At 40.1% G+C, this 144,179-nt stretch overlaps 3 protein-coding genes and 1 pseudogene across 3 annotated transcripts; 3 read left to right on the top strand and 1 right to left on the bottom strand.

Moving 5' to 3' along the window:
• The first annotated feature begins 1,496 nt into the window (after window positions 1–1,496).
• LOC120294966 lies at window positions 1,497–2,219 on the top strand (annotated as a pseudogene).
• Window positions 2,220–55,211: 52,992 nt separating this feature from the next.
• On the bottom strand, window positions 55,212–108,670 carry LOC120294272. The gene is made up of 7 exons (XM_039314274.1): window positions 108,648–108,670; window positions 107,081–107,423; window positions 57,416–58,018; window positions 57,054–57,221; window positions 56,665–57,000; window positions 56,378–56,573; window positions 55,212–56,032 (listed from the first exon to the last, which is right to left on the bottom strand). The coding sequence occupies exons 1-7, from the start codon at window positions 108,668–108,670 to the stop codon at window positions 55,212–55,214; spliced, it is 2,490 nt and encodes an 829-aa protein (XP_039170208.1).
• Window positions 108,671–116,354: 7,684 nt separating this feature from the next.
• LOC120294273 (probable disease resistance protein At1g15890) lies at window positions 116,355–117,269 on the top strand. Its single transcript, XM_039314275.1, has one exon. It carries the CDS (start codon window positions 116,355–116,357, stop codon window positions 117,267–117,269), a length of 915 nt encoding a protein of 304 aa, XP_039170209.1.
• A 255-nt stretch (window positions 117,270–117,524) lies between these two features.
• On the top strand, window positions 117,525–118,730 carry LOC120294274 (probable disease resistance protein At4g27220). Its single transcript, XM_039314276.1, has one exon. It carries the CDS (start codon window positions 117,525–117,527, stop codon window positions 118,728–118,730), a length of 1,206 nt encoding a protein of 401 aa, XP_039170210.1.
• Window positions 118,731–144,179: the final 25,449 nt, after the last annotated feature.

Consider the following 144,179-nt stretch of genomic DNA (forward strand, 5'->3'; position numbering starts at 1 on the left):
GTCCACCTGGCTAATTTAGGCTAAAAAATTACTGACGTGGGCACCAGTTATTCTGCATAGCATGACTGGTATTAACATGAATATTTTTAATAATATTTCGATAGTTTTGAATTTTCTTATAATTTGTTGTTTTTCTTTTCTTTTTTGCCCCTTCACTTTTGTCACTGAGGGTCGCAACCTTGTCAAATTTGGGCAAGGGTCTTTGCGCCCTCTCCTATGCTTGGCGAGGGCTTGCTGGCCCTTACTTAAGGGCCAGTGAGGGTCATCGACGACTCACGCCAGCCAAAATGAAGGTAAGAAAAGGAAAGAAATAAAAGAAGAAGAAGAAAATGATTATAAAAGGATTTATGTTAGCATGTAGCTGTGTCACGTAAGACCGTTAGTGTCCATGTTAGCGATTTCTCGCTTAAATTGATTGGATGTACTAGATACTAATGTGAAAAAATTTATGAATAAAACTGCCAAATTGAAATGTGTAAGATTGAATTGCTATCAACACAATAGGCTTGAAATTTTTTTGGTGCTTTTCCCAATTCATCCGAAAGCAAGTTAAACCAAAAGCAGAAAACTCAGATTTGAAAACTTTTTGATAGGGAGTGAATAAGTGAATTGCTTTATTTACTCATCTAAATAACTACTTACTAAGATAATTACCATATTATTTGTTATATTCAAATTATGGATGCATTTACTGATAAATTTCCTCATGGATAATCGTAGGAAATTCTTGATGAAAGATGTGTGAGTACTATCTATATAATATTTTTATATCCCACAACATATTGTTTGAGTGGGCCGGTTTAAATGAAAAAAGCCGGTTCGGATTCAAAACCATTTTTAATTTTTTAAATTCGAAGTATATTCGAAGTATTTGGTCAAAAAAATTAAAAACCTGAGACTATGGTAGAGACAAAAGAAAGTTTGACCTGAGACCCGAACGAGAGGGACCAGGTTGTCCCTTTGGGAGGCAACGAGTGGATCCTAACCCAATGGGCCTACCCAAAAAACAGCCTCCGCTCGCTTCTTTGCCTCTAACCGGTCCTCTCTCTCTCCCTCTCTCGTTTGCGAAATCTCGTATGGTGTTCCATAAGATCATGTATAAGCAACGATAAAAGGATCGAGAATCTTTGCATTACGAGTTATTACTGGTTATTCACAAACACATTTTCCAACTACCAATATATTTAGCTAAGTCAACCAACTATATGTTTAAATTGTGATAAAAATTACTTTCGAATATGCCATCGAGATTACATAGGTTATAGTTTGTCAAAAAATTGAATTACCAAAAAGAAGGAATTTCAAAGAGGGTAATCTTGAATTGGGTCGAGTAGCCTAGATGGGGCAGGAGTTTGATTGTTTTTCTTTCTAAGAAAATTATAATCCTAACTTAAATTTTTTCCTTCTTATAGACTCCTAATGGGTCTGGCCTCTCCCTTGTCCCACCATATATAACCCCCCACGAACCCTTTCGATTCCTCTCTAGTTCACTCACCTCCTTCCGATCTTTTCTTCTCCCACACCTCTCGCATCAGTTAAAAAAGAGAAAAAGAATGGCTCTCGGAAAATCTGGCAAGCTCTCCCAGACGCCGGTGATCAAGCAGATTGTGCGGCGGTGCTCGAGCTTCGGCAAGATCAAGCACGCGTGATGAAGAAGGCCTCCCCTGGACGTGCCCAAGGCCACTTCGTCGTGTACGTCGGGGAGCGCAGGAGCCGCCACGTCGTCCCCATCGACTTCTTGACCCGCCCGGATTTCCAGGGCCTGCTCCAGCAGGCCGAGGAGCAGTTCGGGTTCCACCACGAGACGGGGCTGACGATACCATGCGGAGAGGAGGAGTTCGTGTCCCTCTGCTTTGGCCACAGGGAAGAGTTCCGGTCTCCGAAGCCGAGCCTCAGATAGGAAACAGATGGGCACGGGTTAGGCGTTCTGGGTGTTCGCTTTTTTTCAAATCTTTTAGTGGTTGGTCGTCCTTGATTTTGGGGACCTTTTTCTTTTTCAACGGAGAAAAAGAAAACAAGAAACGGAGGATTAGTCAAGAGTAGTGTAGCCTGAAAGCCCGTTATTAGAATTGGGTTGGGCAGATGTGTCAATCGACTCTCTAGATTTGAGAGTTTGCTCCCGTCGTTGGTGTGGAGTGGAAGGTGTGCCATTGTACCTAAACCTACCTACCCTCTGAAAATATTCAATTTTACTGATCTTGGGAACTCTGTTTTTCTTAGTTTCAGTGTTTGCTCTCCCTGTCTCTGTCTCTGCCTCCGTCTCTCTCGCACCCATACGCACGTGCACTTGATGGTTTCCTGATGATCTTCAGGACTCTGTATACCTATTTTATCGTTATGAGCTAATCCCTGCTGTGCAGACTCTGTAGTCTTTTTGTTACCGATGCATGCAGATAGTTACTGGCAACAAAGTAAAACCATCCATCTCATATGCAGAACTTGATTACGAAGTTCATATTTATCCACGCTTTATTAGGACTTGCGTTTAGGTTTTATGGACACTTGGATAATTGACGACGGATTGAAAGACAGTCTCATGTTGTGCTTCTGTTGGGCATGGATTCCACGTAATAACGGTATGTTTGGCATTTACCATCTTCCTTTTACCTCCTAGTTTCATATCCCTTCTTCCTGTTTTTGCGTCTTTTATCGTCAGTTTATATATTCAAACGCGTCGACAGCTCTCGGTCTGTGATGGTATTAAAGTTGAATTTCTTGAACTTGATCCTCTTCCAACCATTCGCGGATTGTGTTTCCTTTATACATGGTTTTAGCTTTCATCAATTAATTCATGGCTGCGAACCTCGACACGCTTCAAAATAAGTCATCTTGCCGATTTCCACGGAAGGAGCTTTCCCGAAGAATCAGGGGACAGCAGAGAGAAACTCCTTTTGCTTGAGCAGTATGTGCCAAAAGACTGGACGATGCTGATTCCTTGGTGGGTCTTCTAAATAGTGCAATTATGCTTTTTCATGTTCGTTTCCTTCCTTGAGCCTGACCTGTTTATGACAAGAACCCTCGATATTTTAAGACACGGGAACCTATCATTTGATTTTTCAGAAAAACAGTAGAGACGACCTTCTTTTTTATTAGTTTCCCTTGTCATTTGATAAAGAAAGAACATTTAGAATCTGGGCCCGATTAATTTGTCCAGAACCACAGAAAACAGGTGGAGGGGAATGCCTTGTAGACTGTCAAAAGAGAGGGTTCACTGGCGTCACTGTTTCACCGTTCCTCACTCGGATTGGATCCCACTGTATGCATTGTCTCAGGACTGGAATTGAACGGGTGGCTGTAGTTGAGTTCCTCCCTTGTACGCAAACTCATCTTACTGGGCAACTCTCATTGATAATCCTCCATGGATGGAGCCTTTAATCATCTCTGCAAAAATTATCTCGCTGGTTTAACTGAAGTTCTCATGCAGACAGATTATCTGAGTGCGTCGCTCTCTATTTCACTAAGTTACAGACTGGCCATCCATAACAATTATTTTGGGATCAAAACTCATCCGCTGAAAATCATTCGTTAAACGAAAACGTACTATTCTTGGATATCTATTGTGAGTAGACGCATTTAAATTTGAAACAACTACTCTCTTACTCCTTTTTCTTAAATAATATCTATAGTTGAATTTACCCTGCATACAATTAATTCGAATTTCACCTTGCATAACTTATTTCTATAATATCAATATTTTGCACTTTGGGTTAAAGCCCATTGAAGCAAAAGTCTTGTGTTGTCCCCGGCCCGCCTGCCGTAATGACTTAACAAAGAAATGAACCAATTCCTCTAATAGACTTATTTCTTGTGAGTTAGTATTAGCATGTTACTTAATCTTAACCACTCTAAAAACTAATATACTGATAAATTTCCATTACATAAACATCTCTAATATACATCCTTATTATTATCATTACTTAGATATATTTAACAGATAATTGAGACTTGAGGAGGCAATGTTTGATTACATAATTTATCTAGTTCTTGAGAAAAGGTTGACCAAGCAGGCCGGCTGATGGCTTGACAGCACAAACACGCTGCACCCGACTAAACTCAAATTGAATTCGTTGAGATATCCGAGTCCCTGCTCTAAAATAGACAGCAAAATATCTTAAGAAATGACACATTATAAAAATTCAGCTAAATTTCCTCACATTATAGATTATTGTACTAATTAATCACATGGCACAATGGAGATAGACTCAGTTCAATTTAAAATTTCAAGAATCTAATTTGATTTATTCTAAGAAGGCAGTCTCAAGCAACGATAGATTGGCCAAGGGAATCTGCAATTTAGTTTGGTTTTGTGAGGCATCGCGCTAGCAATCTTTGACTTTTTCTCTCACGTTTTGTGCCTACATGTTCATCAATGAGTGTGTTGGCTTATCATTTACTGTCCAGAAATTTTTAAGCAACAAGTGAGAACATGGCTACTTCCATCTTTATAATCAAGATTAGCTCTTTCTTGGTCTATGTTATAATCCTCTAAAATCTATCCAATTTCTGATTCATGATGATTAAGTTGCAAGCCTCTGGTCATTGAATCAAGGTCTGGGAATCAAGCTTGGGGGATTTTCCTGAATTGGTTATTTCCTCCAGAGGTTTATCATTATCCCATTTTATGTTTGTGGTTAACTCCGATAAACGAAGCAATTTAAAGACCTACTTAGGTCTAAGTCTTACGGGTGTTAAGCCCAACCACTATATTTTTCTAGGTGTGGGAGCTGCCTATACCCCCTTAGTTTAAGGTCTGGGGGGCCCTCATGTGGCGCGACCCTGATCCATTTCTATGTTATATTGGACCGGAAAATTTGCTGTTTTTTTTTTCCTGGTACTTGGTGATCCGTGTTGAACCAAACGGGCAAAATTACTTCGATCAATTCCATGTGGCAGAATATGAAATTCAAAATCTAATCTTCATGTTTCATCGATCGTTGTTGACCATCTATTGTCAGTCGTCGCTTTGGAAGATAAAGAGTCCAAGACCAGATCATCAAACCTAGAGGACTTGAATTGCATCTCCTATACAGGACAACCGATGAGGAATAAACTGTCGTATATTATGATGAAGGCTAAATGATAATTCCCAAAGATAACGAAAGTACTTCCAAAATCCTAAGTGAACAAAATAAATAAATAAATAAATAAAATCCCTAAGCAGCAAAGAAATTTGGAAAATAAACGAATGGGCTGAAACAATGCATAAAATACTAAATAGACCTAATATAAGAAAAGTGGCCTGAAACTCATGAAATCAATGAATTTTGAGGGCTGAAACGACAACAAACAGGTTCCTCGGTCTAGATATGACAAGCGTTCGGAATGAGCTTTTCTAATTGGTGTTATGGCCCTGTAACTTCCTTGGATCAAAAGTTATGGCCTGTTTATCAAATGTTGCACGAATTTTGTGTTTGGGCCTGCCTTTTGATTTTCTCATTATCCAAATGCTGGTAAAGTCTTCAGCAGCCGCCTTCGCTTCACCTTGTCTTATTCAATCTCCTGGAGGAACAAATGGCGGGTTTTATATCTCAAGACAAGCAATGGAGCACATTCACAAGCAGCTCGATTAGTAGGAATCTAGCCTTATGTGGGACTCCATTGCCAAAAGCAATGCCTGGCGAGCTCATAGTGAGACTAGTTGCACGCTGGACCCTTTGAAGCCTTGGAGCACATGAACGAGAAGATTTGGAGTGTGTGCGAACTCATTTGTTTCTGCCTATGTACTGAATTACAGTCACATGACAGCGTCAAAAGATATGGCACAGGTTACAATGCCAAATAGGAACCTCTGCATTTGCTCGGTAATGTCCCAAAATGCATCGTCTAAATCTTCCCAGCCGAAGAGCATTGATCCTACTTCGTTTTTCTCGCGTTTTAAATCACTCAAATGGCCGATTTCATTAGTTTCTTTTGCTTGATGACCAAGTGGAGCCCTGTCATTCCTCTGTCTGTTCGTTCAATTTCTTTACCAAGTAAAGCGAATTTGATTTCCTGAGTGTCTAGTTCACGTTCAGCAATATCCTGTGTGCGGCATCCTTCATTATTTGGTCTTGAGAAAGATTGTCTCCTAGTTTAGCGAATAACTTTCCGAAAGTGACATCCTTAATCTGAGGTTCTCTGCAAAGGAATTTCTATTAGTGGCCAAACCAAAAATGATGATTGTTGGCAACAGTGCGGCTACATGGTTTCTTTTCGATTAGGGTCAGTAGCTCACAAAAATTCTCCTCGCTATTGCCGTAGCATTTCTGCATTGATTGTATCTCCTAAGTAAAAGAAAATGCTCCCACAAGATCTGCCATTCTGGGATTCTGGAAGTGTGATGCTCTCGAGAGACTGCTTGACGACAGGTCCTTGTCCTGTGTACAATTGGCTGCAGAGTACAAAATCAAGTCAAATCATACCTCCACCAATAACTAGAATATGGTATGTGTAGATTGAAATAGTTCTCCTGATGACGACGAAATATGAGATGGTCTTGTTGGTCCAAGCAAGTTTAGCCAGAGTCATGTTTGGTGGGTCGCTGCGGTTGCTTGAAGCTGCAATGAGAGAACAGACAAATTGGAGCCTAAGGCTTGTTCGAACATTGCTGAATAATGTCCATGAAATGAATTACTTGCGACAGCTGGCGTTGTGACCGGCGAGGGGGAGCTATGAGGGGGGTCAACAAGCCGGTGGTTCGCCGTAGGGAAGTTGGCGCATGGCTAATAGGGCGAGAGGAGCTTCAATTGAGTATGTGAGAGAGAGAGAGAGAGAGAGAGAGAGAGAGAGAGAGAGAGAGAGAGAAAGTTGAAGAGAGAGGAAGTAAATCTGGATAATGGGCCCTCTAATTTTTGGGGGGAAATTTTCTTATACCTTGTTCCAAGATGAGACTTGGGATTTGATCTCCCAAGCTAAAATAAAAATCCTAAGTTTTCTTATGATTAGAGGAAAATTAATCACATGTTATATTGGATGGCAAGGATGAAAACCTCAATGAATGGTAAAATTAAGTTTTTGGATTAGTGATTAATCAAGGATATTTTCATAATTTCCTACTTCAATGGCATTTTTGTGATTTACTAGAGGCATTTTTGTAATTTCATGCAAGAGGGGGATGGAGGTGTTTGGCCAAGAGAATGGCTAACTCATGGTGCTCCCCTGCCACCAAAACATGGCCAAAAAGACCATTTCCTGTCGGAAGTCGGTCAAATCGCTCTAAATTGGTTTTGATTGGTTTGGTCAGACTTGGCCAAAATTGTGTGCAATTAGGTCCTTGGAGGACCTAGTCGTGAAGAAATCTTATTTAATTGAAAGAGAAATGAGCTAAATTGAAAGAAATAATCCAAATTTATCCCAATCAAATCTATCGAATCTTTTAGTGGCAACTCAATTGATTTAAATTGATCCAATTATCTCATGAATGACATCAATTACTGAACAGATAACCTACCACAGACATAAACCATTCTCAACTACTAAGCAACGCCAACAGCAAGAAGAAATGGAACATAAAAAGAAGCCACGAGACATCTCTACCTGCTTTTCATCGCTGGCGAAAGGTGGGCTTCAAACCCCATTGCCACTCCGCTCACGATGACGCCTCGACTCCCACTGTCCAAACTCCACCTCCTCACTCCCACCCCCCATCGCGACTAGATACTTGGAGTTCTCGTGAATCTCCCTGATCTCGCCGAAATGCCACCCGTCCTCTAGGTAAACGTCCAACTCCTCCTCTACCTGGAACAGCTCGTGCATCTCCCGCGGCGGGGCGGGCCTCAGCTGGGCCAGGTCCACGTACTCTCTAAGCCGCTGCTCCGGGCCGCCTCCGCCGTCGCCCATCAGGGTCAAGTACTCAATGAAGATGAGCTTCTTGGCCCTGGCTGGCGACCGAAGCACGGTGGCGGAGTCGTGGTGGCTAGGGTGGAGGATCTCCACGGCGTCGCCCTTGGTGAAGGATGAGGGGGCGGTCTTCTTCTGGTCCTCACATGTCATATGGGTTGATCATGTCCGTTTATGTAAACATGGAAATTAATCAAATTTAGACATCCGAGATAGTCAGGAAAGCTATCGTATCTAGTCTTTTTTATTATACATATAGATGTATGGATGGTTTTCATTAGGGCCAAAGTTTGAAGTTGAAAGAATTTTTGAATATGTTTATTTTAAAGAAAAATATAACAAAGTAAGGTGCCGTTTATTTGGTGGAAAATATGACATTCTTGGAAAATATTTTCTATAAAAAAAATGACAATTATTTGCCTCAAAGTTGAAAATGGAACTGAAAATATTTTTCATAGAAAATTTGATTTGATTTTGCTTAACAATATAAATGCTCAAATTCAATAATGAGAAAATTTGGCTAAATTTGGGCCTTTAACTCCTCCCTCCTCCATAAGAAGAATCATGGCCGAATCTTGGCTTCTGGGTACATTTATATTCACCGGACAGGGAGGGATGATTTCTCTTGAGCAAGATTTTTGTACTCCTGGGGTCTCTATATAGCACTCGACTCCCTCTCGCTGGAATGCGTATTGGGTGGTGCCAAAGATCGTGTATCTGTCGTCAGTGAGGTTGTTCTTCTGTTGTCCTCGTAACTTTGTCTCTACTTCGTGCGTGACAATGTTCGTGAGGACTGCACTGTGGCACTTGCATGACTGACAGTTTCCGCACTTGCTTGGGGATATTGAGGGCGAGAGAAATCTTGCGTTCTCAACTTGCCAAAAGCTCACTCCCGAGGAAAAAATATTAGTATGCAGTTTTACTCGAGGGGATGCTGCTTCCACTGCCTCCAGCTCCATCTCCACCACCACCTCCGCCTCTGCCTCCACGGCTTCCAGCAAGACAACAAGGGGAACCACTCATGGAGCAGGAGAAAGGTGAATTTAGTCTTCTAACTTGTTCCTCACATTGACAATCTGGACGCAATGATTTCATCTGAGTTTATTCTTCCTAACGGTAGCCGTATGTTATGGATTTTTTCTTTTTTTAAATTTAGGTAGAGAACACAAAATTATAACTTTCACTTATGCATGGGTTCAAGAACAGATCCAGTTATGACAAATCTAAAATCAAACTTGGAAGAAAGTTATGATGGCCCGCAAAGAGAGGATGAACAAGTTGAAGAGTACATAGAAGAGTACGATGGATGGATTCGAAATCTGGTGCAGGCAGAGAAAAATGGAGATCCTCTTCATTGGCCTCTAAAGAGCAACTCTTCTCAAAATCTCAAAAGGGTGTTGAGTTAGAATCCCATTCTAACTAAGGATTTTTGTGGTTCCGGAAGATCCAGCTACAGGAGAACCAGGAATGGAGAGCTTTCCCCCCTTTTCCGTTTGACTCTTTGGTCTTAAGAATGCTGGTTTTAAGAATGAGTGATTGCCCTTCTCCGATCCTTACTGCTCAATCTAAGAGCGGACAGCTAATGCGTTTCATTGGCAGGAAGTATTAGTGATTGAAGAGTTGAACAGAGTTAAAGTTTCTCGGTCTTTAGTATTGTCGACGGGCAGTCTTTATCTTTTTATCTTTTTTTTTTTTCCTTTTTTCCCGCTTATTTCCTTAGACATTTTCGCAGCTGAGTATGATCTAAATTTGTAGCTTCAGTTTGAGGACTTTATTAAAGTGTTTCTCAGTTTTTAGTGCTGTCCATGGGCAGTTTTTATCTTTTTCTTGTTTTATTTTTCCCACTTTTCACATGGAGATTTCAATAGTGAGTGTGGTTAGATGTGTAGCTTCAGATTTGATGATTTTGTAAGTGAGACACTCTTTTAAGAATACTGTTATCGGAGAGATTGTGATCGTTATCTTCTTCCTTGTTTCAACTAACATGATTGTGTCATGGGCCGATCGTTTGGGCTTGAGACCATGCGGCAACTTAGACTTCCTTGGATCGTTGGAGTACCTAAGCTAAGCTAAGTTTTAAAGAGAGACAATACCTAAGCTAAGCTAAGTTTTAGAGAGAGACGCTCTAGGAGAGAAGTTCACTTGCTCACTAGTATCGAGAGAAGTTTGCTCGCTTACTCAGATTGTAGAGAGAGTTTTAGAGAGAAGAGCTTTGGGAGAGAAAAAACTCTATTATGAAATGTTTGGATGATTACAATTAGCAGGACAGCACCTCTTCTTATACTACAGATCTCTCATTCCAACCGTTGATTCATATTCGATATAACGATGGAGATTGCATCTCCTCATCTACCACCTACCAACATTTAAGCCAAGAAAGCTCTAAAACTCGTGTTTCGTCCATCCCTAAGAACGTTTCAGAAGCCTAGGTGATTTTGGACGGTCTTCTCCGATTGAGCACAATCCTTTGGTCATGGGAACCTTGAGATCACGACAACTGCATACGAAACAATTGTAGCACTCTCGGGTTTAACTTCTTTAAGATTTGTAACGATCCTAATTTAATATACAGTTAACATATATGATGTCCCTGCCTGACCTGGTCTGTATAAAAAACCTCAGAAACACTCTTGAGTACAATGTGTACATGACCGGAGGGTCGTCAGATATATATTCGCTGAGAAAGAAAACAAATTGACTAGTACCAATCAATTCTATGGACATCCATATGCCCGAAGAAAATTAAAAACAAGATTCAGCACTGGTCCAATATTTCCTACTGAAGTGGAGGATTAAACTAACTTTTTAAAAGTAATTCTCATCCACCGAATATCAATCCTGAAGTAAAAAAACGTATTTTCTTTGAAATTTATTATGAGTCGACGCATTTTATAGTGCATGCACCGTGATAACTGAACAAAGTCAAATGTATAATTGAAAAGTCATCCCAAACACGCTCAAATTAATCGATCATCTGGTTTTTTTTTCAGCTTGTAAAATGGACTTTCCTTTGATGCTAAACATTTTAAATTAACACATAAAAATCCTGCATTATAAGTAGAATGAGGCCCCCTTCAAATACGGGGACATGATGACTTATGTAGCACGGACACTCTTTGGAAGCCTTCGTGTCATGTCCGACACTCCAACACGTGTCCGACATGCTCTGACACGTCCCGACACGCTCCGACACACGGTCAATGAGTGTCGAAAAATCCGACACGTGGTCAACTCTTTCCGACATGCTCCAACACGCGAGTCCAAAATTCCGACACACAATTCGACACGTACGGGGTCAATTTTAAAATTTATAATACTTGAGGGGTCAAAATATAAATATACACAAAAGAAGTAATAAAAGAAGTAATAAAATTGCTATAAATATACACGCACGGGGTCAATTTTTTTTTTTTTTGCAGTTTTTTTAGAATTGTTTTATTTTTTTAAAGTCTTTTACTATGAAAGAAGTAATAAAAAAAATGCTATATATGATAAATAAATAAATTTAAAAATATCATTTCAGCATTTTTCTTTAAACACTATTTTTTCCTCTAAGTTTTGTGTATTATTGTAACAAATTAAAATAATGAATGATATTATTTAATATTTTTCATGTAAATTAAGAAATACTCGATTAAGAAATCCAAACATGGCTCCAAGCATTTCTGGAAAAAGAAGAAATGGTGATACCTACGCAAAAGAAAGGATCGCACAGGCCATAAGAAATCAAGTCGTTGCTACATTTGCAACAAGAAAGGACATTTTGCCAAAAATTGTCCTTAGGCGAAAAAAGGTCAGAATCATCTAATAGAGAATGAAACGGGTATTTCCCTTGAAAATGATGATATTGAATCATTATTCTCTGCTGATGATGAACCAATTGAACAAACTCTTTGTGTCATTCCTTTTTACCAAACTTCTAGTGACACTGAGACTGACTCAGAATCTGAAGATATTTTTCACATATCTCCCACATCTTCAGAGCCAAATCCTGACATATTCTTAAGTCAAACTCACTGTCCTCATTTCCCTGTTAAAATGCTCACCTCGAAGTTTGCCAAGCCTATCAATGTCATTGCTCTTATTGACACAGGAGCAAGTTGTTCCATTCTAGATACAAAAGTTCTACCTGAAGAATTCTGGACCCCTTACATCAGATACTTCAATTTTGCTTCAGGAGATACTTTCTCCACGAATGTCAGAACCACACCAGTCACTGTCTAGTTTTTTCCTCAGTGTTCCATAACCACAAAGATTTTTGGATCAAGCATTCCCAATAAAGATTTGATAATTGGGTGGGATATCATGACTCAAATCTCTCAACTTCGAATCATTACTGGAAAAGGTCTTAGATTTAAAGATCAATTCTTTGAGTTCGTTAACATCCAGAGACTCTTTTCCATTGAGATGAGTTTACTAGATCCAATCATGCAAAAGTTGCTTGAATCTTGTTCAGAATCCCATTCAGAATTTGCCTAAAAATGTTCTCATCCTTTATGGGAAAACCCTGAGTTCTTTGTCCACCTTCCCTTAAAAAAGAACGAAGACATAAATCCGACCAAGGCAAGTCATATGGGAATGAAGCCAGAACAGGCTTTAGCTCAAAAGGAATGCTCAGAATTATTACAGCAAGGCCTTATTGAAATCTCAAATTCTCAATGGGCTTGTGAAGCTTTTTATGTCAATAAACGTGCTGAGAAAAACAGAGGGAAAATGAGATTGGTAATCAACTATCAACCTCTCAACCTCTTTCTCCAAGATGACAAATTCCCTTTACCATCTAGAGATTCTCTCTTTACTAGTTTAACCAAAGCCCACATTTATTCCAAATTCGACCTTAAAGCCTGATTTTGGCAATTGGGTATTCATCCTGAAGACAGATCCAAGACAGGATTCTGTATCCCGAACCAGCACTTCCAGTGGAAAGTTCTTCCTTTTGGATTAAAGGTAGCACCATCCCTTTTCCAAAAGACCATGTGTCGTATTTTCCAACCAATTTTGGCAAGTGCAGCTGTATATATCGACGATATTCTGCTCTACAGTCCTGATGAACAATCACACTGCTAGCTCCTTGAGCAGTTTGCAGAAATAGTAGAGAAAGCATGGCATTATGCTCTCTCAAAGAAAAATGAACATTGCCCAGACGGAAATTGAATTTCTTGGTATGCACCTCAACAAGGGTACATACTATCCAGGGCCACATATTGCTCAAGAATTATTGAAGTTTCCTGAAGATAACTTCACGACAAAACAAGTTCAGTAATTTCTTGGGATAATCAATTATCTCAGAGATTTTGTCCCCAATATTGCAAAGCTTCTGATCCCTTTGCAATCCATGCTGAAAAAGAACTCCCCACCTTGGGGAAAAACTTAGACCAAAGCAGCCGCTGAGCTTAAGGAGATTATGCGAGAATCTCCCACCACTGCAAATACCATCAACAGGTAAAAGAATTCTTCAAATTGACGTCAATGATGAATACCGGGGCAGCCGTCCTATTCGAAGAACTTGATGGTAAAAGACTCCTTTGTGCTCACAAAAGTGGAAAGTTTTCTCAAGCCGAAATGCATTACCATTCTACTTTCAAAGAAATCCTAGCAGTAAAAAATGGAATCAAAAAGTTTGAATTTCATCTCATCGGCCATCACTTCCTGGTAGAATTAGACATGGCATCTTTTCCTTAGATGACCAAGTTTAAACAAAAGCAGATTCCAAACTCTCAACTGCTTCGATGGGCTGAATGGTTTTCAAAATACTCTTTTGAAACTAAACATATTCCTGGGAAAAAGAATGTGCTTGCTGATTTTTTTGTCAAGACCAAAAGTACCAGCCGAGATCAACATGTACATCAAGAGACCTGCGTTCCATATGCTCAATCATGGTGTGAAATACAAAATTGAGAAGATCAAAGACTTGCCAAGCTGGAAATTTCCTGAGGAGATTATTCAGCAAATCCAGAACGACAGTCTTACTGAGAACCTGGAGAACCTCATGTGGCAATCCCACACAGACCTATTCAGATTCAATGGAGGTTCGATTCTTTATCATTTCGGGTTAAATTTGAATTATCCTTTCATTCATCCTCTCACCTGGAAAGAAGGTGATTTCCCTGACCAGCTCAAAACGCTGTTATGGTACTTAACCAATAAGTACTTAATAGCCATTGAAATTCCCACCAGAAGATTCATTGCTAACCTCACAAGAATTTTCATGCTAGGAAGAAACATTGAAAAGGAAAGTGATAAGAACCTCTTAGACTTTCTTAATTGGTTTTATCATCCTACATGTTGGAAACAAGACTTAGAAAATGAACTAAGAACCATGACACCAATCCTGAAGTTCACACCATCCTGTTTTTCCGACGTCCATGGAATTTTTGCAGAAATAATGGTAGTATTTTGGATAGGCCACTTGAAATAGGAACCACATCCTATAAACCCCACTTGAACAGCCGAGAAGCCCGGATTCACAAATCTTATCCAAGATCTGTTAGATTTTGTGAAAACGAATACTGAGAACTCCAGCGAATCCTATGCCAAGAAAACAAAACCATTCCTGAAGATATTTGGAGTAATGCACCCACTACGTGGGATCATTATGACCTAGCACCAGAAGCTAAGGAAGCACTCAATCAGTATAGACAAGCTGCATCGTCCCAAGAGCATGAGATGACAAGTGAAGATGACATTGTCCAGTCTACTCAAGACCCCTATGCACGCTTTGGAGGTCCTCTATCCCAAAATCCCTACGAACAGGGACCTTCGTCCTCATTCCAGAACATGGACACATCGTACTATGCACATACATCAAATTGGCCTCAGCCAAGCGTTCCTGCTCGTCCTACAAGTGAAGAAACAAACTGGGCAGAAGAAGAAGCATCCCATTGGGCTCATGTACAAGCATCCTCATCAAGAAGGCTAAATCGATCCTCTCACCAGAAGATCTTGAAGCCCTTTAGTAGAAGTACGAAGCTCATCTCCTAGAAGACAGCTCAGATGACTCAGACTCAGTTTGTAGCTACAATGCCCACGACGGATGAGACCGTTGAGTCCGTACAATTTCACTGTAGCAGAGTCACTGTTCACTTTTACTGTAACACTAGGCTAGGGAATGTACTGTTCACAGTACAGTTACTGTTCATAGTGTGCGCATAATTCCCTCCCGGAAATTTCCGTTGCCCCTGTTTGTACCCGGACCCATGAGCTTGGTCCTTGTTTGTTGCCTTGTGACCTCATTTTGCCTATATAAGGCAAGGAGGGTGTATTGTGTTGGGCGAGTCCCTGGAAGTAAAGTGTGTGCTTTGTGAAAATCTCTCCATGGCTTTCTAAATTCCTCTTCTTCTCTAGCCTGGTATGATCCTTCGAGAAATGCAGCTTGGGTAGGTTAGAAACGTTTCCATCCTGGCATTTTTTGGGTGTCTCTAGGCTCTGAACTAAATGGTTGAGTAGTTTTCTGCTAAAAGGCTATCCCTGAAGGGCTGGAACAGGAGTTGTTCTAAAAATATATTTAATATATAACGTGTCAAAACGTGTCGAAATTCTCTATTTTTAATAAATGACGTGTCATCGTGTCGTGTTGTGTGTCGCGTGTCCGTGCCGGTGCTACATATATGATGACTTGACAAAAAGTAAACCTATACATTTAATATACTTATTTCATTGTGAGTTAGTATATAAAATGTTATTTAATCTTAGGTTCCATTTATTTCATAAAAAATAATTTCCAGAATAATGTTTTCGGATTTTCCGATATTCATTTCATGGAAAATGAAGTTGGGGAAAACATTTTTCATAAAAAAATGTTTTTAAGATAGAGGAAAATGTTTTTATCTTTTTAAAAAGAGGAAAACATTTTCCTCACTCATCTTCTCTTATCTCACACCCATGTTAACCTTTCCATCTTTCTTTTTATTTTTATCTTTTTTAAAAATTCAAATTTTTATTCTTTTTCTTATTCTTTTTATATTTTATATTTTATTTTGTTCTATCTTGGCCGGTTGTTGGCTGAAACTACTGCCGACAATTGGCCATAGGCGAGCCTCAAGCTTGTTGGCCTCGGGCGAGCTCGAGGCTTGTTGCTCACCTTATTGATGGCAAGCTAAGGCTCTAGGCTTGCCAATTTGGCTCTTTGCTTGCTAAGCTCGCTGATCTGGGGAGTAGCTTGCCGCATAGGGCGAGCTTGAGCTTGCCTTCAGGCGATCGCGATCGTTGCCGTGGTCGACGGCCGGTCAAGAAGAAGAAGACAAAAAGAAAGAAAAGGAAAAGAAAAAAAGAAAAAGAAAAGAAAAATTAAATTTTGAGTTTTTTAAAAATTAAAAATTAAATATTACATTAAAAAATAAAAATAAGTTATTGAAAAAGAGTTTATGGAGGAAAGGATTTTCTTTACCGAATAGAAGAAAATATTTTCTATTTATTTTCAGGTTTTTGGCTGAACACTAAAAATTAATTACATTTTCTTGAAAAATAACTTCCTAGAAAATACTTTCTAGAAACATCATATTTTCACGAAACAAATAGAGTCTTAATCACTTTAGAAATGCATGAACTGACAATGGAGTGGAGAATTATCTTCCCAAATGCAGAAGTGGTGGCTCTCCCAGCGGTTGGATTAGATCATAGCCCACTTTTACTGTCTCTACATCCTGTTAGGGAGAAAAGAAGAAAGGAATTCAAATTTTAAGCCTACTGGAAGGAGGAAGAAGAGTGTGGGGGAGATTATTAAACGTTATTGGGGAGGTGAACAGCATTATCAAACAAACTTGTCCCAGAAAGTACAGCATGTAACAAGGGAATTGACAGCATGGAGCAAAACTAAATTCTCTAACGCCTCTCTCCAAATTAGAAGTTTAAAAAAGAAACTCATTGGTATCACAAATGGGGACTTTGAATTTTCCAGCAAAGAGGAATGCCAAGAAATTAAAGAAAATATTGAGTGACTTTGGCATCAGAAAAGATGTATTGGGGTATGAGGTCTCGTATAAATTGGTTGCGTTGGGGAGATAGGAACTCAAAATATTTCCACGCCACCACAGTCCAACGAAGACAACGAAACAAAATTTCTATGTTGCGCCTTAATGAAGACACTTGGTGTAAGGACCAAACAATATTAAAACATCACATTGAGGACTTCTATTGCTCCTTATATAAATCAGAAGGTCCCAGAGAGTTTCAACCTATTCTGGACATGTGTCCAACTGTCATTAATGCACAAATGAATGAGAGCCTCATGATCCCAATCTCTATGGAAGAGGTAAAAGAAGCGGTTTTTCAGCTGGTACACTTAAAGCCCCTAGCCCAGATGGTTTGAATGGACAATTTTACCCACATTATTGGGAAGAGATCAAGCTGGATGTGCTGAATATGGTCAGAAACTTATTTGAATCAGGTGAGTTCGACCCCCTTCTTAACAAGACTTACATAACCCTAATTCCCAAAGTCAAAACCTCAGAAAGTATTTGTCAGTTCAGGCCAATTAATCTTTGTAACTTCAGCTACAAAATCATCTCAAAGGTCTTAGTAAATAGATTGAAACCATGGCTTGATGAGATAATAGCCCATGAACAAAGCGCCTTTGTTAAAGGAAGACAAATACAAGATAACATTTTTATAGTTCAAGAAGTGTTGCACCAGCTGAGAATCAAAGAAAGAAAGAAGAAATTCCAAGCATTTCTTAAACTGGATATGAAAAAGGCCTATGATAGGGTGGAGTGGGATTTCTTAAAAATGAGTATGCTGAAGATGGGGTTTAGTGTAAGATGGGTTGAGCTAGTCATGACATGTGTTTCCACGGTGACATTTAGTGTTAAAGTGAATGGCGATCAAACCTAGTATTTTACACCCACACGGGGATTAAGACAAGGAGATCCTTTGTCGCCCTACCTATTCATATTAATGGCTAATGTTTTCTCCTGGATGACGCACAAAGCAATTGAAGATGGGAGCCTCAAAGGAATAAAACTAAACAGGTATTGTCCTACATTGTCTCACCTTTTATTTGTCGATGATGCAATAATTTTATGGATGGGACAGTTACAGAATGCCAAAATTTGTCAAATCTCCTGAACCAATTTGTTATGCGACTGGTCAAGCTATCAATCTAAACAAATCAGGAGTGTTCTTCAGCAAGGGTTGCCCCAAATCCTTAAAGAGTAATATGGCCTATGAATTGCAAGTACCTATTATTGACAAAACAGGGAAATACCTGGGAATTCCATCTGATTTGAGACAAACAAAAAAGGAGATGTTTTCATGGACTCTGGCGAGGGTGAACATGAAGCTTGAAGGTTGGAAAGAAAAGCTACTATCTAAGGCTGGCAAAGAAATCTTGATAAAAGCCGTGGTACAGGCTCTTCCTTAGTATTCTATGTCAATTTTCAAAATTCCAATCTGAATCAGAAAGCCATAGAACAACGGATAGCAGCTTTCTGGTGGAAACAAAACGAATCCAAGAGAGGAATGCACTGGAAGAAATGAGAAGTTTTGAAATGCAAAAAAGACGACAAGGGTCTTGGGTTCAAAGACCTAATTATCTTCAACAAGGCAATGTTAGCCAAACAAGCCTGGAGACTTTCACAATCACCTTTAGCTCTATGGGGCCAAATCCTAAAAGAAATATACTATCCAAATGGGGACCTATGGAAGGATAACACAAGACAAAGACCCTCTTGGGGGTGGCGCAGTCTTCTTATTGGCTGAGACACTTTAGAACCGGAGGTGAAGTGGATAGTGGGAGATGGGCACAGTATTAACATATGGAGAGACATATGGCTTCGAAGAGGAGTGATAGGAGAACCGGTAAACAAGGATGATCCTCAGATGGTAGTTGAACTAATGAACGATGATAGGAGGCTATGGGAGGAGTCTAAAGTTCAAACGCTCTTTGATGAACAAGTTGCACAGGAAATTCTTTCAACTCCACTCAGTGCTCAATCACAGCAGATAGGCTCATCTGGATGGGGGAATCATTTAGGGTCTTACACAGTAAAAAGTGGCTATAACAGAGTATGTTCGATGATCAATCATCCTGACCCCAACAGTGCAACAACCTCTTATAAGCCACCTAGATCCCTTTGAATTAGGCTATGGGACACTCCAATTCCCCCTAAAATAAAATTCTTTCTCTGGAGCATATGTCAAAATGCAATCCCGACTAAGGAAAATCTCTATAGAAGGAAAATATTACCTAATCCCCCGTGTCCACTTTGTCTCCACCATCCAGAAACAGCAGAACACTTGTTCTTCTTGTGCAAAAAGACAAGGATAATATGGCTTGACCCGCGCCTTAACCTATACGACAAAGCGTCATCAGTAACCCGCATTGACAAGTGGTTTGCAGAGTTCTTCAATGCAAAAACAGAGTTACCTTTGGCAGACATGGTGGCAAGCACAATCTGGTTGATATGGAAGCTCCAAAATGACTACATCTTCAGATCTCGACCTCCCAACACCGAATCAATTGTAGATCTTGCTCACACTCAGGTCCGGGCGTTCTCCAGATGGAACCAAAAGAAACAACAACAGCAATCCAGTGAGTCGGACATAACAGAGTTTTGGACGGCTCCGAATAGCACCAGCTTCAAGTTGAACGTAGATTGCTCTTGGAAGAAGGGAGAAGAAAAAAGCTCGGTAGCTGGGATCATTCGGGACTCGAACGGCTTGTTGATTGATGGATTTGTTGAGGAGATTCGGGCTACATCTTCTCTGCACGCCGAAACCCTAGCACTCTTGCACGCGTTTAACTTTCTGAACCAACGAAGAGGAAGTAAAGTGGGTGCTGTTCAGTTTGAAGATAGAAGCTGCGAAGTACAATGTGATAACGTCGCACTCGTGGAGGCCAGTTTGGGTCGAGCTGCTGATCCTTGGGCTATGATGAATTTATTGGCCAAAATCAGAGAGATCCTTCACCAGCTTTCATCAATAAAAATCTCTTATTGCCCTAGGGAAGGAAACCATGCAGCCGATTGGATCGCCAAAGTGCATCGCCTCAAGTCTTTACCCAAAAATTGGTTATATGCGCCACCACAACCCCTTTTGAATATTTTATCTTCTAAAGCTAGTTTACCGTCTACTTGTAATCCTTGTTTTAAATGAAAGAATGCCTAATTTCCGACCAAAAAAAAAAACTTTTTATTGTGCAAACATCTCTTGTATACCATATCAGTACTATTATTTAAGCATATTTAATAGAGAAATGAGACTTGAGGATGCAATGGTCAATTTCGTCATTTATCTAGTTCAGAGATAAGGTTGACCAAGCATGCCAGCTTATGGCTTGACAACATGAAAATGGTGCACCTTACTAAACTCCAATGGAATTCGTTGAAATGGCTCATTCCTTGCTCCAAAATAGACGGAAAAAACATCTTTACAAATGACACATTTTAAACATTCACCCATATTTCCTCATTAGATTACTGTACTAATTGATCACATGGTATGATGGAGCTGGACTCTGTTCAATTAAAAATTGTCAAGAATTTTGAGGGATAATATGGTTTGATTCGACTTATTCAAGGAAGGCAGTCTCAAGTAACTATAATTTGGCCAAGGGAATCTGAGATTTAGTTTAGTTTGCGAGGCATGGCGCTAAAAATCTTTGACCTTTTCTATCGTATTTGGTGCCCAGAAATTCATTAATGCGTGCGCTGGCTTATTGTTTACTGTCCAGGGCCAGAAATTTCAAGCAATAAATGAGAGCATGGCTAATTCTATCCTTTTAATTGGAACTAGATCTATCTTTGTCTATGTCTTAATCCTCTGCATCCATTAGTTTTTAATTCATAATGACCATGTCGCAAGCTTCTGGTCATTGAATCAAGGTCATGTTCGCTCACGTTAGTATGTTACATTGGACCAAAAAATTTGCTGTTTTTTTTTTTTTCCGATATTTGGTGATCCGTGTTGAATCGGACGTGCAAAATTACTTCCGTCAGTTCCATTACTTCCGTCAGTTCCATCGATTGTCAGTCGTCGCTCTGGCAGATAAAGAGACAAAGGCCAAGTCATTGGACCCAGAGTACCTGAAATTGCATCTCCTATACAAGACAACCTATGAGGAATAAACCGTCTTATATAATGATGAAGGCTTGACGACAATTCCCCAAAGGTAAAAAAGTACTTTCAAAATCCTAATTGAAGAAAAAAAAAAACCTAAGCAGCAAAGAAATGTGGAGAATAAATAAATGGGCTGAAACAATGCATAAAATAGACCTAATATTAGAAAAGTGGCCCGAAACTCATGGAAACGATGAATTTTGACTCTTGAGGACCGAATCGGCCCTAAGCAGAAAACCTTTTATTTCTATAGTAAAAAGTCTGGTAAAGAGATGATACCAAAGAAAGATCCGAATGAATTTGAAACGGACCTGCATAATCTTTTATAATTACAACCGAGAAATCTTCACATTCATGCCGTTCCAAAATACCAACTTCGCTCATCAACGGCTCGTCTCTTGACGATCTGGCAGTCCAACAAGAATGGTCTGACACTGAGGGAGCATTTGATCTACAGTAGTTCCAATATAAAGAAAGGAAAACTTTATTGCATAAACATCTCTAATTTATCAAATTAGTTTTACTATTGAAATATATATTATAGATACCTGAGACTTGAGGATGTAACGGTTCATTTCATAATATATCTAGTTCAGAGATAAGGTTGACCAAGCACGTCGACTTATGGCTCGACAACATGAACAAGCTGCATCTTACTAAAATGAATTCGTTGAAATGGCTCATTCCTTGCTCTAAATAGTCAGCAAAACATCTTAACAAATGACCAATTTTAAACATTCACCTAAATTTCCTCACGTTAGAGGACTGTACAAATTACGCACATGCTATGGTGGAGGCGGGCATAGTTCATTTTAATATTCAAGAATTGCAAGGAATAATATAATTTAACTCGATTTAATGAGAGAAGGTAGTCTCAAGTTACTATAGATTGGCCAAGGGAATCTGCGATTTAGTTTAGATTTGTGAGCTATCGCGCTAACGATCTTTGACCCTTTCTATCATATTTTGTGCCTAGAAATTCATTAATGAGCCTGTTGGCTTATTACTTACTGCCCAGGGCGAGAAATTTCAAGCAATAAATGAGAAAATGGCTAATCCCCTTTTTTCAATTAGGACTAGCTCTTAGTCTTTCTTTTAATCCTCGGAATATATCTAGCTTCTGATTCCTAATGACCAAGTCACACGTTTCTGTTCATCGAATCAAGGTCGCATTCAATCTGATTGTATGTTATTTTGGACGAAAAAATTTGCTGCTTCATTCAGTATTTTGTGAACTCTGTTGAATCGGACATGCAAAATTACTTCTGTCGGTTGTATGTAGCAGAATATAAAATTCAAATTCTACTCCTCATATTTCCTTGTTCGTCGTCCACCATTGATGGTTTAGTCATCGCTCTGTTTTATTAAGAATCCAACACCAAGTCATCAGGACCAGAGGACCTAAAATTGCGTCTCCTATACAAGACAACCTTTGAGGAATACACTGTACTGTATAGTGATGAAGGCTATGTGACAATTCACGAAGATCAAATAAGTGCTCTCAAAATCTATGAGGAATTAACTTTGATATGCTACTCATGTTTGCCCTGATAAATGAAACGAAAAATAACTAGTAAAAAAACTGGAAGGTAATAAAGGAAGAACTTATCTCGAGAAAGAGCTATTGAACTGGATATTGGTCTTTAACTCATATATATATATATATATATAGAGAGAGAGAGAGAGAGAGAGAGAGAGAGAGAGAGAGAGAGAGAGAGAGAGAGAGAGAGAGAGAGAGAGAGATTAATGTGATACTTAATCCATGGCGAAGCAAGTTGCTCCCCTTGTTTGGTAGTAAAAATATCCAAGGACTCTTAGGTACGCATGACAAAATTTCTGGAACTGAAATTGATTTCTTAATTTCTATTTCAGAAATTGAGAAGTTAAATATTTTTGCTTATGATTTCTTTTTCAAATCTATTTCTGGAATATAATTCTATTCCAAAACTTGAAAAATCAAATTGCGTTACCAAACGGATTTACTTCAAACCTGTTCCGGGGAACAGAGAAATAGAAAAATAGAAAAGTAGAAATTTTATCATGCACATCCTTAGAAAGATCAATCTCGTTCAATTCCCAACTCACAGAGCAAGTTGGACTTGTTTTATTGTCACGCCCCGAACCTCGAGCGTGCCAACATTCCACCATGGTCATGCAAATGCGACATTCCTAGGTAGTGTCGCCGACCCCATTCATTTATTATAGTGCAAGCGGAACGTATTATAAAACCCATGACAATGAAATATGGGATAGAAAAGCAGGATGCAAAACCACAACATAACACTTTCATGATTCAACAGAATTATAACCAGAGGTCTACGACGAAAAGTCTATAAAAGACCGGCTCTAAAAAAGGAACCATCCTATGACCTACAAGTCGGACACGCTCTCCAATTCTTATGCTTTTCACCTCTGCAACTCCTCAAGGCCAACCAAAGCTACCTGGCCGCTCCGTCCACCAGGGATCTAAAATTGTAATCCCCAAATCGGGATGAGACAATGTCTCAACAAGTTCAACCCCCTAAACTCTCATTAGAAATAAAATATGCCCCGGGTGGCCTAGCCACATCACACAAAAGACTTACCTCACATTAGTCTTCATCTACAGGTTAGCACAGTTTATATAATTCAACCACGTGCAATTATGATAACCAAACAACCGTGGCACAACCACATTATCAGAACAATTCAACCATTTGGATCGTTTCAGAGATCAATCGACTTGGCCGATTACATGTCATTCTAGCAAATCAATCACTGCCTCCAATCACGACCCTACAGGTAAGTCTAACATTTAGTGGTAATCACGGCCCCACTCGGAAAAATTAGAATTAATGGCATCACGGCTCCACTTAGCACAACCTTTAAAAGGTGGTAGGACTCAGCCCGATGGGCACGACCTTTAATAGGTGGTAATTCACGGCCTCACTGGGCAAAATTTGAATTAGTGGCATCACGGCCCCACTCGGCACAACCTTTAAAAGGTGGTAGATTCTGGCCCAATGAGCACGACCTCTAATAGGTGGTAATTCACGGCCCCATTGGGCGTGACCTTTATCAGGTGGCAATTCACGGCTCCACTGGGCACGACCTCTAATAGATGGTAATTCACGGCCCCACTGGGGACTACCTTTAATAGGTGGTTAAATACGGTTGTTCTTCCATCAAATTTTGACACTTGGGATTTTATAAAAAGAATCCCTATTTATCTCAATCACACTCCATTTACCACAATCAATCATCAAATTCAAATTCTAAATACACAACAACGATCAGCATGAAATTTTGAGAGTTTAGGGCATCAAATTCAAAATTTTCGGAATTTAATAAATAATTAAATAATAATATCCATATTTTTCACGATCCACACTCAATTTATAATATCCAATCATCAATTTCAAAATCTGACTACATAGCAAAGCAATCAACATGAAATTCTCGAGCAAATAAGGTCGATGAAATTTTGAATTTAATAAATAATTAGATTTATTCGAAATTAATCAAATAATAATATTTTAACAATTTCGAATAAATATATATTATTAAATTATTTAATAATTTCGGAATACTTAAATAAATAAAAAATAAATTCCTTTAAGTCACATCAAGGTTTATATTAATATAAACATTCACTTAACCTTAAATTAAACACCCTTTAAGTTAATTAAACACCATTTAAGTTAATTAAGCACTATAATATAATCTACACTTAAAATAAATTAAACTAACCACCTAATAACACTTAACATAAACTAAGCACACCTAAAGCATCATTAACCCTATAATCAAGGTTTAGTGAGCTAAACTCACTGGATTAGCGAACTGAGTGAACCAAAACGACGGGGACGTCGAGGGGAACAACTTTCTTCAAAGCGGGCCAAGCATCTGGAGTTGGGAAGCCGGCCGAAACGGGCCAAGAAGGAGCTGAGAAACCCATTTTCTGTAGCTGCTGCTCACGGTCGGATGGAGGTGGTTCAGCGGCGGTTCGGGTAGAGGAACGGTGGAGGAGGACTGGCGGCTGCTCGGGCGGTGACTGGCGGTAGCTCCGGCGACTTTCCGGCAGGCTTGGCGACGGTGGGCAGCTCGGGACGACGAAGGACGATGGCTGGGATGCACGGACGAAGGCTAGATGCGGCGTGACAGCGGAGTGGCGAGCGAGACGACGGTGAGTAGGTGCGGTGCGCAGGCAACGCGCACGGACGACGGCATCGAGCGACCTAGAGAGCGGCGAAGGGCTGTGCGGGCTGCTAGCCTGTTGTTGGGCGGCGAGCGAAGGGAGAAGCGGCAGAGAGGCGAGCGGGCAAGGCGTGTGCGGACAAGCGGTGACGGCGGTGGTGAGCGGCTCTAGCGACGTGTGGACGACCGAGCGGGTGAAGGGGGCGTCGAGCTCGCTGGTTTTCCGATTGGTTTCTCCCTCCCCAAGTCCAAGAAGTCCCAAGGTTGAAGATGAAGTGGTGGGACCCTTCACTTTTTGGGGATTAAATCCACCCCTCCACTTGTCAAGATCTCCACCAATTGGCCACCCACCATGACATCACCTCATGATGTGATCATCCACTAACTTATTTCTTCTACAACCTATTTCAATGGGTCCATTTTATTTTTCCGCCGGGGCATGAAACTTTGTACATCCAATTTCTTCAATTCCCATCAATTCTCTTCCAATTGAGTCCAATTGAAGTCCATAAAATTAATCTAATATCACCACACTTCAATTCACATCTTCACTTATCCGTAGAACCAACTTAAGTCCCAAAAGCAAGACCAAATGTGGGCCTACTAATTTCTCGAGCCAAAATAGCCATTCTCTGATTTTAATTTCTAAAAAATTCTGATTACATGAAAAATCTTTCGAAGATGAGTTAATGATCCTAAAATGATTTGTGACACACCCTGACTTCCAATTTCTGAATTCGATCTCAATTTCACGGTTGATTTCAATCTGGTGCGATTCCAGCGTGTCCTAACCTACCGGGTAGCTTTCAGAGAAATTTTCTTGCATCCGACCTGAGGGTGATCAGTCCCCAAGTCTGACACGTTAAAATCCCTTAATTGCTTCGTCCAATAGGCTAGTCCTCTCATGAGTGGCCAACTCAGAGAGACAAACTATATGCATAGATGAAATGCCCGACTCAATCAGCTGAAAATAGAATTAGAAAAATTGGGATGTCACACTTATTGAAGAATAAGTCGAAGTTTGCGGAAGCTCCTGATCCACAAGGCAAGTTGGACTTGTCTTACCGAAGAATAAGTTGTAGTCTACGGAAGCCCGCCAATGGACCCTTCAGAGAAGAAGGCAAGTGGAATTCGCCTATCGAAAAAGAAGTTGACGTCTACGGGCGGCCACCAACTACCTTTCAGAGAAGTATTTTATTGGAAGTCTATCTAAGCAGAGTCCCTATTCACACAAGAAATAAACTCACTCGTATGCTGAAGGGAAAAATCTGAAAGGTTGCGTTGTCGAACACGACTTATTGATTTTTAGAACAACTAACACATGTTGTGAGCCCACCAATAGAGCTTCTAGCGAAGGCTCATGTCAATGACTTCACACTTGATAAGGGCTATATAATTGAAGCACTCTCCACTACCAATAAACTCACTTGAATGCTAAACTAAAAAATGGGGTGGAATCAAATCCTCAGCTTCCTCTGTTGCTTCTTTTTCTTACATTCCTCCCTTTCCTTTGCCTCAACACTTTGCCCTGTTGGCCAGCGCGATGCGTTGCTCCTTTTTAAGAACTCTTTCCTACTTGATTGCATGGCATTGGACTTTGTTTGTGAGTATGATGGAGTCCCTTCTTATCCAAAGGCAAACTCATAGAACAACGACAAAGATTGTTGCTCGTGGGATGGTGTCATGTGCGATAATGTTACGGGTAATGTCATTAGTCTTGATCTTAGATGCAATTGCTTTCGTGGCGCTCTCTATTCTGATAGCTCCCTCATTCTCCCAATGCTTGAAGTGTTGCAGTTGTCTTCTTGCAGCTTGACCAAGATCCTGTATTTCTTGAATTCGTTAAAAAGATTAACACACTTAGACCTCTCTTACAACAAGATAAATGGGGAGATCCCGAGATGGTTTTGGGGAATAAGCCAAGATACATTGGAAACATTAGATCTTTCTCATAACCTTCTAGAGGGAGGTATACAACAATTTCATTGGAAGCGATTGACATATATCTACCTTCAGAACAACTCTTTCCAAGGGCCACTCCCAATCCCTCCACCTTTACTTCTTACTTTGATGCCTCTCACAATGGTTTCACTGGTAGGATCCCCTCTTTGATTTGCCAGATGAGTTTACTTCAGTCTTTATATTTGTCTAACAATAATCTCACAGGGAATATGCCCCCATGTTTTGGTAATATAACCAACCTATGGACTGTAGACTTGAGTAGCAATAATTTCCAAGGGCCACTCCCAGTCCCTTCACCTTCTACTTTTCAATTTAATGCCTCCTACAATGGTTTCATTGGAGAAATCTCCTCTTCGATTTGCTAGTTGAGTACACTTCTGAATTTAGATTTGTCTAACAATAATCTCTTTAGGAATATACCACCATGTTTTGGTAATATAACCAATCTCAAGTATTTAGACTTGAGTAATAATAAATTCCAAGGGCCACCCCAGATTCCTTCACCTTCTACTTCAAATTTTATTGCCTCCCACAATGGTTTTACAAGTGAGATTCCCTATTTGATTTGCCAGTTGAGTTTGCTTTGGTATTTGGATTTGTCTAACAATAATCTCTTTGGGAATATGCCACCGTGTTTGGGTAATATAACCATCCAGACATATCTTAACTTTAGCAGCAATAAATTAAAAGGGTCAATACCACACTCCCTAGTCAAATGCGTGAGCTTATTATCACTAGATCTCGATCACAATGAATTTAGTGATATCTTCCCACATTGGCTAGAAGCATCGCACCTGGAGCACCTTCATTTGCGATCCAACAAATTTCATGGTATGATTGACCTCACTAGCTTTGGACTCTCCTTCCCTACTCTTAGATGTTTAATTATTTCCAACAACAATTTTGTTGGATGGTGGCCCACAGAGTTCTTCTTGGACACCTCATTGGCCACAATAGATTTATCCAACAACAACTTTGGAGGGCAAATTCCACTTCCATCTCCCGTCACAAATTATTATTCCATTGCAAGTAATAATATAATAGGAAATATCCCTTCTTTGATTTGCAATGCCACTAAGCTTGTTTTTATTGACTTATCTAACAATGGCATATTGGGTAGGTTGCCTCAATGCTTAGTAAATTTTAGCACCATTCTCTTAGTTTTGAACTTGCGAAGTAATCTTCTCGAGGGCACAATTCCTCAATCATTTTCTTCTAGAAATAGATTGATGACTCTTGACTTGAGTCGAAATCAATTTGAAGGCACAATGCCTCGATCTTTTGTCAAATGTAAACATCTAGAAGTATTGAATCTTGGTGAAAACCAGATAGTGGATATATTCATGAGATGGTTGGGAACACTCCCACAACTAAAAGTACTTATTTTGAGGTCCAATAATTTGATGGGTCTTTTGAATATCCGTAGGGGATCTCATCTCTTTCCCAGGTTACGCATTTTAGACCTCTCCAACAACAATTTTAGCGGTCCTTTGCCAGCCAACTTGTTCATGAACCTTAAAGGCATGATGAATTGCGAAAATGAACAGGAGAAATCCTTGTATATGACATAGTTCTTTCGAATGACACTATATGAAAATTCCATAATCGTGACCATGAAAGGGTTAAAGATTGAGCTAGTGAAGATCTTGACCATCTTCACAACCATTGACTTGTCGTACAACTCTTTCCAAGGGGATATTCCTAGAGTTATTGGACATCTTCACTCTCTCAAAGGGCTCAATCTTACTCATAACCACATTACAGGTTCCATCCGACTCTTGGGAACTTGACTAATCTTGAATGGCTCGATCTTTCTTCAAACAAGCTTATTGGAGGAATTCCTAGTAAATTGGGAGATTTGATTTTCTTAGCATACTTAAACCTCTCAAATAACCAACTCATTGGTCGAATTCCTCAAGTCAAGCAATTGGGCACATTTTCAAGAGACTCATTTAGCGAGAATCTAGGCTTATGTGGAACTCCATTGCCAAATGCGCACCCTGACGATGTTCAACCTCCTCCGCCATCTTCCCCATCAACTTTCAAACATGAAGTGCATGAGAGTTGGTTTGACCAAAAAGTAATGTGGATTGGTTATGCATCGAGAACCGTCATTAGGATTTCAATAGCATACATTGTATTTGAAATAGGAAGGCCTAAATGGCTCGCACGAAGTGTGAGAATACTAGAGAGAAAAATAGTCGAGTATAGAGAGAAGGCAAGGTAGAAGGACATCAAATTTGTTTGAAGAGTTGTTTTTATTAGGATGCACGGGTGAGTGAGTTGTGTTAGAGAATTTCACATCAGAGAATTAATATGGTATGGAGTAGTTAACATATTCTAGTTACCCTATAACTCATTAACTTATGCTTTTGAGTGAAGGTGAGTCTAATTGGATATGCTGACACACTTGGACTTGGGCTCCCTCTTGACGATCTCTCTAAATGAAGGTATCAGACTTCTACTATGTGCTGACAGGATAAATGGTATCAAAGTAGGGATCCCTCTAGGAGATGGGTGATACGAGGAAAAGCTTGTGGTCTTTCTGGTCCTATGAGGGCGGAGAGTGATCGCCGGGGCCAGGAGGGCTCAGACAATGTGCGACTCTCGTCTAGCTTCTAGGATGGTAATGGGGGCACATGAATGAACTAAATTACCCATTGAATGGGGATAATGTTCCTGGATCAATGGGTGAATCTTAAGAGGAGGTCTATTATCACGTTTCTAACAAGAGATACCCTTCATTGCCTTGCAGAGATTAGGAGGAGCTTATTAAGCAAAAGAAGGTGCAACAATGGGTGCGCAGTGTTGAGAAAACTCCTAGAAGATTTTGAAGTTGACAAAACTTTTCTATTCTCATTCTAAGGTATACTAGACTTCTAGGGAATTCTCTCAAAGTCTATTCTTCATTAGAAGTCTGCCCCACTCTAATGAAGATCTAGATTGAACTCAAGTGAAGATCGAAGATATAATCAAACTTAGGATTATTTTTCTTCCTTCAAGGTTTCAGTATGAACAAGATATATATGGCCTTTTGGATGAAATCCCACTTACCTTTTCAATATTTTTGATGGGATCTTTCACGGACCAGTATAATCTTTTTGGAAGACAAGTTTATTTGGAAATATTCTACTTATGGTAACCAAGATCGTGTTTGTATGGGCGACCAGGATCGTTGAGCTTTCATCTTGATCTTAAATCGGCTCAAGATTCTGCTAATTGATTCTATTAAACGGGTTGATTGGAAGGATTCCTCTGGAAGGTGTCAACGGTTACAAAAGGCATGGAGGAGTACTTAAAGAGATTTTACGAGTCATTCGAGAGAGATCGTGAAAGATAGAATTCCAAAGTCTGAAGCTTTTCAAATCATTTGTTCTTCTTCAAGAGTGCTCAAACATGTATTTGAAAGAGAGAAAAACACTAAAGAGTGACTTAGCGAGAGGATTGGAAATTCTCTACTAAGTAGTCAATGATATATTGCTGTAATTCTCTTTTGATTCTTAGTGAAAACTAGCCAGAATGCTATCAACATGGGAGAGTGGACGTAGGCTTAATCTAAGCTGAACCACTATAAATCTTGTGTTCATTTTCTCTTCCCTGAACTTCTTTAATTTATCTACCGTGATACGTTTATGATTTTCACTCTATTTGCTTAAGTCTAATCTCTGTTCAAAGTCTCTAGTTCAACAGACTCAGAAAAATATTTTTACTGCAATTTGAGATTAATCGCTTTTATACATATTCAACTCCTCTAGGTGTTTATACTAGCTTTTTCACGCAGTTGGCTAGGGATGCTAATTTTTTAGGGAGCACAAGTGACTAGAGATTCATAAATGGATTTGATCAAGGGAAGCAACTAATGAAGTGAAGTGACTTGTTCTGTTGAGCAAGCATTGCCGTTTATATAAGTCATAGGGAATGGTATTGATGGTTAAGGGAACACAAGGAAGTGACAGAACAATTGTAATGAGGGTGTTGCGGAATTGAGTAGGGGAGAATATCACAATCTGTGAATCCTCTTTTACTTGCGACACTTGTGAGTGGAACTTAGGGTTATTGGGTGAATAGCAAGTGATGTAGAGGGGATGAACACAATTAGTTTATGAGAGTGGTGTTAGGACAGTTAGTGCTAAGAGTTCTAGGATCGAATAATTATATTACTTAGGAGCTCTAAAGGTAGGGTTGGCCTTCCAAGCACAAACTGGTCGAGAGCTAATGCCGCTCTCTTTATGAGGCCATGGCAAGCCGAAATAAGTTTTTGAACTTAAAGTAGATTGTTGTTTTTCTTGATGAACTGGATGCTTGAGCTAAACAGTACAATCTTATATAAAGAAGTTATTCGTCGTATTGTTCTTTGAAACAACTATAGAAAGAATGCTAGCTTGGCAAATTTTGCTCACCAAGTGTTGAATGGGCTATTCCATGACCAAGGAACTACTGATCTATAACAAATGGTATTAGAGCTAATGGTTGTGATTTTCAGGCAGGTGGATGTTGTAGTGCAGTAACGCAGGCTCATAGGAAGTTGATGCAGAATGATGCCTGAATTAAGGGGGAGCAGACCTAAAACTAAGCTCACACATGAGAGGGAGATTGTTAGGATGCAAGTGTGAGTGAGTTGTGTTAAAGAAGTTTCACATTGGAGAATTGATATGGTATGTAGTAGTTAACATATTCTAGTTGGCCCATAACTCATTGGTTTAAGCTTTTGAGTAAATGTGAGTCCAGCTAGATATATTGCCGAGCTTAGACTTAGGCTCCCTTTTGGCAATTTCTCAAGTTCATATTTGTATGTTATATTGGACCTGAAAATTTGTTGTTTTCCTTGGTGTACTTGGTGATCCATGTTGAATCGGTCGTGTAAAATTACCTCCATCAGTTCTATGTAGTAGAATATGAAATTCAAAATCCACTATTCACGTTTCGTCGATAGTTGTTGACCATCGATTGTCGATCGTCGCCCGATAGATAAAGAGTCCAAGACCAAGTCATCGACCTAGAGGACCCGAAATTGCATCTCCTATACAAGACAACCTAACTGTCTTATGTAATGATGAAGGCTAAATGATAATTCCCAAAGATCAAACAAGTACTCTCAAAATCCTAAGTGAAAAAAAAAAAAACTAAGTAGCAAACAAATTTGGAAAATAAATAAATGGATTGAAAGAATGCATAACATAACCAAATACTAGAAAACTAGCCTCAAACTCATGAAAACGGTAAATTTTGAGGGCAGAAACACCGACAAACAGGTTCTCAGTCTAAATTTGACTATGTTAAACTTCAAGATGTGATGAAAATTTTTTGTGAAGAAACTCTTTCAAAAATCAAACCTTAAGAGTTCATAAAAATCCTTTAAATACCAAAAGGTCATGGGTTCCAGCACAAAACGAGATTTTGCCTTGCATGCAACGAAACTGAAATCTTGTTCTTTTAAATCCAGAAAATCACGAGTAAAATATAGGTCATAAATAAAGATGTTTACAACATTTTTCAAGAATAAAGTAACCTCAAAATCATAGCACATTTTAACTCACGAAAATAGCAAACAACGATTGTCCAATAAACAGAAGAAGAAATCCAAACTCAGCTCCTTTGAGCACGTCCCTTGCAAGCTTAGTAGCCATAAACCTTCAAGAAACTCACATGCAAGACTTCCCACACATCGTAGCATACATGCAAGCTAAAATCCTACATAGATCTAGCTCATATAACCCGAAAATCCACTGGATCGAGCTAAACCATCCTCATTAGCACTAATCTAACCACCCATAAGTGCAATTAACAGCCTAATAAAAGATTAGGAAGTTAACTCACGGTTTTCGACGTCGGTGGGCTCACGGCGATGGCGACGAGATGGTGATGAAAACACAAGACAACCACGGCTTGCACGGAGACTCGACGGAGGCGGTGGCTGCCCTACAAGTCCTTGGCTAAGGAGGAACGGGAGAAGCTGGCGGTGGTTGCTCGTGGCAAAGCTGGACGGTTGGACGGTGGGCTGGTGGTGGAGGTACGACTGTGGTGTGGTGGTGCCGAGTTCTGGCGGGTGGGGGTTGTGGGGGCGCGAAGGGAATGGTGCTAATGGTGACGGCAGGAAGATGAGGGAGCTGGCGATAGAGATGAAAATGGAGGTTGCGACAGCAAGGGAATTAGAGGAGGGAAGAAGAAGGGAGAGGGGGAATAAAGAATGTGAGGGAAAGAAAAGAGAATGGGCAGAAGGTGGGTGAACATGCATGAGGAAGAGAGAGAAATGAGAGAGAGAGAGGAAGAATAAGGAGGTCAAAGGAACAACCAATCAAGACTTAGGAAAAATATCTAAATTCATCGTCACTATGCCCCCAAAGTCTTCATGCCTCAAAGTCCTATGCCCACCCAATCACCATTTTTCCTCTAATTTCTCACAAATAAATTCCTTTTGGGGTAGAAAAATCCGATTTTCTCTACCCATATGAATTTCCTTTTCCATTTTTTTTGTCCGAAAATTGTTTTTCCGCAAAATTTTGGACTCGACGAAAATTCGCCGAAAGATGAGACAACGTTTAATAAATGAATTGTGACACGCTCCAACATTCGATTTCCGAAACCAAATTAAATTTCGTGGTTAAAACTGACCGAACACAACTTTAGTACGACATAATCTATCGGATAGCTTTTAGGAATTTTAGCGCGTTTGACCCGTGGTCGATAATTTTAGACCCACATTTGTGCATTTTCAAATTGTAGACAACCCTCGGTTGTCACAACATCGTGAGGTTTCAATTGCGTATCTCGAGTATAAGATCGTTAGAAAATTGGGTTATTGCTGTTCGACGTGAATATCGCAATCGTGCGGAACCATCCGCAATTTGACTACATTCTTCCATCGAATCGACTTATATCCGTTCACTAATCGATTTATAACGGTATCGTATTGACCCTTACCGATTTCCGTATTTGAAACCTTGATATTTTTTCGACAACTGAGAGTCGCCAATATGTGAAGAGGTACTTGTGGCTCGAAGAGAATTGACAACGGGTTAATTGCATTAAAAATTCGTAAAAGCTACCTTGTAGGTTATGTCACGCTAAAATCACGTCAGATTGAAATTAACCGCGAATTTGAACCCGATTTCAAAAATTGAAAGTTTTGTATGTAATGAGTTATTTTAGGAACGTCGACTTATCATTCGAGGAATTTTCGATAAGTTTGGAATTTTTACGGAAAATTGATTTGGACGATTCGGAAAACGAATGGAAATTCGGATTGGCCAAATCGAAGAGATTTTGGCCTGCTGTGTGAGCTTCTTGGTGAAAGAAAGTGGTGCGGGCTTTTTCTTCAATAAAATTAGACCTCAATTAGAGAGGTTTGTTTAGAAATTGGATTCTAAGAAAAAGGAAATAGAATTCGGAATTGAGAGGAATTCGTAGGTTTGAGGGACTGTCTTATTTTGGTCTTCAATTGGACTTCAAGTTGTGCAAATCGGTGAAGAAATTGATCCTAAGATGACCAATTGATATTGTTGTGAGAAGTTGAGCTAAAATATTTGTGCTTTATTTGATTTTTCCCTCCCCGTCTCTTTGGTCCCTCTCTCGCACGTCCCTCTCTCCACCCAACTTTGTTTCAGCCCAACGCCGCCCCCCTCTGCAGCAGACTTTGTTTCTGCTTTTGGCCTTGTTGACCGTCGACCCCTGCCCCATACTTATCCATTTACGTCTCTCTCTCTCTCTCTCTCTCTCTCTCTTTCTTTTTTTTTTTCAATTTCACACGTTTTCCCTTTCGTGGCCGACACCCCCTGCCCCTGCCCCTCCCTTATCCTTTTCCCTTTTTGTTTTGCTTGTTCGGTGGAAGGCGTTGCTTCCTTCTCTCCTGCGTTCTTGGCGCGAACGTCTGCTCCACTGAAACCAGCCTGCTTCCTTCGCCCGTTTCTTCTTCAGCCAGCACCACCGACTCACCCTCTCACGTGCAACCCTACAGCGAGTCAACCCGAGCGTTTAGCAGCCCCTGGCGTTGACCCATCCGCGAGAAACCCTCCACCAAATCTGCAGCTCCGTCGTCCTTCCCTCGGAGTCAAACCAGCAGCCTCTCCGATTATTTGTTCGGCCCAGCTCAGCCCACCCAGCGTCCACGAGCTCAACAGCCCGCGTCCCTTCGAGTTTCAACCACCGAACTCCCTCCGAAGCCGTAACTCAGCCAAGCCCAGCAGCTCAGCCCCCTTCGAACCAGAACCGGGCAGCAACCGCGAAGCTTTGCGGGGTATGGAGGAAAGGATTTTCTTTACTGAGCAAAATAAAATATTTTTTGCTTTTTTTAAGGTTTCGGCGGAACATTAGGAATTAATTATATTTTCTTAAAATGGCTTTTTAAAAATATTTTTCAAAAATACCATATTTTTCGCAAAACGAATAAAGTCTTTAGGCAAACATCTCTTGTATACCATGTCAATATAACCATTTAGGCACATTTATTAGAGAAATGAGACTTGGGGAGGCAATGGTTAATTCTAGTTCAGAGATAAGGTTGACCAAGCATGCCAGCTTATCATTATGGCTTGACAACATGAACATGGTGCATCTTACTAAACTCCAATGGAATTCGTTGAAATGGCTCATTCCTTGCTCTAAAATAGACGGAAAAACATCTTTACAAATGAAACATTTTAAACATTCAGCCATATTTCCTCACATTAGATTACTGTGCTAATTGATCACATGGTATGATGGAGCTGGACTCGGTTCAATTTAAAATTGTCAAGAATTTTGAGGGATAATATAGTTTAATTCGACTTATTCAAGTAAGGCAATCTGAAGTAACTATAATTTGGCCAAGGGAATCTGAGATTTAGTTTAGTTTGTGAGGAATCGCGCTAAAAATGTTTGACCTTTTCTGTCGTATTTGTGCCCAGAAATTCATCAATGAGTGTGCTGGCTTGTTTACTGTCCAAGGCCAGAAATTTCAAGCAATAAATGAGAACATGGTAATTTCCATCATTTTAATTAGAACTAGCTCTATCTTAGTCTATGTTTTAACTCTTTAAATCTATCCAATTTCTGATTCATAATGACCAAGTCGCATGCTTCTGTTCATGGAATCAAGGTCACGTCCGGTCCGGTCCATTTGTATGTCATATCAGACGAGAAAATCTACTGCTGTTTTTTTCGGTATTTGGTGATCCATGTTGAATCGGTCATCCAAAATTATTTCTATCAGTTTTATTTAGCAGAATATGAAATTCAAAATTCTACTCCTCGTGTTTCATTGATGGTCTCGACCATCTATGGCCGATAAAGTGTCAAAGACCAAGTCACCAGAGCCAGAGGACCTGAAATTGCAGATTCGAGACAAGACAACCTAGGAGGACTAAACTGCATTGTTTTTATTTCACATGTACCAGTTGTCTCAAAGTTGAGTGAACAACTTCGCGCAAGCTACAGGATTAATCTGAGGTTCTCTGCCAAGGAACTTCTTTAGTGGCGATACCGTTATCTTAATTGTGCACATCTGATCACTCCCTTTGCTTAGCAGCAGCGTGGTTTCTTTTAGATTATGGATAGTAACTCACATAATTTCTCTTGGCCGTTGCCGTTGCATTTCTGCATTGATCATTTGTCTATCTTTTAAGTAAAAGAAAATTCTCTCACATGATCTGCTGCTCTGGGATTCTGGCAGAGTTTGATTCTCTCAAGAGACCGCTTGACGAATCCTGTTTGCAGCTGGTAGCAGAGTACACAATCAAGTCAAATTATACTCCCTCTAATGACTAGAATGTGGTATGAGGAGATTAAAATAGTTATCTAGATGACGAGGGAAAGTGACTGGCCTTGTCATATGAGATGGTCTTGTTACTCCAAGCAAGTTTAACCCAATAATTGATCATGGCCTTTTTCTTGCATGTTGCATTACTCAAACAACTGATTTCCTTTTTGTTTTTTCTTTAGCTTGATGACCAAAGTGGAGCCTTGTCATTCCCCTGCTTGTTCGTTTAATTTCTTTGCCATTATGTTGTGTAAATAAAGACTCATGCGCAAAGCTTGCCACTAGAGTAGTTCTTTCGCGAGGTTGACCCATTTGGGTCGGGCCTTATTATAGCTTTTTCCCGGGTCCCCTGCCTTGGGGGTTGGGTGGGTTTACGGAGTTGGATATTGCTCTTTCCTTAATTGATGTTCAAATTTCAGAAAATTAAACCATTTCGACAACCATTACTGTTCATATATCATTTTTCTTTCACCAGAGTTTGATTTGCTGTGTCGTGCCCCAATCCTCAAGCGCGTGCCCATCCATCAGTGGTCAATAAATTTGCGACGTCCTAGGACGCATAGCCGACCCATTCATTTTATTACGCATGCGGAAGCGAACAAAACCATTAACAATCATTAACTTGGGATAGAAAAGCAGACAACAATTCACAACCAAAATAAGCCTTTTATAAACACACATGTTTATATACAATACCAAGCTGTTTACAAAATATCGACTCAACAAAAAGAGAACTGTCCTATGAACCACTAGTCAGACACGTTCACTGATTCTTTGGTCTCCTCCTCCACAAACTTCGGAGCTTCGAGTCCTCCACCACTATCATTTAAGGACCTAAAAATGTTGAGCTCACGACGGGGTGAGACAATGTCTTAGCAAGTTCATTCTTTAAACTCCAACTAGGAATGATATACGCCTAGAGGCAACTATGCACACAAGGTAGAGGACTTACCTTACCTTAGTTCCTTTCTGCACGTTAGTACAATTCATATTCAATCATTACTCGCACAAGCATGAACTACCGACACACATCGGTCTATCAATTCAATCAATTAATCAATCAATCACTGTTCACACAAGCATAAACTATACTAATGCTCACACAAGTTGACTTCTATCAATGCTCACACACGTTGCGATACACTATTGCTCACACAAGTTGACTTCTATATATGCTCACACAAGTTGACATACATCACTGAGATTCATTGCTCACACAAGCTGGCTTTTATCGATGCTCACACAAGCTAACTAATCATTGCTCTCACAAGTTGACTTATACATTTGCTCATACAAGCTAACATTCCATTAGGCTCACATGAGCTGTCATACAATAGGGCTCACACAAGCATGCAATTCAATATCGCTCACACAAGTTGCTATGGTACTTAAAAACCACATATAGTGTCAAAACCCGATATTTGGTATTTTCGAGTTAAATACCAAAACTTCACCATCAATACTCAATTTCACAATTTAACGATCAGTTTGAACAAACCAACCACACTTTGCGATCCATGCGAAATTATAACAAACGGCTCTTCCGATATAATTTCGAAAAATATTAATTAATTAATTAAATTCCGAAAATTATTTTAATTTAAATATTAAATAATATAATTAAATAATATTTAATTTAAATAAAATAATTAATTAAAAGTCTAATCATGCTTACACTAATCTAATTGCATAATTAGACTAATTAATCCATCCACTATACTAATCATTCATCTAATCTAATTAACAATTAAGTAAGCTAATCCAACCACTTAAACCATCATTAGGCTAATCTAATCACCCTTTAAGCATAATTAACTCATTAAACAGAGTTTAGTGAGTAAAATCATTGAATTAGTGTTCCGATGAGTCCACGGCGACGGCAACGCGGAGGCGGGTGACAATCCTTCTAGCGGTGACACCAAACAAGGCTTGGAAGGGACCTAAAATGGGCCTTGAAGATCGAAAGCCCTTGCTGGCTTCAATTTCTATTTGCGGGACCGAGAGAGGAAACCGGCGGCTAGGAGTGGCGAGGAGGAATGACGGAGGTTGTAGCGGCCTAGGCAGGTGACTCCAGTAGTTGGACGGTGGTGGCGCGGCTCCGATGGTGGCCTAAGGACCTTGGTGGATGCTGCTAGATGGGAGAGGAGGCGTGGAACAGCGGAACGAGCAGGCGGGGTTTGCTAGTGGCATGCTGGCTTGCGACGGCGGCAGTGTCTGCTTCGGTGGCCTATGCGGGTGTTGACGGGCAAGGGGAAGGGCTGAGCTCAATTTCTCTGTAATTTTTGGAAGCTTCAAGGGTCTAAAAATGGAGAAAGCATAGTTGAGGGAGGAAGAAAGGGGACAACTCTAGCTTTGAGGGTTCCTCCAAGCTTCTTTCTATCCCTTTGTCCCTTTGGAGAGATCCCACCTTGGCTTGGCTAGCTTCCATAACCATTTGTAGACCACAAAGCTTCCTTAGGAAGCCAAGGAGGTGGTCCAAAAGGTTGAGGACCAAGGGGCTACGAATTTTGGACATTTGCACATCAAATTTATTTAATTCCCCTTCAATTCTTATCCATTTGGACTCAATTTGATGTCCATAAATCCAACTAAGATGCCATCATCCCAATTAGCATTTTTCCTCACCAATTAGTCCAACTTGAATCCCAAAAACGAAATCAAAAGCGGTCCTCGAACTTTCCCAATCCAAAATAACCTTACTTTGGATTTTTCACCGAAAATCTCGATTTGCAGAAAAATCTTCGAAGGATGAGTCGATGTTCCTAAAATGATTTGTGACATGACAGAACTTTCAATTTCTGAATTTGGTTTTAGTTTCTCGATTAATTTCAATCTGACGCAATTTTAGCGTGTCCTAATCTACCAGGTAACTTTTAAGAATTTTTAATGTTTTTGACCTATGTTCGATTGTTTTCGAGCCACAAAGTGCATCTTCGACACATTAATGACTCTTGGTTGTCGTGAAAATCTTGAGATTTCAAATACGAACAAAAGGTACCAAAACAACAGAGAAATCGGTTTAGTGCCGATCGATAAGAATTGTGCAATTAAATAGAATCACCCACACTTAATCACATGGTTCTCGTTGAGTCGACCTATATCCGGTCTCTAATTGGTTTGTGCCGTAATGACCCTTGTAGATTAGCACGGTCGAGCGGTCGATTCCTGTTTGAATTCTTAAGTTTACTATGTTAAAATCCCTTAACGGCTTTATCTGATAGACTAGTTATTCCGTGAGTGATCAGTTTATGGAAAAGGACTATTGGTGCATCGATGAAAAGCCCAACTCACTCAGTCGAAAGCAAAATCCAAAATTCAGGATGTCACATGCTGAGTGTCTCCTTAAGGTTCAGCATTATTCTATGTGCGATATCCTTTACTTACTGGTCTTGAAACAAATTGTCTTCATTTATGCGATCAACTTTGCCAAAATGGCAGAATTGATCTGAGGTTCTCTGAAAAAGTTTTCCTTTTAGTAGCCAAATCAAAATTGAACTATCAACCGGCGCAGATGATACCATCATCATTATTGTGCACATCTGATCATTTCCTATTTTAGCAGCTCTATGGTTTCTTTTACATTACCGTTAGTAGCTCACAAAAATTCATCCTCCCAATTGCTGTTGCATTTCGGCATTGATCATTTGTTTATCTTTTAAGTAAAAGAAAATTCTCTCACACAATCTGCTCTTCTGGGATTCTGAAGAGTACAATTCTCTCAAGAGAAAGCTTGGCGACAATCCATTGTCCTGTGTGTAGTTGGCAGCAGAGTACTCACACTAATTATTAGAATGTGATATAAGTAGATTGAAACAGTTCTCTTGATGACGATAAAGAATAACTGGCCTTGTCATATGAGATGGTCTTTTGGTTATAATTAAGTTTAGCCAAGTCATGTTTGGTGGGTTGCTGCAGTTACATGAAGCTGCAATGAGAAATCAATGCAGTGTTTTTGTTCAAATATTGCCGAATAATGTCCTCGGAACAAGCTGCTAGTTTGTTTTCGTTCTAATTATATGTAACTGTGAAGTCAATTGTTTTGCAATAGAAATCAATGTAGTGTTTACGTATGCTTTTCTGGAAGTATGACAAGTAAAATCAGCCTCTTTGGAAGATTTCCTTTCCTTATACTGGGACCATCCTAGATCAAGCGCTCCCTCAGTATCAGTCCATTCTTGCTAGACCAACAGATGGTACTAGTAACCAAGAGACCAGCCGTAGATGAGGGAAGATAGTGTTATGCAAGGCATCAACGTGGAGATTTCTTTGTTGTAATTACAAGAGATTATGCAGGTCCGTTTCAAATTCATTCAGGTCTTTCTTTAGTATCATCCCTTTACCAGACCCATTTTTCTTGGGATCTGGCTTTACTAGACCTTACCGTCTTAAATAAAACAAGACTGGACTTTATTGCAGGAGAAAAGAAAGCATCTGAAAAGATCATTTCATGATTTCATCATAAATTCCTTAAAAAAAAAAACATAGAATTTATTAAACTCATTGCTGAATTAAACAACAATCCATTGCTTAATTATGTCTTTATTTGGTCTGTTGATCTGAAGGGTGACAGTACATATTGACTGGAGGAAGGTACTTAAGGCAAGATCTGTTCTTAAGCCATTTGTTCCATATAATTGAAATGGTAGGACACTTCTTTATGGTATGATCCATGGCATGCCCATGGTGTTTCGCTAGATTTTTACCTCCATGAGTCATGTATGATGTAGCTTTGGGACCCAATTCTTTGGTTGCCTCTGTTATTGATGGAGAGGATTGGTCATGAGCATCTTGCAAGGTCGGATTTGTTTAGTCCAAATTCATGCAGCCTTAGTGGGACCCTCTCTCCTTGCAGTTCTTCTGTGGATAGAGTTGTTTCCCGAGAAAATTTTCTGGTTAGTTTACTCAGGTTGATGCTTGGGTTAAGAATTGGCACGAGAAAAGAAGCAAAAGATGGTCTGCCATAGGATTATCTGGTTCAGTCCAAACCTGCCGAAATTTGATTTCATTATGCGGCTTGTTACATTCAATAGGCTACAAGCATTTGAAAGAATGAGTTAGTGGACTTCAATTGATGATAAGTGCGTCTTCTGTTCCTCTTTTTTCTAAATCTAGGAACCATCTATTCTTCGAATATGCTTGCTCTAAGGCTGTATGGACTATGGAATCATCTTTTGGAACTGATGGGATTCAACAGGAATGTCAGTGCATGAGATTTGGAGTTTGAATGGGTACTTCTATCTCCTATGGGGTAATCTTTGCTTAAAGTTGTGCTAAATGGGGTACTTAATCCAGGGCGAAGCAAAGTTGCTCCCTTGCAAGCACGCATATGTCTTGGCAGTAATTAGGGAAAAAAGTCAAAAATACCGTAGGACTTTAACATAGATCGAGATGGGTCTTGATTCAACTTCCAACCCGCAAGGCAAGTTGAACTCGTCTTGCCGGAGAGGAGAAGTTGGAAGTCTATGAGCCCACCGACAAACTTCTCAGAGAAGTCTTCCCACCCCCCCCAACCAGTGAACTCACTTGTATGCTAGAATGCAAAACAGGGTGGGACAAAACTCCTCGGTCTCCCAAGCAATTACAGAGGCCTTTCCATAGGGACTTCATGCAGGTCTTTGATAAGTTGTGCGGTCAATTTGGAGACATTTTGATGAAATTGAAGCTAGCCTAGACTCTGTGGTGGAAGGAAAAGAAAGCTCCCAAAAATGACGATAAAGATTTCGAGGTTATAATGGACTTCAATTGATGATAAGTGCGTCTTCTGTTCCTCTTTTCTTAAATCTAGGAACCATCTATTCTTCGAATATGCTTGCTCTAAGGTTGTATGGACTATGGGATCATCTTCTGGAGCTAATGGGATTCAACAGGAATGTCGGTGCATGAGATTTGGAGTTTGAATGGGTACTTCTAACTACTATGGGGTAATCTTTACTTAAAGTTGTGCTAAATGGGATACTTAATCCAGGGCGAAGCAAAGTTGCTCCCCTTGCGAGCACGCACATGTCTTGGCAATAATTAGGGGCAAGAAAAAGTCAAAATACCGTAGGACTTTAACATAGATCGAGATGGATCTTGATTCAACTCCCAACCCTCAAGGCAAGTTGAACTCGTCTTGTCGGAGATGATGGGAGGAGAATTTGGAAGTCTATGTGAGCCCATCGACAGACTTTTCAGAGAAGACTTTTCGTGCTGGAAGTTTACATATGTTGAATACCTCTCTCTCCCCCACCACCAATGAACTCACTTGTATGCTAGACTGCAAAACAGGGTGGCACCACGTCCTCTGTCTCCCAAGCAATTACAGAGGCCTTTCCATAGGGACTTCATGCAGGTCTTTGATAAGTTGTGTGGTCAATTTGGAGACATTTTGATTTCGTCTTTGAAATTGAAGCTAGCCTAGACTCTGTGGTGGAAGGAAAAAAAATGGCTCCCAAAAATGATGATAAAGATTTCGAGGTTATAATGCGAGGCAATGTCACGACTGCTAATCCTAATCTTTGGTGAGTGTTGATCTTAATTATACGGTTGAGTTGACCAGGAAGGTGACTGCCACCCCCGCAGGGCTGATGCTTGGGTTAGGAATTGGTGCGAAAAATGAAGCAAAAGATGATCTGGCATAGGATTATCTAGTTTAATCCAAACCTGCCAAAATTTGATGGCATTGTGGCTTTTTATATTCAATAGGCTGCAAAAATTTGATAGATTTCAATTGATGATAAATGTGTCTTGTCTTCCTCTATTCCTAAATCTAGGAACCATCTACTCTTCGAATGTGCTTTCTCGAAGGTTGTATGGACCATGGAATCATCTTCTCATGCCGACGGGATTTCATAGGAAAGTTGGTGCATGAGAGAGTTTGTTATGGGACGATCTCTGCTTAAAACTCTGCTGAATGGGGTACGAGATCCAAGGCAATGCTAGTTGCTCCCTTGCAAACGCGCTTATGTCGGGCACTAATTTGGGGGGAAAAAGTCAAAAACATCGAAGGACTTTAAAATAGATCGAGATCGATCTTGATTCGACTCCCAACCCCCAAGGCAAGCTGAAGTCGTCTAGCCGGAGACGATGGGAGGAAAAGTTGGAAGTCTAAGTGAGCCCACCAACAGACTTTTCAGAGAAGACTTTTCGTGCTGGAAGTCTACACATGTTGAATTCCTTCCCCCCGCCACCAATTAACTCACTCGTACGCTAGACTGCAAAACAGGGTGGCGCCAAATCCTCCGTCTCCCAAGCAATTACACAAGACTTTCCATAGGGACTTTCCAACGCCAGTCTACAGAAGACTTGTATTGATTACTTCACACTTGAGAAGGGTTATATAAATTGAAGAGCTCTCCACCACCAATAAACTCACTCGCTGATTTGCAAAATGGGGTGGCATCAAATTCTCAGCCTCCTATGTTTCCTCTTTTCTTACATTCCTCCCTCCCCTTTGAATCCTCCCTTTGCCATCCTGACCAGCGTGATGCCTTGCTCCATTTTACAAATTCCTTCTTACTTGATAACAAGGTGTCAAACTCTTGTGATATGCTTTACCCAACAACAAGCTCATGGAACAATGATGGGGACCACTGCTCCTGGGGTGGTGTCACTTGCGATGATGCTGGTAATGTCATTAGTGTCAATCTTACTTGCGTGTGCCCTTTTGGCACTCTCAATTCCCAGAGCTTCCTCCTTCTCCCGCAGCTTGAAGTGTTGGTGTTGCCTTCTTGCAACTTGACCGAGTTCCCGTCTTTCTTGAATTCATCTAAAAGATTAAAGTTCTTAAACCTCACTTCCAATAGCATTCGTGGGGAAATTCCAGGGTGGTTTTGGGAAATTAGTACATTGGCACATTTAGATCTTTCTAATAACCTTCTGAATGGAAGTATACAACAATTGCATCGGATGCAATTGTTGGATATTGACCTTCGAACAATTCATTCCAAGGACCACTCCCAATCCCCTCAAGTTCTACTTCTTACTTAGATGCTTCCAACAATGGCTTCAATGGTGAGATCCCCTTCTCAATTTGTCAATCGAGTTCACTCGACGTTTTAAATTTGTCTAACAATAATCTCTCTGGAAATATACCACCATGTTTTGATCGTTTACCCTATCTCTCGATTCTAGACTTGAGTAGAAACAAATTACAAGGGTCATTACCACGTTCCCTAGTCAATTGCTTCAACTTAAATTCACTATTTCTTGGTCACAACGAGTTTAGTGATATCTTCCCGCATTGGCTGGGAGGATCGCGACTATTTGCCCTTGATTTGCAATCCAACAAATTTTATGGTAGGATCAACTTCACTACCTTTGAACACTTCTTCCTTTCTCTTGAATCTTTAATTATTTCCAACAACAATTTTGCTGGACAGTGTCCTATAGGAATTTTCTTGAACACCTTATTGGTTGTAATTGATTTGTCTAACAACAATTTTGGAGGGTCAATTCCACTTCCATCTCCCATGACATCATATTATTCCATTGCAAGTAATAAGATCATAGGAAAGATCCCTTCTTGGATATGCAATGCTAGTAAGCTCAAGGTGATTGACTTGTCTAACAACAGCTTAACAGGTAGCTTACCTCAATGTTTAATAAATTTTAGCACCGATTTGTCAATTTTGAATTTGCGAAGGAATCACCTTGAGGGCACAATTCCCCAATCATTTTCTTCGAGAAATAGCTTAACGACTCTTGACTTGAGTAGAAATAGGTTTGAAGGTACATTGCCCAGGTCCCTTTGTCGAATGTAAATATCTAGAAGTTTTAGATCTTAGCAACAATAAAATAGAGGATGCATTCCCAAAATGGTTGGGAACACTCCCAAATCTCAAAGTTCTTGTTTTGAGTTCCAACAATTTTAAAGGTTCTTTGGATATTCCATGGGGAGCTCACCTTTTTTCCAATTTACACATTTTGGACCTCTCCAACAATAATTTTGGCGGTTCTTTGCCAGCGGACATGATAATGAACTTGGAAGCCATGATAAATAGCGAGATTAGCTCTGACACCTCATTGTATATGACAGTCATTTCGAAATGCGTCATATGAAAATTCAGTGACTGTGACCTTAAAGGGCCAAAAGATTGAGCTAATGAAGATCTTAACTATCTATACAATCATTGACTTGTCGAACAACTCTTTCCAAGGGGATATCCCAGAAGTTATTGGACATCTTCACTCTCTCATTGGGCTCAACCTTTCTCATAATCACCTTGCAAGTTCCATCCCACTATCCCTAGCGAACTTGACTAACCTTGGATGGCTTGATCTTTCTTCGAACAAGCTTAGTGGGGAAATTCCAAGAAATTTGGGAGATTTGGCATCCCTTGGGTACTTAAACCTCTCCAAGAATCAATTGACCGGTCGAATTCCTCAAGACAGACACTTGGACACATTTTCAAATGACTCATTTAGTGGGAATCCAAACTTATGTGGACTTCCATTGTCAAAAGCATGCCCTGGAGATGTTCAATCTCCTCCACCATCGTCCTCCTCAAATTTCGATCACTCAGGTGATGAGAGTTGGTTCACACAAAAGGCTACGTGGATTGGTTATGCATCTGGAATTGTAATTGGAATTTCCATATCATACATTTCATTTGTAATAGGAAGACCCAAATGGCTAGCACAAGGTGTGAGAAAGTTGGAGAAAAGAGCAGCTCAGTGGATGGAGAAGCCAAAGAGGAAGGGCATCAAATTTCATTGACAATGATATTGTTTGAGGAATCTGTTGGAGCTGTGTCTTAGTGCTACTGCCGATGTTCTGTCATTTTATTTATTATTCAGTCAACTTTATTTGTTAGGTGACTGCTTTGTTAGCTATTTTTTAGAAAGTGGAACAAGTATGTGTTGCACATTTGTGTGCAGTTTATGCTTTGTGCAGTTTTGTTTTGCACGTTTGTGTGCAGTTTATGTTTTGTGCAGTTCTATTTTGCACGTTTGTGTGTAATTTCAAAACAAGTTCTTATTTAGCATGTACTTGATAGTTTTTATGTTTTATTTTTATGTAATGAATGAAGTTCAATGTTTCTTCTCATTCATTCTCGCTGTAACAAAGAAGTTTCTGCTATTAGTTGATTATATTAGCTTTAACTGTGACAGTCTGATTTTCTGCTTCTGTTTTCAATTAAATAAATCGAGCTTTTTGTCGACATGCCTATAGTGCTATTATCTGAGCTGATCACTCATGAGATAACTAGACTAATCGGGAAAGTTATTAAAGGATTTTGATGCAATAGACTTGAGAATTCAATCAGGAATCGACTGCTCGACCGTGTTAGTCTACAAGGATCATATCAGCACAGTCGAAAATCTATCAGAAATTGAAAATAGGCCGATTCGATAGAGATAAAATTAGGCTTGGGTGATTCCATCTAATTATAGAATTCTCATCGATCGGCACTAAACAGATTTTTCTGATATTTTGGTACCCTATGCTCGTAATTGAAACCTCGAGATTTTTTATGACAATCGAGAGTCGCCAGTGTGTCGAAGATGTACATGTGGCTCGGGAATAATCGACCACGGGTCATTTGCACTGAAAATTCCCAAAAACTAACCGATAGTTTAGGTTGTGCTAAAATCACATTTGACTGAAATTAACCGAGGAAATAATGTCGAATTCAGAAATTGAGAATTTTCACGTGTCACAATTAATCCCGGGGAATGTTGTTGCATCTTCTCAAAATTTATGGATGATGGGAATTATTAGCAAAAAAGGGGCAAGGATAACAAATTAAAAGAATAAAAGGAAATGCCACTTTTTAAATAGGTTTTGGGCATTTAGTATGGAACAATTAGAGAAGATTTATAAGTGACTAATAGGGGACTTGATCCTATTAACTCAAGTGGTAAATTGGTAAAAAGGAAATGAGGATAGGTTTCTTCAAATAAGGAAATTCATAGGAAGGCCTTTGGCCAAGAATTTCACCTCAATTTCCATGCCATTTGTGTGGAATAAGGATGCATAAAGTAGAGAGACCACTTGATAGTGATAGGACTCAATCTCCATGTAAAAGCAGGGAACTAACTTCAAATTCGGATTCAGCAGTTTACGATGGATTCCAACCCCTTTTTCATCTCATTTGGTGGAGATAACGTTGGAAAGAGTTGTGGGACCTATGATGGTGATGGGTGAGCAAAATTTCCATGGAAAAATAGGCCCAAAGCCGGTGGAAATTTCAGTGAAACTTCCAAGCATTTTTCTCTCTTTCCCCATCCTTTACCCACACATGGATGCCTGCTGTATTTCACGATGGCTACTTCCACCTTTTCCTTTCCTTTTTTTATTTTATTCTTTTTCCCTTGTCTCTTTCAACGTGCAAGCTGTTACTTTCTCCTTCCTTGAACGTGCAACTCCTGTTTTTGCTCCCTCTTGGATGACAAACCGGCGACTAAGAAACAAAATAGAGCAAGGCGTGAACATGACGTTACCAAAAATTTCTGGACCCACATAAACGTCGGCCACCTACCACCATGGTTTTTATATATAGGTTGGAGAGTTCGAGTGAGGAAAAAAAACTCCCTCACCTGCAGAAGAACCGCGCAACCGACCAAACTCCACATTTAGCTCTCTCTACTGAAAAATTTATAAATTCATGTGTTGCTGTTGCCGTCACACCACAGCACATTCCTTTGCGGTTTCGACTCAACACCATCATCGAGAGACTCAAGGCTAGTCTCTGTGTTGCTGTCCAACCATCAACGAGAGCCGCCATTAGTTGTAACTAGGTGAGTTGTCTTCTAAATCTGGACTAGGGATTGAGTACCTCTAATTAGGAATTCGTACAAAAAGATGTAGATGATATTATATATGGATGGATGTTAGTTGGAAATGTTATATTAGTCATAGTGAGGTTTAGTTGTGGTTTAAAGGACAAGATAATAACCGCAGGTGAGGATTCGGCCAAAGACAAGGATTGTTTCTTGAAACTGTTTTATGAACGTGCGTGATTTACTATTTTTGTAAACGGATGTGTATTACGATTTTAAAGAAATTTTCTTTGAAGAAATGTTTTACACATCTTCAAATATAACATATAATTTTTCTAGGATTTTTAAAAATTAAAAGGAAGACGATTCTAGCTTCGTTTGCTTTAAACGAGAGAGTTAGATTACACTGCAATTTTTGACCGGTAAGGATTCTATGAATCTTTACCAATAGTTAGAATCCGAATTTTCAAACGATTCCTTCACAAAGTTGTTTTTTTTTTTTTTTATGTCCTGTAGCTTAACATACTTGAATTTCAAATAAAACAGACCTGTTTCAGGCCTCGAATCAAGCTGATTTCTGGAAAACATAACCACTGGAACGGACCCGATTTTAGTGTTGGATTGCATGAATTTTTGGGCCGAATCTAGAGGGATCTGGGCTTCGGTGTCTTCATGAAAAATGTTTGTTTACATGTCCTCTAGGATGTGTTCAAATTTTAGAATTTTTCGAATTCATATGAGTTGGTTTCTGGCCTTAAACTCGAGAATGCGCAATTGAACAGTTTTTGTTAATTCTGGTTAGTGGAAATTCGTAACTGTTTGGGATGTTTCTTGCTATAAATATTGTTTAATCGATGTTGTTATTGAAGTGTGCAATTGAGTGTTGAATTGTGGCATTAAATGAACGCAGTGGAGGTTGGGCCGATGCTCCTATATGGAATGCCATCTAGATGTAAACGTTGCCACGCTTGACGGTGCGAAGCAATGCCCGGTTTTGCCGGAAGACTGTTATCTGTTGCATTGACTGTGGCCCGTATGCTTACATGGAAATTCACGCTCTTGCATATACTCACATTAAAGTATTCATGTGATGTGTAAGCTCGATACTGTTAGGAATGTTTTAATTGATACTAATATGTAGGAACTTACTGGCATTAAAAGAGTGGTAAGAAACGTGACTAGATGACATGCAGAGTGTACCTTTTACCTCGTGTAAGCTAAAATTTTTTAGGTCCCTAGATGGAGGAAGGCCAGGTCATGTACAATTGGGCGCAGTAAAAGAAGAATAGGACTCTCGCTATTTCATTCCAAGTGATGACGGGTTTTCCGTCAAGACTGGATGTAGGGTGACAGCTCACCCCCGAGAGATTGAGAACTATGGTAGTGTATTAGTGAATCCCAGTCTTATAAATAGAAGCTTAGTTAGTGGGTAATCGAACAGCTTCACTTTTTGTATCAGACTTGGGGTGTTAAACTGGTCTATATACATAAGTATTGTGATGTTGTAGGTGTGGCTTGTGAAAAATATTATCTTAACTTTCTATCCCACTATTTTGTTGTATGGAGATTATTTTACGTTTCCACATGTGCAAATTAATGAATGGATTGGTAATAGTGCCTGGGATGTTGCAAAATTTAAAAGCGACCATTGAGGGATGTGCATGTGCCCGGGGTTCAGGTTGTGACATTAACAGTGGTATCAGAGCCTTTGTGGGATCTTAAGGGACTGTGAAGTAAGGGTAAGTGAGTGAAGATTGCTTCCAATCTACAAAGAAAAAGCTGATGGAGGCAGGATCGAGTGGATTCTTTACAATGGCTGCTCCAATCTTTACTGGGGAAAATTATCAAGCTTGGGCTGTTAAGATGACAGCATTCTTGGAGGGTCATGATTAATGGGAGGCTATGGAGAATGATTATGAGGTTGCTCCACTTCCAAACAATCTGACCTTGAATCGATAAAGTACCATAAAGAGAGAATCACAAGGAAGGCCAAGGCAAAGTCTTGCTCAGTATGTTGTCTCTCACCCCTATCTTCACACGGATCATGAGATGTGATTCTACAAAGGCAATATGGGATTTCTTGAAGGATGAATACGGGGGAGATGAGAAGATAAGGAGTATGAAGGTGCTGAATCTCTTGAGGGAGTTTGAGAGACAGCAGATGAAGGATTCAAAGTCGGTGAAGGAATATTCCGAGATTGATTGAGATAGCTGAAAAAATAAGAGTTTTAGAGACTGACTTGAAGGATGAAAGGTTGGTTCAGAAGATCCTGGTGTCTCTTCCAAAGAAGTTTGAAGCCACCATAGCTTCTTTGGAAAATACAAGAGACTTAGCTGACATAAAGCTTGCAAAATTGTTAAATGCCCTGCAGGCACATGAGCATAGAAGACTGATGAGAAGAGAGGAGTCTGTAGAGGGTGCACTGCAAGCTAAAATGAAGTCCAATGATGGAGGCAAAGGGAAGAAATGGAATTAGTCTAAAGGGAATGCTGGTGACTCCAAGTTTGCAGCAAAAGAAGGAAATTCAAATGGAAGAAGAAAAAGAAGCCTTATCAACACTGTGGTGGAACTAATCATCAGTCCTTTAGATGTTGGAGGAAGCTTGATGCTAAGTGCAGAAGATGTCACAAGTTGGGTCACATGGAAGAGATCTGCAAAGAGAACAATTACCAGCAAGTAGGAGAAGCACAGATAGCAGTAAATGAGACTGAGGAAGAGCACTTGTTTGTAGCTTCCTATTTTGACTCTTCTGTTGAGAATGATACATGGCTTGTGGATAGTGGCTGTACCAATCATATGACTAGCAATTTGAAGCTGTTTAAGAGTCTAGACAGGTCAGTCAGGTTCAGAGTCAGAATTGGCAACGGACAGTATATCAAAGTGCAAGGGAAGGGTACATTGGCTATTGAAGGAAATCAGGAGGTGAAACTGATCAGTGATGTTCTCTTTATACCAAAAATTGACCAGAATCTATTGAGTATTGGTCAATTAGTTGAGAAGGGCTATAAGGTGAAGTTTGAATGGAATGAATGCCTTATTGATTATGCAGATAGCAAAGAAGTGTTAAGAATGCCAATGAGGGACAAGAGCATCATGTTCAAGCCACAAGAAATGTAACAAATGGCTTTAAAGTGTAAAGAAGAAAATGCAGAACTATGGCATAAAATGCTTGGGCATGTTCACAGGAAGAACATGTTGTTTATGTAGAGGAATAGCTTAGCAGATGACTTGCCAAGTTTGGAGGAGAAGTTTCCACAGTGCAAAACTTGTCTTCTTGGCAAGTAAGCCATATTTCCTTTCAAAGGAAGAGGCTAGAGAGCATGTGAGAAGCTGCAATTAGTCCACACAGATTTATGTGGACCTATGTCTAAGTTATCTCTCAGTAGTAGCAGGTATTTCATTACTTTCATAGATGACATGACTAGGATGAGCTGGATTTATTTTCTGCGAGCCAAGTATGAAGTTGTTGATGTGTTTGTGAAGTTCAAAACCTTAGTTGAGAATCAGGGTGTGAAGAAAATTAAATTGCTCAGGTCTGATAATGGTTATGAGTATATTGCTCACAATTTTAAGTTGAACTGTGAGCAAGTAGGCATTATGCAGCAATTCATTGCTCCCTATTCACCTCAACAAAATGGGGTTAGTGAGAGAAAAACAGAAGCATTATGGAGAGGCTAGATGTATGATGCAAGAGAAGATGTTACCTAAGAAGTTCTGGGCTGAGGCAGCTAATACTGCAGTGTTCCTGTTGAACAGATTGCCCACAAAGGCCTTAGAGAGGTCAACACATTTTGAAGCCCGGTATGGTGTTAGACCTTCTGTGAAGAATTTGAAGGTTTTTGGGTGTATGTGTTATACTCATGTTCCTTAGGTCAAGAGGGATAAGCTGGATCAAAGAGCTAAGCTTGGAATCTTCATTGGGTAAAGTCTCCAATCAAAGGCTTACAAGATTTTTCACCCTAATGACAGGGAAGGTGATTGTGAGCAGAGATGTTTTTATTTTTCTAAAGGAAGATGAATGGAATTGGATGGAAGAAAAGAATGCAGGACAACAGCAATCTGCAAAACAACAACTTACAACAATTGTAGATGTTGAACCACCGGCCGTGGTGGCTCCGCTGGATAAGAGCTCCATTGATCCTTCCCCAAAGGTGAGGGGTTCAAAACCTAATTGAGGCATTTGGTGTCTTAAGTGTGATGCCGGGGTGGTGGGTTCTCCTCTAGCGTCACCCCAGGGTTTGCTCGCCAGCTGCCGGCTGTATGGGGTTCCTTGGGTCATAAAAAAAACAATTGTAGATGTTGATGAAGTTGTGGATGGATTGGAAGATAGTATGGATGATCTACCGGTAAAAGGCACAAGGTCACTTGCTGAAATCTATAAAAGAAGTAATATGGTAGTGCTTGAACCATCTAACTTTGTGGAAGCTAAGGAGGTTCAGAGGTGGATTGCAGCAATGCAGGAGGAGTTTGCAATGATTCAGAAAAACCACACATGGGAGCTTGTTGACAAACCATCTGATAAGAATGTGATTAGGGTTAAGTGGGTGTTCAGAATAAAACTTAATCCTAATGGTTCTGTCAATAAACACAAAGCCAGACTGGTTGTGAAAGGCTATGTACAAATATGGGGAATAGACTATTCTGAAACATTTGCTCCTGTTGCAAGGTTTGATACAATCAAGCTACTATTAGCTATTGCAGTAAAGAAGGGGTGGCCTATATTTTAGTTAGATGTCAAATTTGCATTTCTAAATGGAGAGCTCGAGGAGGAGATTTTTGTTGAACAACTTGAAGGCTTCAGTATCAAAGGGCAAGAAGAGAAGGTATACAGATTGAGGAAAGCTCTATATGGACTGAAGCAAGCTCCAAGAGCTTGGTATAGGAAGATAGACCGATATTTGCAGGATTTTGGCTTTGTAAGAAACTTGAGTGAGTTCACTCTTTATGTCAAGAGGGTGAATCACAGTGTTATAATTTTGTCACTCTATGTAGATGATTTATTAGCGACAGGGAATGATGTGAAACTGATAGAGAGGGTGAAACAAGGTCTGTTTGCAAGTTTTGAGATATCAGAATTGGAAAAGATGGTTTATTTCTTAGGTCTAAAAGTCAAACAAACTGCACATGAGATCTTCATCTTCCATAAAAAATACATGAAGGAAATTATGAAGAAGTTTCAGATGGAAGATTGTAGAAGTGTAAGCACTCCTATGGCTACTAAAGAGAAGCGGAAGAATGATGGAACAGATGCGATGAGATACTTATAGCAACCAAACCAGATATTCTATTTGCTGTGAGTGTTCTATCCAGGTTCATGAGTAGTCTTAGTTAGTTACATTTGATTGCTGCAAAAAGGGTCTTAAGATACCTCAAATGAACATTGTTCTTTGGTGTGAAGTTTAGGAAAGGTCATAAGCTTAAGTTACGGGGTTTTCGATAGTGACTGGGCTGGCTTAGTGGATGACATGAAAAGTATATCTAGGTACTGATTCACTCTTGGTTCTACCTGTTTCTCCCGGTGTTCCAAAAAGTAAGAGATTGTAGCTCAGTCCACTACAAAGATTGAGTTTATAGCAGCTACTGCAGCTGCAAATCAAGTTTTGTGGCTGAAGAAGATAATGAAGGATCTATGGTTGAATTCTAGTGATTGCATTGAAGTTAATGTGGACAATCAGGCTGCATTAGCAATATCATAGAATCTAGTTTTCCATGGCAAAACCAAGCATTTTAATGTCAAAATCTTCTTTTTGCGTGAAGTGCAACAAAGTGGTGAAGTTAAGTTGGTCTATTGCAGATCTAAAGATTAGTTTGCAGACATGTTCACAAAGCCACTTTAGGCTGGAAGATTTGAGCTGTTAAGAGAGAAAATAGGAGTTTGCAGCAGCAACTAATCCAATGAGGAGTTTCTTGGAGCTATGTCTTAATGTTGCTGTTGCTGATGTTCTATCGTTTTATTTATTATTCAGTCAAGTTTATTTGTTAGGCGGTTGATTTGTTAGCTATTTTCTAGGAAGTGGAACAAGTCTGTGTTGCACATTTGTGTGCGGTTATGTTTTGCATGTTTTTGTTCAGTTATGTTTTGTGCAGTTTTGTTTTGCACGCTTGTGTGCAATTTCAAAACAAGTTCTTTTTTTTTTTTTTTTTTTTGGTAAAAGGTAAATAAGTATAAATAAGGGAAGGACAAATACAAAAGATCGGATCCAAAACCTACACTCTCAGAACAAGAGTGAACGGGAGCCGATGTAAAAGAAAAGCTAGACAAATAAGGAAGAGGGAACTACAACCGCGGGGAAAACCCACCGCAACAACCATAACGGAAAGAACGGAGAGAACTAAAACAAAGCGAGCAGAAACACGATCATTGAGCAGAAAAGACCGCCTGGATCGAATCCCAAAGCACCTTTGAAGTCTTTTGTTCCTCGGAGAAGGCGAGACCTTCGAAAAAAGAGATAGCTCTATCTCTAACCGATTTGATAAGATGATTCTTAAGTGCGAAATAGCAATGTCTCATCGGGAAGATAGCAGCGTTCCTCATCTTCCGGATCAAATGGCATAAAGCACCGAAAGAGAAACAAACCATCTTGTGATAGAAGTCTTTGCCACTGAAAAACTTGGTAACCCAAGTAAGTAAATCATTCCAACTTGTTTTTCCATGGGATGTTGCACTGGCGGCCCAAAAGAAGGCCGGAGGAGCCAAAGTGCGACAACCAAAGAAAAGATGATTAACGAGTCCGGAACTTCATTACAAAAACACAAACACAATAATCAATTCTCCCATAGGATAATAGCAACGTCTCGAGTAGGAAGACGGTTCTTCGTTATGAGCCACAAAATGAATTGATAACGAGGTGCGAGGGCATTATCCCAAACAAAGGAAGCCCACTGGACATGATTCCTTTTTACCTTGATAAAATCCCAAGCCGAAGCAACAGAAAACTTAGATTCATGACACCAAATGAATTTGTCGTGCATAGACGATAAGGGCGGGAGGGCAATTGACCATCTTTCTAGGAGAGTTTTAAGAGCAGCACCAACCGGAGTATACATATCAGCAACTACTGCACGGTTCGGAAGACCAATGGACTCCCTAAACGTTGAAGGAACACACGAATCCAACGGCCCACAAGAGAGCCAATAATCGTGCCATAGTGAAATGGAGTAACCATTACCAACAATCCACCTAAACGACGAATGAAAATATGGTCTGAGCTGGAGGATCTTTTTCCACATCCAGGAGCACGTCCTCGGAGTATTGGCAATCCAGAAATTCTTCTTTTTCAGAAATACCGAGTGAATCCAACGGCACCATAACGATTCTTTGTCAGAGAAAAGAATCCATAAGTACTTGACCGTGGAAGCCCTATTGCATTGCTTAATGTTACGAACGCCGAGACCCCCTTCAGCCTTGGGGCAGCAAATATCCTCCCAAGCCACTTTGGCTCCTCCTCGGCCCAACGAAGTTCCCTTCCAGAGAAATTGCCTCATTATGCGTTCCACATCCGCAAGAACCGACGCAGGAAGAGTGAATACACTCGTCCAAGAAGCTTGGATAGAGTGAAGGACAGAACGTATCAGCTGAAGCCTACCTGCAAAAGAGAGAAATCTGTGCATCCAGGATTGAATTCTGGCAGTGATACGGTCTGTTAATGCAATACAATCGGCTCTGTTTAGTCTAGAAGAAATAATAGGAACACCAAGGTACCGGGAAGTTTTCCTTCCTGGAAACCGAACGCCCATAGGATCTTGTTCCGGCTAGAAAGCTCACCGCCACCATGAAAATTTCACTCTTGCGCTTGTTTGGAAGCGAGACCACCCGTGCGGAGAGAACAAATCAAGCCCCGTTTTGAGCATAACAATCGAAGGCCAATCCGCTTGACAGAACAAGAACACATCGTCAGCAAAGAAAAGATGGGAGAGCTGAATTGGCTTACATCTCCAGTAATACTTGAAGTCCGGTTTGAAGGCACAAGACCTCAATATGCCAGAAAAGACTTCCATCACCAACGTGAAGAGGTATGGAGACATTGGGTCCCCTTGCCTTACCCCTCTACCGCCCGGAAAGAACCCATGAAGGTCACCGTTGATAGATATAGAGAAGGTAGGAGATCGAACACAAGCCATAACCAACTTTATGAAGTGCGGAGGAAACCGAAAAGCCACGCAACACAAGCTGTAAAAAGTCCCAATCGAGGGTATCATACGCCTTATGAAAATCTACCTTAATGGCACACTTGGGCAGATACGAAGTAAGATGGAAACCTGCAAATAGTTCCTGGGCCAATAAAATGTTGTCCCTCATTCTCCTGCCCTTAACAAAAGCGTTCTGGGATTGACTAATCACATCCCCTAAAACCCCAGCTATACGATTAGCTAGAATCTTAGTGATCACCTTATAAATTGTGTTGCAACAAGCAATTGGTCTGAAGTCCATGACTGCAGTGGCATTAGGGACCTTCGGAACAAGAGCAATAATGGTTGCATTTACTTCTTTCAAAAGCTTAGCATTCCGGAAGAAGTCATGCACCGATTGAAGCACAATAGACCCAATGATGTCCTAGCAGGTTTTAAAAAAATCAACAGGAAAACCATCAGGGCCCAGGGCCTTACCTTTTGCCAATGAGAATAGTGTGTTCTTGATCTCAGAGTCTGAGATGGGCACGTCAAGACTTGATCAAGGGAGAGAGGGTTACGAATGTACCGCCGCACCTCCTCTATAGATGGCTTGATCAAGCCTTCCTTCGGGGACATGAGGTCAGAAAAATAATCAACGAAAACCTGGGGAACCAGGAGAGGATCAGTGACGATAGTTCCAGCAGGGTCTTTTACGGAAAGAATACGGTTTAAGAGGTGTCTTCGTTTCATAGATTGATGGAAAAACTTCGTGTTCCTATCTCCCTCTTTTAGCCATTTGACTCTAGACTTTCGCTTGTAGAATGATTCTTCATGAAATCTCAACCGAACAAATGCACGATGACATTCCCTTTCTTCTTGGGCAAGAGCGACATCCCCGGATTGGCCTGGAGCTGGTTCTGGGCTACCGCCAAAGAGTTCCTCGCATTAACAACCTTAGCCGAAATATCAGAGAAGGCATCTCGATTGAGAGATTTTAGGAGCGACTTCACCCTTTTAAGCTTGGAGACCAGCTGGAACATAGGAAATCCAACAACAGGGGAATTCCAAGCCCTCTGAATGATGGCAGTAAAATTTGGATGATGCGTCCAGTAATTAAAAAATTTGAATGGCTTACTCCGATTAGAAGGCTGCAGCACTCTGACAATCATCGGGCAGTGATCCAATATACCAGGATTCTGGAAATTAGCCTCCGAGTAAGAGAAGCGTGTATTCCACTCACCATTGACGAGAACACGATCAATTTTCCTCAATTTCTTGGCCTCGCCAGAAGAAGTGGACAAAGTATATCGGCACCCAACATACCTTAGGTCACTCAGTTCAGCTTGGGACAGGCATTGAGAGAATTCATCGAAGCAGGGAATCCAGTTCGTAGCACCTCCAATATGATCGGAGGGGTCCTTGATCGCGTTAAAATCACCAGCCACAAGCCAGGGGAAATGCTGGTAGATATCGCTATAAAGACAGAGGTCTTCCCACAGGGGACGACGCCGGGAAAACGAGTGTTCCCCATAAACAGCAGATACACAACAGCATAATGAAGTTTGTATATTCAAAACAAGTTCTTATTTAGCTTGTAATTGACAATTTTTTTTTACGTAACGAATGAAGTTTAATGTTTCTTCTCATTCCTTCTCTCTGTAATAGAGAAGTTTCTTCTATTAGTTGATTATATAAGCTTTAACATAATCGTCTCTTTAAACTATACAATGTTGTTTCAGTGAATAAAGATATCACCAGATCACCTTGAAATGTCATTTGCAAGAAGGCTTGTTTTATAGTGTCTTGTTTCGTGGTGCAATTGTATATCAGTTAAATTGAGAATATGGATAATGAGATGTGTCAAACACAACCTAGAGAGAGAGAATGAAGCAAGTCCCATTAACCATTACATATATTTTTCCATCTTCTCATGGGTAGCACACAACTTAGAGGGAGGGAGGGAGAGAGAGAGAACGAAGCGAGTCCCATTAACCATTACAGATATTTTTGTGTTGAAGTGGTCTTGTGGGAGATGATGGGAGAAGAAGTTGGAAGTTTGTGCGAGCCCACCAACAGACCATTTAGAGAAGACTTTGTGCTGGAAGTCTAAGTTGGTGAAAATCGTATCCCACCATCAATACACTCACTCACATGTTAAAGTGCCAAATGGGGTGGCATCAAATTCTTGGCTTCCCGAAGCAATTACGCCAGCCTTTCCACAAGGATTTTATGCAGGTTGCCAATTCGGAACATTTTGATTTGAAGCTAGACTAGAATATGCGATGAAAGGAAAAATAAAGCATCTGGAAATGCCAATAATTGCTACTCCTAATCTTTGGTGATAGGAATGGGGACTAGCGCCCCTCTAGGCCACTTGGTTTTTGGTCTAACTTCTATTGGATTTATATCATGATGAATGAAATCATTGGAGTTTACTTTATGTGCCTCCTCTAAGCTACGTCTCTGCATCCTCTACTGAATTCTTTCGTTGTTACAGACATAACGTTCTACATTCATTTGCCAAATGCTAATGGATACATACATGTATTTGACTTTACATATACATACTAGTAACTTCGTATTCAAGTGAATTTACGTTGTGTACATTCAGCCAAATGGTAAGGTCATTTCAATTTTGGATTGAACTAATTAAAGCTAAAATGTGTTTGGTATAATTGTAGTTGTGCTGCATTATAAGTATTGTAGAAAGTATTGCAATATGTGTATTTGATGACACATTTTCAAGTTACAATATTTTAAAGTTGTGTGAGGCGGTTTATTGAAAGATGTTGTGAACTCTTGTAGTCGTACAATATTCAACAAGCACTTTTATTGAAGTTAAAGATAATAAAGATTCACATTATTTGCAAACTCAAAGTTATCTTACCAGAAGAAATTCGTAAATGGTTGCCTTTTTCATAATGACTTATCCAATTTTGTTAACCAAATGGTAATTATTAGAGCTATGCATATTTTTGAAATTAAAAAATGTCATTATAGACTTGGCCATTCAAGAAAATTGGGAAAGACTTTTTGCATAACCCTATCCGATGCTTGATATGATATTGCAAAAAAATATCACCAACGGAGTCTAATTTATGCGCCCATTTGTCAATGCCCATTAAGAATTGGGGAAAACTACCAAAAAAGTCATAAACTTATTGCATTGGTACCAATGCATTCTTAAACTTTTCACTTGGATTAATTTAGTCCTAAAGCTTTTAATATTGGTACTAATTTAGTCCATCCGACCAATTTTGGTTGGCCAGCGCTAACATGGACATCGGCCAAACGTTGACGTGACAATTTTTATGATTTTTTAATGATTTTTTGAAATTTTTTATTAATTTTTTTCTTTTTCCTTTTCTTTTTGGTGGTGGTGGGCGAGCCTCGGTGAGGCTCGCCGGCAACTAGGCAAGGGTCGCAAAGCCCTCACCTACCACCCGAGGGTCGGTGAGGGTAGAGACCAATGGTGCTCCCACCTGGTGTGGCAGTGTTGGAGATGAACGGCAGGGGAAGATGGCGTTTGATAGCGCAAGGCTCGGCGATGGTAGTGGCAGCAACGAGAAGAAATAACAGTAGCGATTGGCATCGAGCCGGGGGACTTTAAGGCGGCCGGGCTTGTGGTTGGTCGACGAGGCGGCAGGCGGCACCTATCACACCATAATCCTCCAAGCACATGCCCATCCCTCACTAGTCAATTAAAAGTGACGTCCCACAACGCATCGCCGATCCATTCATTTAATATACACATGTGGAAGCATATAAGTAATCCCCAAACAATAAAACAATGGGATAGGAAAGTAGGGCCAAATTTTCTCAAAAGACCTTTTTATAAACACACAGGTTTATATGCAGAACCTACAAAAAAGAATCGACTTTCATCAAAATAGAATCATCCTATGACTAATTAGTCAGATAAGAACGCCGATTCTTCAGGCTTCACCTTCTAAACTTCAGGCCTTGGGTCCTCCACTAACGTCAACTAGGGACATGAAAGTGGTTATACAATAACTAGTGAGATAATGTCTCAGCAAGTTCTATCCCACAAAGACCCAATTAGGAAGCCAATACGCCTTAAGAGCTGCCTAAGCATAACACGAGTCAGATGACTTACCTTGGGTTCAGTTCCTTCCTGCAAGTCAATTCAATAAACAATCGTCGAATCACATCATCACATCAGTCAATAATTCAAATCGAAACATCGATCAATCGACTCAGTCGATTATATGTCAACCAGACCATTCCCCGGTCATCTCCATTACTCAAATTCAACGCTGAATTACAGCTTAGCAAGCACGGCCTACATGGTCATCTCAAATACTCAACCCCAATACTAAATTACAGCTCAGCGAGCTCGGCCTACTAAAACTTTGGCGGTAATGTTGAATTACGGTTCAGCGAGCATGGCTTACTAATTCTTTGGCGGTTAATGCTGAATTACGGCTCAGCGGGCACAACTGATTCCAAATTTGGTGGTAATGCTGAATTACGGCTTAGCGTGTACAACCTAGATTATGTGGTAATGTGTAGGTGCACAGTTGGCCTTAGCCAAAATATAAAATTTCCACTTTTAAACATCCCACCAGTTTCAATAGCCCATTACATATTTTCGGTGCTGTAAACCAATGTCCAGTGATTTTCCAATTAATTACCATAATTAAGTAAATTAGGAATAAAATCCTAAAATCACCATTCAATCAATTCAGCACAAATTAGAGCTCAAATAAATAAATAGATTGCACCGTGAAAACTAGCATAAAATTCCAATCGTTAGCTATCCCAGCCTAATTTCCGAAAAATAAATAAATAATTAAATAATTACGGAAAATATTAAATAAATGCAATAAATCCAATTTAGGCCCATAATGCCTAATTGGAAGCTGAAACGGACTCGGAAAATTTTCGAGACTCGTTTAATAAATAATAGCACAAGTGTACTTGCTAACTACACTAACTATTTGCCTAACATGCATTGATAAGGCACTAATTTAATTGCTCTACTCTAATCTATTCACCTAATTATACTTGATTAAATCTAATCAACCTCTCAACATCATTAGCCTATTAAGTAGGGATTAGTGAGTAAAATTCACTTGTTTGACCAGCGGGTCGGTGCAAAACGTCGAGAACGCGAAGAGAATCTATTTTCTCCAAAGCGGGCCACACTTTTGAGGTTCGGAACCACCTCAAAATGGGCCTAGAAGCTACTGGAAACCCACTGAACTTTGCCTCTATTTTGAGCTGCAAAAGAGAGAAACCAAAGGCTGGTTCGACTTCTACTGCTTACTGGACAGAGGAGAATCAATAGCTGAACGGTGAGGAAACGAGCTGATCGAAGCTCCGGCGAGCAGGTGGTCGGCAACCGGTGGCTCTCAGGGATCTTGGGGGTCTTGTTGGAGGTTGTGATGGCCAAACAAAGGGCTGGAATGGGAGAAAAATGAAGAAAAATGCAAAACAGGCAGACCAGTGGGCAAACTGACGGATCGACGATCGGTTCCTTCTCGTCGATGTACAAGATGGCCAGCAGCTTTGTTCGGGGTGTGGTCAGACTCTTTGGAATGATCTAGATGTGCTGGTCATGGTGATGGGTGGATTGTTGGCTAATTCGTTTGGAAAGACCACTTTCAACACATATTTGGCAAAAGGTCAATTGAAGCAGAAACCGGCAGAAGTGAAAACGGAGGGGGAAAATGGTCTGGTGGGTGTGCGATAGTGGAGGGGAAGGTGTAGTTCGATTTCTCTGGTTCTTTTGATCTTCATGGTAGACCAAACATGGAGAAAGAAAGCTAAAGAAAGAAGAAGTAGCTAGTCAAGGATGAAGGGCCACCTTGGCTTGTTTTTCCACCAAATTGCCTTCTCGACTCAACCACAGCCATGTCTAGCTTCCTTGGCCAAAATCTAGCCATCCATGCTCCCCATCTAGAAGCTTGAAATGGTGCAAATGTTCAGGGTGTGGGGGTATACGAATTTCATAGGTTTCTCCCTTACTTGGACACCAATTCCCTATTAAATCAACACAAACCAGCTTCTATAAAATCAACCGACACCTCACCATGGTCGGCACGTTTTTAGCGTGACCTAGGTCACTTGGTAGCTTTCAAAACTTTTTACTGCAAATAACTCGTGGTCAATTTTTTTCGAACCACAATAAACCCACTCGATGCACTGGTGACTTTCAATTGTCGTGAAAATCTCGATTATTCAACGGACACGGGGTACCAAAATGATAGAAAAATCAGTTTAATACCGACCCACAAGAATTTTCCAATTTAATGGAGTCACCCACGGTTAGCCACACATCTCAGTCGAACCAACCTATCTTTGACTTCGAATCAATTTTTAACTATGTTGTAGTGACCTCTAAAGATGAGCACGGTCGAGTAGCCGATTCCTGGTTGAATTCTCAAGTTTATTGCTTTAAAATTCCTTAATGGCTTCTATAGATAGTCTAGTTATCTCGAGAGTGGCCAACTCCAAGAAAAACACCATAGGCGCATCAATGAAATGCCCAACTTATCCAATCAAAATCAGAACCTAAAAATTAGGATGTCACAACTCTTCCCCTCTTTTACAAATTTCGTCCTCAAAATTTAAAACTTTACCAATCTTTAAACAAAAATGTGGGGGTATCGTCATTTTATCAAGTCTCACTTTCCTCGGTTGCTTCCTCAGCTCCGTGGTATTGTCTGACCACTTTGACTACACAAAATCTGTCCTTTCTGATCCATTACCTAAACTAGGCTTTCCACGTCCGACACTCTATTGTCCATGTCTAATTCTTCAAGATTTAGCACATGGGTCGGGTTAGGCTTACACATCATCAATCTTGATATGTGAAAGACGTCATGTACTTGCGTCAACTTCGGCGACAATGTAAGACGATACGCTAGGATCCCGATTCTTTTCAGAATTTCTAAGGGACTTACATACCTCGGACTCAACTTTCCCTTCTTGTCAAAACACAAGGCATTCCTTATTGGCGACACCTTCCGAAAGATGTAATCACCAATTTGGAACTCTAAGGGCCTTCGGTACTCAACAATACAATATTTCTAGCAGCTCTGTGCGGTCTTTAATTTGTCTCTGATCACGGAAACTACAATCACCAATTGTTGAACTGACTTTAGCCTAATCTTTCGTTCTCTGACTTCTTCCTCACAAACTGAAAATCTATACACTCGCTAAGCAATGCTTCAAAAGGAACCATCGACTATTCTCGCTAAAGGCGAGAACCTTGGGTCTAGATCGATATAAATTCGTCACCGGCACTCTATGTAAACGAATCATTTGACGCACATACAAATTTGCATGTCAGTCTGAGTCCAAATCCTTTCATACTACCAAGAAGTGAGCTGACTTCACTAATTTGTCGACCACAACCCCAAATGGAATTATTACTCCTTTGACTCCTTGGTAAGCATGTCACAACACTCCATCATGATACACTTCCACTACCACTTAGGACTCTTGAGTGATTGTAAAAGTCGCCCCGGTTTGCATTGCTGAACTTTCACTTACTAACACATCTGAAACTTGCAACCTATCCAATAATATCCATCTTCATGTCGATCTACCGATCGAGCTGATGCCAATTTTGACCTACTTGGTACTATCTGGTCGAATACTGCAACTATCACAGTGAATTTCTAACAAGGTCTCTTACTTGAGTGCTACATCGTTAGGTACACCCAATCACTCTTGGAACTTGAGTGTTTCATCCCTAGAAATTTGAACGTCAGTTTCTTTCTTATCAGTATCCTCTTACAGGATCTTCTGAACATCCCAGTCTGTCAACTGCAGTGTCTGATTCCAACTTGAATATTCAGTTCAATTTTGAGGGCGGCCATAAAATTCAAAAGGTGGCCTACCTCAAATTTGAAAACCAAATTTTGAACCATTTTCAAGTAAGGCCTATACTTTAACCAGCCTATGCACAATTGAAGAGTCTCGACTCAATGCCTTAGTGACTTCTTTTGTTCTTCTGGGGTGATACTAGATATCACCATCCTAGTCCTTCCAAGGTTCAGATTCATGACATCTTCTCATATTCAACTCCTTTGGAGAGAATAAACATTTGAGACCTTAATAGTCCATGAAGATCTGAAATTTTTCTTCATACCAATGATGTCTTTAAATTGTCAAGGCGAAAATTATTGTTGCGAGTTCTAAGTCTGTGTCGAGTAATTCAACTCAGGAGGTCTCAACTGTCGGGACACGTATGCAGCAATCCTACAATGTTGTATCAGCACGTAACCCAATCCTTTGAACGACACATCACTATAGATCTCGTATCTTCCAAGACTGAATGTAATGGTTAGTACAGGTGCGGTATTAAGCTTATAATTAAGCTCTGGGAAACTATGCTTACACTTGTCTGTACACACAAACTATTCTTCTTTCTTTAGGAGTTGAGCCAACGGCGACACTGATGTTGAAAATCCTTCCACAAATCTTCTTTAATACTCTGTCCAATGCATACCACTTATGATCTCTGATATTGTTATCGGTCTTGGTCCACTAATAACTGTTTCGATCTTAGTCGGGTTCACAGAGATTCCTTGTTGAAATCTTGTGACCATTCTCAGATGACTCTCGTGCTCCTCAGTACTCATTGAATACGTCAGAATATCACTGACAGACACAACCACAAACTGAACTAGATATTCCTTAAACACTCAATTTGCCAAATTCATGACAGTAGCTGGGGTGTTCACCAGGCCAGATGGTCTTACAATACTCTCGTAAAGACCATCTCGAGTACTAAACATTAATCTCAATATGCCATTCTTTCTGATCCTTGACTGATGATGCCCTGTTCTTAAGTCGACCCTTGAAAATATCGACACACTTTGCAACTGGTCACATAATTCGTTTATCTTTAGCCATGAATACTTGTTCTTGGTCATCACCTGATTGAGTTAATGACGGTTGATGCGTAACTACAATGAACCATCTTTCTTCACAAATGAAACCAGTGATATTGCTAGTACGAGTACCTAGAAGGGGGTGAATAGGTATACAAAGATTTTTCTTGATAATTTCTGTATACTTGCGCAATACTTAGACAGTTGAAAGATGGATTGCGTTTAAGTAATAATCAATGTAAGACTAAGTGAAGGAAAGAGAGAATAAACACGCGGTTTATAGTGGTTCGGCTTGATCCAAGCCTACGTCCACTCTTCGCACTAAATGACCAATTTGGCTGGATTCCACTATGAACAAAGAGATGTTACAGTGTTGATATTCCTTGATTTCTCGGTGTAGATGATCTACCACACTCGCTCAAGGTATCACCAAGTATAGACACTCTCTGTGTATACAATTTCGCTCAGACTGTATCGACTAATAATTAAGGTGCTTCAGACTCTGGAATTTTTCTATCAATCACGTCTCAAACAACTAGAACGTCCTCCTTTTTATACTCCTTTATGCCATCATACCGTTGACACTTACCAAAGGAATTCCTCCAATCTACCCGTTGGACGAAATCAATCAGGAAGATCATTCGAGCTATAAAAGGAACCTGACGATAGCCCATCAATCCTGTTCGCCCATACAATCAGGATCTTGGTTTCCAAGAATAGAACATTCCAAGAATACTTCGTCGACCATTGGATCTTCAATTGATCTAGATACGAACAAAAGAATCCGTTATATTTATCCAACCAAAAATATCTTCTCCAGACGATAGGATTAAATCCTCAACCATATACTTCGGCTCTGGATTTCCTTCTTCACTGGATCAGAAAGACTGTCAATGAGAATAGTCTTGAGTCTCAAATCTTGAGTCTTGAATCTTGAGTCTGGTAGTTAGAAAGTCTTCAGACTTTAGACTAGACGATCTGCAGATACCCAGACTAGACTGCAGGAAATGTTTTGTCAGCTTCAAAATATTCTGAAACGATTTCTCCAACAATCTCCCCGTTTTTGATGGTGACAAAACTTTCCTGTAGATTTGAACCACTTTGACCTGCAAAAACATTTTTCAAGCAATATGGCAATCTCATAAAGATTAACAAAGCAACCAGACTCTGCATCCACAAAAAATTGGTTAGTCTTTCATGAGTAATACCATAGAACAACACTTGATATGAATGCAAACAGTCAAGCATTAAAATCCACAGCCAATTCAGTCAAGTTCAAGTTCACACCCAAGATTGCTCAAGTCATAAACAAACATAAAAAACTTAAAGTCAAAGAAATTTGAAGAAAGTTGGTTGTTGGTTTGGTTCAAATTGCTTTTCTCTCCCTTTTTGTCAACATTAAAAAGGTGAGAAAGATGTCATGTCTGCTTGGGAATGCGCACAATCTGGAAATCTCCCATGGACTGGACTACTCCTTCTAGCTTCTTCAAGTCTTCCCTCAGTTGAGCTACCTCTTCTCCCTTTGCATTGGCTTGAAGTTGTAGAGCGAGGTCTTTCATTTTATCCTCCAGGGTAACTGAAGATGCTTGTCCAGCATTCTTCAAGGCTTGAATTTCACAGTCCAGAGCATAGATTTGGCCACGCATTTCCAGAAGAATATCCATAATACGACGAAAATCTGCAGAATTGTCCGTTTGAGTACTTGCATTTGCTCTTTCCGATGGAGTGAATGCAGACGATGGCGCTTCTGTATAGTCTTGCAGATTTGGTTCTGACGTATCGTGACCTTCTTCAGGCAATTGAGAAGCCTGAAATTCTTCTGGGGCTGCTGGAGATTGTCGTAGACCTTCACTATTGGCAGCATTAGGTGAGGACCTTTCTTGCTCGCCAACTCCCCCTGTCTATAGGACATCAAGAGGGGAAGAGTGATGATCATGCTCTTCTGTATCTTTCTCTCCAGATTCAGCTGCAGACTTTTCTTGCTCTTCTTCTCCTTTTTCTTCAGCTTCTTTCTCCTTCTCGCTCTTCTTTTCTTCTTCTCTGATCTTGTCTTTTTCTTTTTCTTCTCTCTGTTTCTTCTGCTGTTTTGTTGATTGTGAAACAGAACGTCTTGTCCTTATCAAGGCAGTGATTGTGAGATCTTCCTCCTCATCTTCATCCTCCAAGATGAGAGTTCTCTTCTTTTTGGATGGGGCACCAATGGCTTCCTTTCCCTTTCTTTTTGAAGCAGATGGAACTGGAGTCTTTACTCTGAATTTCTCCACTGCCTTAGAAAGTTCTTTCAAACGCATCTTTGTCAACATCTTTAAACCTACCACCATCTTATCGCACGGTCGAACACAGAGAGTGTGTGGAGGTTCAATATTCATGTGTCTGAAGATCTTGGTCACCAGACCTGGATAAGGCAATTGTCCCTTGTCTTTCGACATTGCTCTGTACATGTGAAAGAGAATAGTGTGAGGGAGAGAGAACTTCTTCCCTGAGTTGATTGCGTACATCAATTTTGTTTCGGAATTAGACACATCAATCTTTGATGTAGACTTCGGCCTAATGCAATTGATAACAATTTTGTGCAACACAATATTGATGGCACACATCCTTGAATAGATGATTTTTCCCTCAATATCTCTATCTCGACAAGGTCCATTGTGGCACGAGCAACTGAGACTTTGACGGGTTGATAACGTCCTCGCTCAACTCCAATTATGTCCGCCAACATATCCACATCCAACACATAATCCTGATCTCGAACACTGAAAGATATTCTATTCGCATCGATAAAGCTAAGAATTGAATAGAAATATGCAGTTAGTTGTGCATATCCGTCCGTGGTGTCAGTGCAAAAACGTTCCAGTTGAAGCAGATTGAACTTCTCTCTCAAGTTCACATTCACAGCATCCAAGAAATCGAAATCGACACTCCTAGGGTTTATCACCCCTCGCTTCAGCAGTTTGAAGAACAAAGTTTCTTGTTTCTTCGATTTAAATAACTCCATCCTCTTTCCCTTCACCTTAGCAGCAACACCCAATCTCGGTTGAAAATCAGTGAACATTTTGTCATCGCCGTTCCCATCAGTCAAATTTGGGCCCGACATCCGAGGGTCACTCGGAATATTTGCAAGCACTTCCTCTGCTTTACCTTTGGGAGCAATTCCCAAATCCTCCATTTTCTTCAGAAAAATGTACTCATTCCCAAATCCTCCATTTTCTTCAGAAAAATGTACTCATTCCCATAGTTCTTTTCTTTAAGAAAATCATCCACATATTTCATCGGAGTCGCAGTACTTTTCAACGCAAGGTAAAGTTTGTAAATAAACGAGGGTTTTAGACTCTTACGGGTGCGTCCTCGATTATCTCTTCTTCCGGATGTTGACCTCGCACCTTGTGGGGTAGAAGGCGTTGAGTGACGTGGTGGAGAATGAGTTGGGTTCGATCTTGACTCGATAATTCTTCCTCTTCGTGAGATCGAAGTGGGTAGGTCCCTCCTTCATCCTCTGTGGTCCCCTTGTCACGATTCTTGAGGACTTCCTCGAAGACGACATTCTTCTTACCTCTAAAAGATTTCTTTGCTTGCTTTCCCAAGAAAAGATGACAACTTTCTCGAGGATGAACTCGAAGTAGAAATCAGTTTGAGAGGAGAATGCTTTTAGGGTTTTGAAGATTGAAGGTGAAAACTGTATATATATAACTCAGTTTTGAAAAAGGGAAGTTCAATCGGTACAAGGAAAGTGTACGAATACCTCTTTTCGAAATCAATAACTGCCAAAATTAATCCTTTTGAAAAGACAAGTTTTTCGATTTTCACGGAGACTACAAAATAATTGAACGAAAGATCATACCTTTTCGAGTTTAGATAAAGTAAACTTACGAGTCTATAGTCATCAACTTATGAGAGATTTGAGTCTCGAGAGATTTGAGTCGACGGTCATCAACTTTCTCGAGTCGAAGGTTGGAGAGTCTCTAGACTTTAACTTCTTCGAGCTTCAAAATGTTGAGTCTGGAGCGGATAAAATCAAATTGATTTTTCTCCAAAGGCTTTGTGAATATATCCGCTAGTTGGCTTTTTGAATCAACAAATTGAATCGAGATTTCTCCACTTTGAATATGATCTCTAATGAAGTGATGTCGAATTTCTATATGCTTTGCTCTTGAATGAAGAATTGGGTTTTTGGTGAGATTGATTGCGCTGGTGTTGTCACATTTGATTTCTGTGCATGAGTCTTCAATCCCAAAGTCTTGTAGCTGTTGTTTTATCCATAGAATTTGTGAACAGCAGCTTCTAAGGGCAACATACTCTGCTTCTATTGTTGAGAGAGCTACAGTGCTTTGTTTCCTTGAAAACCAGGACACTGTCCTGCTTCCAAGCAACTGGCAAGTTCCTGAAGTACTCTTTCTATCGACTCTGCAGCCGACCAGATCTGCGTCTGAATATCCTAGAAGATTAAAGTCTCCTTTCTTAGGATACCAAAGACCAATGCTTGAAGATGAAGCAACGTATTTAATAATACGTTTTGCAGCACTGAGATGGGATTCTCTAGGATCTGATTGAAACCTAGCACAGATGCAAACACTCAACAAAATGTCAGGTCTAGAAGCAGTAAGATAAAGAAGTGAACCGATGATGCTCCTGTACAGCTTTTGATCAACTTTCTTCCCTTCCTCATCTTTGTCTATCTTCAGAGAACTTGACATTGGTATATCAATCTTCTTGCAATTTTCCAATCCAAATCTTTTGACAAGATCATTAGCATATTTTTCTTGGTAAATGAAAGTTCCTTCCTTCAATTGCTTTATTTGAAGGCCAAGAAAGAATGTTAATTCTCCCATCATACTCATTTCAAACTCATCCTAGACATAGACTTTCATTAGAGGATCCAAAAATAATGTCATCCACATATATTTGAACGAGTAAAAGCTTTTGTTTTCCTTTTTGATAAATAAAGTAGTATCTACTTTACCTTTGACAAATTCGTTCGTAATAAGAACTTACTTAGTCTGTCGTACCAAGCTCGAGGTGCTTGCTTTAGACCATACTGGGGCCTTTTTCGCCCCGAAGCGAGTCCGGCTTCTTTGGGTCTTCAAATCCGGGCGGTTGTTCCACATAAACTTCCTCTTGGATAAATCCATTTAGGAAAGCACTTTTGACGTCCATTTGGAATAACCTGAAATTTTTGTAACAAGCAAACGCAAGTAATAGACGAATAGCTTCTAACCTTGCTACAAGAGCGTAAGTCTCATCATAGTCTATTCCTTCTTCTTGCGTGTATCCCTTGGCCACGAGTCTTGCTTTATTCCGTACGACTTTTCCCTTTTCGTTCATCTTGTTTCTGAATACCCATTTGGCTCCAATAACAGTTTTACCTTTTGGTTTAGACGTCAATTCCCAGACATCGTTAATGTTGAACCTGTCGAGCTCCTCTTGCATAGCTTCGATCCAGCTTTCATCGAGATAAAGCTTCTTCTATGCTTTTTGGTTCAATTTCGAGAGATGAGAGCAACAAGCACTAGACTATTCACGTCTTTTTGATCAGTGCGAATTCCTTCATTAATTTCGCCGATAATGAGATTTTTAGGATGATTTGGACTTGTGTTTCCGATTCTTGGTTGATTTCTCTGAATGATGATCTCTTTCTTTATTTGAATCTTCATGAACATCTTGACGCTGGTCTTCCAAAGTCTGAGATACTTTTTGAGTTGTAAGCTTTGGAAGGTCTGGAGCAGGTTCAGACTCTTCATATTGAGTCTGACTGGATTCATCTTGCGTAGAGTCTTGAAATTTGACGTTCATTAACTCCTCCACAGACTGGCTCTTCTTATTGTAGACTCTGTAGGCTTTGCTTGATGTAGAATATCCAAGGAAGATGCCTTCATCTGATCTTTCTTCAAACTTACCAACTTGATCTTTTGCATTTTTCAATATAAAGCATTTGCAACCGAACACATGAAAGTATGAAACAATAGGCTTCTTACCTTTGAATAATTCATAAGAGGTTTTCTCAAGAATAGGTCTTAGGAAGACTCTATTGATGATATAGCATGCTGTTGAAACAGCTTCAGCCCAAAATCGTGAAGAAATTTTGCTTTCAATTAAAAGAGTTCTGGCCATTTCTTGAAGAGATCTATTCTTTCTTTCCACAACTCCATTTTGCTTAGGAGTGTATGGAGAAGAGAATACATGTTTAAAACCAGATTCATCACACAATTTTGTGAAATCTTGATTTTCAAATTCACCTCCATTATCTGTTTTTATACTTGAGATAACACATCCTTTTTCATTTTGAACCTTTTTAGCAAATTTTTCAAAATACAAAAAGGTTTCTGACTTACTTGCAAGGAAATATACCCAAGTAAAACGGGAGTAATCATCCACAATTACTAGACAATATTTCTTACCTCCAATACTCAGGTTACGGTTGGTCCGAAGAGATCCATATGCAGCAAGCGTAGTACATGATTAGTAGAGACATGGTTTATTGGCTTAAATGAGTTTCTTACTTGTTTTCCCAGAATACAGGGTGTGCATGGATCGGACTTTTGATATGGTAATTTGGGTAGACCTCGAACAAACTGCTTTGATGAGATTTTGGCTAATTGCTTCATATTGACATAGCCAAGCTTTCGTGCCATAAGCTTGCTTCATCTTGAATTGAGATTAGACATTGTGATTCATTCAAATTCATGTCTAAGAGGTAGATGTTTCCATGTCTTCAACCCATGAAAGACTGAGTAGAGTCTTTACTCATTCCATAGCAAATTCCTTCTTGAAAGGAGATCTTGAAACTAGTATCACACAATTGGCTAATGCTGAGAAGGTTATAGTTGAGTCCTTCTACTAGAGAAACATTGCTTATTGTGAGATTTCCAATTTTCACAGTTCCAAATCCCATGATGCTTCCTTTGCCGTTTCCTCCAAATGAAACATTTCCGCCGTTTACTTGAACAAGCTTTACGAAGCACTTTGAGTCTCTTGTCATGTGTCTTGAACATCCGCTGTCAAGATACCATTTTATCTTTTTCTTGACGGAGACCTGCATTTAAAAGAGTCTCAAGTTTTCTTTGGTACCCAAATTTTCTTGGGTCCTTTGGTGTTAGTAGGATAAATATTATTAGGCCATACTTTCTTAACAGGCTTCCAAACCATAGGACACTCTTTTTCAAAGTGATCCTTACTGTTACACTTTGAACACCTTAGAGCATTTCGACCAACAGACTTTACAAAAACTTTCTTGAAATGATTTTTGTAAGCCTCTCTCGATGGTCTTTTCTTAATTCTTTCTTTAACTTTAGGAAAATCAATCAAGGGAATTGTTTCCGTTGTCATGCCTAGACCAGACTTATTGAAGTAATGTCTTTGAATTGAAAGAACTTTTTCAAGCTTTTCGGATCCTATCGAAAACTTCTTTGAAATATTTGATAAGTCCGTTTTTAAGAAAACATTTTCTTTCAAAAGATCATCTTCTTTTTCTTTAAGAACAGAAACATTTAGGTCTAGACTTTTAACTCTTTCTTCTAAAATGACTTCCTTTTGTTTTAGAGCTGAGTTTTCCTTTTTAAGTTCGGAAATCCTTTTGAGAGAAGTCTTAAGACTGAAACACAGTTCATCAATATATTTAGAGACTTTGACAGGAATTTTAAAATCATTTACCTCAAATTCACTGTCTGAGTCTGATCCAGAATCTGAGTCTGAGTCTGAATGTGCCATCAAACATATGTTGGCATATTCATTATCACTTTCTTCACATTCTGTATCACTCCATGTTTCGGCTTTGAGAGCTTTTCGAAACTTCTCAGCTTTTCTTCTTTTCTTCTTCAGAATAGGACAATTGGGTCTGATGTGTCCTTTCTTCTTACATTCGAAGCAGACTACATCTTTGTTTGGTTCCTCATCATCAACGAGACTTGGTCTCTTGTCTTGGAAACTTTGTTTCTTTGAGTTGAACCTTCGCCTTTTCTATTCAGTTTTCTGAATCTTCTTATCATGAGGGCGAGCTCCTCATCGTCCATATCATCTTCAGAATCTGCATCATCAGAGTCATCATTTGATTTTAATGCAATAGATTTCTTACCTCTTGGATCTTCGTCTTCATTAATTCGTTCCACTTCATAAGACTGAAGGGTTCCAATTAGCTCGTCGACAGATAGAGGCATGATTCTTTGCGTCTCTCTTATTGAAGTCTTTATATGATTCCAGTCCTTGGAGAGTCCACGTAGTAGCTTGTTCACCTTCATGGGATCAGAAATTTTTTGTCCTTGGTTCTCAAGACCATTGACAATATCTGTAAAACGACTAAACATGTCAGTTATAGATTCTCCTTGTTTCATTTTGAAGGCTTCATATTGACCGAGGAGAATGTTAATTCTAATCTCCTTCACTCGATCTGTCCCTTCATAGGTGATGTGTAATCTATCCCATACTTCTTTTGCTGTAACACAAGAAGATATTCTGTTATATTCAGTTGGAGATAAGGCACAATATAAAGAGTAAATTGCTTTTGCATCGAGTGCTTGTCTCTTGTTTGTCTCTTCCTGAGTCATTCCGCTGGCATCAACAGTTTCTTTTCCTCTTTCAGAGATTGATGCAGCAGTAGGAGTAATTCCTCTTTCCACAACATCCCATTCCAGAGGATCCTTGGATCGCAGGAAAGCTTTCATCTTGTTCTTTCAGATGTTGTAATCCTTTCCGTCAAAGTAGGGTGGTCTGGTATTGCTTTGCCCTTCCATCAGCCCTAGTGCTAGCATACTAGCCATGGATCTTTTACTCTGAAGTAAAACACTTCAAACAAAGTAAGAACACGGGCTCTGATACCAATTGATATTGCTAATACGAGTACCTAGAGGGGGGTGAATAGGTATACAAAGATTTTTCTTGATAATTTCTGTATACTTGCGCAATACTTAGACAGTTGAAAGATTTGCAAAGAGTAATAATCAACGTAAGACTAAGTAAGGAAAGAGAGAATTAAACACGCGGTTTATAGTGGTTCGGCTTGATTCAAGCCTACGTCCACTCTTCTGCACTGATAGCCAATTTGGCTGGATTCCACTATGAACAAAGAGATGTTACAGTGTTGATATTCCTTGATTTCTCGGTGTAGATGATCTACCACACTCGCTCAAGGTATCACCAAGTATAGACACTCTCTGTGTATACAATTTCGCTCAGACTGTATCGACTAATAATCAAGGTGCTTCAGACTCTGGAATTTTTCTATCAATCACGTCTCAAACAACTAGAACGTCCTCTTTTTTATACTCCTTTATGCCATCATACCGTTGACACTTACCAAAGGAATTCCTCCAATCTACCCGTTGGACGAAATCAATCAGGAAGATCATTCGAGCTATAAAAGGAACCTGACGATAGCCCATCAATCCTGTTCGCCCATACAATCAGGATCTTGGTTTCCAAGAATAGAACATTCCAAGAATACTTCGTCGACCATCGGATCTTCAATTGATCTAGATACGAACAAAAGAATCCGTTATATTTATCCAACCAAAAAGATCTTCTCCAGAGGATAGGATTAAATCCTCAACCATATACTTCGGCTCTGGATTTCCTTCGTCACTGGATCAGAAAGACTGTCAATGAGAATAGTCTTGAGTCTCAAATCTTGAGTCTTGAATCTTGAGTCTGGTAGTTAGAAAGTCTTTAGACTTTAGACTAGACGATCTGCAGATACCCAGACTAGACTGAAGGAAATGTTTTGTCAGCTTCAAAATATTCTGGAACGATTTCTCCAACAACCAGTGCTTCCCAAAGTGATGAATTGATATGTATCAATCTCTTATCCAGTAATTCTCGCATTTGCACCATTAGTCCTTTTAACTCATACAACCACTGGTAAGAAGCCTTAGTAAGTGGCTCTATCCCGAGTGCTAACTCAATCGCAAATTCTACCTCATTCACTGACTACAGGCCTAACAATCCCTCCAGTAACACTTTCAGAATTTCTTAGACTACTGAGGAGTTCTCAATTTTCAGTTCTTCCATCTATCTTGTCTATGACAATCGTCAAGCCATCTTGGCAATCCCCGTCTAACAATCGGGTTGCCTTACGTGACAAGATTAAGGAAGTCGAGGACCCTTCTCGACTCCCAATAAAACTTAGCACTTCTACATGCTCCTAGAATAAGATGGGTTACTCCAACTATTGACACCTAAATTTTGGCGACCCGTTTAGTCATTTATTGCACTAAAAAATTAGGGGTTAATTTTATCCTTGAAAAAATAGTTAATTGCATAGCATATAGTTTTAGGTGCATTTATTTTTAATTTGCATTTACATTGGGCCGGTGACAGATGGGTTCGAATGGATGTTTCAGAAACTTTAATTTGATGAGTCGGGCTAAGCCCACAAAGAGAGCAAATTGACCCAAGCCCGTATCCTTGGGGAGATTTTACAGATTTATCTTTATGAGATTTCAATTTAAAATCAAATATTGCGTTTGGAAAGGTAAATATTGTGTTTGGAAAATTAAAAACCTTAATCCATGGCCTATAAATAGATTAATACGCATAGGGTTTTGGGGAGGCCACATATATTGAATACCCGGCCACATTGGGGGCTTCTCTTCATTTTGAGGAAGAAACAAAAAGAGAAGGAAAAGCTGCCGAGGGAAAAGGTCAAGGTCAACTAGGGTAAAAAACAAGAAAAAGAAAGGTGAGTGAGGGTACGTGTAGAGTGAAAGAAACGTGAAGGAGGGCAAAGAGAAGAGACGAAAGAGAAAGACGTGAGGGGACGTGTGTAGGAGGAAAAGAAAAAAGGCAAAAACGAACGCTTCGTCTTCTTCAACGAGTCGTTTATTGCTCCTAATTGGCGTTGCTCCTATGCCTCCACACCGATCACCGTGCCAACAGCTACGAGCATTGCCACACCTGGTGTTTGACGATTGCACCTGGCGCCCAACAACTGCACCTCTACAACTCACCGACGCGCCTCTGTTTCGCCAGCCACCTCCATTCGACATATGCTATAGTCGCGACGACCCTACGCCTCCGCGTGCGACATGCAGATCTATCACCGATACTAGCAGACCGCCCCCTCACGATGCCGCCGCAACCCGCAAGCACACCCCTCACGTTCCTTCAGCCAGCCTCACAGCAGCTCGCCCTTTACCGGTCGCCGCTCCCGTGCCTGAGTGATTGCCACCCGCCTCTACTCGTCGCTCTGCCAAGCATTGTTGCCTCGCCACGTCTCTAAGCGACGTCCCCGCTGCCCGCTACTGGCGATCCGCTCCACCAGCCTGATGAAGTTGCCGTTGTCCTGATTTGCGACAACCCCTTGCACTGCATCTTCGCCATAGCCGACCCTCAACTATTGCCCTACAGCCGTCTAGGCCTCACCTTAGCTTGTTGTTGCCACCTCTGCTCGAGCGTCGACGATGCCATCAGTGGAGTTCCTCGCAGCTAGTAGTAGCTCACTTCTACTTTCGGCATCCAGCGGCTCTCGCCGATCACCGCTGATTTGCCCGCAATGCTGCTACCAAGCCCCCTTACTGCCAACGCTGCTGGTCCATCCTCACCGAAGCTTCAACGCCCACCGCTGCCCCTCACTAGAACGCCGTTGACCAACCCCCTTGGCGACCTAACCGATGGCGCACCCACCACGAAGCTGCAAGCCGTGCGTGGAACAAGAGAAAAGAAAAGAAAAAAGGCAAAATCAATTTAGGTAGTTTTTTCTTTTATTTATTTATCTATCTTACTTTTCTTATTTTACTTTATTTGCTCTTTTTGGTATAATTATTCCTTAGTGTAAGGATGAGATGTTCGACATGAAATAGCCTGGGAAATTTGTGATTGTTAGTCAATTTTCGTGCCCGAAATCCGACTTGCGGTCACTTGAAAAATCGCCAATTCAATCTCACACTCGGGGATTTGATTCTCGATTTATGTAAAATTGGCCAACCCGATTTGATGCACGAGATATGGTTCTTCAATTTGGATATCAATCTTGCTCTAATTTGCTATCGTGCTATTTAAGTTAATTTTGTTTTCGTAAAAAAACTAAAATAAAAAATGTGGGTTAGAATTAGGTTTATTTCTTGTTTTAAGGGTTTGCATTTTTAGAATAGGAATTTTATTACGAATTTAAAAAAAAAAATCAATACAATCAATTTAAGTTGTTTAATTATTTGACAATTATTAATTTCGAAATTAATAAAACAAAAACACAAAAAACACATCATGCATATGTCATGTAGAGTTAGGGCATCTTTTTGTACGTCATTGCATATTAAAGTAAAATTGTACTTAGTTTAATTCTAGATAATATTTTTCTTAAATTATTATAAGTTTAGATATTAGATAGATTGCATTTTAGGATTATTTGGGTTAAGATAATATTTTAGTTTAAATTAGGATTTGGCTTAACCTAATTCCTAATGCAAATAAAATAGAATCTTAATCCAGTTAGATCATTTTCACATTTTTCCTAATTCCAAATTTCATGAAAAATACAAAAAAAAAAAAATGTCTTAGAATAAATTTGTTCCATTCTCTAGGATAGATTGCATTTTTAGGAAAAAAAAAATGTCATGTAAATGTCATAGAGGATTAGATTCATGAAATACATGTCATTTAGGTCCATTTAATTAGAAATTGCATGTCATTAGAATTAGGTCATTTAGTTATATTGCATTGCATATTGCATGATTTTTATTTAATAAGTGAAAACAAAAAAAAAAAAAGAAAAAGAAATTGCGTATTAATTAGAAATCATATCTAAGACCATTAATGTGAATTCTGATCTAACATTTGTAGATGTTTTCGTTTTTACAAGGTAAGTCTTGCAGTTTATTCATTGCTTTCTTTGGTGTTAAATTAGTGGTTTGCGCACCCACATGATCACTTCACATGTTAAAGAAATATATTTAAAATTAATTCAAGCTATTTGCAAAAAAAATTTAAAAAAATAAAAGAATGGTATTGAAATGACATTAGAAAAATCTAATGTAACCAAGTCTGCATACCCAAAATCTCTAATTCGTAGAAGCAAAATAATCTTCTCATTATTTTACTTAGGTGTCTAATCGACCTACCGTAAATTGATTAGTAGCGACTCCCTTTTGCATATTAGATATTTGAACCTAAGTCGCGAATTAGTATGGGCTTGGGAGAGCCCAAGCTAAGTCTAGGCTTAATAATCCATTAGCTTAATTTTAGGTGATGCACTCGAAAATTTGGTCACGACACCGCCATAACAATTCATCACCACAAGATGCTCCAAGAGCTAATTCTTTCCACACTTGACGATAAAGTTGTACACCAACAGCCAATCAAGTACAACTCTAGTAAGTGGTTCTTCTCTTACAACCTTAACGCACAAACTGAAATTCCACAATTCAATCCCCACAATCTCTAAGGCACTATCCTGATGAAATTCACCTCAAAACATTCTTCCATTGATCAAAGCATGGTCGGTTCCATTCCTGTTCTCTTCACCATCCTAGTAGCGTCTTATCGGTGGTAACAATGTTGGTGTTCTTCCTGAACTCCAACTGATAGCCCCTCACTTGATGGTCGTGCTAACTACCATCAAAGCACGCTCTAGTTATATTGGGACACTGAGTTGATCCGAGTTTCCTTCTACAAACTCGGTATCCACCTTATGAGTCTTCTATCTATTGTCAGGTGACAACATGCCCTCTTGATTGCACCGGAGGCCAGTTCCAAAAACCTTGTGGTATTTTCTATGGTGCACTCCCACTGATCTATCTTATCGATGGCGATGGCAACTGTTGTTGTGGTCCCATCAACCTTCTAAAACAGTCTATTGCCAAGTGACCCTGTCGGTCACAGTCAAAACAACCACCCATCCTAAAATGGCATGGACCGATTCATGTTGTCTTCCATGACGCACAACGTTCTAATTCAATGTTGACTTGCCTATCTTGCCTTTCCTAATGGGCGGAATAGAATATATTTTTCCAGTCATAGGCTCTTTTCCAAACTGGTTTCCATCTCTACTGAATCTGTACCTCGACTCAGATGCAACGGCTTGCTCCTAGATCACATCTCCATATTGAACCTCAGCAGGTGGCAACAACAACAATTCTGACACTGACGGCGGTAGTGATAGCGGCAACCACGACGGCTTCAACCTGAGCTTGTTGACCCAACAAGTTCCCAAGGAACACTAGCGCCTGAACGATCCCGTCAAATCTAGAATTGCTCGGTGCTGCTATACTAGTATTGGCCTATGGCAGTACTCTTACACTCACGCTGGCCTAAGCCAGCGCTCTGCCATAACAACCTCAGGCACCGATCCTTGTCGGTGTTCTACCTCAAGTCATAGAGGCTACTACTCTCTTACTAGGAGTTCTCAGCTCCTAATCACTCAAACTACAAGATCATTATAGAAACATGTTTTCTAATTTCAATACTAGATTAGAATTTAAGTAACCTACAAACAAGCTACCAATCAGCTATCACAGACATGCACCACCACGAATTAAAGGTCATTCCTACTAACTATCCCATGACTCATCACACCTTATCACTCCAAACACAAACCTTGCTCTGATACCACTTAAATGGGGATGTCACACTCCAATCCTCCGAGCACATGCCCATCCATCACTGGTCGATTAAAAACAATGTCCCAAGATGCATCGCCGACCCATTCATTTAATATACGCATGCGGAAGCATATAAGTAATCCCTAAATAATAAAATAATGGGATAGGAAAGTAGAGCCAAATTTTCTCAAAAGATCTTTTTATAAACACACAGGTTTATACGCAGAAGCCTACAAAAATGAATCGACTTTCATCAAAATAGAATCGTCCAATGACTAACTAGTCAGATAAGAACGCCGATTCTTCGGGCTTCACCTTCTAAACTTCAGGCCTCGGGTCCTCCACCGACGTCAACTAGGGACTTGAAAATGGTTATACAATAACCAGTGAGACAATGTCTCAGCAAGTTATATCCCACTAAGACGCAGTTAGGAAGCCAATACATCCTAAGGGCTACCGCACAACACGTGTCAGAGGACATACATTGGCTTCAGTTCCTTCCTGCAAGTCAATTCAATAAACAATTGTCAAATCGCATCATCACATCAGTCAAGAATTCAAATCGAATCATCGATCAATCGACTCAATTGATTACATGTCAACCAGATCATTCCTTGGTCATCTCCATTACTTAAATTCAACGCTGAATTATGGCTCAGCAAGCACGGCCTATACGGTCATCTCAAATACTCAACTCTAATGCTAAATTACGGCTCAGCGAGCTCAGCCTACTAAAAATTTGGCAGTAATGCTGAATTACGGCTCAGCGGGCACGGCTTACTAATTCTTCGGCGGTTAATGCTGAATTACGGCTTAGCGGGCACAACCGATTCCAAATTCGGTGGTAATGCTAAATTACGGCTCAGCATGCACAACCTAGATTAGGTGGTAATGCTGACTTACGCCTCGGCAACAACCGAGATGAGGTGGTAATGCTAAATTACCGCTCGGCGACACAACCGATTCCAAAGTCGGTGGTAATCTTGATCTAACCCACATCATCGAACGATTATTCACCTACGGCCAACAACATTACACTTCCCAATTTGATTCCTCAATTAACAAGACCTCTGGGCCTATTTCCCTTATATTAAGGGTACCCGATAAAAATTATCATGTGTGTATACACGGTTGGCCTTAGCCAAAATATAAAATTTCCACTTTTAAACATTCCACCAGTTTCAACAGCCCATTACATATTTTTAGCTTTGTAAACTAACGCCCGGTGATTTTCCAATTAATTACCGTAATTAATTAATTTATGAATAAATCCTAAAATCACCATTAAATCAATTCAGCACAAACTAGAGCTCAAATAAATAAATAAATTGCACCACAATAACCCGTATAAAATTCGATCGTCGCCTATCCCAACCTAATTTCTGAAAAATAAATAAATAATTAATTAATTACGAAAAATATTAAATAAATGCAATAAATCCAATTCAGAACCGTAATGCTTAATTGGAAGTAGAAACAAACCCGGAAAATTTCCAAGACTCGTTCAATAAATAATAGCACAAGTCTACTTGCTAACTACACTAACCATTTGCCTAATATTCATTGATAAGGCACTAATCTAATTGCTCTACTCTAATCTATCCACCTAATCATGCTTAATTAAATCTAATCAATCCCTAAGCATCATTAGCCTACTAAGTAGGGATTAGTGAGTAAAACTCACTAGTTTGACGAGCAGGTCGGTGCAAAATGTCAGGAATGCAACAAGAACCAAATTTCTCCAAAGCAGCCACACTTTTGAGGCCCGGAACCACCTTAAAATGAGCCTAGAAGTTGCTGGAAACTCACTGCACTTTGTCTCTGTTTTGAGCTGCAAAAGAGAGAAACCAAAGGCTGGTTCGACTTCTGCTTCTGCTTGTTGGACAGTGGAGAATCAACAGCTAAACAACGAGGAAACGGGCTAATCAAAGCTCCGGCAAATGGGTGGTCGGCAACCAGTGGCTCCTAGGGGTCTTGGGGGTCTTGTTGGAGGTTAAGATGGCCAAAGGAAGGACTGGAATGGGAGAAAAATGAAGAAAAATGCGAAACAGGCGAACTAGCGAGCAAACCGATGGACCGGCGATCGGTTCCTTCTCATCGGCATATAGGACGGCCGGCAACTTCGTTCGAGGCAAGGTTGGACTCTTTGGAATGGTTTGGATGTGCTGGTCACAGTGATGGGTGGATTGTTAGCTGATTCGTGCGGGAAGACCACTTTCAACACAAATCTTTGGCGAAAGGTCGGTTGGAGCGAACGGTAGAAGTGAAAACAGAGGGGGAAAATGGTCTGGCGGGTGGGCAATAGTGGAGGGGAAGGTGCAACTTGATTTCTCTGGTTCTTTAGAGCTTCAGGGCAAACCAAACATGGAGAAAGAAAAGCCAAAGGAAGAAGAAGCACCTTGTCAAGGATGAGGGGCCACCTTGGCTTGTTTTTCCACCAAATTGCCCCCTTGACTCAACCACAGCCATGTCTGGCTTCCTTGGCCACAATCCAGCCACCCATGCTCCCCATCTAAAAGCTTGAAATGGTCCAAATGTTGAGGGTGGTGGGGCATACGAATTTCATAGGTTTCTCCCTCAATTGGACACCAATTCCCTTTTAAATCAACACAAACCGACCATAATCAACCGACACCTCACCGATCCAATCGGTATTTTCCTCACCAATTGATCCTACTTGCATCCCAATTTTGCGATAAAAAACAATCCTAGACATTTTATGGACAAAACGGCCATACGACGACTTTTCCCAAAACGTCTCGGTTTGCAGAAAATTTTCGAGACTAAGTCAACGTTCCTAAAATGATCTGTGACTTGGTAGGACTTTCAATTTTTGAAATTGGATTCAAATTTGTGGTTAATTTCACTTTAACGCGATTTTAGCGTGACCTAGGTTACTGGGTAGCTTTCAGAACTTTTTTATTGCAAATGATCCGTAATCGATTTTCTTCGAGCCACAATAAACTCACTCGACGCACTGGCGACTCTCGGTTGCTGTGAAAATATCGAGAATTCAAATACGGACACAAGGTACAAAAACAATAGAAAAATTAGTCTAATGCTAGCCGACAATAATTTTCCAATTTAGTGGATTCACCCATGATCAGCCACATATCTCATTCAAACCAACCTATCTCTGACTTCTAATTGATTTTTAAATGTGCCGTAGTAACCTCTAAAGATGAGCATGGTCAAGTAGCCGATTCCTAGTCGAATTCTCAAGTTTATTGCCTTAAAATTCCTTAATGGCTTCCCTAGATAGTCTAGTCATCTCAAGAGTGGCCAACTCCAAGAAGAACACCATAGGCGCGTCGATAAAAAGCCCAACTTATCTAATCGAAATCAAAACCTAAAAATCCAGATATCACAGCACCACGACTGGTCGTCGGGGCGGCGAGCTCAACTCGGCAAGAGTTGCAGCCGGTTGATGAGGCTGCGATCGGTGGTACTGCGGTAGCAACAGGCGGCAGCAATTTAGCTCGGGGACGGCGTCAGGTGGTAGCAACACAACAGAGGTTCGGTAAAGGTGCGGATTTTTCCGCGATTTGCCCCAAATCTTGCCCTCCTTTTACAAATTCGACCCTTCAGCACCCAGATCTAACCTTTGAGACCTCCTCTCCTTCTCCGGATCCGACCCTCTTTGGCCTTGACTTCTCTCGCTTCGGCCGACCTCCGTTCGAATCACATCACCTGTTGCCTTCACTCGCTGCCTTTGCCAAGGCAAGGCCGACCTCGCCCAGATATGGGCTAAGCTGCCACGCTCGTGGCATTGGGCAAGACCGAGTGAGGGCCGTGACCCTCGCCGGCGGCTGGCAAGGGCTTCACGACCCTCGCCTTTGCCCTGGTGATGGCCACCGTGGCCTCACTAGCCGCAAGCGAGGCCGCCGTTGGAGAGGCCGGGCGAGGGCCGTGACCCTAGCCGAACCCTTGCCAACAGCAAGCGAGGGCTTCGCGGCCCTCGCCCAGTGGTCAACGAGCCTCACCAGCCACCACTGAAAAGGAAAAGGAAAAAGATAAAAAATAATAATAAACCATTCGAAAAAAATCATTAAAAAATCATAAAAATTGACACGTCAACGTCCGGCCACCGACGAACGTCCACGTCAGCGTCGTCCGATCAAAATTGACCAGATGGACTGACTTGGTACCAATATTAAAAGGTTTATGACTAAATTTGTCAAATTAAAAAGTTTAGGACTAAATTGGTACCAATGCAAGAGGTTTATAATTTTTTTGGTACTTTTCCCTTAAGAATTGGATGCCCTAGAAACTCTTCATTGTCTTTTGGACATTCAGCCCAGAAGAAAATTCTATGGCACTAAGAATTTCCCACATCCAACTCTCCCCACCAGTACTGTCATTTCAAGAAGACTTTTGACTTCATAGCAATTATATTGAAATGCACCGCTAACCATCAGGCTCGATAAAAAGGAAAATGGGGGAATTCTACTAGACCTTACGTCTTTTCTTCGATGCTTGATATGATGTTGCAAGAAAATATCACCAACGAAGTCCAATTTATGTGCCCATTTGTCGATGCCCATTAAGAATTAAATACCGTAAAAACTTCTCTCACTGTCTTTTGAACATTCCGCCAAGGAGAAAATCTATGACACTAAGAATTTTCTGCACCCAATTCCTCCCACCATTACCAATGTGAAAGGCTGCCTAATTAACAACCCCATACCAATGTATATTAGGCAGTAATGGTGGGAGGAATTGGGTGCAGAAAATTCTTAGTGTCATAGATTTTCTCCTTGGCGGAATGTTCAAAAGACAGTGAATCGTTTAATTCATTTTTTGAAAATTAGGCAGCCTTTCTTCGTCAGTAGAACAAATCAGTTTGAAATTCTATTTCCATTTGTGACCAATTGAATCGTTTAATTCATTTTTTGAAAATTAGAAATAAAATCGGGAAGGGTGCGTTATTTAACACAACACATGATCTTGCATATACACCACTTATTTCAAGTTAATCGGATACTTTATGATTGCTCCACGTCCAATGAGTAATAACTCTAAAATTACTTGAACTTACTTGAATGCCGACGACCAAAGCTTTTAGAGCGGCTAACACATATTGTGAGTCCTTTAACAGATCTTTAGAAGACTTGTGTCGATCACTTCACACTTGTGAAGGATTATATAAGCTGAAGTACTCTCCACCATAAACTCACTCGCATTTTAAATTGCAAAATGGGGAGGCACCAAATCCTCGGACTCCTTTGTTTCCTCTTCTTCCTAAACTCATCTCTTCCCTGGGCATCACCTCTTTGCCCTCGTGATCAACGCGATGCTTTGCTCCAAATTAAGGATTCTTTCGTGCTTGATGGCAAGGCTTCCAACTTTTTTTGTGACGGACATGTTGGGTTCACATCTTATCCAAAGACAAACTCATGGAGCAAAGGCATGGACTGTTGCTTGCGGGACGGTGTCACTTATGACGGTATCACCGGTAATGTCATTTGTCTCGATCTTAGTTGCAGTTGGCTTCGTGGCACTCTACATCCCAATAGCTCCCTCTCTATCCTTCGCCACCTTCTGAGTCTCAACCTTGCTTATAATGACTTTTTTGGCACTCGCATTTGGCCCAATCTGAGCACACTTTCAGAGCTAACTCATTTGAATCTCTCGGGTTCATATTTATCGGGTACCATTCCAAGTGAAATATCTCGCCTCTCCAAGCTGGAGTCACTTGATCTCTCTGAAAATTATTTTTTTGTATCGAACTCGTTCTCTTCCTCTTCTCTCAAGTTGGAAAATTCGATCTTCGCAATGCTTGTTCAAAATTTGACAACAATGAAAAAGCTTGTTCTTGATGAAGTAGACGTGTCCATGGTTTCACCAATGTCTTTTGCAAATTTGTCTTCTTCTTTGACACATTTAAATGTTTTTCGTTGTTCCTTAAGGGGGGTGTTTCCGGATACTATTTTTTTTTATTACCAAGCCTTACTACTCTTGATATAAGTCTCAATGTTAACTTGTTTGGGATCCTTCCAAAATCCAATTGGACTAGTCCTCTTGTGTCCTTGGATCTCGGGCAAACAAATTTTTGGGAGAAATACCCAATTCAATTGGTAACATGAAGAGTTTAGCAGTTTTAAATATTCAATTGTGCAAATTCACAGGATACATCCCATTAGTAGTGGCGAATCTCAAGCAACTTCAAGTTCTAGATCTTCGTTGGAATGATTTTAGCGGAGTTATAGGGCTTGAAACCTCTACGGACGCTAGAGGAAGTATACATTCCCAAAACTAGAAGTGTTGGGTTTGTCTTCAGTCAACTTAACCAAGTTCCCCTCTTTCTTGAATTTGTCAAAAAAAATTAAGAATCTTAGACCTCTACTTGAATAGGATTAGTGGGGAGATTCCAAGGTGGTTTTGGGTAATAAGTCATGATACATTGGGGTACTTAGACCTTTCTGGTAACCTTCTGAAGGGAGGTATACAACAATTGCACAGGAAGCGATTGTTGCATATTGACCTTTGGAATAACTCCTTCCAACAATTCCCAATCCTTCCACCTTCTACCATTTACTTTGATGCCTCTAAGAATGGTTTCAAGGGTAAGATCCCCTCTTCGATTTGCCAGTTGAGTTCACTCTAGACTCTAATTTTGTCTAATAATAGTCTCTCTAGGAATATGCCACCTTGTTTTGGTAATATAACCAGTCTTGGATATTTAGACTTGAGCAAGAATAAATTACAAGGATCATTGCCACGCTCTCTAGTCAAATACTCGAGCTTATCAATACTAGATCTCAGTCACAATGAGTTCAATGATATCTTCCCACATTGGCTGCAAGCACCACTAGGGGGTTTGAATTTGCAATCCAACAAATTTCATGGAAGGATCAACGTCACTACTTTTGGACTCTCCTTCCCTGCTCTTGAGTCTCTGTTTATTTCCAACAACAATTTTATGGGACGGTGGTCCACAAAGGTTTTCTTAAACACCTCATTGGCTATGATAGATTTGTCCAACAACAAGTTTGGAGAGCCAATTCCACTTCCATCTCCCGTCACATATTATTATTCCATTGCGAGTAATAACATGATGGGAAAGATCCCTTCTTTGTTATGCAATGCCACTGAGCTCAGGATCATTGACTTTTCTAATAATAGCTTGATAGGTAGCTTGCCATGGTGCTTAACAAGTTTTAGTACGAATCTATCAGTCTTGCAGTTGTGAATGAAGGAACATTGTTGGTCCTTTACCAGCCAGCTTGATAATGGACTTAAAAGGCATGATTGATGGCAAAATTGGGCAAGACAGATCATTGTATATGGTATTCGAGAACGATGCCATATGAAAATTCTATTGCCATGACCATTAAAGGGCAAGCGATTGAGCTAGCAAAGATCATGACCATCTTGACAATCATTGACTTGTCACACAACTCTTTCCAAGGGGATATTCCAGAAGTTATCGGAGATCTTCGATCTCTTATTGGGGTCAACCTTTCTCATAACCATCTTACAGGTTTTATCCCACCAACTCTAGGGAACTTGTCTAATCTTGGATGGTTGGATCTCTCTTTTAACAAGCTTAGTGGGGAAATTCCTAGAGTACTTGGAGATTTGGCATTTCTTGGGCTCTTAAATCTCTCCAAAAACCAACTCACGGGACGCATACCACAAGACAAGCACTTAAGCACATTTTCAAGCAACTCGTTTAGTGGAAATCTAGGCTTATGTGGAACTCCATTGCCAAAAGCATGCCCTGGCAAGGATATTCAACCTCCTTTGCCATCGTCCTCGTCAACTTCAAACTACGAAGGGCATGAGAGGTGGTTTGACAAAAAGCAATGTGGATAGGTTATGCATCTGGAATCGTAATTAGGGTTTCCATAGCATATATTGCATTTGAAACAAGAAGGCCTAAATGGCTAACTTGAGGTGTGAGAATGCTAGAGAGAAGAGTAGTTGAGTGGATGAAGAAGCTAAAGCGGAAGGCCATCAAATACCATGGACAATGAAATTGTTTTAGGAGTTATCTCTTTAAATTGTGCAATGCATATCATCTCTTTAAACAATGCAACATAGATTTGAATAATGAGATCTACCAAGCACACAACTCTAACAGAGAAAAAAAAAACGTAAAAAAGAAAAGAAAAATGAAGCAACTGCCAAGGACCTCTACATATACCTTTCCATCTTTCCCTGTGCGTAGCTTCTGTTTGTCCATGAAGAATTAGAAGTGAAGACTGGCCTTTTATTTGTCCACTAATGTCATTTCAATTAGAACTTTGACTTCTTAGCACGTATAATTGAACGCACCACTGTCCTTGAGCAATTGTGCCGGAGCAAATAACATGGAATCCTACTGGACCTTGTGTCTTTTCTTTTCCAATTTTGCCTAGGTAAAGGTTATCAAAAACCTTAAACTTTGCTCATCATGACATATTAATCCTAAACCATTTTCTGTTACACCAAAAATCTAAAATTTATATTTGTGCCATACATTTACCCCAAACTTTTTTATGTGACAAAAAAAAATCTCAAACTTTTATCTGTATAGTATATTTATCACAAACTTTTTCTGTGATACAAAAAATCCCAAGCTTTTTTATGTGACACCAAAATTTTGGGGTAAATATGTCACACCGGTATAAATTTTGGGATAAATATGTCACATAGGTATAAGTTTGGGGTTTTTAATGTCACAAAAATTAGTTTAGGATAAATGCGTCACAATGGCAAAGTTTGGGGTTTTTTTAGGCTTTTTCCCTTCTGCGCAGTTATTATTATACCTTCCTTTCAAAACAGCACAACTATGTCATCCTGTCCAAAGTAATACCTTACTTCAATTTAGCAGTTCTCTTACCATTAAGATTGACATGTGCCCACGCTATGATCCAAAGACGACTACAAGTAAAAATGGAACTACTAATGTTATCGGCCTCAATCATTCGTTCAGCTGTCTCTAGGGCACCCCCCATTCTGTCTTCATAGCCTCAACCTTGCTATTAAGAATGATATGTACCCACACCATGTTTGCTAAATTGACGCACCTCAGTTTCTCTTGCTTGAATTTTTCAGGTCTGGTTCTTATTGAAATTTCTTACCTTTCAAAACTTGTTTTAATCGATCTTTCTTTAAACTTAAATGGTACGTATGAGACACACAATTGAGATAGAAAATATTGATTGCAAAATGCTTGTTTATAATTCGACAGAGTTAAGGGAACTTAAACATGGTCTAGTAGGCTTGTCTAGTCTTTCACCTAGTTCCTTCCTGAATTTATCGTCCTCCTTCACCTTTTCATTGCATATTTGCCATTACAAGGGGAACTTTCGCTAAGCATTTTCCACTCACCAAACTCCCTTGATCTCAATTTGAAGTTCAATCATATCACAGAGAAGTCTAACTGGAGTGGATCTCTTGAGTCCTTAACCTCTTGTATACAAGCATGTAAGGCAAAATGCGCCATTCAATCGGTGAATTACAGAATCTAAAAACTCTATTTCTCAATAATTGCATATTGTAGAGGATCGACTTCTTCATAGCTTGTGAATTTAACAAAATTAACCACGTCAGATCTTTTAGCAATAAATTAATTGGACATATACCGTCATTCGTTGGAAAGCTTAAACGACTAGTGCATTTAGACTTCAAGATCTTCTCAACACTGAAAAATCTGCAAGTCCTAAAGCTTACAGTAAAGTTGAATCTAGCTTACAACAGTAGCATTCATACATGTCCAGAGCTTGAGACTTTGGCATTGGCTTACTGCAACTTGACCAGGTTTCCATTTTTTTTTTTTTTTTGTAACTCTTCAAAAAGCTAAGAGATGTGGTTAGATACCGAGATGCCCTTGGGATTTAGTGAAAGGTACTACAGTATCTTGATATTTCTATAACTTTATTGAGGGAGGTATAGAATAATTTCTCCGTAAACAGTTGATCGCTGTTGACTGTAGTGACAACTTATTCCAGGGTCCGCTTCCAATTCCACCATTCCTTATACTCATCTTTTGTGCCACCAAAAGCAGCTTTAGCAGAGAGATTCCATCTTCCATTGGCTAATTGAACTCCCTTGATAATCTATACTTGGTTCATAACAATCTCTTTGGCTCTATACCACAATGTTCAGGAAATTAACCAACCTCTCTGAACTAGACTTGAGTTGAGTGCCAATAAATTTGAAGGGACATTACTGTGGTCTTCAGACAACTGTACATCATTGTTTGATCTAAACATCAGTTACAACAAAATCAATAATAATTTTCCGAAGTGGTTGGTACAAGCACCCTCATTAGGGAGCATTAATCTCCAGCTCAATGGATTACATGGCCAAATCGGTCCTCCAATTGCTCCATTTCATTTGACCAAAAAAAAAAAAAAAAAAAAACGCTCCATTTCTTCCCTCCACATGTTATATTTTTTCCATATCTAACAATAATTTGGGGTTCAATGACCCAAAGAATATTTTCTCCAATGGTTAAATCTGCAGGTGGTATCCAACAATGAATTTGAAGGTCCTCTTTCAATTTCACCACCCACAACTCTATTTTACGCCATTGAAAATAAGAAGATTAGCGGAAACATTTCACCGTTGTTATACAATGCCACTAAGCTCAAAGTCCTTAATTTGTCCAACGATAGTTTGATGGGCAACTTGCCTATGGTTTAGCAAAAATCTCTCGGTGCTCATCCTCCAAATGAACATGATTTAGAGTGTGATCCCTGGAAAATTTGTTGATGACCACAACTTAAGGACCCTTGACTTCAATAAGAATCCATTTGAAGGGACATTGCCATGATCCTTACTACATCGCGAAAATTTTGAAGTTTTGAATCTCAGTAATAATAGAATGGAGGATATGTTCCTTGATTGGTAGGGAACCCTTCCCAAGCTACAAGTTCTTGTTTTGAGGTCTAACATGTTCCATGACTTCACGGGTAGTCCTAGAGCAACTCGTCCATTTTCCGAATTGCACATTTTCAACCTGTTTAACCACAATATATTATAAATCTAACAGCCATGATAATCAAAATAAAGGATGGGGCAAGCTGCAGGTTTATGGGAGTCTATGTGTGGACACCTATCTTTTTAAAAATATTTAGTTTTAAATTTCATAGAAAATTAGTGACTGATTTGGCCTTATCACAAATGACTTTCGCATCACCTAGGTATTAATATTATATGCATCCACTAAGTTTTATTGCATTTTCCATTAGTTTACCTTATTTCCATATGAATATAAATAAAAAATAAAAAATAAAAAAGCAGAAGCGGGCTCAGAGGGCTGGTCCTGACCCCAGCCCCAGCCCCCTATACTCCTTCCTTTGCACGGGCCAGGCCCGTCTGGCCTCTCTCTTTTCCCCAGCCCGGCCCGCGTGCCTCTCTCCTTTCTCCCTCCTTCCTCCTTCCTTCTCCGTCCCTGCGACTCACGCGCGCCGCCTACCACCGAGGCAAAGTAGAGTAGCCGGCGACGTCTTGCAGGCGCCATTAATACCGCCGATCGGAGCAGCCCGAAATCCGGTGAGAAACCCGACGGAAGGAACGTCTGGGCGGACGTCTTCAATGCCGAGCAGGCCTCCGCGGAGAAGAGGGAATGGGACACCGGTTCGGCCGAAGCAGGGCCCGTCGGCGCGCGGAGGACCGGCGGCCGAAGCACCTCCGTCGACCGGACCCCCCCCAGCCTATAAATAGGCCTTTCGCGAACTCGTTTGAGGGAGGCCAAGGAAGTTGAAGAGAAAGAGTAGGTGAGGTCTGAGAGAGATCCGGCTGCAAGAGAGAACGCAATTGAGAGGGCCGCCGTTGGCCGTCACTTCCGAGCCAAAACCGACGATCCGCCGCCTTTCCTTGTCCACTTTGAAGCCACGGTAGGTCCCCGCTCGGGCGGTCTTGGTTTTTCCGATTCGGGATCGGCTTCCAAGGATCCCGGGTCGCAAGGCGGACAGACGTAGCCCGATCCATCGAGCTAGTCCACCGTCCGACCCCGCGAGCTGGGTAGGGACTCTCGGCCGACCGTTTTTCATATTCTTTTTGTGCCCATGCCCTGTTTCGGGCTCGCCGGATCGGGCAGATATTGTCCAGTTCGTGCGAGTTTCCTGCTTCATTTGTGTACGTACTGTGGTCTCGGGGCTTAGCATGTTGATCGCTGTGAGTCCCTGCTCGAGCTCCGGCTCGGTCGTCCCCCTTTTCACTCCTTGGTTTGCGAATATTAATTGTTTGCTGAAGTGCTCGAGTTAGGCACCCGTTTGTGTCCATCGCTTATGGCCGAAGGTTGCTGACTCTCATATTTATATTGGACGTAAATGAATCGTCCCATGTTGAAGTCATGTTTTGCTGGTCCGTCGTTGTTGATTTTGGTCCGAGTTCGCGTGCCGAGCAAGTCTAAAGCTTCCCCTTAGCCAACGCCCTCCATGCGTTAGCTAAAATGCCCGAACCAAGCTTGTATGGATTTCCTGTGATTTTGGTTTGGCACTGAGCGCCTGTTGATCATTTGACATGTTTGCGGACCTTCGTTCCCATCCGTAGAGTAGCGCACGGTTTCTGTGCATGTCGTGAGTCGCGGCGGGCGGTGATGAAAGCGGGGATCGGATGTGGCCAACGGTGCTGGCTTGGTCCACAAGGTCGGCGGACGGTCTTGGTTGAGCAAGGGCCGGAGGCGAGCTGGCTCATGGCCGTTTGTTTCTGGCCGCACGGAGAAGGAATCGTGAGGGTGGAGAACGAAGAGAGAGAAGACGGGGAAAAGAAAGATAAGTCAAGGAAAACCGAAAAAAAAGAAGAAGAAAAGGAAGTCATAAGTCATAAGTGAGGCCTAGCCCTCTCTCTAGTCTGTTGGCATGCACAGAGAGAGAGAGAGAGAGAGAGAGAGAGAGGACAAAATAAAGAAAAAGACAAAAAGAGAGGGAGCACAAGAAGGGGGGCGCGCGCGAGACCCGGATCTGACCAACCCGGGCCAGTTTATTATATCATTATATTATACTTTTTAGATATTTTTAATTAAAAAATCGAAACAATATTATATATATATATATATATATATATATATATCTTTTTCAGGAAAGGCCTAAAATTGATTTTGAACATTTTTCTCAATGAAAACTCCTTTATATATTTCTGAAATTAGACAAAAGCCTAAAATGTATTTTATTAGTATCTTTTTTAATGCATGAAAAATAAAAAGAATCTAAATCTTAGGGTTTAATAAGAAAAGATACGGAAAGAATATTAGTTGATTAATTAGTGTAATCAAATCCGCAATCTTAATTTTTCTAGTTGCGCAAGAGTAAAATATTTCTCTTAATATTTTATTTGGATTTTTAATTGTCTCACCTTAAATCAATTAGTAGTGACTCTTAAATGAAATTAACTTGTAGATTAAAAACTCAAATCATAAATAATAACCTCAAACCATAAGTAGTAAATTGATGGATTTTGGAGAGTCTATGCTGAGCCTAATACTTAGTAAGTCATTAGTCTCGGCACACCCGCAGGCGCCAAAATGGGAGATCGTGACACTATGGTTACCAAGATATAGTCATGGTGACTATCAAAGGACAAGAGATACAATTGTGATCAAATAAAAGGATAGGAGATACAATTGGAGAACTGTATTCACAAGTATCAACACATCGAGCAATCATTTTGGTAGGAAGCTTCTCTTGGATATTGAAAACCTGAAGTCACTCGGAGGGCTAAACTTGTCTGACAACAATCTTACAAGCTATATGTCTGATCTCGAATAGCTAAACCTCTCTTTAAACAAGTTCACCAGAAGAAATCATTGATACGTGTGCAAATATTTCACGAGAAATGCCACCGGTAATCATCCTTTTGGAAAATGAAACAGAGCATGGAGGCTGGTTTGAGTGGAGAAACATATCGATGGGTCGCGAGTATGGATAGTTGGACCCTCTCCAGGATTCATTGTTCTTGAATCTTGAAAACTCGAATAGCTTGTGGGATCGATTGAAATGAAAGGAACGAAAATGAGAAAGAAGTCGGCGAGGAATGCTCGTAGATTTTATCAAAGATGAGAAAATGGACCGCTGATTCTTTGCATTATAAGATGAAAAATAAGTCTGAACTGCCATGGGACATATCATATGCTTATTATTTTGGCCCTCTTATTATTTAAACGTATTCTCGTCCTTATACGCAACATCAAATCTAATATTCTTCATTTATGGGACTTCAAATCCTCGGTTCGCTGTATGCATAAATTTTATTGATGGAACGCAAACATATAAAGTTATCGAATGGGAGTTTTCACAGAGGATCCAGTCCTTGTAATTTGGATTGTGCACATAAAGGTTTATGGCATCGTCGATAAATCAAATGCATAATGACATAGCAAGCCCTTGTGCTTCCGGCATTATACTTCTGCCCTCAGGTCTTCCTTTTCTAAAGTTTTGTGTACTTTTAGCTCTATTGCGACATTTATGCATTTGCTGACAAAATAAGACACGAAGGAAAAACATATCTCTAAAGAAATATGGAAAATAACACACTTTGTCTTTTCTCTCCCGTCCGGGCCACTCCAGGAGTAATTGCTTGACTTCACGCATGAAAAGTGTTATAATTAACATCAGCTGGAGATTTGATTGAACTTCAATTGACTGCAATTTGTCCGGGAACAAGTCGATCGGCAAAGATTTTAAAATGAACAGAGACTTTCACAACATGGCTATTGAACACTTACCATCTTCATTGCTGCATCTAAATCCCGTAAGTATGTTATTACTAACGATCTGATTCAGCAAACTATTGGAACAGCACTTAAATCGACCGTATTGTTGTCCCCGCTGCAACGGTTTGTGTAAATTCAGATGAAAGCTGAATAATAAGCTATTATCTTATGCCGTCAGAAGCAAGCACGGCTTTTGGTGTGTGATCGGGATTTAGGTTACCATTGGATGTCCATTCGCTTTGGAATTTATAGCGCAATAGGGTTTTATTTTCGTTCCTAGAAGCACTAACAGCAATCAATTTTTATGGGACAATTCTAAGCGGTAGTTGCATTCAAGGAATGCTGGTAAGTATTGAGAATGAATTGGTTAAAAAATCGACATGTTACTTTTTTATCTCGTTAAGCTGTTGGTAAGTTGCCAACAACCATAAGAATTTACCCACTTTTATCATTTGTACAAATTACCAACTTTTTATGTATGTAACCAACATTTTAAATTGACCAACTCTCTTATGAAATTGATCAACAAGGGCTTGCTATAATGATGACAGAAGTGGAAAATCGCCACATACCGGGAATATTTAGTCGGTGAGATGCAGTAGGTCCACAAGAAGACCCAATTCTGATCGACGGGAATGTCAACATGCCATGACTAAGTTGACATAGCCATCAAGGTAATAAAGTTGAGACAATCATCAAGTTAGTGGAGTTGATGTAACCGTTGAGTTAGAGGAGTTAATGAAACAATCAAGTAACTATCAATGTAGTAGAGTCGATGTAACTATCAAGTAAGCGGCAAGGTAGTGGAGTTGATCTAATCATCTATATAACCATCACCCGAAGAAAATTAAAAACTTGATTCAGCATTGGTCCAATATTTCCTACTAAAGTGGAGGATTAAACTAACTTATTAAAATTAATTCTCATCTAGCAAAAATCAACAACGTATTTTCATAGAAATTCTTTATGAGTTGACCCATTTTAAGGTGCACGCACCGTGATAACTGAACAAAGTAAAACTTAAAATGTAAAAGTCATGCCAAACTCGCTCTTATTAAAATTAATGGTTTTGTTCAGCTTGGAAAATGGACTTTCATTTGACGTTAATTAATTCAAATTAACACATAAAAATCCAACATTGTAGCTAGAATGAGGCCCGCGTCTTGCGGAGGGGACATAATGACTTAACAAAAAGTGAACCAATACCTTTAATATACCTATTTCATGTGAGTTAGTATCGAAAAGTTACTTAATCTTAATCACTCTAGAAACTAATATTCTGGATACTTTTTATTGTGTAAACATCTCTAGTATAACTATTTAAACATATATAATGGATAATTGAGACTTGAGGATGCAATGGTCGCTTACGTAATTTATCTAGTTCAGGTTGGCCGAGCGTGCCAGCTTGTGGCTTGACAACATGAACAAGCTGCATCTTACTAAAATGGAATCTGAAATGGCTCATTCCCTGCTCTAAATTAGACAGCAAAACATATTCACAAATGGCACATTTTAAACATTCAGCCAGATTTCCTCACATTAGATTACTGTACTAAATGATCACATGGTATGATGGAGCTGGATTCAGTTCAATTTAAAATTTTTATGGAGTTTTGAGGATAATGAAGTTTAATTCGACTTATTCAAGGAAGGCAGTCTCAAGTAACTATAAATTGGCCAAGGGAATATGAGATTTAGTGTAGTGAGGCATCGCGCAAAAATCTTTGACATTTTCTATCGTATTTGGTGCCTAGAAATTCATCAATGAGTGTATTGGCTTAGGCTGCATTTAGTAACATTTCTGTTCTTAAGAACAGTTTCTTTTCATAATATTTTCTTTTTCTATTTCTGCTTCTAGAAATATTTTCTAAGTATTTTAAGATATTTGGTAACTATCTAAAATTTCATTTTCCAAAACAGAAATATATTTGATATGACCCCAAATTTTTTGTGACTTAGAATTTCTTTTAATTTATTAATAACTTTATTACTTTTTTTCTTTTTTCTCCTCCTTCCTCTAGCCGGTCGTCGGCCTTGGGGGAGCCTCGCGACCACCGACAAGATCCCCGAGGCTCGCCATGGCTTGGTGAGACGAGATGGGCGAAAATGACCTCTTGGTGGTGGGTGAGGTCGAGGTGAGGCTCGACCTCGCAGATCTAGGCGAGATCGAGCCTCACCGTGGCCGGGAGAGGCTTAGCCTCGCCTTAGCTAGGCGAGGCTCGACCTCGCCTTAGCTATGCTAGATCTGTGAGGTCGAGCCTCACCCAGCCACCGCAAGGTCGGCGACGCCACCGAGTGACCCTAATCTCATGGTGGCCGGGTGAGGCTGAGCCTCACTCGACCATGATGAGGTGTGGGGGGCCTCACTTAGCCACAACGAGGCTCAGGGGGGCCTCGTCGATGGTTGGCGAACTCGGCGACCTCGGCTGGGGGCCAGCGAGGATGCCGTGCCTCATTTGGCCGGTTGCCGACCATTGCCGAGGCCGCGACTAGCTAGGGAAGAAGAAAGGAAGAAAAAAAGAAAGAAAAATAAGGGAAGAAAAGAAGAGAAGAAAAACTTGTTTCTTGAGTTGGGCGAGAACAAGAAACAATTTTGTTTTTGTTTCTTGTTGTTGGAGAAATCTTTCCAGAATATTTTGAAGCTGACAAAACGTTTCTATCAGTCTAAGTCTGGATGTTCGGAGACCGACAGTTTAAAGTCTGAAGACTTTGTATTCTCGAGACTCAAGACTCAAGACTTAAGAGTTTAAGTCTATTCTCACTGACAGTCTTTCTAATCCAGTGACGAAGGAAATCCAAAGCCGAGATATATGGTTGAGGATTCGATCCTATCCTCTGGAAAAGATTCTTTGGTTGGATAATCATTTCGGATTCTTTGATTCTTATCTAAGATCAATTGAAGATCCGATGGTCGACAGAAATATTCTTGGAATGTTCTATTCTTGGAAACCAAGATCCGATTGTATGGGCGAAGGATTGATGGGCTATCATCGAGATTCCTTAAATAGCTCGGATGATCTTCTTGATTGATTCCGTCCAACGGGTAGATTGGAGGAATTCCTTTGGTAAGTGCCAACGGCTATGATGGCATAAAGGAGTATAAAAGGAAGACGTTCTAGTTGTTTTAAGTGTGTGATTGATAGAAAAATTCCAGAGTCTGAAGAACCTTGATTGTTAGTCGATACAGTTCGAGCGAAATTGTATACACATAGAGTGTTTATACTTGGTGACACTTTGAGCGAGTGTGGTAGATCATCTACACCTAGAAATCAAGGAAGATCAACACTGTAACATCTCTTTGATCATAGTGGAATCCAGCCAATCGGCTGTCAGTGCAGAAGAGTGGACGTAGGCTTGAATCAAGCCGAACCACTATAAACCGCGTGTTCAATTCTCTCTTTCCCTTACTCAGTCTTGCGATTGAATTTTTAACTGTTGCAAATCCTTTAACTGTTTAAATACTGTGCAATCTTCAAAGAAATTTTTATATACCTATTCACCCCCCCTCTAGGTTCTCGTACTAGCTATATCACTTGTTTCTGTTCCAAATTTATTGTCGGGAACCAATTGTTCCCAGGAATTAAAAAATTACTAGATGCATTTCTATTCCATTTCTGTTACAGGGAACCAAAGAACATAAACACTTGCTCCCTGGAACATTACCAAACGTAGTCTTAGTGTTTCCTATCCAGGGCCAGACAACAATAAATGAGAGCATGGCTAATTCCATCCTTTTAAGTGGAACTAGATCTATCTTAGTGTATGTTTTAATCCTCTGAATCCATCTAATTTCTGATTCATAATGACCAAGTCGCAAGCTTCTGGTCATCAAATCAAGTTCACGTTTGTATGTTATATTGGATCGGAAAATTTGCTGTTTTCCTTGGTGTACTTGGTGATCCATGTTGAATCGGTTGTGTAAAATTACCTCCATCAGTTCTATGTAGCAGAATATGAAATTCAAAATCCACTCTTCACGTTTCGTCGATAGTTGTTGACCATCGATTGTCAGTCGTCGCCCTGATAGATAAAGAGTCCAAGACCAAGTCATCAGACCCAGAGGACCTGAAATTGCATCTCCTATACAAGACAACCTAACTGTCTTATGTAATGATGAAGGCTAAATGATAATTCCCAAAGATCAAACAAGTACTTTCAAAATCCTAAGTGAAAAAAAAAAAAAAAAGCAGCAAAGAAATTTGGACAATAAATAAATGGACTGAAAGAATGCATAAAATAGACCAAATACTAGAAAACTGGCCAAACTGGCCTCAAACTCATGAAAACGGTGAATTTTGAGGGCAGAAACACCGACAAACAGGTTCAGTCTAGGCAACATAACGTTCGGAACGAGGTTCTCTAAATGGTATTATGGCCCTGTAACTTTTTTGTATCAAAAGTTATCGCCTATTTATTGAACGTTGCACGAACTCGTATTTTCGGGCCCACATTTTGATTTTCTGATTATTTAAACCCTCAGGAAGTCCTCAGCAGCCGCGTCCACCTCATCTTGTCTTCTTAAACCTCTCGGAGGAAGAATTGGCCAGTTGTATATCTCAAGGCAAGCAATGGAGGACATTCACAAGTAGCTCGAATGGTTGGAATCTAACCTTATGGGGGACTCCATTGCCAAAACCATGCCTTGGCAAGGCTCCTAGCGACACTAGTTGCACGATGTCATGTCTTGACCCTTTGGAGCCTTGGAGGAGTACATGAACAAGAAGATTTTGGATGTGTGCGTGCTCATTTGTTTCGGCCAATGTACTAAATTACAGTCCCATGACAGAGTAAAAAGATACGGCACAGGTTATAATGCCAAATAGAAGCTTCTGCATTTGCTCGGTAATGTCCCAAAATGATTGTCGCAAACTTCCCTTCCCAAGAGCATTGATCCTTCTTCTTTTTCTTGCATTTTGCATCACTCAAAGGGCCAATTTCTTTAGTTTCGTTTGCTTGATGACCAAGTGGAGCCTTGTCATTCCTCTGTCTATTCGTTCAATTTCTTTACCAAGTAAAGTGAATTTGATTTGCTGAGTGTCTAGTTCACATTCAGCAATATCCTGTGTGCGGCATCCTTCATTAATTGGTCCTGAGAAAGATTGTCTCCTAGTTTTGCGAATAACTCTATGAAAGTGACATCCTTAATCTGAGGTTATCTGCAAAGGAATTTCTATTAGTGGCCAAACCAAAAACGATGACTATTGGCAACAGTGCGGCTAAATGGTTTCTTTTAGATTACGTTCAGTAGCTCACAAAAATTCTCCTCGCTATTGCCATGGCATTTCTGCATTGATCGTATCTTCTAAGTAAAAGAAAATGCTCTCATGCGATCTGCTATTCTGGGATTCTGGAAGAGTATGATTCTCTCGAGAGACTGCCTGACGGCAAGTCTTTGTCCTGTGTACGATTGGCTGCGGAGTACACAATCAAGTCAAATCATACCTCCACCAATAACTAGAACATGGTATGAGTAGATTGAAATAGTTCTCCTGATGATGACCAGAGTCATGTTTGGTGGGTCGCTGCGGTTGCTTGAAGCTGCAATGAGAGAACAGACAAATTGGAGCCTAACGCTTGTTCGAACATTGCTGAATAATGTCCATGAAATGAATTACTAGCGACAACTGGCGTTGTGACCGGCGAGGGGCAGCTATGAGGGAGGTCAACAAGCCGGTGGTTCGCTAGAGGGAAGTTGGCGAAGTTGGCGCACGGCTAATAGGGCGATAGGAGCTTCGACCGAGGATGAGAGAGAGAGAGAGAGAGAGAGAGAGAGAGAGAGAGAGAGAAGCAGTTGAAGAGAGAGGAAGTAAATCTGGATAATGGGCCCTCCTAATTTTGGGGGGAAAATCCTCTTATATACCTTGTTCCAAGATGAGATCTGGGATTTGATCTCCCAAGGTAAAATAAAAAATCCTAAGTTTTCTTATGATTAGAGGAAAATTAAGCACATGTTATATTGGATGGTAAGGATGCAAATCTCAATGAATGGTCAAAATTTATTTTTTGGATTAGTGATTAATTAAGGACATTTTCGTAATTTCCTACTTCAAAGGCATTTTTGTAATTTACTAGAGGCGTTTTTGTCATTTCATGCAAGAGGGGGATGGGGGTGGTTGGCCAAGAGAATGGCTAACTCATGGTGGTCCCTCGCCACCGAAATATGGCTAGAAAGGCCATCTCCCGTCAGAGGTCGGTCAGACCAATCTAAATCAGTTTTGATTGGTTTGGTTAGACTTGGCCAAAATTGTGTACAATTAGGTCCTTGGAGGACCTAGTCGTGAAGAAATCTTATTTAATTGAAAGAGAAATGGGCTAAATTGAAAAGAAATAATCCAAATTTATCCCAATTAAATCTATCGAACCTTTTAGTAGCAACTCGATTGATTTAAATTGATCCAATTATCTCATGAATGACATCAATTACTAAATAGAAAACCTACAACAACATAAAGTATTCTCAACTATTAGTCTATCGACGAACTAAGCAACGCCAACAGCAAGAAGAAATGGAAGATAAATAGAAGCCATGAGACATCTCTACCTGTTTTTCATTGCTGGCGAAAGGCAGGCTCTAAACCCCATTGCCACTTCACTCACGATGACGCCTCAACTCCCACTAGAAGTGGACTTGTTAGCTCCATTAAAATCAGGTGCTATTCTGGATATAGGAAACAAGAAGTTATAGGTAGAGTTTAAATATGAACGTCTATCGCACTATTGCTATTTGTGTGGAAAAATTGGGCATTATGCTACTAATTGTGAAGAAATTCCTTATGAGCAAACAACATGAGCTGAAAATAAAGCTGGAAAATATGGCCCATGGCTTAAGGTGGAAGTGCGAGATCATAGCCCCCATTGGGAAGCGTTCTATGGCAAATTAGAAGAAGAAATTGTTGAGGTAGATATGGCACTAGAAATTCCTCCTATAACCTATGAAATGGACATAGTGGCTAGAGATGAAAGTGATAATAGGGAAGCCCCAAATCGCAACAAGAAAAGGGCAGAAAATTCAAATATGCAAGAGGCACCAGAAGAAACAGTAGATACCACTATGAAAAATACAGATCATGGCAAATAGATTATCTGTTTAGAAGCTACTAGGCCGATTCTGTCGAAGGTTGGGAAATGTAGCAAGAAAAGTATGAAGGTGCAGAGGGCAAAAAAACAGAAATGCATAGCAGAACAAGTTCCTCTTATGATTGATGATACGGAGCTTTTGGAAGCCCCAATTCAGCTGATCAAAGAGGGCAATGAGTGGGCTGTGGTGGCTAGCCCTAATAAGTCACCGGCGATGATATGAAAATTATAAGCTGGAATTGTCAGGGGCTGGGCAATCCCCTGACATTCCAGGAGCTAAGAGCTCTAGTAGCTCTTGAAATGCCCAATCCGGTCTTCTTGATGGAAACAAAGAACCAAGCAACAATGGTGGAAGGTGTAAAAAGGAGACTTAAGTTCCAAAATCTGTTCCTAGAAAACTCGGAAGGAATCGCATGAGGCTTAGCAATTTTATGGAGTGAGGAAGTGGAGTTAAAGGTAAATGCTAGCTCTAAAGATTTTATTGACTTGGAGTGTAAAGATCTAGATAATGGCTATCAAATGAAGATAACTTTTCTCCATGCATCGATGAACTTTGGGGAGAGACTAAAGCTATGGCAAAAGTTGAAGGATTTCCAGTCAACAAACCATCTACCATGGATTTGCATGGGAGATTTTAATGAAATTTTATATGTTTGGGAGAAGGTGGGGAAAAGAGAAGTAGATAATCACAGAATAACAACATTTCGAGAACTATTAAGGGCCTGTTTGGTAACGTGCCAAATAGTGCATGATTCTGATTTTTTGTTCCCAAAATTAGTTTGGGACAAGAATCGCGTTTGGTAAAATTTTTGTTCCTGGGAACAGATTGGGAAAAGAATTGAGAATAAAGAAAAATTTGATTCTTCGTCCAAGAATCAAAAAAAGAATTAAAATAGCAGAACTCTCATTCTTCCCTTCTGTCATCTTGCGATTGCTGTCCGCCACCGGCCGCCGCCGGCCGCCGATCCAGCAAGCTCGTCGAGGCTCACCGGGCCAAGGCGAGGTCCGGTGAGCTCGCCGGAAGCAAGCCCAGCCACCGGCGAGGCTCGCTCAACCCCGCCGGTGGCGAGCCGGCCTTGCTTAGCCCGACGAGGCTGGGCTGCCCACCGGCGGGGCTGGGTGAGCCTCACCGATGGCCAGGCGAGCCTCATTGGCAGGCTGGGCAAGGCTCGGCCTCGCTAGATCGGGCGAGGTCGAGCCTCGCCGGTGGGCTGGGCAGGCCTCAGCCTTGCTAGATTGGGCGAGGTCGAGCCTTGCCTAGCTACCAACGAGGCTCGGCCGATGAGGGCCAACCTCACCGAGGGCGGCGATGCTCCGGTGAGTGTCGCGACCCTCGTATAGCCGGTCGCCAAACCGGCGACCGGCCACATGAAGAAGAAGAAGAATAGGAAAAAAGGAAAAAAAAAAAAAAAAAAAAGAAAAAAAAGGAAAAAAAAAAAAAAAAATTATTTAAAAATCAAAAGAAATTAATTTGGAATAAAATCAATTAGCACGGTATCAAACGTAATTCTATTCCAGAATAAAAAAATTTGGACAGTTACCAAACACATTTTTTTTACTCGAGAATCGATTCTTGGGAACAGAATCAAAAATAATCATTTCTAGTCAAAATCAGCTCCCGGAAACAGAATCGTTACCAAATGCGCCCTAAATGAGTGTTCCCTAATGGACATGGACAGCAAAGGTTGTGCCTACACTTGGGCAAACAACCGGGAAGGGGAGGCCCTTGTTAAAAAAAAGACTAGATAGAGTTCTATGCACAATGGAATGAAGAATTACCTTTCCGGCTGCAAAGTACGAGGCCCTACCAGCAATTGGCTCGAACCATAGCCCTCTTCTCCTTATGTTGCATCCTGAAATTAAGAAAAGGAAGAGAATTCAAGTTCAAAGCATACTGGTAAGAAGATCAAGAGTGTGGAGAGTTTATAAAGAGGATATGGAACAAAACGCCATTAAGCCAAATGAGCTTCTCAATGAAAGTCAATGATATTTCTAAGGAGCTCATAAAGTGGAGCAAAGATAAGTTCGCCAATGCACAATGTCGTATCAGGGAGCTAAACAGAGAATTAACATAGATTACTAACCAGAACTTCGAAAATTCCAGTAGGAAGGAAGCCCAGAACATTGTCGACCAGATAGACAAGCTTTGGAAACAAGAGGAAAATTTTTGGGGGATGAGATCACGCATCAATTGGCTGCAATGGGGAGATAGGAATACTAAGTTCTTTCACGCTACTATAGTACGGAGAAGACAAAGGAATAGGATTACAATGCTATAAATGGAAGATCAAAGCTAGTGTAGGGATCCATCGGCACTCAAAGAACACATAGGGTCCTTTTACCGAAACCTATATAAATCGGTGGGTCCTAGGAACTATCAGCCAATCCTAAACCAATGTCCTAGCCCAGTAAGAGAGGAAATAAATGAATATTTGATGGTAAATATTACCCTTGAAGAGGTGAAAGATGTGGTTTTCCAATTGGGCTCATTAAAGGCCCTAGGACCCGACGGACTAAATGGACCTTTTTATCAACGGTCTTGAGAGGATATCAAGCTGGATTTGTTCTAGCTAATGCAGAACTTCTTTGAAATAGGTACCATCGACCCCCTACTAAACAAAACACACATATCATTGATACCAAAAGTAAAAAACCTAGAAAGCATAGGCCAATTCAAACCTATCAGTTTGTGCAATTTCAGCTACAAAATCATCTCAAAAGTTATGGTTAATAGACTAAAGATTTGGCTTCCAAAGATTATAGAGCTTGAATAGAGCGCCTTTGTACAAGGGAGGCAAATCCAAGATAATATTTTTATAGTTCAGGAAGTTCTACATCAGTTGAGAATAACAAAAAGGAAGAAAAAGTTTCAGGCAATATTAAAACTGGATATGCAGAAAGCCTATGATAGAATTGAATGGGATTTTTTGAGGGATTATATGCTGAAAATGGGTTTCTGTGAGAGGTGGGTATCTTTAATCATGCAATATGTTCGACGGTGTCCCTAAGTGTGAAGATAAATGGGGAGCCTACTCAATTTTTCACCCCTTCAAGAGGAATTAGACAAGGCGATCCTCTTTCCCCATACTTATTCATCTTAACAGCAAATGTTTTGACTTGGATGATGAACAAAGCCTTGGAAGATGGAAGCCTCAGGGGTATAAAGTTAAACAGGTTCTACCCTACATTGTGCCACTTACTCTTCGTTGATGATGCCATATTTTTTCTGAATGGGACTATCGTAGAATGCCAAAACTTAGCAACTATTCATGGTATTGCTTTGCAACAGGCCAAGCCAATACCTTAAACAAATCAAGTGTATGTTTCAGCAGTAATTGTCCTTTATCTCTGAAAAGAAACCTAACACAAGAGCTTAGAGTCCAAATAATAGACAAAACAGGGAAATATCTTGGAATACCAATAGAATGGGGCCACTCAAAGAAGGAGATGTTCGCTTGGATTCTAGTAAGAGTAAACTCGAAGTTAGAGGGATAGAAATAAAAGTTATTATCCAAAGCAGGTAAAGAAATTTTGATAAAGAGCGTTGTACAAGCCCTCCCTCATTATGCGATGTCAGTCTTTAAATTGCCTATCTCTATTTGCAAAGCCATAGAAAAAAGAATTGCTTCATTTTGGTGGCAGAAAAGTGATTCAAAAAGAGGGTTGCATTGGAAAAAATGGGAAACATTAAAAATCAGAACGGATGAGGGAGGTTTGGGGTTCAAAGATTTGATAAATTTTAACAAAGCAATGCTCAGGAAGCAAGCTTGGCAATTATCCAAGACCCCTTCAACTTTGTGGAGTAAAATATTGAAAGGTATCTATTTTCCAAATGGAGACTTGTGGAAGGCAAGAAAAGGGCAGCGACCATCCCCATATTTTCCAAATGGAGACTTGTGGAAGGCAAGAAAAGGGCAGCGACCGTCTTGGGGATGGCAAAGCATTTTAACAAGAAGATAAGCCATAGAATCAAAGGTTAAATGGTCAGTGGGGGATGGCAAATCTATCAACATATGAGAAGACAAATGGCTAAAGTCTGGAGTGTTTGGTGGCCCAGCCAACCAAAATGAACCAGTTATGGTGGCAGAACTTATCAATGAAGACTCGCGGACATGGAAGGAAAGTTTGATCCTTAATCTTTTTGAAGAATAAGCAGCAAACGAGATACTTGTGATACCCATTAGCCCAATCCCAAAAAATGATTGTCTAGTTTGGACAGGTAATAAATCAGAGAAATATACTGTGAAGAGTGGGTACAATATGGCTTATTCTAACACCACGAGAACAGAACCAAACAGAGCATCCTGCTCTTTCAAGCCTCCAAGAACCCTTTGGACTGGAATCTGGAGTCTAGCTATTCCCCCGAAAATGAGAACTTTCCTATGGAGTCTATGTCAAAACGCCATACCAATGAGGGAGAACTTGCATAAAAGGAAGATGCTACTCGACCCCTACTGTCCACTTTGCTCTATACATATGGAAACAACAAAACACCTATTTCTACTCGTAAATGGACGAAAAAAATATGGGCGGACCCACGAATCAATCTCATCAGAAACCCAAGCAACATAACAAGGTTTGATTAGTGGCTAACGGAAGTGTTCGAAGGAAGGGAAGTCTTACCTGAAAGAGAACTAGTTGCTGTGGTGCTGTGGAACATTTGGAAGACTCGAAATAACTTTATTTTCCAAGCAAAGCCTCCATAACCAATTGATCTTGTAGATCTCGCACAAGCACAACAAAAGAACTTCAGTAGATGGTAGAATTAGAAATGGCAAAAACCCACAAATCGATGCCTACCGATTAGATGGATGCCGTCGAAAAGAGATGAGATGAAGCTAAATGTTGATGCATTGTGGATTCCGGGCGAATTCTTCTGTTCAACTGCTGCTTTTTTGCAAGATTTGTCGGGGCTTGTTGTCAAGGGTTTCGCTAAAGAGATTCGGGCGTCTTCCTCCTAGCAAGCAGAAGCCCTAGCTCTGCTGCACGGGCTAATGTACTTGAGAAGAAGAGAAGAAACGCATGTGGGATTAGAGACAGGACAAAGTAGGAGATGGGTGTTCGAAAGTGATAGTTTAAGTTTGCCGGAAATGGTGATGGGCTAGGCCGAAGCATCATGGGATTTAAAGGAGATAGTGGAACAGTGTAAAGAAGAGCTAGCCCTTTTTGAATCAGCAAGGGTAGTATATTGTCCATGAGAGGCAAATCAAGCGGCGGATTGGCTTGCTAAAACTCACCGAGCCAAAAATCTCCCTACAAATTGGGTAACTTATCCTCCTCTCTCCCTTTCGGAAATTCTATGTTTAGAACTTTATCCATCGTTGCCTTGTAAGGCTCGCTTATTATCATGAATGAATGCAATATCTTCTTTCGACCAAAAAAAGAAAAACTCCACCTCCTCACTCCCACCCCCCGGACTAGATACTTGGAGTCCTTGTGAATCTCCCTGATCTCGCCGAAATGCCACCAGTCCTCTAGGTAAGCATCCGCCTCCTCCTCTACTCGGAACCGCTTGTGCATCTCCCGCGGTGGGGCGGGCCTCACTTGGGCTAGGTCCATGTACTCTCTCAGTTGCTTCTCCAGGCTGCCGCCGCCATAGCCCGTCAGGGTCAAGTACTCAATGAAGATGAGCTTCTTGGCCCTGGCTGGCGATTGAAGCACGGTGGTAGAGTAGAGCGCACCATGGAGGCTAGGGTGGAGGATCTCCACGGCGTTGCCCTTGGTGAAGGATGAGGGGAGGGGCGGTCTTCTTCTGGTCCTCACATGTCATATGGGTTGATCATGTCCATTTATGTAAACATGGAAATTGATCAAATTTAGACATCCCAGATAGTCAGGAAAGCTATCATGTCCAATCTTTTTATTATACATATAGATGTATGAATGGTTTTCATTAGGTTCAAAGTTTGAAGTTGAAAGAATTTTTTAATTTGTTTGTTTTAAAGAAAAATATAACAAAGTAAGGCGCCATTTATTTGGTGAAAAACATGACATTCTTGGAAAATATTTTCTAAAAAAAATGATAATATTTTTTAGTATTTGCCTCAAAGTTGAAAATGAAACTAAAAATATTTTCCATCGAAAATTTGATTTGATTTTGCTTAACAATATAAATGCTCAAATTCAATAATGAGAAAAGCCTCAATCCTATTTTCAACTTGGGAGGGTCTTTGACAGGAAGGGTTTCTAAATTCTAATTTCCCGACGCTTTGGGGCAGGAATGATGGTGGAGGAGGAAGAGAAGAAATTGTTTATTGAAGCTCGATGATTTAGGCCTGGCTGAAGAGGCCATAATAGTGGGAAAGTTCGATGGACCCCAGGAACCTAGAGAATTTGAAACAGGAATGGCGTTGTTTTTAATTGATGGAGCTGGACTCGCAGTAGATGGAGAAAGAAATGACAAATTTTATTGGGTTACATTGCACTGCTCATGCCTAGCTAGCCTAGCGTACTTTGGGGCTGGGATACAGCAATCCGCAGCGGATAAAACTCCCCACCCTTCCCTTCCTCGCCCTACCAAAAAGCTACGTCGGTTTGACTTTTCGACACTCTGCAGTGTGTGCAAGAAGAACTAAGAATGGAAACCGTGACTAAGACTCATCCTCAACTTCTCTAACCCTCGTAAGTTAGACTTTAACCGGAAACATAAATCAAGAAGACAATTTCAACGCTCCAGCAGCAGCTTTCCCCTACGTACCAAAACCAATATCAAACCCCTCAAAAACAGCAGAAGAAAATTCCGCAGACTTCATAAATTTTGCAAAATTTTAAGTAATTACCGTTTGGTTCGAAATCTTTTTTTTTTTTTTTTTGTGTTGAAAGAACCGCCTTAGCCGGTAGCTGAAGGATAAACCCCAAGTGCCTTAAGTGGGAGGACCTACCACCCCTGGTAGCACACTTAAGATGTCAAGTAACTCCGCCAGTACCCTTGCGTTGCAATGGCTTTGAACCTTTCCCCTCCCTCGCAGAGGATTACTGAAGCCTACCCAGCGGAGCCATTACAGCCCGTGGTTCGATATCAAGTTTGTATAACATAAATATTTCTTCTTTTTTTTTTCCTTTTTTAGAGAGAGCCTCCTTGTAATAAAGAGGAGGAAGGGTCGAGTCGCATAATGCCGGTAGCCAGGAATTCACCACCCGGCACAAACTTGATCTCAAGAGAAACAAAAGCCTCCTTTTACACATTCTTGGCTTACTGTTGTCATTGATTGTTACTGTCATGCCTCTCTAAAATCTCGTAAATCACACCCTCACGGCATTGTCGAGAGAGAACAGTGAAATTGGGAGGCACCCATGGGCAAGAATTTGATCCTCCATCTGTTTTTCTTGCTCGCTTCGTCTTCTTCGGGTCGAAAAATATACAGAGACGGATCGGTTACGAAGGCGGGTAGAGTCTGTTCAAGTTTGGAGAGAGAGAGGGCGAGTGAGAGTGTTTGTATTGTGGTGTTGTCTTTCCATTCATAATTGCGCATTATTGGGGAAAAAAATCGCGAAAAATTTGGCTAATTTTGGGCCTTAACTCGCTCCCCCTCTAGAGCAAGAATCATGACCAAATCTTGGCTTCTGGATATGTTCATATTCACCGTACGGCGAGGGAGATGTTCATACTCCCGGTCTCTATATAGCACTTGACTCCCTCTTGCTGGAATGCGTGTTGGGGGGTGTTCAATATCGTGTATCTGTTGTCACTGAGATTTTTCTTCTATTGCTTCGTGTGTGATGATGTTTGTGAGGACTGGCCACAACGGTGGCACTTCACGTGACGACTGTTTCTGCGTGTGCTTGGGGGTGTTAAGGGCGAGAGAAATCGTGTCTTCTCAACTTGTCAAAATCTCACTATTGAGGAAAAATATTAGTATGCAGTTTTACTTGGAAAATGCCACTTCCAGCACCTCCAGCTCCACCTCCTCTACCACCTCCGCCTCTGCCTCCACGGCTTCCAGCAAGACAACAAGGGAACCACCTCCGGATGGAGCAGGAGAACAAGGTGAATTTAGCCTTTGATATGTGTCAGTCAATGGCAAAGTGCTACACAATAATGTAGCTTTGTGAAAGCCATTTTTTAGAACTTTGTACTATTGGTACGTGTTGATCAAGGCCTAAGTGCTACACGTGATGCGATCCTGTGGAAGTGATCTTGTGGGAGCCAAGGGTCTTGAGATGTGATGTGGTACCAGTTTGGAAATGAAATGGACCATTGACATGAAATATAATGAGTTTGATTATTATATTGAACAAGCGAGACTTGTTTTGATATTATGGATCAACAGGAAATTCTACTGTTTTATTATTATTATTTTTTTTGGTAAAGAATGGGAAATTCTACTATTGATATTGCAAGGCTGAAGAAAAATATTACTCATTTTATTCTTATAAGTTATTATATTTTGGATTAACATAAATGAGTCATGTCTTTGAGTTTTAAATGCGTAATATGGATGTTGATTTGTTTAAAAGATTTATACTACTCACTGAGCGTGGTTGCTCGCCCTTTTCTTTCCTAATCTTTTCTGGTTCTTTAGTTAGCAGTGATAGTATGAGAGTGCCAACTATGGGGACTTTTGGGTATAGTTTGAGGTTACATCTTTCGGATGGAATGACAGTCGTGTTCCTACTAGGATTTGGGGTGTGACAATATGTATTCCCTATTTCCAAGTCTCCACTCGAAAATTCCAGTTGGAGGAAATAAAATAACATGGTGCGATTTAATTTTCCTTAAATCGGCCCAGTATGGGTTAGTGGTAACTTATGAATAAAATCTTATGTTCATCATTGACCGGGAAAATGATTTGCGATTATCGCGACCAAAATTTCGGGTGAACCACCTAGGGTTTAGCTAATGGATTACTAAGTCTAAACTTAGCTCGAGCTCTCCCAAGCTCATATCAATTCGCGACGTAGGTTCAGATTTTTTAACATGCAAATGGATTTTATCTAGAAGTCGCCACTAATTAGCTTATGGTAGGTCGATTAGATACCTAAGTAATATAATGGGATAATTATTTTGCTCTTACGAACCAGAGACTTTGGGTACAGGGACTTGGTTATACTAGACTTCTCTAATGTCCTTATGGTACCATTTCTTTTTATTTTCAAAAATATTTTTGCAGGTAGCTTAGATTGATTTTAAATATATTTCCCTAACGTGTAAGGTGATCATATAGATGCACAAACCACCAGTTTAACACCCAAGAAAGTAATGAATAAATTACAGGACTTACCTTGTATTGTTAGATCAGAATTCACATCAACAACCTACGCAATTTCTTTTTGTTTTCATTTAATTAATCATGCTTTATGCAATGCAATATAACTAAATGACCTAATTTTAATGACAGACAATTTACAATTAAATGGAGCTAGCAACAATCACTAAATGACATGTATTTCATGAATCTAATTCTATATGACAAGCACATGACATTTTTTTATTTTTTCTTAAAAAAGAATGCAATCTATCCTAGGGATTGAAACTAATTTATCCCAAGTCATTTTTTGTATTTTTTTTCATGAAATTCGAAATTAGGAAAATGTGAAAATTGTCTAACTAGATTAAGATTATATTCAATTTGAATTAGGAATTAGGTTAAGCTAAATCCTAATTTAAACTAAGATATTATCTTAACTTAGAAATTTCTAACCTAAGATGCAATCTATCAAAAAAATCAATCTAAAATGAAATATGCAATTTTACCCTAATGTGCAATGACGTACAAAGAATGCCCTAATTCTAGGTTTTCTTTTTGTTTGTTTGTTTGTTTGTTTTTTTATAAAATTCGAAATTAAAATTGCAAATTAAATTAATGAAACGACAATCTAACATCCTAAATTTATGTTTTTGGAATTTTTATTTCAAAAATTTAGAATAAATAAAATGCTTAGCCTAAATATGCAAATTACCCTAAAGCATGCGACATTCTAATATGAACCTAATCTAGCTCAAACATATTTTAAGATAAATAAATCAATCAAGATGAGACAAGCACCAGGCCATTTAGAATCATCAAAGATATTATATATCGTTCAGATCAAGGAATAATATCTCGCTAATAAAATCAATAAATTGATCTTAAGCCTTAAAGATCAAAATATCAATTTTATTCCCGCTTGATTAATTATTACATCTAAAGCCTTATAGATGGAATAAAAAACCCATGCATGGTTGCAAATCAGGTGATATGTCGGAGCTGGGTTGCGGATCGCAAGTCATCGGGTGGAGCGGTGACGGTGGCGGAAGCGAGCAGAGTGATGCTAGCATTGCGGATGGCGCGTGCATGGCCGGCGCGGCGCAGTCTGGGAAACCTTTCGAAGAAGACGACACTGTAGCACCCTTTCCTCTTCTTTTTTTTTTTTTTTCCTCTCTCTCTCTCTCTCTCTCTCTCTCACGTCACTCCATACGCTCTTTGCCCCCTTTTTCCTTCAACCAAGGCTAAGCGAATTGACCTTTTCTCTCCAATTTTTTTTTTTCTTTTCAAATTTATACTCACCAAACCCTAAAAACTCCTCATGTATTTGCTCTCAAATTTTTCGAATTTCCCCTATGTCTGTACGCGCACAACACGTTTTATAGGGGAAAAATTTAGATATTTGTGGCATATTTTGTTTCCAATTTCGCTTGTGCATAATCCCCTGAATATATTGTTTGAAATATATGCACCCCGCGCAATATTCTTTTTTTGTATTTTTTAAAATATTCCATCCGAAATCTTCCTTTTTGCCCAAAAATATGTCCATCGGTGTATATTACCTGAATATGTGAAAAATATCACCTGAATATGTGAAAAATTTCACGTCGTATCAATGCTCACCATCGGTCCAATGCAAAATGGGAATAAAATGAATGTTTCTAAACTATATGTCATGCAATTTTAATAATTTTTTTGGGGGTAAAAATTAACCCATTTTTTATGCAAAAATTTAGGTGTCAATAGCGATCAATAGGGCTCGAGTGAACCGTAGCCAAGCGTAAGCATCATCTTGCAAGAGAAAAATTCCGTGTTCCCACAACCATTTATTAACTCATAACGTGAGAACATTTAGCATATTACACATGGCAAAGGTTGTGGTAATTGTACTTCCCTATAATAGATACAAATTAAGCAATCATGAGATAATTAGTTTCTTTTTTTCTTTATGCATCTCGACTAATTTTTCATATATAAAAAACAAAGAAGTAAATGCAAATTTCATCCTTTCGAGGATTAGTAATTCTGGTCAATGATTTGGGAACACCAGATGGTTTTTTTATGGAATCAATTTTCGGAAATTTTGAACGCAAATAAAATTTTTCTCTGTTTTTTTGTGTGTTTGGTGCTCTTTTTTTTGGGGGGTGATTTACATAATCCGACGATGGTTTGTGCTCCTCTGAAAACGAACGGTGGAGATGTGCCGAGCATGACAATCGAGGTGCTATCTCGGTTTCTAGGGTTTTCTATACCTATTAGAAATTCGGACGACCAAACGTAGCCACTATGGTTTTTTCCTTCTTGTCTTCCCTCTTCCTTAGTTCCTCTCGCCATATCCCACCTCTTTAAATTTCCATGTGAACGAGATTGAGATCAAGGGAGAAGAACTCGAGCGGGCAGTTGAAGCCGGGCCATGGAAATTTTGCTGTAACCGGAGTCGAGGGCGTGTGATCAGGGGCTGAAGGAACATATCGACGCCAGAGATTAGCAACTGGACCGGAACGTCAGTCCTCCTCATTGTACGTTGTCTTTTGCCCTCGTTATGCAATTGCATGCCTGTCTGAATTTTCTGTTGCAACTCGTGACGCTCTATTATAGGATTTTTCTACTTAAATTTCCAGATCTTCTATATCTGTAAGAAACATAAGACACTTAAATTGTTTAATCGGCCAAATATGGAACAGAAAATAAGCAATAATCATGTCTGGTCTTGTTTCTGGAGCTTTTTCCCGGAAGGCGTTCTCTATCAAATAAGATAATTAATGTTCCCGTTGAGCAAAGAGCGAAGATTTTTATTGGTTTATCAACGCCAAGTTACATAATTGGCTTGACCGATGGCTTCCACTTCAATCGTTCTCAACTCCAACTGGGGTTGAAAGCCTTTGGTCAAGCCAAGCCATACTAGATGCGGGCAAACTGGATAGTTTACCGTCCATTGTCACAATTCATTGGCATTAATAGAAATCAAGCAAATTGAAGAACTTGAGGGTGCAGCTGAGCCGGGGCCATGAAATAATGTTGAGAGAGAATCTTAGATGTAGCAGCAAATTATGTGATGTTAGGAGTTTGGAAACTTCCAAATAATCAAATTGGACAATTATGTTGGCTTTTGGTGAGCTTGACTCATAATTTCACTTTTCATGCTCACTTCACCAAATCTTTTATCCTTACATATCTCCAATTCCGCATCCCATTTTTTCATTATGAATCTATGATTTTACATATAGGTTCATATAGGCTGAAATTTTGAGTTGGTAGAACAATTTCCTGCATCCGAGTCATTCACAGAAAAACTAAGCCGGGCTTGTGTATAAGAAGCAAACGACAGAACAATAGTTTTTAATCTGAAGGGTAAAATTTGAGCATTGTTTCCTGTCTTTTCAAAAGAAGAAGTTCCCAGGGTATTGCTTGTTGGTACCCAGTCGCTTGAAACATATCTGTTCACTCTTCTGTGGGTTACAGGCGAAATGCCGAGTGCTACATTTAAATTATGGGAGCTTGTTGAGTTTCTGCCTAATAAAAAGTGGAAGTGTAAGCTCTGTGGGTATGAGTATGCCGGAGGCGAGATCGTGGCCCTCTTTGCCAGAGTTGATGGCTGCAAGGTCGTCGATGCCCAGGTGAGATCAGAAGCCCTGCAAGCTTTACGGGGAGAAAGAGTGGTGGAATTTGGCAACGGACGAGGTAATGTTGAAGAGGGTTTGCATCTGCCCGTGACTGCGAGCAACGAAGATGCTTCGAGAGAGACTTCAATCGCTGCTGTGCCGTATCTGAGCTCTGGTGCAGGTTCATCAGCCTTTCCTCCATTGCCTGACACGAGTTTTTCTAATCAGTCTCTTCCCGATTTGTCTGACATGCCACGCCCACTGAATGCAGAAGAGGAAGAACCCGGTACAGAGGTTCCTCAAGGTATGTGCATCTCCCAATTCCCCTTTTTTAAAAGCTCGTGCAGGATGCTTAATTTGTCTTCTAATCTTCACCTAATAATAGGGGTATAGCAGGACCTCAGATTTCTGATAGTTATAGAAAAACACAAAATAAACATGAACTAATAGTAAGAGAGGAGCTTAAGAGTCGGTCATTGACGATTAATAGATCTTTGAAAATGGACAGAACAATACTCCTAAGTGTGAAATTTAAATTTTGAAAAGCAATGGCTCTCTGTACCCTCAGATCATCTACATAAAGAGCATTTGCTTTTTTAAAACAGAAGCAAATTATGGTTTTCAATCTGAAGAGCACAGTTTGAAATCTGTCTCCCGTGTATTTTATATAAGAAAGCCTCTAAGGTCTTCCTTGCGGCATGGAGTCAACTTATCCGTTTACCCTTTCATGGGATGCAGGGGAAATGCCGAGAGCATTGGATCCACTTTCAGTTGTTGAGGTTCTGCCTAATAACAGGCGGAAGTGTAACTTCTGCGGGAATGAGTACGTTGGAGACACGAAGAGGATCAAGGCGCAGTTTGCTGGGGTAGGAGGATGTGGAATTCTTGGCTGTAAGGTCTTCAGTGACCGAGTGAGATCAGAAGCACCAGAGGCGCTGAAGGGTGAAAGAGCAGTGGAATCGAGCAAGAGACAAGGCAATAATGAAGGTTCATCCAACCTTACACAAAGTTCGCATCGGCCCTTGACTGCGGGCAGTGAAGTTGCTCGGTGTAAGACTTCATTTGTTGCCATGCCGTACCTGAGCTATGGTGCAGGTTCGTCAGCCTTTCTTCCATCGGCTGAGACGAATTTTCCCAATCAGTCTGTTGCTGCTTTAACCAACATACCACGCCCGCTGAATGCCAGAGAGGGAGAACTCAATACAGAGGTTCCACATGGTATGCGTGCATCTCTAAACTTCATCTCTAAATTTGGCATACGTTGTTGTGCAGGCCGCCTTATTTGTCTTCTAATCTTCACATAAGAAAAGTGATTACAGGTATAGAAAAACTGAAAATGGTCAGGAATTAATAGGAAAAGAGCAGTTTTAGAGTCGGTCATTGATAATCACTAGATCTTCGAAAACGAAAAGACAAATGTTTTGAAGTGTGGCATTCAAATCTTGAAAAGCCATGGCTCTCCCTGTCTCCTCCGATCTTCTACATGAGCATTGGTTTATATGGTTAAATTATTTATCAAAGATAATTCCCATGACTTTTAATTGTAAATCAATTCTTTTCTAATGAAGAGCTCATGATATGGAGTCGCCAGTATTTCACTATCGTGACATGAATGCCTACAATACATATTAATTATTGTATCGAATGTTGCATGTAATATTTTTGTTCGAAAAAGTGAATACAAAGTTACAATTTTTTATTTCCATGAGTGTAACATACCTATAAAATATATCTAAGGAGTACCCAATAGTGAATTTTCACTTATAATTGTGTTTAGGTGCGAGAACGCATCTTGGACTGGCTAAGAGTCAACGAGGTACCTGTGGGCTTGCCGACGCGAATATGACGTCTCTCAAAAGAAAGCTGGAAGAACTCATCAGCAATTGCCAAGCCGACATGAACGAGCTGAAGTCGAAGTGGACGAGGACAGAAGAAGAATATTGGAGTGTGGTTCGGGCAATCAGAGAAGGAATATCTTTTCCACCGGAGAAAGTAGCAGAGGTGGAAGGGCTATGCAAAGAAGTTGAACAGATTCTTCTAGTTCCCGGAAGATTTCGGCAAGAGACGATGGTTAGATGTCGCAATACATCTCCCTCGGTGACAATAGAAGAATTAGTAGGCAAAGAAACTCTGCAGAAGGTGGGTGAGATTGTTTGCTTTATAATGCAGAACAAGGATTTTGTAATTGGTGTTTATGGTATGGGCAGAGTGGGCAAGACGGCCATTTTGAGGAATGTCTATAATAGACTCCTTGAGTATCTTGCATTGGATGTATTCTGGGTTGCTGTACCTCAGGATTTTAGTGTTTATGCACTACAAGAAGCGATTGCCAATGCAGTTGGACTAGATAATCTTTCAAATGAGAAGGACGTGAAAAGAAGGGTGGGCCTATTGTGTGGACATCTGAAGGTGAAGAGGAGACCCATCCTTATTTTAGATGGCCTTTGGATGCACTGTGAAGTTAAGGATGTGGGTATTCCGGTTGGAATGGGCAGACTAGGGTTGGTAGTGACAACTCGATCACTAGATGTGTGTCGTATGATGCTCTGTCAAAAGCAAATGAAGATAGAACTTCTCAATAAGGAAGATTCTTGGAGGTTATTTTCAAGGACACTTTGCTTTGCGGGAGAACAATCTTGGGAAGTTGGACAAATTGTAAGGTCTCTTCTTAATAGGTGTTATGGTCTGCCACTTGGGATCATTGAGATTGCAACTCGCATGAGAGGCAGAGCGAAAGAGCATGATTGGAGATGCATGTTGCAAAATTTAGAAGACTTCAGGATGGAGCTTGATGTGCTCAAGAGACTGTAGCTTAGTTACTTGAACTTGGGTAATGAACAAGTGCAACATTGTTTCCTGCATTTAATCCTTTGTTTTGGAAATTCCCTTTCAGCAGATGGCAGAAAGTTTTGCATAGAGTCTTTGATTGATGAGGGTTTGTTAGGTGGAATTGCCACCGGGATTAGACTGTACGAACGGGGTAACGAAATATTGGGTAAAATAGAAGGGGCTGGCCTGTTGGATTTTGAAAAAGGGCATCGGTGTCTACACCCATTGACAAGGGACATGGCATTGCATATGGTGCCGAGCACAACTCACATGTTTAAGGCCATTATGGGTTTGAGAGAAATACCGGAGGATGTATTCTGGACCGATCGTCTAGAGAAAGTCTTTTTACATGGCAACAAAATAGAAGAAATCCCATATGGCATATCACCAAGTTGCCCTAAACTAACGAGGCTGTCTTTACATAGCAATTTCTCGTTGGGAGTCATCCATGGATCTTTCTTCAGACATCTAAAGGGGCTGACAGTTCTAGATCTCTGCTGCACCGGAATCACGGAATTACCAGACTCCATCTTTGAGTTGGAGAGCTTGGAAGCACTGTTATTGCAAGGTTGTTACTCATTGCATTTTATTCCTTATGTAGGAAAGTTACAATCCCTAAGAAAGTTGGACCTCAGTGAGTGTGGAAGTCTTGGAGAAGTGCCAGAGGGCATGGAGATGTTGACAAACCTGAGGTACCTCGCCCTAGATGGCACATTACCGGAGGGAGTGTTGGGGAAGCTAGTGAACTTGCAATATCTCGCGATTAAAGAGCTAAGGGTGGGAGAAGAGGTAAAATTACCGGAGGTGGAGGAACTTTATTGTTCTGTTTCCGATGTGGAAACGTTCAATGCATGCGTGGGGTGTCTTGAGCGAAATGGATCCCAATGCTACAGGCTCATGATGGGTGCACCAAGTGGTGGGGTCCTTTGGGGTGGGAGTGAGGCTGAGAGGTCCTTACTCATGGATAGATGCGACCGTATCGCCGTGAGTGTAGATGGAACAAGTGGTGATGGCTGCGCTCTACTTCCGGAAAGTGTGCAATCATTGCAATTGTCCCGGTGTCATAAAATGAAGAGAGTGATGGAACGGGAGTGGCTGACCGCTCACCTTCCAAATCTGGAGGAGATTATAATCATTAGTTGTGAGAACTTAGAGGAGATAATACATGGGCCATTGCCAAGTGAAGCCACTTGTTGCCTTAAATATCTTGAAGCATATGGATGCAACAACATGAAGAGGGTGCTGCTGACGCAAGACATGGTGCTCCATCTCCCTTTCCTCGAAGGGATAGTAGTCGAAGACAGCAAGGGCATCGAGTTGATAATGGGCACTGTTGCCAAAATGACGCACTTCTCCTTCCCGAAGTTAATGAACCTGGTTCTATGTAAACTTCCGGAACTGAAGAGCATATGTGATGGGATCACAAGATGCAATTACCTCTAGCTTCTACAGACAATTGTCCAAAATTGAAGAGGATTCCTCTGCAGCTGCCCCTGCTTGACAATGGGCTGCCTTCTCCTCCCCCTTCTCTTCGAGAGATTCGGATAAATCGGCAGATGTGGGAGTCGCTTGAGTGGGATCATCCCCTCGCCCGTTCTTCACTTGAACACTTCATCAAGTTTCTTGGTAAGTAACCCACAAATTTTACTTATTTTATCCTTTCTATCTCCCTTGGTCCCTTGTAAGGATCTGTTCTCCCGGAGTACGGGAAATTCATTTTTTTTCCAAAACTTTTATAGCAAGTGTTATAGCACATAACTGCTTTGAAACTAGCAATTAGGCCCGTGCTACACACTGATAATTGAATTCTATTACCGCTTGAAAGTGCAGAAGAGTAGCCATGTTATTATTAGACCTTAGCGATGTTAAAAAGTTATTTAAAAAAAAACAAAAAAGATCTCCCTTAACTTTGAATGAATAACAATGGCAATTGTCCTTGCTCTCTCTTTTTTTTTTTTTTTTTTTTTTGGGCCCAGGCACTCGTATATTTAGAAGATGTTTCTCACGCCGATTTTAAAAAAAAAAAGCCATTCTGAGTATACAAAATTGTGCATATGCTGATATGCAAATCCCTCTTTCATAAATGATCAGTTTTGTGGTCACAAAATGATCACGACATGGAGATAACAAATGATTAGTGGCTGCAGAGTTTCTCATACGAAAAAATTGAAATTTATCATGACATCCTTGTTGGGAAGATGCTAAAGCAAAGTAAAAGTAAAATTTGATTGGGAAGTTCTACTTTATTGGTTGGGATGGTTTAAGAGAGCATGTTAAATCCTCTGTTACTTTTTAAATTGATCACTATTCTTCATGAATACTTTTGATGGACTTTGTATTTCCGATTGCATATTTGAACTTTTTGAATTCTTTTCTGTTAAATTTGATTAAGTTCGGTTGAACAAAGGAGTCTCTAATTTTTAGTTTGTTTATGTTCTCTCTTTAATTCGATTAGGTTTTATCATTTAAAGAAGTCTCTAATCCCTTTAAATTATTTTTGGAATAAAAAAAGAAATGAGGGGTTATCTATATCTGGAACCTCGTGAAATCTATGAGGGCTGATCTTTTGGAAACGCAAATATTGGACAGAAATAAGATAGACGTAGGTGTCAAGATGCGAATTGGCCACAGTTCAAGTTTTTCTAAGCTCTCTCAAAATGCACCACAATCTGTATATAGATTTCTCATGCATAGTCATGCGGTACGCAATGATATTGGGTATGAGTACGAGAAAGGTCCTGGGGGATCGATTGCTCGCCAACTATAGAAAAACCCCTCTCCCACTCCCTTTCTCAACTGCTTTTAGGTCCTTTGGACCCACTTTGCGAGCGACTAACAAAAGAATATTTCTGGTTCCAGACTGATGAAAGGCATGGAGGATCCTGTTGAGTATGAATTGTCTTCTGATGGCAGTGGACATCAACCTCAACGCCATTGCTACATCAATGTGCTCGATTTATGTTTAAAGTACGTCTGAACTTTGTGATGACATATGGTTATTTATGCCTTATTTTATAATCTATGATAACTACGTCTGGTTTCTGGAGTCTTGGGTTTGTATTATTACCTCTTGAAACATTTCTCTGTCCATCTCTCCCCCACCCCCAACTGACTCGTTTAAAGAATTGATGTGGATATGAATTTGATTGTCTACTACTTTAAAGTATAATCTACTGTGGGAGGTGCTCTTGGTTTGGAGCAGACTAGTGGCTATTTCACTCGACGCGCTTTAATGGCATCCGCAATGTTGACCATCTTAGAAATCATGTGACCAGCCAGCTTGTGACTAATGCTCTCGAGAGGGTTTTCATGCAGAAATCCATTCTTGTCCTCTGGTTTTAGCAGGGAAATCCTAGCACTTAAATTCAGAATACATAGGAAGACGCCTGACGATATGAACTAAACACAGGGACGTCTTGGCACGATGAGGTTTGTACCTGTCTCTGGCTGAGGAAAATATCTAATGGACCCTTATAAGTTTATGGACAGATGGTATCTACAGCAAATGTTTGATCAAAAGACTTGACGTTTCCAAGCGTCCCCCTAGACCCGGCTTCAGTCAGTTGAGTCTTGAATATTTAATGCATGGTAGGGTTAACCTTTGGTGCGATCTCCCCATGTGCGTATCTCCTGCGTGTGCAACAAAGGCAGAAGCAGACTGAGCCCCGCAGAATGATAACGATTAAAAGTTCTCATTTCTTCTGTTATTGTGGCTGTGGTGAACACCATGGTAACGGGGCATTAGCTCGTGGAATGAGAGCATAGGGCCTGGTAAATTGATTTTGTTTCCTAGACATAATTTGTATGCGCGACTTTCATGCTTGAGACAAAAAGGGGTGTGGAGCTAAATTGACCAACAGATCTTCCAGAGGATGAGCTCCTACTTTGTCACTGAAAAGGTGAAATTGTCTCGGGAATTGCATGATTCCCTATATCCACGAGGAGTCGATACTTAAAAGTCGTTCACAAGGACCTGAAAATAAGCAATGTACTTTCTGAGCGCTATTCTAGATCTTAAATTTTCAGGCTTAGGTTGGCAACGAGAAAGTTGCAGAAAGGACAAGTGCAAATAAGGATACCTAGAAAGTCTGTAGCTTGTTTCGTAGAGGCTTACTGGTCTACTTCCGGACAGTTTAGAGACATGATTGTTCGATAGTGGCTTTGCCACCAACACATGCCTTCGATGATTTAGAGTAAAGTCTTATGAATGTGGATTGCTTTTGGTAGACAGCAGTAAAAGGAATATAGGAGATTTAATCAAAGTCATCACCATTTTGGACATTGAAGGAGCAGAATATAATAGTAATGTTGTATGTCAGTTTCTTTGATTTTGTTAAACCTGTGGGCATTTATTCGCAAGCTATAGCTTCTGCTGCTGATATTGAGCTGAAGGGGACGGTATTAAATGTGAATATAGAAGACAGAACAGTTGACAAAAATGTGAAAATTTTGAATTTGGGAGGGAAATAACCTTGCTTGTAACTGTAAATAGACTAGGCGGGATTCATTCAGGCATAGCCTTTATATGGAGACTGCTATACGAATGACATTGTTCTTTCTTTCTTGGAAATCATAGTAATGATCATTCCAAAATTTGCATTATCCAAAGACAACTTGACAGCACACACGAAGTTTGACAAATGAGCAAGACGTCAATACATTCGCAGCAATCAATATCAACAAATCCAATTGTGTGAAAGCACATCACGCATTGGATTTCGAGAAAACATAGAATGGAGTGATGGTAGGATATGTTCAACGACCTTGGAACCAACTAGGTCAAACTGAAATTGTATACTTCAATTGCCACGTCAGAAGAAAGTGGATGTTAGTCGTAGAATAAAAATTACGCAAAAATTCTTGCTCTGACTTTAGTTTCGTTTGGTGAAGGAGAAATTCTAAATTAGTGACGCATCACTCATCTTAATGTACGTGCCACTGTTAATGGCAGTCTTCTTGATCTTGCGGCAACTTGCAAGGTGGACTTCATATGACCCTTTTGCCTTTCATGACCTGAAACAAAAATGGATTTAATCGTGGGGAGCACAAAAGATTAGTTGAAGTCTTCAATCAAATGCAAAAAAAAACTCCTTTTGCCACTTGCATTTATTGTTTTATCATCTTCGTGTCACTGTTGGGTCCTCATCTGGAGCTAGTACTTTGAGTTCCGACAAGTCTGTGAAAGATGGAGAGACGTTGGTCTCTTCAGGCCAAAGATTTGAGCTTGGCTTCTTCTCTCCTGGAAGCTGCAAGAACAGATACTTGGGCATTGAAACAAGATCACTCCTCAGACAGTTGTTTGGATTGCTAATAGAGACAACCAACAGATTCAAATGGTGTTATGACATTCAGCCATGAAGGGAATCTAGTTCTTCTCAGCAGAAAAAAGTCACTACAAATTTCATAACTTACGTATGGTGCTTACATGAAAGTCATAATTTTTTTTTTCCCAATAAGTTGGATACCATAACTTTCATATGGCAGTTAGTTGATTGTCATAATTTTTTTTTTTTTTTTTTTTTGCTCAGTTGAGTGCCATATAATTCTTCAATGGATCACTTCATAACTATTTAAAAAAAACATTCACCACGAGTGTCATGCCATGTCAAATTTCTGGCACTTGGGTCAACACTTTTTAAAAGTTACGGCACGTAAATGAGTATTGTATGGAAGTTATGATATTTGTGATAATTTTATCCCTCTTCTCAACTAATCAAATGATTTCAATGGGTCTTCAAATTCAGCTCACATTCTGATCGTGCCTATTCTTGGCAAAGCTTTGAGTACCCATCTGACGTGGTCTTAGTAGGTATGGAATTGGGGTCGAACTTGAACCGGATTTAAATGGTATCTGACCACCTGGAAAAGTGTGGATGACCCTACCCCTGGTCACCACCCCTTCAGATTAACCACTCAGGGATTGCCGCGATTTGAAGTGTTGAACGTTGGGTTCATCTGAACATATTGCAATCGAGAAGTGGAATGGGATCCAGTTTGATGGCATCTCGATGCCAGTGGAAGCCATTGTAAGGCAAATGGTGGTTTACAACCAGACGGATGCCTACGCTGCGTACCATCGGCCATCATATGATGAAATCCTCACCAGAACACCAATGTATGCATATGGTTTGGTGCAATGTTTGTGTGGAAGAAGGGAAGCTTTAGTTAGTCTATCATGCAATTGCTTTCTACTGATCCCATGACAACTATGCACTGTGTGGTTTACAATGGTTTCTGCAAAAGTTACGGACATTCGAGATGCGAGTGCTTGCAAGTTTTCCTCCCAGAGCCGCCAGAAGAGTGGCAAATGCTTTAATTGGACCAGTGATTTCTTGAGAAAGTTTCCCCCAAATTGTTCTACAGGAGAAGCACTTTTCAAACTCTCTGATTTTAAACTACCAGATCTGATCAACCATCGGTTGGCCACTGGCATGAGCCTTGAAGAATGCAGGGTTCAATGCACATAGTATTGTTCCCGTACAGCTTGTGCTAATCAATATATATATATATATATATATATATATATATATGCATCAAAAGCTAAGCTTTTGTGGGTGCTGAATAACTGCATATCACGAGTGGCGCCTCTCATTGCATGGTAAGGGCGCTTTAACATTATCACTGGAATTAGTCTAGGTCTTCTTTGAAAGTGCTAGTATTACCATCTAGAGGGGGTGAATGAGTGTAAAGACAAATTTGGCCAATAAAAGCAATAAAAGTTATTTTCTCAAACAAGATCTGATTAACATCAGACTTCTAAATTCAATTCAAACTCAAATCAGATATTTTGGAATTTAGCAGGACATAAAAAAATATCGCAATAACCAAATTAAAGGAGTTAAGGAAAGAGAAAATTGAACACATAATTTAAAGTGGTTCGACTTAGATCAAGCCTACATTCACTCTCCCACACTAATAGCCTTCTAGCTAGATTTCACTATGGAATCAAAAGAAAATTACGACGATTTGAGTATGATCACTCAGTGAAGAGTTTCTTTCTCTCACTAAGTCACTCCTTTGTGTTTATCTCTCTTTTGAGTACAATTGCAAGCATTATCTATGAAGAACAAGCAGTTGGAAAAGCTTCAAACTTTGGAATTTTAATCCTCACGCGCTATCTCAAATGAACCGAATGACCTCCTTAAATACTACTCCATGCTTTTCTAACCGTTGACACTTTTCAGAGGAATTTCTTTCAATCAATCCGTTGGACAAAATCAATTAAGGAAATCTTGTAGCCGTTTGAAGATTGAGGTGAAATCAGATGATCCTGGTCGCCCATACAATTAGAATCTAGGTTTCCATAAATAGATGCTTCCCAAAAAGGAATTTGTCTTTGAAATTAATTTCATCAATCCGTGATTGATTTCATCAATATATTTAGAAAAGATAAGTGAGATTCTTAGCCAGAAAGTTAAATATGTCTTGATCATACTGAATCCTAGTTGGTAGATCAATAAGCCCGAGTCTCATTATGTCTTCATTCTAGACTTGGTTCAGTCTAGATCTTCGTCAAAGTGGGAAAGACTTATGATGTAAAAAGACTTTGATGGCAATCCTTGATATAACAGAGAAGTCCAATATTCCTCATAACAAGAATAAGAAGAAGAATAAGAGAATGAAAGTTTTGTCAACTTCAAAACCAAATAGGAGTTTTCTCAACAATCTTTACCTACACGGAGATTCAAAACTTCAAGTCATTCACGGAGACCTTAAAATCGGCAACATCTTCCTGGACGACAATTTAACTCCAAAAATTTTTGACTTCATTGGCAAGAATCTTTTGGAAGTGAAGAAACATAAGCAAGAACTAGAAGGATCATCGGCACTTGGTAAGTGCTTATCTCATTTCGTGACCTCCAAAGTTCATGAGTTTTGAAACATCGGGAGAATTGAGACATGATTTGCTTGATGGAGTGGCTATAGGTCCCTAAGACTATGCCTTGGATAAAAAATTCTCGACAAAATCCAATGTACTATGTAGCTCTCTTCTTAGAAATGGATCATGACAAAAGCAATAGAGGATTCTGCCAACCAAGTCACCTTCACAATGTTCTTGGACATGTAATGATGTTTCTTGTTACACTTAGAGTGCGAATGGTAACATTTCTGTTCAAAAATTGTTCCAGGAACAGAAATAAAAAAAAGTGTTTTGTTCGGGGAGCAGTTTTTGACTAGAAAGATGCGTTTGGTAAACTTGTTCCGAGAATAAAAAATGAATAGAAACACGTTTAGTAAATTTATATTCTTTTTTGTTTCTTTTACTTTTTAAATATATTTATTTTATTTTTCCTTTTTCCTTTCTTTTTTTATTTTTTTCTTCTTTTTGCCGGTTGCCGGCCTTCGCGACCGGCCGACGGGGCCGGCATCCTCGCCCAGCCACAGCGAGGCTCGCCGGCCCTCGGCGAGGTGAGCTCGGCCTCGCCCCCTGATCCAGCGAGGCCGAGCATCGCGACCCCCGAGGCTCGGCCTCGCCGGATCTGGGCAAGGTCGAGCTCGCCTAGCCATGGTGAGGCTCGGCTTCGCTGAATCAGGCGAGCTCAAGCTCGCCCAGTCAAGGCGAGGCCGAGCCTCGCCCACGCCGGCAACGCTCCGGCAAGGTCGCCGACCCTCGATGGCGTCGCCAGCCATGGCCGAGGCGGCGACGGCGAAGAAGAAAAGAAGAAGAAAAGAAGAAGAAGAAAAGAGGAGAGAGAAGAAAAGAAGAAAAGAAGAAAAAAGTGTTTCTAGAGAAGTGTTTCTGGAGCAAGAAATAATTTTTTTTTTGTTTCTCATTTCTGTTCTTTTTGTGTTCGGGAACAAAAATTTGATTTTGAACAAAAATGCAAACAAACGCGTTTCTGTTCTTTTTTTGTTCCCAGGAACAAAAAAACAAAATTTCTGTTCTTGAACAGAAAAAAGAAATAAAAACATGCAGCCCCTTAATTCCTTCGATGTTCAAATCATTACAGATTCACATATGGCTTCTAGTTGCTTATCATGTTCGGCAACCAACCAACTCAGGTTGATCTTTCCTAGGCATGGTTGCTGTGGAAAGAAGGTATTGCCTTGGAACTTAAGGTTGATTCTTTAGGTAACTTTACATTGAATCTCAAGTAGAGAGATGTATCCAGGTCGGTTAGCTATTCATCCAAAAATATTCCGGAGAGGCTAGGGGTACGATCCATGGTTATCATGTTGGCAAATGAAGAAGCGACCTTGTCTGTCACGCCTCGAACCTCAAGCGTGCGCACATCTCTCGATGGTCGATAAAATTGCGACGTTCCAAGACACGTCGCCGACCCTTTCATTTTATTGCATATGCGGAAGCGTATAAACAAACCCCCAAACAACACAGATATGTGATAGAAAAGCGAGATACCATTTTCACAAAACACTTTTCATAAAGAAGTTGAGTTTATATACAACACTAGACTAAAAAAAAAAAATGTCTACTCCAAAAAGAAGAGCCACCCAGCTTACTAGGCATAGGACTCCTCAGCTGAGACCTCTGAGACCTCCAGGGGATCTAGGTCTTCCACGACACCATCAAGGGGATTAGCTACCCCCTCACCTACCACGGCGTTGACCACAATGACAAGGATGTCAAAACCTTGCAGGGGACCTTCCCTGATCCCATTGATCCCATGGCGAAACCACGCCCTAAATCGATGAGGTACCAACTGTGGCCGGCCCTCATCGACCAAGATAGTGGTCACTATGAGCTCATGGAGCCAGGGACTCTTGGGGACAGGGATGTCAGTACTCTGCTTCGTATACCCCCTTGGCTTCCCAAAACACACTAACAGGACCGCCATCTATGGACTTGAAAAGAATTGAGCCCACTACGGGGTGAGACAATATCTCAGCAAGTCCACCCCCTAAACCCTGATTAGAAAGAAAATATGCCTAAGGGCGTGTTAACCACATAGCCACACAACCACACAATCACATAGACTCACCTCATCTCAAATCCTCCCTGCATATTAGCACAATTCATATTATAGACATAAGCAGTAATCAAACTCAATCAATTGGAACACCACATCTCATCTCTCAAACAACCACAGGGGTTCCAATTATAAGGCCAACTCATTATGACACGTCTCATACCGTGCCATACAATTTTGTCTCATAATCAGGTGCGTCAATTTTACTCAATCACGCGTTCCAATTTTTATCACGGCCTACTCGACGTTCGGTGGTCTTCTGGCGTAACCAAGCATTGTCTCACCCCATTGAGCATGACAATGTCTACCTCGAGATGGCATTCCACATAGGAGCATCAGTCTGTGACATCCCAAATTTCACCGACCTTCATTAGTGTAATTAGATCATTAGGAACTTAGATTAATTAGATTGGGCCAGAAAGTGAACCCGATGGATCGTGAGGAATGTGTGGGCTTGAGAAATAAGTGGGCCACACGAACTGGACTTGAGGAATCTAATGAGAGATTATGGGCTTGGACTTGGCTTGAAGTGGGCCAAGGTTCGGAATTATTAGATTTGTAGATTTAGTTTAGTGGGCCGGAATTGTTATAGATTAAGCCCTGTTGGGCCGAGACTAATATTTAGGCCCGAATGATTTTATTTTATAGATTATAGTTATGATAACTTGATTAATTTTTTTAATGCTAATATCAATTTCTAACTTTAGCATTTTGTTATGAATTCTTTATAGACTAACATTGACTAGTCAAAATGTTATGTCATGACTTTGTATAATTATAAAAGGATTGAAATCAAGTAGAAACCAAAGGAAATTAATTGAAAAACATTAGAAACTAATGAACCGACTAAATGACTCGGATTAGAGACTAATTGATTTTGAGTGACAAATTAAACTTGAGAGAACAAACTTGGAGGCCACATCACCCTCTCTCTCTCTCTCTCTCGTTTCTCCTTGCATGTGACACCCACGGATTTCTTTCCTCTAGAAACCGAAACCATCAACTCAAAGAAAACAATCATTAGCAAATTTCATCATTAGTCTAGCCTAGGGATTAGCTTTGTAGACCTATTTCCCCTTAAGTTTCGTACTCTCTCTCTCTCCATATAAAACCGAGCAACCCATCTTCATCTTCTTCTTTCTTTCTCTCTTGGTCGAGCGGTAGAACCAGAAGCAAACCAGAAGCAAACCAGTGATTTCTTCTTCTTGCATGCAAGATTTTGGTGTTGATCTTGAAGCATCTTTGTGTTGTCTAATAGCTGAACAAGTTAAGGAAAGATATAACTCTAAATTGAAAGTTATCCATTGTTTTGTCAAGAAAGCTTGCGGATCAATCCAAACAGTGAAGGATTTTAGTTTGTAGTTGCTGTTTTGTGGTTAATCTAAGCTGAGTAAGTGTTAGATTAAAGGTAGAAACTATTGCATGTTGTTTTTGAGCCTTGCATGTTTCGAAATCCTAGTGTGAGTGTGCTGTTTTGCTGAGTGAAGTGGTGAAATGGATGCCGAGTGGATGGATGTGGTGTATACTGTTATGAGTGAACTCACGGATGCAACAGCACTTCGAGCCGAGTTGTGGATTGATTATTTGTTAGAGAAAGATATGCCGAAAGTGCCTTAAGTTGCTGTGATTAGGCATTGAAGTATTGTAGAAGAATTTTGTGAAAAAATAAGTGGTTTAGCTGGGTTAGAAGTAAAGGAAATCGTGTACCTATTCTGTTCTAGGTGAAAACGGTTATGGAATCTTCTGTTCTGTGTTATTTTCTTTATGTATGTTAATGGAAATAAGAAAGAAACCATTCTACATGATAGAACATTTATAAGATCAAGTTATACGCGTAGCTATAACCATATGAATATATAAAACGTAGGGATAGAAGTGAACATAGTAAAACTAGTAAACTGTTCTTGTGAAAAACGGTTTGACCTTTATTGATTATACGAATTTTCTGTATTTATCTAGTTAGATTTGGACTTTGAATCCTCAATGAAAATTGTAGAATACATCTTTAGAAATGACGTGTCAAAATTTGAGATTAAATGGATAAGAGTTGGCTAGTGAAACAATTTTCTTTGTAGATAAAGAATCTGGACGTTGATACAGGGTGCTAGTAAAGATTATGGCAATTGTTACTCTTAATACAGTGAGAATTAGACTTAAGTTTCTTCACAAGAATTGTTATTCTATGTCTTAAATATAACATACTAAAATTTGGTAATATTTCTACAAGAATTGATAGGCCTTTTGTATCCGAAACCGAAACTGTTCATTTAGTTAGTAAACTGTCTGGACTCGAGAACATATATTAGATGATGTGTCTTTTATATTAGACTTGTATGACACACATAGAGTATAATAACCCTCTAATAGATGTTAATTGTGTAAGAGTAAGTCTCATATATCATTTAAGGTGTAGATGCATATAGTATCATGCGTGTGCAATGAGTGCGGTGCATAGTGCTTGATTATGGGGTAAATATCTGTTCGCCATGGAATGAGACATGACGTAATGGGTTTTATCTTATAATTTGGACACGCACATGTGCTAGGTTCATGAGAGTAAAATAGATAGTTAGATACTTTAGAGTCTTTTTCTTTTGCATAAGAGAAATGCATTAATCAAATGTGTGGTGGTGTGAAACGTGTGCATGAGTGAGTGAATGAACCCATCGGTAGAGAGATACTGGTGATGCCCCTCAGAAGTTGGGATGCCCTTGCTGAGTGGTCTTGGATGCCTTGGTAGAGAGATACTGGGATGCCTCGGAGTGAGATGCCCTTGTGTGTGATCAAGGATGCCTCGGTTGTGTGATACTGAGATGCCTCGGAGTGAGATGCCCCTTGCTGAGTGGTCTTGGGAGGACCTCGGTTGAGTGATGCCGGGATGCCTCAGAGTGAGATGCCCATGATAGAAATATTGTGGAAGTCCGGATAAGGTAACTTCCGGAAGTGACTCGATCGGGCCGGTTGAATTCTGGTTAGTGATTGATCAACGGTGGATTATGTGCACACTAAATATAATTCTATTTGGCGAGTGAGTCCATTTATTATTGTTGCATTACATCTTGATATGAGATTGAGCTTGAGAAAGGTAAGCATAAAAATGGATGCTCATAAGGTGATTATATACATAATGTGTCAATATCCAATTGTTTATGCTTGTGATATACTTCCTTTAGCCTCCTAAATTGTTTGATGATTCTCTTGTAATCTTGATGGCTGTGGATTGTTTAAGTTAGAGTTTTATCATTCTTTACTGGGCAAGGTTGTTTGCTCATACCTTACATTTTCAGATTGATATCATGGATGTACCACTAGTAGCTCGATACGGGGCGGTAGTGCGTCTTGATGTTTCTCTTCATGACATGTATGATCCCGACATTGACATGGTTTTCTTCAAGTATGAGGCTACTTTATGGCTGGATGACAGTAGAGCCGACTTGACATTGATGATGTTCGTTGCCTGGTTTATCAACCATGAAGGGGAGATATTTGGCCCTTTACTCTTTGGAGCAGGAGGACCTAGAGCGAGGATGGACGGCGCCTAGATGCCTTGGATCGTGTAGCTGACTGACTTTTGTTTTTTGTTAGATACGAGCTGGTGTGGGAACTCGTGGAGTAGATACCCTCACCCTTTATCCCTAGCTTTTGTTATGCCTGACTTTTGTAATGTATATGTTGTATATATAGGCGATGAACATGGAAAGAGTCTAGGTTGATAAATTTTGTAAGCCCTGATGATGTTAAGAAGAAATGAAGCTTCTCGTGACCTTGTTTATGTGCATGAATGATTTGGCCAATACTTAGAATTGAAGGTAGAGTGATTGCAAGACAACCTTATAATATAAACTTGAAATTTTAAATAATCCATGTTATACATGCTAACCTTCAATGGTAAACACTATAGATTATCTAAAGGAGTTTACACATTAAGGAAGATGACAATGATAAATGATAATTCCGCTTGCACTTAGTACATGATGCTTTGGGACATCACAAGTCCAGCCTCCACTGCGACCGGTATCCGTTGATAAGGGCATCTCATATAGGGGCAATGTCCACCCGACTCACATTGGGGCATAACCATTCATGCACCCATCCAATCCCAGTCAAGACATCGTGCTTTGTACTCAAATGTCCCAATTAAAATAATGTACTTGGCCTATTTTCTTCGTATTAAAAATACACTGTAAAAATAATCGTGTGTAGATAGACGGTCAATTTGAACTAGAAAAGTTGATATCCTCCCTTTTAAAATCCCACTATTTGATATAGCATTTAAAATCGCTTCCGATGTCAAAACCCAACACTCAATAATTTCTAATAATTACCAAAATTTCCAAATTTTGAATTAAATACTCAAAATCACAATCACCACTTAATTTGCACAAATTAACACTTAATTGCATAAATTAAGCATATCACTGCAATCAGCACGAAATTCCAGTCATTGGCTATCCTAGTATAATTTTCAGAAAATATAAAATAATTAAATAAATAGAAAAAATAATTAAATAAATACCAATAAATCCAATAAATGCAAACCTAGGCCAGAAACGCTAATCTAACCACCTAAATGGGCCTAGAAAATTTATGCACTTATCTAAATAAATAGTACAACTAATTAGCCCATAATTAATCTATTCTAACCACCTAACATGTATAATTAAATAATTAAATCACTAATCTAAACTAACTAAGCACCTAACCTCATCTTAAGCTAAGATAATTATCTACTAAGCATAATTAACAAATTAAGCAGAGTTTAGCAAGTAAACTCACTGGTTTAGCGGGCCAGTGAGTCCATGGCGATGATGACGTGGAGGTGAGCAACACTCAAGCCTGCGGCGACACCAACGAAGGTCCAGACGGGTCTTAAAAAAGTTTGAAATAAAATGGAAGTGCAATTGATCATATTTACTATGAATTGACTGCCACCATCTTTCGGGGAACCCCGTCACTGCCTAGACATCTCGCACCCATCTGGCATCGCGAGGACATCTGCGAGAACCATGTTACACCCCTCAGGCATCCGAAGGAACCCATTTACCCTTCCAGGCATCTCACACCCATTGTGCCGCCATATAGGGAATCCTATTACACCCTCAAAGCTCCGAGGGAACCATCTTACACCCCTCAGGCATCCCTACTACAACCCAATGGATCGTCGTCTCAGAAATTGATAGCATTTTCAAATCACACACTCATCCCATGGTGCAACAATTTAATAATTCAATTTAACATACCATCCACTATGCTAATGCATAGAAATTGAATCAATTTTAACATCAACAATCTTTCGACGATTTGTAAGATAGAAAAATAGTGTAAAACAATTGGATGGCAATACTAGCCGAAAGACAAGTTAAGAAAGGATTTATTCAAAATCCAAAGTAAACTCGAAAAGAACAGTTTGCCTGCCTTTGGAAATGAATGGCATTCGTCAAGTAAATCAACTTGAAAAATCACAAAATTTAACATGATTTGGTCAAGACTCTCGGGAACATTTTATATGAAGATATCAAAATCTAGTTTAGCTTGTACAGCTCTCAATATTTCAAATAAGTCAGGTGAAAACAGGGTCGAATTTCTGAACTAAAACAAATCCAAAAATAGGCATTTTGCAAGTTTAAATGAATTCCAAAAATGATGAAAAAAATTACACATTATAGTTTAAGATGTGGTCTAAAAATTTTCTTGCAGAACATTTTTCCAAATCTTTTGTTGAAAATTTTGTGGAAAATAAAAACCGAGTAAAGGTCAGTAAAAATCCAAGAAAACAGTTTCAAACCCTCTTTAGTTTTTTAAATATATGTTGAACATACGAAGTCCAAAAAATCCGAAATTAAAGTATGTTATAGAACAAAGTATAATGAGAAACTTTTTTGAAGAAACCCTCACAAAACTCATACCACAAAAAACCAGTATAAAATTGGAAAAAGTACAGTCTACAGTAAACCGAACCAAAAATAGCCATATCCTCGGATTTGTCCTTGACTCGTGCCATTTAAGCTCAAAGCAGCATAAATCTCAACATTCAGTACTTCAGCAACTTAGTGAACTCAATAAACCATAATTTCAACAATGCTCGAGATGTACGTTTGCTGAAATCGCCAACTAACATGAGTATGTACGAAATCAACCAAGATGACTAAAATCTGAGGAATCAACCTCCGCGCATGGCAATCAACCTATGTAACATAAAAAAGGAAGGAAATTTACTTGCCTGAGGTCCTAGGTGAGTGTCATCGTGGTTTGGTGAGGTCTTGGAAGTCCGAGGCTATGGCTAGCATTGTGTGCATTTGACATTGAACAAGTGAAAGAAAGAACGACAATTCATGGTTGAATCAGCATACAAAACCACATCAAAAATCAAATGGTTATGACGATAAAGTAAGAGTTGAAGCTCCAATTACACTTCCAAGTGAAAAAAACTAGAGATACTTGCCCTTCTTTGTCATGAGCCTATTAAGTTCACATCAAATGTCGAATCTATACAAGATGCAGTTGCGGAAAATTTCCACTCTAGTCTTCTTACGAATCTAACCTTTGTTTAAAAACTCAAGGTTGGACGATCATTTTTAATGGTAAAAGTTTTGATGAATTCAGCCGCGAAGTGCATTTGATCAGTAGCTAATTACTATATCTATCAAACGATTTCTTTTGGGGATCATGTTAACCAAACATGAAAGAGATCCTAGAATAGGAAGGTTTCAGATTTCACTACTACGATAAGTCACCAATCTACTAATTATCCCATCAAATAAGTCGAAGATTCATTAAGCTGCGAAACCTCATTTTGCCATGATGTGATATATTTCCGATGTGAATAAAAAAGTACCAAATGAATGATTGAGTATTCCTCAGCTGTTGAGACATATCATTATGTATGAAAGATGGCCAATGGGTTCAAGGCATAACATTGGTAATGCTATGTAAGCTTTTGTTTACCAAGGGTTTGAATCCCTCTCTTTATGCACCTTGAACTAATTTACCATTGATACTAATCACAATGTATCAGAGAAAAGCACATACCCTAATTCCACAAGTTAAAACTTTCGTTGATATGTATTCCCTATTTCCAAGTCCCCATGAAAAAATTCTGGCTTGAAGAAATAAAATAACTTGGCGTGATCTAATTTTCCTTAAATTGACCTATTATGGGTTGGTGGCAACTTATGAATAAAATCTTATGTTCATGATTGATTGGGGAAACCATTTGCGATTGATAGGGGCTCGAGTGAACTGTAGCCAAGCATAAGCATCATCTTACAAGAGAAATCATTAGTGTTCCTACGTTCATATGTTGACTCATATCATGAGAACATTTAGCATTTTGCACATGGTGAGGGTCGTGATAATTGCACTTCCCTATAATAGATGAAAATCAAGCAATCATGAGATAATTAGTTTTTTTTATGCGTCTCGAGTAAATTTTCGTATAGAAAAAATGAAGAAGTAAATTTAAATGCAAATTCCATCCTTTCGAGGATTAGTAATTCTGGTCAATGATTTGGGAACACCAGATGGTTTTTTTATCGAATCAATTTTCATAAATTAATAAAATTTTTCTCTGTTTTTTTTTTTTGGTGCTCTTTTTTGCGGGGGTGATTTACATAATCCAACGATGGTCTGTGCTCGTTTGAAAATGAACGGTGCAGATGTGCCGAGCACGACAATTGAGGGGCATTCTCGGTTTCTAGGGTTTTCTATACTTATTAGAAATCCAGACGACTAAACGTAATCACTATGGTTTCTTCCTCCTCTCATATTCGAAGCCCTCTTCCTTATTTCCTCTTGCCGTATCCCACCTCTCCGAATTTCCATGTGAACGAGATCGAGATTGAGGGAGAAGAACTCGAGCGGGCAGTTGAAGCAGGGCCATGGAAATTGTGCTGTAAGCGGAGTCGAGGGCGTGTGATCAGGGGCTGAAGGAACATATCGACGCCAGAGATTAGCAACTGGACCGGAACTTCAGTCCTCCTCATTGTACGTTGGCTTTTGCCCTCGTTATGCAATTGCATGCCTGTCTGAATTTTCTGTTGCAACTCGTGACGCTCTATTATAGGATTTTTCTACTTAAATTTCCAGATCTTCTATATCTGTAAGAAACATAAGACACTTAAATTGTTTAATCGGCCAAATATGGAACAGAAAATAAGCAATAATCATGTCTGGTCTTGTTTCTGGAGCTTTTTCCTGGAAGGCGTTCTCTATCAAATAAGATAATTAATGTTCCCGTTGAGCAAAGAGCGAAGATTTTTATTGGTTTATCAACGCCAAGTTACATAATTGGCTTGACCAATGGCTTCCACTTCAATCGTTCTCAACTCCAACTGGGTTGAAAGCCTTTGGTCAAGCCAAGCCATACTAGATGCGGGCTATGACATCCTGAAATTCGACCCCGTTTCAATAAAGTGAAATGGGCATGTCGTCAACGTGCCTATGGTCCTTTTTCTCTGAGCTGATCACTCACGAGTTAACTAACCTATTGGGTGAAGCCGTTAAGAGACGTATCTGCAATAAAATCCCTAAAAGCTACTCAATTGGTTGGATTTGACTAAAATTGTGTTTGATTGATTCTAACCATGAAATTTAATTTGGTTTCGGGAATCGAATATTTGAGCGTGTCACAATTCATTTTTAGGATCCTGTCTCATCGTCCGTCAATTTATTGACGAGTCTGAAATTTCAAGAAAGAAATTATCGGAGGAAAAATTGAAGACCAAAAGAAATTAAAAAAGGGAACGAGAAAAGGAAAATAATAGAGGTAATAAGAAAATGGTGTTTTCTTATTTAAAATATTATTTTCTTTTCCCTTTTCTTTCTCTCTCTCCTTTCTCTCTTTTCTCTCTTTTCTCTCTTTTTCTTTCTCTTTTCTCTCCCCCTCCCCCTCGTGCGATTTCCCTCCACCGACTCACTTTTCTCTCTCCTTTTGACTAGTCAAAACTCTCTCTTATCTCTTCTCTTCCTTATCTCTTCCCTCTCTCTCCTCTCTCCTTCTATCTCGACTCTCTCTCCCTCCTTCCCCTATTCGCTCGACACCGAACGAAACCAGAGTAGAAGAAGAAGCGAAGACAGCAGCACCGAGAGGGGAAGACTGGAGCAGCTCGCCATCGCCGCCTATGCTCCGCCGCTCGCCGCCCGCGTCCGTCGCTCACTACCGCCCGTTCCTCGCGCGACCTAGCCCTGTTCGCCTCTGCCCAGCCCTGTTCGGCCAGCTCAGGTCGTGGCCCGACCCCCTCCGGCCACCGTTCGGTCTCACCGGAGCTTCGCTCGCTCACCCGATCCCTTGCCGCCCCAACCCTATCTCTTTCTCTCTGTTTTACAGCCGAACCAACAAACCCGCGAGTGGGTTTCCAGCCGGTTCGTGGGCTGTTTTGGGCCGTTCCGGGCCCCAAACCCGAGTTGTACTTGGGGTTTATCGTTCCTCACGTCGCCCTCGTCGGATTGATCCGATTTGCGCGCGATTCTGGTGAGTATTCTCACTAATCCCGGATTAGTTGGCTAATTATGCTTAAGGTTGGTTAGTTTTAATTAATTATGTTTAGGTTGTTAGATTAGAATAAATTAGGAATTATTAGTCAATTGTGATGCGATTTAGATAAATTTATTGCGCAATTAGCAAGTAGACGTGGTCTACTAATTATTGAAAGTGCCTCGGGATTTTTCCCGACCCTTCGTGGGCTTCAATTAGGCTTTTCGGGCCTAAGTGGAATTTTTGGTATTTAAATATTATTTTTCGGAATTAAATTAATTAATTAATTATTTTCCGAAAATTCAACTAGAATGGCTAGTGACCGGAAAAATTTTGCTGATGATCGTGGTGAAGTCCGTTTTATTGAATCGGGCTTTATTTTGAGCTAAATTGAAAATTTAATATTAATTATTTAATTTTTGAAATTATTTATTTATTTATTTATTTTTCGGAAATTAAGATTTTGATGGCCGACGACTGAAATCTCGTGCTGATCATCATGGCACAGTCAGTTTATTTAATTGTGTTTTATTTTGTGCCGAAATGAATTAATTATGATTATAAGATTATTTTCCTGGATTAATTAATTTAGATAATTAATTGGAAGATAACCAGGCATCGGTTGATAGCACCAAAAGTGTTTTGGTGGATGCAATTAATGGTGGGATTTGTGAAATCGAAATAATTATATTTTGGCTAAAGTCAATCGTGTACCTACGCACGATATTTTATCAATGATGATAAAAGATAAGGAGAAATGCTGTGTGATGTGGCTCGGCAATTATTACATCGCTTTGGCATGTAGGATGCCTTAGAGAATGCACATAAATTGTTGAATATTGATCATGCCTGTGTGGCGATAGTTAATCATGCCTGTGTGGCGATAGTTGATTGTGCCTGTGTGGCGACTGTTGATCGTGCCTGTGTGGCGATAGTTGATCATGCCTGTGTGGTGTAGATCGTGCCTGTGTGGCGTAGATCGTGCCCGCATGGCCGTATTTCTGTGTGCCGAGTATCGTGCCCATGTGGCTGAAGGAAAGTGGAATGCTTAAGAGTATGCACATAAAGTGTTTACTGTACATCACCTTGGCGAATAGACGCCCGAGAGCATTACTGTAGCTTTGTGACTGAGTGTACTATTGGGGATTATATGGTGTGGAGTGAGATGACCTAGAAATGGTCCAACTGACATGTAATCGACTAGGTCGATTGATCTTTGCTTTGATATGATATTGTGAAATGATTGATTGAATGGAATTGACCGTGAGTGGTTTTGTTGGCGTGTGATCGATTGGGTCGATTTATCGAAATGTCGATCTGTGATGTTATTGCTTGGGTGCCTATTGAACTGTGCTAATATGCAGGTGGAATATGAGGCCAAGGTAAGTCCTCTGCCCTGTGCGTGTTTAGGCAACCTATAGTATAATTGTTTACTAATCGGGTCTTAGTGGGGTAGAACTCGCTGAGACAAAGTCTCATCCCAGTTTGGGGAAAACATTTCAGGACTCCGTTGAGGAGCTTAGGAGGAGGAGTCTAAGAAGGAGAACTCGAAGGTGAACTTGAGGAAAAGGATTTTTGGAAAAAGAAGATAATCCCGAGAGGGGTCTTGAGTACGACCCGGATGGATTGAGATTCCATCTTCTTTTGTGAACTTCAATTGATGTGAATAGAGTTTAGAGTAAAAAGTTGTGAAGTGCTCTGGTTTGTGTTTTGTATAAAAGTTGGTTATAAGTTTTAATATGAAAAATATGGCCCTGCTCTTCTATCCCATTGTTTTATTGTCTGGGGATTTTAACTACTTCCGCATGTGCTTAATAAATGAAAGGATCGGCGATACATAGTCCTGGGATATCGCATTATAAAATCGACAAAGAGAAGGATGTGTGCGTGCCCGAGGATCGGGGCGTGACACGGGCAAACTGTATAGTTTACAGTCCATCGTTACAATTGATTGGCATTAATAGAAATCAAGCAAATTGAAAAACTTGAGGGTGCAGCTGAGCCGGGGCCACGAAATAATGTTGAGAGAGAATCTTAGATGTAGCAGCAAATTATGTGATGCTAGGAGTTTGGAAACTTCCAAATAATCAAATTGGACAATTACGTTGGGTTTTGGTGAGCTTGACTCAAAATTTCACTCTTCATGCTCACTTCACCAAATCTTTTATCCTTACAAATCTCAATTCCGTGTCCCATTTTTCATTATGAATCTATGATTTCACATATAGGTTCATATAGGCTGAAATTTTGAGTTGGTAAAACAATTTGCTGCATCCGAGTCATTCACAGAAAAACTAAGCCGGGCTTGTGTACAAGAAGCAAACGACAGAACAATAGCTTTTAATCTGAAGAGCACATTTTGAGGATTGTTTCCTGTCTTTTCAAAAGAAGTTCCCAGGGTCTTGCTTGTTGGTACCCAGTCACTTGAAACATATCTGTTCACTCTTGTGCGACATTTAAATTATGGGAGCTTGTTGAGTTTCTGCCTAATAAATTGTTGTTGATTTGTCTGACATGCCATGCCCACTGAATAACCCAACGCAGAGGATTTGTCTAACATGCCACGCCCACTGAATGCAGAAGAGGAAGAACTCAATACAGAGGTTCCCCAAGGTATGTGCATCTCCCAATTCCCCTTTTGTAAAAGCTCGTGCAGGATGCTTAATTTGTCTTCTAATCTTCACCTAATAATAGGGGTATAGGCAGGACCTCAGATTTCTGATAGTTATAGAAAAACACAAAATAAACGTGAACTAATAGGAAGAGAGGAGCTTAAGAGTCGGTCATTGACGATTAATAGATCTTTGAAAATGGTCAGAAGAATACTCCTTAAGTATGAAATTTAAATTTTGAAAAGCAATGGCTCTCTATCCCCTCAGATCACCTACATAAAGAGCATTTGCTTTTTTAAAACAGAAGCAAATTATGGTTTTCAATCTGAAGAGCCCAGTTTGAAATCTGTATCGCGTGTATTTTATATAAGAAAGCCTCCATCCGTTTACCCTTTCGTGGGATGCAGGAGAAATGCCGAGAGCATTGGATCCACTTTCAGTTGTTGAGGTTCTGCCTAATAACAAGCGGAAGTGTAACTTCTGCGGGAATGAGTACGTTGGAGACACGAAGAGGATCAAGGCGCAGTTTGCTGGGGTAGGAGGATGTGGAATTCTTGGCTGTAAGGTCTTCAATGACCGAGTGAGATCAGAAGCACCAGAGGTGCTGAAGGGTGAAAGAGCAGTGGAATCGAGCAAGAGACAAGGCAATGATGAAGGTTCATCCAACCTTACACAGAGTTCGCATCAGCCCTTGACTGCGGGCAGTGAAGTTGCTCGGTGTAAGACTTCATTTGTTGCCATGCCGTACCTGAGCTATGGTGCAGGTTCGTCAACCTTTCTTCCATCGGCTGAGACGAATTTTCCCAATCAGTCTGTTGCTGCTTTAACCAACATACCACGCCCGCTGAATGCCAAAGAGGGAGAACTCAATGCAGAGGTTCCACATGGTATGTGTGCATCTCTAAATTTCATCTATAAATTTGGCATACGTTGAAGCTTGTGCAGGCTGCCTTATTTGTCTTCTAATCTTCACCTAAGAAAAGTGATACAGGTATAGAGAAACTGAAAATGGTCAGGAATTAATAGGACAAGAGGAGTTTTAGAGTCGGTCATTGATAATCACTAGATCTTTGAAAACGAAAAGACAAATGTTTTGAAGTGTGGCATTCAAATCTTGAAAAGCCATGGCTCTCCCTGTCCCCTCCGATCTTCTACATGAGCATTGGCTTATATGGTTAAATTATTTATCAAAGATAATTCCCATGACTTTTAATTGTAAATCAATTCTTTTCTAATGAAGAGCTCATGATATGGAGTCGCTAGTATTTCACTATCGTGACATGAATGCCTACAATACATATTAATTATTGTATCGAATGTTGCATGTAATATTTTAGTTCGAAAAAGTGAATACAAAGTTACAATTTTTTTATTTCCGTGAGTGTAACATACCTATAAAATATATCTAAGGAGTATCCAATAGTGAATTTTCACTTATAATTGTGTTTAGGTGCGAGACCGCATCTTGGACTGGTTAAGAGTCAACGAGGTACCCGTGGGCTTGCCGATACGAATATGATGTCTCTCAAAAGAAAGCTGGAAGAACTCATCAGCAGTCGCCAAGCGGACATGAACGAGCTGAAGTCGAAGTGGACGAGGACAGAAGAAGAATATTGGAGTGTGGTTCGGGCAATCAGAGAAGGAATAACTTTTCCACCGGAGAAAGTAGCAGAGGTGGAAGGGCTGTCCAAAGAAGTTGAACAGATTCTTCTAGTTCCAGGACGATTTCGGCAAGAGGTGATGGTTAGATGTCGCAAAACATCTCCCTCGGTGACAATAGAAGAATTAGTAGGCAAAGAAACTCTGCGGAAGGTGGATAAGATTGTTTCCTTTATAATGGTGAGCAAGGATTTCGTAATTGGTGTTTATGGTATGGGCGGAGTGGGCAAGACGGCCATTTTGAGGAATGTCTAAGACTCCTTGAGTATCTTGCATTGGATGTATTCTGGGTTGCTGTGCCTCAGGATTTTAGTGTTTATGTGCTACAAGAAGCGATTGCCAATGCGGTCGGATTAGACAATCTTTCAAATGAGAAGGACGTGAAAAGAAGGGCGGGCCTATTGTGTGGACATCTGAAGGTGAAGAAGAGACCCGTCCTAATTTTAGATGGCCTTTGGAGGCACTTTGAAGTTAAGGATGTGGGTATTCCGGTTGGAATGGGCAGACTAGGGTTGGTAGTGACAACTCGATCACTAGATGTGTGTCGTATGATGCTCTGTCAAAAGCAAATGAAGATAGAACTTCTCAATAAGGAAGATTCTTGGAGGTTATTTTCAAGGATGCTTTGCTTTGCGGTAGAACAATCTCAGGAAGTTGGACAAATTGCAAGATCTCTTCATGGTAGGTGTTATGGTCTGCCACTTGGGATCATTGAGATTGCAACTCGCATGAGAGGAATAGAGAAAGAAGAGCATGCTTGGAGATGGATGTTGCAAAATTTAGAAGACTTAACGATGGAGCTTGATGTGTTCAAGAGACTGCAACTCAGTTACTTGAACTTGGGTAATGAACAAGTGCAACAGTGTTTCCTGCATTTCATCCTTTGTTTTGGAAATTACCTTTCAGCAGATGACAGAAAGTGTTGCATAGAGTCTTTCATAGATGAGGGTTTGTTAGGTGGAATTGCCACCAGGATTAGACTGTACGAACGGGGTAACGAAATATTGGGTAAAATAGAAGGGCTGGCCTGTTGGATTTTGAAAAGGGCATCGGTGTCTACACCCATTGACAAGGGACATGGCATTGCATATGGTGCCGAGCACAACTCACATGTTTAAGGCCATTATGGGTTTGAGAGAAATACCGGAGGACGTATTCTGGACCGATCGTCTAGAGAAAGTCTTTTTACATGGCAACAAAATAGAAGAAATCCCATATGGCATATCACCAAATTGCCCTAAACTAACGAGGCTGTCTTTACATAGCAATTTCTCGTTGGGAGTCATCCATGGATCTTTCTTCAGACATCTAAAGGGGCTGACGGTTCTAGATCTCTGCTGCACCGGAATCACGGAATTATTAGACTCCATCTTTGAGTTGGAGAGCTTGGAAGCACTGTTATTGCAAGGTTGTTACTCATTGCATTTTATTCCTTAAGTAGGAAAGTTGCGGTCCCTAAGAAAGGTGGACCTCAGTGATTGTGGAAGTCTTGGAGAGTTGCCAGAGGGCATGGAGATGTTGGCAAACCTGAGGTACCTTGCCCTAGATGACTCAGAGATCCAGACATTACCGGAGGGAGTGTTGGGGAAGCTGGTGAACTTGCAATATCTCGCGATTAAAGAGCTAAGGGTGGGAGAAGAGGTAAAATTACTGGAGGTGGAGGAACTTTATTGTTCTGTTTCCGATGTGGAAACGTTCAATGCATGCGTGGGGTGTCTTGAGCAAAATGGATCCCCATGCTACAGGCTCGTGATGGGTGCACCAAGTGATAGGGTCCTTTGGTGTGGGAGTGAGACTGAGAGGTCCTTACTCATTGATAGTTGCTACCATATCGCCGCGAGTGTAGATGGAACAAGTGGTGATGGCTGCGCTCTGCTTCCGGAAAGTGTGCAATCATTGGAATTGTCCTGATGTCATAAAATGAAGAGAGTGATGGAACGGGAGTGGCTAACCGCTCACCTTCCAAATCTGGAGGAGATTATAATCATTAGTTGTGAGAAATTAGAGGAGATAATACATGGGCCATTGCCAAGTGAAGCCACTTGTTGCCTTAAATATCTTGAAGTAAATGGATGCAACAACATGAAGAGGGTGCTGCTGACGCAAGACATGGTGCTCCATCTCCCTTTCCTCGAAGAGATAGTAGTCAAAGGCAGCAAGGGCATAGAGTTGATAATGGGCACTGTTGCCAAAATGACATACTTCTCCTTCCCGAAGTTAATGAAGCTGGTTCTATGTAATCTTCCGGAACTGAAGAGCATATGTGATGGGATCACGAGATGCAATTCCCTCTAGTGGGTTTCTATATACAATTGTCCAAAACTGAAGAGGATTCCTCTGCAGCTGCCCCTGCTTGACAATGGGCTGCCTTCTCCTCCCCCTTCTCTTCAAGAGATTCAGATAAATCGGCAGATGTGGGAGTCGCTTGAGTGGGATCATCCCCTTGCCCGTTCTTCACTTGAACACTTCATCAGGTTTCTTGGTGAGTAACCCACAAATTTTACTTATTTTATCCTTTCCATCTCCCTTGGTCCTTTGTAAGGATCTATTCTCCCGCAGTATGGGAAGTTCATTTTTTTTCCAAAACTTTTATAGCAAGTGTTATACCACATAAACTGCTTTGAAACTAGCAATTAGGCCCGTGCTACACACTGATAATTGAATTCTATTACTGCTTGAAAGTGCAGCAGAGTAGACATGTTATTATTAGACCTTAGCGATGTTAAAAAGTTATTTAAAAAAAAAAAAAAAGATCTCCCTTAACTTTTAATGAATAACAATGGCAATTGTCCTTGCTTTCTGTTTTTTTTTTTTGGGCCAAGGCACTCGTATATTTAGAAGATATTTCTCACGCCGATTTAAAAAAAAAAAAAAAAACCATTCTGAGTATACAAAATTTGTGCATATGCTCATATGCAAATCCCTCTTTCATAAATGATCGGTTTTTGTGGTCACAAAATGATCACGACATGGAGATAACAAATGATTAGTGGCTGCAGAGTTTCTCATACGAAAAAATTGAAATTTATCGTGACATCCTTGTTGGGAAGATGCTAAAGCCTAGTAAAAGTAAAATTTGATTGGGAAGTTCTACTTTATTGGTTGGGATGGTTTAAGAGAGCATGTTAAATGCTTTGTACCTTTTCTTTCTGTTGTCTTTTCTGTTTTACCTCATCCAGTACTTCTATTTTCAATTTCAAGTCTTCTGTTACTTTGGACT

This window comes from Eucalyptus grandis, chromosome 6, assembly GCF_016545825.1.
Source record: "Eucalyptus grandis isolate ANBG69807.140 chromosome 6, ASM1654582v1, whole genome shotgun sequence".
NCBI lineage: Eukaryota > Viridiplantae > Streptophyta > Magnoliopsida > Myrtales > Myrtaceae > Eucalyptus > Eucalyptus grandis.

Excerpts from the sequence above, each read along its gene's own strand:
- LOC120294274 (XM_039314276.1), top strand. The coding sequence starts at position 117,525 with ATGGCATTGCATATGGTGCCGAGCACAACTCACATGTTTAAGGCCATT.
- LOC120294273 (XM_039314275.1), top strand. The coding sequence starts at position 116,355 with ATGAACGAGCTGAAGTCGAAGTGGACGAGGACAGAAGAAGAATATTGG.
- LOC120294272 (XM_039314274.1), bottom strand. The coding sequence starts at position 108,670 with ATGGCTCCGCTGGGTAGGCTTCA. Across the intron at positions 58,019-107,080 it reads CCAAGTATCTAGTCCGGGGG|CATTTCCCCTGGCTTGTGGC; the intron begins GTGGGAGTGAGG and ends GATATCTACCAG. Across the intron at positions 56,574-56,664 it reads TGCCCAAGTGTGCCATTAAG|TTGGTTATGGCTTGTGTTCG; the intron begins GTAGATTTTCAT and ends CACTTCATAAAG.